A 142,725-nucleotide genomic window follows, 5' to 3' on the forward strand; every position below is an offset into this window, starting at 1 on the left:
CTGAGACACTGCACACGTGCCACCTACGGAAACCTTCAAATAAGGGCAGACTGATGATGACACCCTCGTGAGGCCGGCCTCTTCTTGTGCATCTAACAGTCCCCATCTTCTCTCCTTTACCCCAGATTTGAGTCCAACCCCAGCCTAACGCTTGGAGACGTCACCACGATAAACCTAACAAAGGTGAGCGGAGGAGTTTCCTGCAACGTGATCCCGAGCGAGATGTCTGCAACCTTTGACCTTCGTATACCACCCACTGTGAACCTGGAGGTGAGGCGGCCCCCAGCTCTCCGAGCTTCTCCTCTAAGTTTTGCCTCCTTTCCACCAACCCAGGATTCTTCTATCTCTACAGGAGTTTGAATCACAAATAGAGAAGTGGTGCCAGGCGGCTGGAGACCAAGTCACCTTCGAGTATCATCAGGTAGGAAGTTCCAGATCAAGAACATGACTCCATTGTGGTGAATGTCCTCTGCCGATCTCCGCAACGTCATCTATGTTCATTCCTTGTAGAAATGTATGAACCAGAAGATGACCACCCCGGAGGACTCCAACCCCTGGTGGAAAGCATTCAGCGACCCTTGTAAAGAGCTGTGAGTGGAGGGAAGGAGGAGCGGAGCCCAGAATCATCCACATTATACACTCTAGTCCTAAAAAATGTCTGGTGATCTAGTGATAAACGGGTCCAAGTCTCGGCTAGGTCTGTGGACCCGAGGACTTGTGGAGTGTGATAATAATAATCGACATTTTTACTTTCAGGGGTTTGAAGCTGAAGCCTGAGATTTTCCCTGCTGCCACTGACAGTCGCTATATAAGAACGGTGAGATGTTCTATTACTGCCGCCAGAATCCGAAATCACCTTCTGTGTTGGTTGCATCATTGCTCTCTAGTGAGTGGATAGGCTCTATTCCCAGTGATGTCACCGCTGCTCCCTAGTGAATGGATAGGCTACATTCTCAGTGATGTCACCGCTGCTCTCTAGTGAATGGATAGGCTGTAGTCTTATGTATATTGGTTCACATAACTGCTGCCCCCACATTGCATTGGTCACAGATGATCATTAACTGAAGCTTTCCCCCTCCACAGGCCGGATTTGATGCATTGGGCTTCTCCCCCATGAACAACACCCCAATTTTGCTGCATGATCACAATGAGTATTTAAATGAAGATATTTTCCTCCGTGGGATCCTGATTTACTCTCGGATCATCAGCTCTCTGGCCAGTGTCCCACCGTCAGCCGGAAACCAATGACACTAGAGCTGCACTTGTGTGTGAACACAGCCCTGACGGGAGCAACGTGCCCGGCCGCCCCGGAATCTGTTCTCAGGGACCGACCTCCCAAGACAAAAGCTTTAACCTCTGGAAAATGACATCGGATTGTAAAGAATTCTCAGGGAGTTCCGTCATTTCTAGAGACCTCTGGCAACCTCCGGCATCGCCTCCTTATCACCTGCTGCGGTTGCCGGTTATTCCTCCATCATCGCACTAATGAAAGAAGCCAAACGTCCTCCCGTGCAATATGCGGAGAATGTAAACCGCAGCTGGGAAACGATCAAATAAAACTGTTGATTCTGGGATTGTGATTTATTTGTTTCTGATGTGTAAATATGCACTGCCTTAAAATAACGTCATAAGTGTCTGACTAGTTGTATCCTACTCCAGAGCTGCACTCACATTTCTGTTGGTTCTTATTGGAAACATCTAGCAAACTTGTGAATAGACATCCCCTTAACAATTTAGCTGAGCTCCTATAATGCAGGGGGGGTGGATTTCTTTCCTACATCACATTACACTTCCCAGAATGCAAATCACCAAAGCAAGCACTGTGCACACATTGAACAAGCAGAGAATGCTGAGAGATTTCAGTTCTAAAGCTGCAGAATAGTGAGTGCAGCTCTGTAGTATAATACGGGATGTAACTCAGGATCAGTACAGGATAAGTAATGTCATGTATGTACACAGTGACTCCACCAGCAGAATAGTGAGTGCAGCTCTGGAGTATAATACAGGATGTAACTCGGGATCAGTACAGGATAAGTAATGTAATGTATGTACACAGTAATTCCACCAGCAGAATAGTGAGTGCAGCTCTGGAGTATAATACAGGATGTAACTCGGGATCAGTACAGGATAAGTAATGTAATGTATGTACACAGTAATTCCACCAGCAGAATAGTGAGTGCAGCTCTGGAGTATAATATAGGATGTAACTCAGGATCAGTACAGGATAAGTAATGTAATGTATGTACACAGTGACTCCTCCAGCAGAATAGTGAGTGCAGCTCTGGAGTATAATACAGGATATAACTCAGGATCAGTACAGGATAAGTAATGTCATGTATGTACACAGTGACTCCACCAGCAGAATAGTGAGTACAGCTCTGGAGTATAATACAGGATATAACTCAGGATCAGTACAGGATAAGTAATGTAATGTATGTACACAGTGACTCCACCAGCAGAATAGTGAGTTCAGCTCTGGAGTATAATACAGGATGTAACTCAGGATCAGTACAGGATAAGTAATGTAATGTATGTACACAGTGACTCCACCAGCAGAATAGTGAGTGCAGCTCTGGAGTATAATGCAGGATGTAACTCAGGATCAGTACAGGAGAAGTAATGTATGTACACAGTGACACCACCAGCAGAATAGTGAGTGCAGCTCTGGAGTATAATACAGGATAAGTAATGTAATGTATGTACATAGTGACTCCACCAGCAGAATAGTGAGTGCAGCTCTGGAGTATAATACAGGATGTAACTCAGGATCAGTACATGATAAGTAATGTAATGTATGTACATAGTGACTCCACCAGCAGAATAGTGAGTGCAGCTCTGGAGTATAATACAGGATAAGTAATGTAATGTATGTACATAGTGACTCCACCAGCAGAATAGTGAGTGCAGCTCTGGAGTATAATACAGGATGTAACTCGGGATCAGTACAGGATAAGTAATTTATGTAATAGTGATTCTAGATTCCCTTTAATAAGTTTGAAAGTGTAATGAATAATTACAATATTTTTTTAACTAGCATTTTACTGTTAATGGCCTGGCTAGTAATTAGTAACATGTCCTTGAAGTTCAGAGAAGAATGTGAAGGATTTCTAGCCTTGGATTCCACATGGCGTTTTTGCTGCGTTTTTTACCGGCGTTTGTTTTTGTCGGACTTCAGAAAAACAATGGCTAATGTTGGTCTATGTTGTTTTCTAAATCCTCACGCGTCCGATGCACCGCTGACTTGCAGTGGCCAATGACCGCGTTATTTTAAATAATACCGGAAAAATCGTTTGTCCTTTGGCCACCATTAAGCAGAGATTTTGCCGAATGAGGACGACGCCACGAGGGACCGCACTCTCATACAGTCTGTCACGCAAGAAGTCCCTTAACTAATTGAGTGCCGTGCAAAATTAATTGGCGGTTCTGCTGGTCGTTCTGCTGCGCTGAGCACATAGCTTCCAGGTGTTATATGTTGAAGCGCCTCCAAAACTTGCGGTCTACTTACAAGGTCTGAAAACCGCGTGTGATTTTCAAAAACTGCGTGCAGTGTTTCCGACCTATTTAGACTGAGGTTCAAAAACGAAGCCAAAAAGCAGCAGAAACGCCCTGTGGAGACCCAGAGAGTATAATCCCGGCGCTGGCGTTGTGACCACGTTCTCTTAGTGTTTATGATGTAGGACAGATTGGCGCTGCTGCAGATCATTGCGCTGACTCAAAGGTCAATGGATCCTACTGTGACCTACATCAGTTAATATTTAATATTGGTCCTCAGCGCAAATACAAAACTTTATGAACTAGAAACAAAAGAAAAAACGAAACCGATTTCCCCTCATAACGATACAAAGCCGGACGACCGCCATTATGGGGCTGTAATACCCGGCCATACAGGTCGTCCCCCAGCACATCAGTATCTCATATCTACAGGTATCACCATGAGGTTTGTCATAACGATCGGAGGGGTTTGTTGTCACTCAGCTTTCCCAGGAACAGATGTAACTAGGAAATGGCTGGAGGAAGGATAAGGACTTGTACGGAGACGGTGCCGTGTCTCAGGCCGTTATATTTAGGCCCCGGGGTCATAAGGTCCTGTCGTGAGATGGTTCAGCAGGATCCCTGAGGGGCCGGGGGTTGTGGCCGCGTGTAACTGCTCTTACCGGGGAATACGTTATTAGATTCTAGGGCCAGGCGATTATGACCGAAATCAAAATCACCATTCATTGAACATGTGACCTCGATTATGATTATTTAGGCCACACCCCTATTTGCATGCTACGCCATTGAATTCATGTTTATCCGCTGAGCCGCTGTATACTACTGTATATGATATACCCCCTGACACTGCCCTCCATACAGTATATTGCCCCCACAGATTATATGCCCCCATAGTGCTCCCCATACAGTATAATGCCCCCATAACTGCCCCCACAGTATAATGCCCCCATAACTGCCCCCACAGTATAATGCCCCTATAACTGCCTCCCCCACAATATAATGCCCCCAAAGCTGCCCTCCACAGTATAATGCCCCCATAACTGTCCCCACACAGTATAATACCCCTATAACTGCCCCCACAGTTTTATACCCCTATAAACGCCTCCCATACAGTATAATACCCCTATAACTGCCCTACGCTCTATAATGCCCCCATAACTGCCCCCAATAGTGCCTAATAAAAATAATAATCTACATACTCCCCTAACCCTGTTACGAGTGGAGGAGATCCCTCTGGTCTGCGCGGCTCGGTGCAGATGGCGTCACTGCCTCGCGTCCGGCGATACATAGTGAATGGTGGAGCAGGGACCTCACGGCTCCCTGCTCTATCATTGGATTCGCCTGTATCTGTGTCCTGAAGATGCAGATTCAGCTTAAACCGGGGAAAAAAATATCTGATAAAAACCGAAAGCACGAGATGAAGTCGATTAATTGCGCTGAATTTTGCATTCAGGTTTTTTTTTCGATTGAGTGCACAGCCCTACTTTTCCTACTTTAGGGTGGTGTATTCCATTTTATGACAAAACTACAACTCCCAGCATACTCTCATACAGCATACTTGTCAACTGTCCCGGAATGTCCTGGAGAATCTTTCAAATAAAGGGAGACCCCCTGGAAATGCAGGTAAAACTCCCGGGTGCCCCGCATCCTCTCTAAAAGTTCACCTCCCCTTGTTCCTGCAATCGTTTTCACCGCTGCCACGGACTGTGTCTTGATGCCAGGGTCAGGACGTCGTCTGTTGTCAGTGTTTATTTACATATTTACATTTTGCCCCTCTCAGTAATTTGGGGCTCTCAACATTTCCTCAATGCCCTAACAAAAGTTGGAATTATTGTCAGAGCTTTCTTTGCCCTTAACCAATATGGCCGCATCTGAACCTCCTGTAATCACATGACCGACAGAGGAGCCGCCAGAGCGATAGATTGTAATTGAACTGCTATTCTCCATGTGACAGCCGGCGGCCATTTTGTTGAAGGTCTAAACCTAGAAAACAATTATAACTGACGACACAAAGATGGCTGCTGTACGTATCGCGGAACGGAGTAGCTCTACAATCTGCAGCCGGGAGAGTGGCGGCATGACGTCACTATAATGTGTTTACTTACTACCCTTCCGGCGCGTTTCATGACGTCAGAGCCTAGGAGGCATGGAGGAGACAACATGAATAAAGGCTGGTTAGAGCTGGAGAGCGATCCAGGTACCCGGGGGTCACAATACACAAATACTGACACCTGAGGACGTGTATAATCATTTACTGACACCAGAGGACGTATATAATCATTTACTGACACCGGAGGACGTATATAGTCACTTACTGACACCAGAGGACGTATATAATCATTTACTGACGCCGGAGGACGTATATAGTTATTTACTGACACCAGAGGACGTATATAGTCATTTACTGACGCCGGAGGACGTATATAATCATTTACTGACACCAGAGGACGTATATAATCATTTACTGACACATGAGGACGTATATAATCATTTACTGACACCAGAGGACGTATATAATCATTTACTGACACCGGAGGACGTATATAGTCACTTACTGACACCTGAGGACGTATATAATCATTTACTGACACCTGAGGACGTGTATAATCATTTACTGACACCAGAGGACGTATATAATCATTTACTGACACCGGAGGACGTATATAGTCACTTACTGACACCAGAGGACGTATATAATCATTTACTGACACCAGAGGACGTATATAGTCATTTACTGACACCAGAGGACGTATATAATCATTTACTGACACCAGAGGACGTATATAATCATTTACTGACACCTGAGGACGTATATAGTCATTTACTGACACCTGAGGACGTATATAATCATTTATTGACACCTGAGGACGTATATAATCATTTACTGACACCTGAGGACGTATATAATCATTTACTGACACCTGAGGACGTATATAATCATTTACTGACGCCGGATGACGTATATAATCATTTACTGACACCAGAGGACGTATATAATCATTTACTGACACCTGAGGACGTATATAATCATTTACTGACACCAGAGGACGTATATAATCATTTACTGACACCTGAGGACGTATATAATCATTTACTGACACCTGAGGACGTATATAATAATTTACTGACACCTGAGGACGTATATAATCATTTACTGACACATGAGGACGTATATAATCATTTACTGACACCAGAGGACGTATATAATAATTTACTGACACCTGAGGACGTATATAATCATTTACTGACACCTGAGGACGTATATAGTCATTTACTGACACCAGAGGACGTATATAATCATTTACTGACACCTGAGGACGTATATAATCATTTACTGACACATGAGGACGTATATAATCATTTACTGACACCTGAGGACGTATATAGTCATTTACTGACACCAGAGGACGTATATAATCATTTACTGACACCAGAGGACGTATATAATAATTTACTGACACCTGAGGACGTATATAGTCATTTACTGACACCAGAGGACGTATATAGTCATTTACTGACACCAGAGGACGTATATAGTCATTTACTGACACCAGAGGACGTATATAATCATTTACTGACACCTGAGGACGTATATAGTCATTTACTGACACCGGAGGACGTATATAGTCATTTACTGACACCTGAGGACGTATATAATCATTTACTGACACCTGAGGACGTATATAATCATTTACTGACACCTGAGGACGTATATAATCATTTACTGACACCAGAGGACGTATATAATCATTTACTGACACCAGAGGACGTATATAATCATTTACTGACACCAGAGGACGTATATAATCATTTACTGACACCTGAGGACGTATATAGTCATTTACTGACACCAGAGGACGTATATAATCATTTACTGACACCAGAGGACGTATATAATCATTTACTGACACCTGAGGACGTATATAATAATTTACTGACACCTGAGGACGTATATAATCATTTACTGACACCAGAGGACGTATATAGTCATTTACTGACACCAGAGGACGTATATAATCATTTACTGACACCTGAGGACGTATATAGTCATTTACTGACACCAGAGGACGTATATAGTCATTTACTGACACCAGAGGACGTATATAATCATTTACTGACACCAGAGGACGTATATAGTCATTTACTGACACCAGAGGACGTATATAATCATTTACTGACACCTGAGGACGTATATAGTCATTTACTGACACCAGAGGACGTATATAATCATTTACTGACACCTGAGGACGTATATAGTCATTTACTGACACCAGAGGACGTATATAGTCATTTACTGACACCAGAGGACGTATATAGTCATTTACTGACACCGGAGGACGTATATAGTCATTTACTGACACCTGAGGACGTATATAATCATTTACTGACACCAGAGGACGTATATAATCATTTACTGACACCAGAGGACGTATATAGTCATTTACTGACACCAGAGGACGTATATAGTCATTTACTGACACCAGAGGACGTATATAATCATTTACTGACACCTGAGGACGTATATAGTCATTTACTGACACCAGAGGACGTATATAGTCATTTACTGACACCAGAGGACGTATATAGTCATTTACTGACACCAGAGGACGTATATAATCATTTACTGACACCTGAGGACGTATATAGTCATTTACTGACACCAGAGGACGTATATAATCATTTACTGACACCTGAGGACGTATATAGTCATTTACTGACACCAGAGGACGTATATAGTCATTTACTGACACCAGAGGACGTATATAATCATTTACTGACACCTGAGGACGTATATAATCATTTACTGACACCTGAGGACGTATATAATCATTTACTGACGCCGGAGGACGTATATAATCATTTACTGACACCTGAGGACGTATATAGTCATTTACTGACACCAGAGGACGTATATAGTCATTTACTGACACCAGAGGACGTATATAGTCATTTACTGACACCAGAGGACGTATATAGTCATTTACTGACACCTGAGGACGTATATAGTCATTTACTGACACCTGAGGACGTATATAGTCATTTACTGACACCAGAGGACGTATATAATCATTTACTGACACCTGAGGACGTATATAATCATTTACTGACACCTGAGGACGTATATAGTCATTTACTGACACCGGAGGACGTATATAATCATTTACTGACACCTGAGGACGTATATAATCATTTACTGACACCTGAGGACGTGTATAGTCATTTACTGACACCTGAGGACGTATATAATCATTTACTGACACCTGAGGACGTGTATAATCATTTACTGACACCTGAGGACGTATATAATCATTTACTGACACCTGAGGACGTGTATAATCATTTACTGACACCTGAGGACGTATATAATCATTTACTGACACCTGAGGACGTGTATAATCATTTACTGACACCTGAGGACGTATATAATCATTTACTGACATCACAGGGACATATATATATATATATTGAGCGCCGTTCGCCTTCTTTATTTCAGGGCTCTTCACGTTACTGGTGGAGGATTTTGGTGAGTGATTATTTTACGGATTAAATGTCAGGACTTTGTGTTACGGCCGGACCCCGAGAAATCCCCTTATTCCAGCAACTGCTGTATTTCTGCCGCCCCTGAATCTTCTCCGGGCTTCCTAGTTCTTGTAGTTGATGTCCGGCTATTGTAATGTGGTTGAGGTCAGGGGGTGCTGGGAATAACTTCCTGTGTCAGCTGAATCTCTTCTGACGGGATAATTGTCTTTTATGCACCGTTGCGTCTACGATGTGTGAATTTTTGCCCCCTAGGTGTGAAGGGCGTTCAGGTGGAGGAGATCTATGACCTGCAGAGCAAGTGCCCGGGGTATGATGTGCCTCCTCATTCATTGTTAGTGTAACCCCCTGACTTCTGTCTTCTCACCAGTGACTGTTTTTATCCTCCCCTCCCCCACAGGCCGGTTTACGGCTTCATCTTTTTATTTAAATGGATCGAGGAACGGCGCTCGCGCAGGAAAGTGTCCACGCTGCTGGACGACACGTCCGTTATGGAGGACGAGGTGGTTAATAACATGTTCTTCGCTCATCAGGTGGGAAATGTGACAATGACGTCTACCCTCGTAAGTCCTGCCCCATCCTTCTCATCCGTGTTTTGTTCTCTCACAGCTGATCCCTAATTCCTGCGCCACTCACGCCCTCCTGAGTGTCCTGCTGAACTGTAGCGGAGTCCACCTGGGGCCGACTCTGAGCCGCATCAAGGACTTCACTAAGGGGTTCAGTCCAGAGGTAATTATGCAGCCGGATCTTTGTACACAGTGACTCAGCCAGCAGAATAGTGAGTGCAGCTCTGGAGTATAATACAGGATGTAACTCAGGATCAGTACAGCATAAGTAATGTAATGTATGTACACAGTGACTCCACCAGCAGAATAGTGAGTGCAGCTCTGGAGTATAATACCAGATATAACTCAGGATCAGTAATGCATGTACACCGTGACCCCACAAGCAGAATAGTGAGTGCAGCTCTGGGGTATAATACAGGATGTAACTCAGGATCAGTACAGGATAAGTAATGTATGTACACAGTGACTCCTCCAGCAGAATAGTGAGTGCAGCTCTGGAGTATAATACAGGATGTAACTCAGGATCAGTACAGGATAAGTAATGTAATGTATGTACACAGTGACTCCACCAGCAGAATAGTGAGTGCAGCTCTGGAGTATAATACAGGATGTAACTCAGGATCAGTACAGGATAAGTAATGTAATGTATGTACACAGTGACTCCACCAGCAGACTAGTGAGTGCAGCTCTGGAGTATAATACCAGATATAACTCAGGATCAGTAATGCATGTACACCGTGACCCCACAAGCAGAATAGTGAGTGCAGCTCTGGGGTATAATACAGGATGTAACTCAGGATCAGTACAGGATAAGTAATGTATGTACACAGTGACTCCTCCAGCAGAATAGTGAGTGCAGCTCTGGAGTATAATACAGGATGTAACTCAGGATCAGTACAGGATAAGTAATGTAATATATGTACACAGTGACTCCACCAGCAGAATAGTGAGTGCAGCTCTGGAGTATAATACAGGATGTAACTCAGGATCAGTACAGGATAAGTAATGTATGTACACAGTGACTCCTCCAGCAGAATAGTGAGTGCAGCTCTGGAATATAATACAGGATGTAACTCAGGATCAGTACAGGATAAGTAATGTAATGTATGTACACAGTGACCCCACCAGCAGAATAGTGAGTGCAGCTCTGGAGTATAATACAGGATGTAACTCAGGATCAGTACAGGATAAGTAATGTAATGTATATACACAGTGACTCCACCAGCAGAATAGTGAGTGCAGCTCTGAAGTATAATACAGGATGTAACTCAGGATCAGTACAGGATAAGTAATGTATGTACACAGTGACCCCACCAGCAGAATAGTGAGTGCAGCGCTGGAGTATAATACAGGATGTAACTCCGGATCAGTACAGGATAAGTAATGTATATACACAGTGACTCCACCAGCAGAATAGTGAGTGCAGCTCTGGAGTATAATACAGGATGTAACTCAGGATCAGTACAGGATAATTAATGTAATGTATGTACACAGTGACTCCACCAGCAGAATAGTGAGTGCAGCTCTGAAGTATAATACAGGATGTAACTCAGGATCAGTACAGGATAAGTAATGTAATGTATGTACACAGTGACTCCACCAGCAGAATAGTGAGTGCAGCTCTGAAGTATAATACAGGATGTAACGCAGGATCAGTGCAGGATAAGTAATGTCATGTATGTACACAGTGACTCCACCAGCAGAATAGTGAGTGCAGCTCTGGAGTATAATACAGGACGTAACTCAGGATCAGTACAGGATAAGTAATGTAATGTATGTACACAGTGACTCCTCCAGCAGAATAGTGAGTGCAGCTCTGGAGTATAATACAGGATGAAACTCAGGATCAGTACAGGATAAGTAATGTAATGTATGTACACAGTGACTCCACCAGCAGAATAGTGAGTGCAGCTCTGGAGTATAATACCAGATATAACTCAGGATCAGTAATGCATGTACACCGTGACCCCACAAGCAGAATAGTGAGTGCAGCTCTGGAGTATAATACCAGATATAACTCAGGATCAGTAATGCATGTACACCGTGACCCCACAAGCAGAATAGTGAGTGCAGCTCTGGAGTATAATACAGGATGTAACTCAGGATCAGTACAGGATAAGTATTGTATGTACACAGTGACTCCTCCAGCAGAATAGTGAGTGCAGCTCTGGAGTATAATACAGGATGTAACTCAGGATCAGTACAGGATAAGTAATGTAATGTATGTACACAGTGACCCCACCAGCAGAATAGTGAGTGCAGCTCTGGAGTATAATACAGGATGTAACTCCGGATCAGTACAGGATAAGTAATGTATATACACAGTGACTACACCAGCAGAATAGTGAGTGCAGCTCTGGAGTATAATACAGGATGTAACTCAGGATCAGTACAGGATAAGTAATGTCATGTATGTACACAGTGACTCCACCAGCAGAATAGTGAGCGCAGCTCTGGAGTATAATACAGGATGTAACTCAGGATCAGTACAGGATAAGTAATGTAATGTATGTACACAGTGACTCTACCAGCAGAATAGTGAGTGCAGCTCTGGAGTATAATACAGGATATAACTCAGGATCAGTACAGGATAAGTAATGTAATGTATGTACACAGTGACTCCACCAGCAGAATAGTGAGTGCAGCTCTGGAGTATAATACAGGATATAACTCAGGATCAGTACAGGATAAGTAATGTATGTACACAGTGACTCCACCAGCAGAATAGTGAGTGCAGCTCTGGAGTATAATACAGGATATAACTCCGGATCAGTACAGGATAAGTAATATAATGTATGTATACAGTGAGTGCAGCTCTGGAGTATAATACAGGATATAACTCAGGATCAGTACAGGATAAGTAATGTAATGTATGTACACAGTGACTCCACCAGCAGAATAGTGAGTGCCGATCTGGAGTATAATACAGGATGTAACTCAGGATCAGTACAGGATAAGTAATGTAATGTATGTACACAGTGACTCCACCAGCAGAATAGTGAGTACAGCTCTGGAGTATAATACAGGATGTAACTCAGGATCAGTACAGGATAAGTAATGTAATGTATGTACACAGTGACTCCACCAGCAGAATAGTGAGTGCAGCCCTGGAGTATAATACAGGATATAACTCAGGATCAGTACAGGATAAGTAATGTAATGTATGTACACAGTGACTTCACCAGCAGAATAGTGAGTGCAGCTCTGGAGTATAATACAGGATGTAACTCAGGATCAGTACAGGATATGTAATGTATGTACACAGTGACTCCACCAGAAGAATAGTGAGTGCAGCTCTGGAGTATAATACAGGATGTAACTCAGGATCAGTACTGAATATGTAATGTATGTACACAGTGACTCAACCAGCAGAATAGTGAGTGCAGCTCTGGAGTATAATACAGGATGTAACTCAGGATCAGTACAGGATAAGTAATGTAATGTATGTACACAGTGACTCCACCAGCAGAATAGTGAGTACAGCTCTGGAGTATAATACAGGATGTAACTCCGGATCAGTACAGGTTGAGTAATGTAATGTATGTACACAGTGACTCCACCAGCAGAATAGTGAGTGCAGCTCTGGAGTATAATACAGGATATAACTCCGGATCTGTACAGGTTAAGTAATGTAATATATGTACACAGTGACTCCACCAGCAGAATAGTGAGTGCAGCTCTGGAGTATAATACAGGATGTAACTCAGGATCAGTACAGGATAAGTAATGTAATGTATGTACATCGTGACTCCACCAGCAGAATAGTGAGTGCAGCTCTGGAGTATAACACAGGATATAACTCAGGATCAGTACAGGGTAAGTAATGTATGTACACAGTGACTCCACCAGCAGAATAGTGAGTGCAGCTCTGGAGTATAATACAGGATGTTTATGGAGATTAATTTTATGTATAGACTGTAAGATTGGGTTCAGGGGTGACGGGGTCTTGCAGTGACTGTGAGGTATTTTCTTGTTTTGTCCCCTCTCTTAGAGTAAAGGTTATGCTATTGGGAACGCTCCTGAATTGGCAAAAGCTCACAACAGCCATGCTCGGTAAGTCCTGGAGTTATTGTGCACAGTCTCTGTCCCACCTAGAAAAAGAGTTTCTTATAGTGGACAACTCGTGGTAAAAGCTTAAAATCCAGCTTTTTACCCAGAGAGGACCACCCCACCCCCATAGTCATACATAACTGATCTGCGCCAATCACTGGGGTTTTCTTACTGGACACGTGGGCAGTTCTCCCCAGTGGCTCAGGACATGGAAGAATTTTTGTTTACATTTTGAGACTGAAAGACTGTCCTAACTTTGTCCTGCACACACAGCTGATGGGCTTGTTGCAATGTATCAGTCTGGTAAAGAGCTTTTAGCCTGGAGTTTAGCTCACAGAGATTTGTCCACACTAATACATTGTAACTACACAATAGATGTCTGAGCAGGACTACTTCAGTGCCGGTGTTCAGCATATGAATGTAAATAATTAATGTTTCCATTCACTGACAGCAAGCAAATATCTTCAAAATAGTGAGGAATTTTTCATTAAATGATATTTAATAAAATCAGAAATTCCTTAAAAATCTCCTGCGTTGTCAGGACTGATATTAACACTCTCTTGTTTTCTTTCCGCAGGCCAGAGCCGCGTCACCTGCCGGAAAAGCAGAACGGCATCAGCGCAGTGCGCACAATGGAGGCGTTTCACTTTGTCAGTTACGTTCCCATTAAGGGGCGTCTGTTTGAGCTGGATGGCCTAAAGGTTTACCCTATTGATCATGGTGAGATCATTCTAGAGGAATGCTATACGCTCATACACCCATAGCTCCGAGCATTTAATCCTGTAAGCCCTGCCCCCGATCCACTCCGTAACGCCAACAAAACCTGAAAAACACCCACTTTTAGCCACATTTGCATAGGCCCCACCCCTTTGATGCCCATTTTTGGGATAATCATTCAAAAAATAGACTTTTTGGGAGGTATGAAGACGCTGGAGATTCAGAGCAGGCAGGACGTGGACATTGATGCGGATGGAGATTTGTCTTGTGACAACACTGCGCCTGACCGGAATCTGACGAGGACTCGGTGTCATCACAATCACTCAGCAGTGTTAGTAAATCTGGGCCATTGAGTTTCAATTCCTCAACATTTTTAAAATCTCTGCTTGCTTTCTGTAAATGATGATTCCACTATAAATCCAGAGGCCTTTAACCCATCCTGGCCTAGTCCATGGTGCTGAGCTGCAATGTCACATACAGCCTGTGGACAGGTGTGGCGCCGTTTTTGGAAGAAAGCCGCCATGTTTGACTAATCCTGCACATATATACATATTACTGGACACCGGCCCTTTAAGCAGTGGCTCTGCGGTTCGTTGCTTGGGCTCAAACATAAACATAGGACGTTTTCCGCCATGACCCCGGCTCTAGAATCTGTCCGCTGCATCACCCCGAGTTCACGTTGTCATTATTCTTCTCAGGTCCTTGGGCGGAGGACGAGGAGTGGACAGACAAGGCTCGCAGGGTTATTATGGAGCGGATTGGCCTGGCCACAGCGGGGTAAGGTGATTGGCCGGCGCTGGACAGGTGACGTCACTTGTAGGTCTCATTCGATGGCTTTTGCTCTCCCCTGTACAGGGAGCCGTATCATGACATCCGCTTTAATCTGATGGCCGTGGTGCCCGACCGAAGGCTGAAATACGAGAGCAGACTCAATATCCTGAAGATGAACAGACAGACCGTGCTGGAGGCTTTACAGCAGGTGCGGGGGATGGGACGAGGCAGCCCCCCTCCCCCACAGTCCATAATAACCTGTATTATTATAACCTGAACCATTAACGTTCACTTCCTTCTGTGATTTCTATGTCTAAAGTTGATCCGGGTGACGCAGCCAGAGCTGATCCAGGCCCAGAAACCCGCAGAGTCCCCGAATAATGAGGAACCAAAGGCAAATCCAGCAAAGTCTGCAGCCGGCCAGGAGGGAACGAACACGCCGAATACCCAAAATAATCCCACCGGTACGTGACGCCGTTTCCATCAGTGTTACCTGGACTTTAAAAGAGATTGTTCACCTGAACTTATTATTAGTCTGGTTGCTAAGGATACATTGTAACAACCTTTGTCTTTTCTATGAGGTTGTCAAGCAGGGAGTCCCTAGCAACCAGTCTGTCCGATGACTCAGGCCTTCAGCTTCAGGCACATTTACCGCAGAGGAGGGGCCGGGGGCTTTTCTCTATCACTTGCTGCTATATTATCCCCTAGGATTGGTTGCTGTGTATATTCTGATTACGTCGTGTCTGTCACTTTGTAGATGTGAGCGGAGAAGCCGCGGGATCTGTCCAGCGAACTTCTGTGACCCAAACCTCCGGCAAACCTAACGCCGTTCCTCATAACGGGGGCACGGCCACTGCACAAGCCCCCCGGCTCCCTGCTTTCCTCGATAACCACAACTATGCCAAGTCCCCAATGCAGGTGAGTGATCCTGAAAGACGAGGGGGACGGGTAGAGATATGGGACCATGGGGAGATAATAGGGACCATATCGGTGCTGTACTTGTTGGTGGGAAACAGTTATCAGCTTTGTAGATTGGGGTGTGCAGCAGAGTAGGTTGTAGTGTACAAGAAGATTGATGTATATTATGTGCAACATTTTAACTGTAGGAAGAAGAAGATTTGGCGGCAGGCGTTGGGCGATCGCGGGGAATCCCACCACCCTCCCCAGACTCGGATGAAGATGAGGACGAGGAAACGGAGACAACTGCAAGACCACCGACCCTTCCTGGGTGAGTTAGAGGTCAGATTTCTGCGGGGAGGGAGATGGACAGCGTGCAGGTGGCCATATATTTGTCTGGCAGCGACCCCTACAGGGATAATGTGCTATTACGTGGCGCCCATTCAAATCATTATGTGAGCATATTGCGCCAAGTCCTCAAGAGCCAACCTCACCAGCCTCGCCACTCTGGCTAATAGATCTGAATCTTGATCAGATAACCCCCCAGGCCCTATGACGATCCTATTACCTGATGATGCGATGGCCCCTCACACCAGACATTAGAGCACATTTTGTAAGATCTGCTCCTTTCCCGCAGGTTCAAGAGAAGAAGTTCCGCGTCTCTGCCGCCACCTCCCGGTCCTGAACTTCCCGCTAACGTCTTGGTTGAGAAGTTAAAGGAAACTCAAAGAGAACTATGTTCCCCACTCTCTATAAAGACCGTGGCCCCTGTGGCTCCTCATTCCCAGCCGTCACCAACCCCCAGCAACGAGAGTACAGACACCGCTTCAGAAATTGGCAGCGCTTTCAACTCCCCCCTCCGCTCCCCTCTGAGATCCGCAAACCCCACCCGACCCTCCAGTCCGGTCACATCTCATCTCTCGAAGGTCCTGTTTGGGGAGGAGGAGCCTCTTCTACGATTGGACTCCGTGCGATACAACCGTGCGGTGCGGGAGCTGGGGCCGCTGGTTGGCACTGGGATTCTACACCTAAGCCGAGATGGGCACCTCTGTACGCTCAGCCGCATGGGTGGGTATGATGGAGGGACTGAGGACAAGTCTACCCCAAAAGGTTTTTTGGTTTATTTTCCAGTCTTATTTATAGAAAAATGTCTGGAAACTGGAAAAAATGCCTCCTGTTTGTTCTATTTTATGGTAGTTTGTTCAATGAATAAGTATGAAAGTGTGACCCCCACTATAGCACCGACAACAAACACCCTATATTTTAGTTTTACATGTTTCTCCCTCCCTTTACACGCAGCCTCCGGACATGGGGGGAATCATCCAAATAGACTATTGTAGCTAAGGCTCAAAAGTAGATGGGGCCGGGGTAATTGCGGTGTGTTTGGGGGTAATTGCTGTATGTTTGGGGGTAATTGCGGTGTGTTTGGGGGTAATTGCGGTGTGTTTGGGGGTAATTGCGGTGTGTTTGGGGGTAATTGCTGTGTGTTTGGGGGTAATTGCGGTGTGTTTGGGGGTAATTGCGGTGTGTTTGGGGGTAATTGCGGTGTGTTTGGGGGTAATTGCGGTGTGTTTGGGGGTAATTGCGGTGTGTTTGGGGGTAATTGCGGTGTGTTTGGGGGTAATTGCTGTGTGTTTGGGGGTAATTGCTGTGTGTTTGGGGGTAATTGCGGTGTGTTTGGGGGTAATTGCGGTGTGTTTGGGGGTAATTGCGGTGTGTTTGGGGGTAATTGCGGTGTGTTTGGGGGTAATTGCGGTGTGTTTGGGGGTAATTGCGGTGTGCTTGGGGGTAATTGCGGTGTGCTTGGGGGTAATTGCGGTGTGCTTGGGGGTAATTGCTCTGTGCTTGTGGGTAATGCACATTCTTCATGATAGAAATGTGTTAATGGCTGAGCCCCTGCCGACCATACAAAATGTGTTCGTGTCATGCAGGATGTCCACTAGGGTGTGAGGTGTTCACTTTTTGGGGGAGGTCATTTTTTAATTCTTATTTTCATTGTTTTTATTTTTTTACATTTTACTATATTAATTTTATTTTTCACAATGGGGTGTGTTAGCCGTGATCTAGTGTTAGCAGCCTGTAGACTATTACTAGTGATCTGTATACACAGACATAGATACAGATCACATCTTCTCTGCATGCCTCCGAGCAGGGAATCCCTGTGACATCGTTAATGACATCACTGGGTTCCCTAGCAACCTCCCGAAAGCAGAAGCGGCGCTGCACTGCATGCCGGAGACGGCACTATCCCTTTAATTTACATGGGGTGGGCAGGAAAGGGGCTAAAAGGGTTTTCCCACCATAGTGTTGGGGAATAATTGCTGTGACCCCCCCCCCCCCTCCTTCACCCCCGAAATGTGGCAGCTTTGATCCTGATCACATGGGAAGAGGCAGTGACAGTCCCGCTGCCACGTCATACAACTCTATGGTGGGGGACACTGCATTTTGCCCATTCTGGGTTTAGATTCTGATTTGGAACAAGCACAGACCCCCAGCATAGGGGGGGGGGGGGTCCCATTCATCCAGGTGGAGCATAGAGGCAGTGACTAGCTCAGGAGGCTGAACCTGTAAATACTGATCGGGGATGATTCACAATTTTATCTTTATTCTCAGATTCTGGCAAAGTTTCCCCTAAAATCAAACTGGAGGAAGGAAGAGAAAACTCAGAGGCAGAAGGATCCCGTTGCAAACCCCCAGAAGCTCCAGTAGGGGACAGATTTTCTCCAAAGGTGAGGTCTCCTGCGTGTATATATAATAGATATGGCGCCATCATGGTCATGACTGAGCATTGGCTAAAAATGGGGTTGTCCAATATTAGAAAAACATGGCTGCTTTCTTCCAAATACACCGCCAGACGTCTCCTCCAATCGCTTCAATAAAGCTGCAATACCAGATACAACCTGTGGACAGGTGCAGCGCTGTTCTTGGAAATAGCAGCCATGTTTTTTTAATCCTCTACCGTCCCTTTAATGGATTCACAAATCGATTTTTGCAAGATCTGAGATTTACTTTTTAAAAATTTGTAAGAATTGTAAGCAATCGCCCATTAATTCTTTGTACTGGACGCTGCGCCCGTTTCATTGAGGAGTCCGAAACGTTTAGACTTGTGTTGTGTTCCAGGAACTCTTGGCTCTGCTGAAGTGCGTGGAAGCCGAAATCTCCACGTCTGAGGCTTCTCTGAGGGAAGAGCTGGAAAAGCGCAAGAAATTTAAGGTTCCTCCTCCTGTCGGCCTCTCGTTTCCCTGCGTCTCTTCCTCTCTGCGTTACTCACCCGTCTCCCCCTTTCTTTCCAGATCGATGACCAGAGGAGGACACACAACTATGACGAGTTTATCTGCGCATTCATCTCCATGTTGGCTCAGGAAGGTAAGTGTCCGGGATGGGGTAGGGGGCTGCTTCTCGGGGGGCCCATGTACTAACCCCCTACTCTTGTTCCCTAGGAATGCTGGCCAGCTTGGTGGAGCAGAACATATCGGTTAGGAGACGGCAGGGGGTCAGCATCGGTCGTCTGCATAAACAGAGGAAGCCGGACCGCCGTAAACGTTCCCGTCCTTACAAGGCCAAGCGCCAGTGATTCCATGGTAGATAGCGCTGCCCTGCAGAATCATATATGGGATATTGACAGGGAGGTAGGGAGGATCCGCACCCGTGTATATGATGTATATAAACTGTTTTTATATCTCTTATGTATACTTCTGTTCTATATGAGCTGTATACTTTCATTGCATTGCCCCCCCACCCCCACGTCATGTGACCATCCAGGATTAGTTACGTTATTTAACATCCTGGTCACATGACTTCTGGAGAACTGACGGGTGTTGTTGCGCAGCGGGCAGGTCCCAGGCTATTGACTGTACGACACACTGGCTGGTCCCATCACCTCCCAATCACCACAGATCACACTAAGTCCCCACAGGTGACCGGCCGTATGTTAACAGGTTTTTTTTTATGTGGCGTAATAAACATGAGAAAACATCCCACAAATGTGTTCTGGATCTGCTGAGCGTGTCTGGGGGTCCACGGGCTGCGGGGGGAGTGCGGAGACATTACTGTGTGCGTGACGTACTGCATTATGGGGGAGGAATGGGGCACGGACGTAAACGGGGACAAAATACAATTATATTGCAGTACTGATTACGGCCAAACAAGTTCTCCCTCTCCGAGCTGCAGATTGATTTGATTTGTGCAACCTGAAATAAAGCTGAATCATCGTATGCTGAAAAGAAAGACTTTGTGGTTTAATTCCTCACCATTTTTAAGATCTGTGCTTGCTGTCAGTGAATGCGAACATCAAGCGGCTCAAAACCAACCTAATACTTTTCACAGTTGCGGGTTTGTTACAATTGTATCCAGACTAATGAAGAATATTTCCATCTAATGACAGCAAGCAGAGTGCTTAAAAAAAATATATATGAGGAATTTTAACACCCTGGGGGAGATTTATTAAAGCGGTCCTGAAGTCTGACCGGATATAACAAGACCAGAGAGGCAGAAACTGCACCAAGTTCATCCCAGTACCGCACGCTGTATGATATATTTGGCGCAGCTCGCTCGATATATTAGACTCTTTTTGCCCCCTTAGACACTGACATTTTCTGCCGAAAGAGCGGCGCATGCCATCAATAAGTCTGGCGCGTCTCGCCACTCTCACACGCAACCGTTTTCTAGACACATTTCAAGACTGTAGAAGTGAAGCCTAAAAAAAACGTCTAAAACATAATAAATGTGGCGCGTGGCGTGTACAACCGTTTGGTGGCGCAGCTTGCTTTTTACATCTTCCCCACCGTCATGGAGGATGTATAACAGCGCAGTACCAGCTGTATCTGCTTACAAGTGCGGGTAACTACAACTCCTAGCATTCTCATATGGTGGGTCGGTTTGCGCACGATTGAAGGACCATCAGACACACGGCGGTCACTGATAAACTTTATGCAGCTGCAGCAAAGTCCGTGATCCTACAATGAACTATTGGGCGTCTAAGTGGATGGGCATCAATGGTTGTGTCTGGCGCAATGACTGCACAGGGGGGGTTGGCACATACGCAGGCTCGTCCGTGGTCGTCAGTAATCAAGGGCACAGATTAGGGCCACGCCACGCTTTATCCAGTGTGACTGGGGCTTCCGGCTGGGCAGCTCCACCGCAATGACGTAGTTAGTGGAATGTCCGGTGGTCGACAGAGTTCCTAGAAGAAAGAAGAATCCATGAAGACGCCGTAATATGAGAGTGACCCCTACAGAGGATTTATTTTCTTACCTGCCCTTGTGAGCGTCTTGTAAATGGGGCACAGGTATATCCCAGATCCGGGCGGCCGGCGATCAGCAACGGGGAGGAGCCAGAGGACGGCCATCTCTGTGTAAAGTTCTTTGGGTTTCGACTCTGCCAACTGCATCGTCGTCTTATCCCAACAAGCTCCTTCCAGGTATATTCCGTGTATATAACATCCCTCCGGGGGGCGCTCTCGCAGATCTGCCACCGTCTCACTGAGGATCTGGACAAGAACAAAAGAAAATTCCAACAGAACGGACACTGTCTCTTTAAATCAAGATATTACACAATGGAGGTGTCCTCTTCACGACTGCGGCGGGACTTGGGTCATAATTCCAACAGATTTTTTTTCTCCATATTTCTATATATTCCAGATAACTGGCAGCCTCAGAAAACGAGCAAATTAAAGGAGCGGCTGTCACCTCAGCACTGGGGATATGTGACCGGGAGGAGTCGTCCGTACAGGCAAATGTCCTATAGATAATGGTTATCAGTGTGGTTTGCTTTAGAGCCCCCATAATACAGCAGTTCAGGGGTTAATCACCTTAAAATCAAAGGAGATTGTATCAATGGAGATCACGTGTTTCCTTGCAAAATTTTGCAAAGTTCCAGTTAGGAACGCCTGAGGGAAAAACAATCCACTGATCCAGAAGACGGCGGGGATCCCGTCCGCGATCCACTGCTGAAGGAAGTCCATTCTCTGTAGAAGATCGATGACCCAGGAGGCCAGAGGCTTCAGCGAGGGATAAGCCTGCAAAGACACCACATTCAGTTGCGTTTACTTAAAGCGACACTCCGGTTCTGGGACAACATTTTAAATATGATTTATATGGAGTAGTAATATCTGATGCCCTCCAGTTGCCTCCCCCCCCCCCCCCCCATGCCATCGATCTGCCGTTTTAGGGTCCCCTTTGTGCTGTCCCAAAATGGTTGCAGCGCTTCTTAGACTAAGTGCAGTTGCAAACGACCGAGTGCCACTGGGGCCGTTTTTTACGGAATCTGAGTGGCACCCGATCGTTTTCACGGACCCATTCACTTTATCGGATGCGTGAAAACTGACCCGATCCGTGGAAAGATAGGACATGTCCTATCTTGTCACGGAGGGGACTTGGCAGGTGCACACTGTCGTGTGCATGAGGCATATGAGTCTGAGACAATCCCACCGTTCCCGGATTGGCCAGAGCCGCTCACATGAGCAGTTCTGTCCAATCCGTGAACAGAGGGAGTGTCTTAGACTTAGCCTGAGAAGCGCTGTGGCCATTTTGAGACACAGAAAGGACCCTAGAACGACGGATCCATGGCATAGGGGGGGGGGGGGCAACTGGAGGGCATCAGATATTATTCCTCCATATAAACCATTATCATTTTGTCCTGAGGCCGGAGCGTCACTTTAAGCAGTCCAGTGCCGAGGCTTCCGGCAGGACACTCACCTTCGCTCTCCAGAGTTCTGGCACAGAGTTGTTATATAGACTGGTCGCCATGAGCTCCAGCTGAGAGGACATGACCACCTGGCCTTTCATTGCCTTCAGCAGATCTCTCAGGGTCTGGAAGAGGACGTCGAGTAATCTGTTATACCTGGGGGAACAGGGACTGTTGAAGTAAGTATAATACCCAGACACAGCCGATCCTGCGTCCTGCCCGGTCCTTACCGTAGGACTTCCTGCACCAGCACGGTGTTCATTGACTCTTGGTACATGACCGGATACTTTATCATCACGTCCTGCACAGAGATGAGCTGTGGGATCTTCTTCAGGATCCCTTCCGCAATTTCTTCCACCATCTACGGGAACATACGCCAAAATTAATGTCACAGCTCCTGCAACCACCTTGGACATGTACATGGTGGTGGTGGTGGTGGTGATGATGGTGGTAGTGTTTGATGGTAGTGATGATGATGTTGTTGTTGATGATGATCGTGATTGGTGGTGGTGGTGTTAGTGATGGTAGTGTTGGTGGTGGTGATGATGATGGTGGTGGTGGTGGTGGTGGTGGTGGTGGTGGTGGTGATACTCACCTCGTCACGGCTTCCTCCTGTACTCTGTGTGCGTGGCTGCAGGGTCACAAGAGATCCCAACAGGGCGAAGCTTTCATTCTGAGCAAAAGTGATGTTTGCGTTTTCATGGAGTCCAAACAATTCTGTCATATCATTGAGAGGAAGAGATCGAATGTACTGCAAGTAACCCTGAGACAGGACGCCAAAGAGGAGGAACAAGTTACCATCACACAACAAATGAAAGTGAGATTCACCCGTTACCCCAACAGTGCAAGAAGGATCACGCTGAGACTAATTTACATCGGTTTCACAGGCGCGTCCTTGTCTATGGATGTGCTGCGCACACACGCACTTCATGACAGTCCTGGATGGAGTCCCCCTTTAAGGGTTAGAGTGCATAGTGGTCCTAAACAACTCTGTCCTGGAGAGAATTCTGGCTGTCGTTTATAAGTAAGTGCACAGACACCGTATCACAAGGCTGTCCCCCATAGTAAGATACTGGCAGCGTAACCTACAGGTACTGACTGCACAGCTCGAAAATAGCGCTGCATTATCAACACAGAAAAATACGACATCTGCACAGAGCGAAGGATCCCTCACATTAAGGTCGTAGGCCGGACTAATCTGCCGGTACACTCCGGACTCGGAGAACTTGTAACCTTCTTCTAGAACCGGAGGCTGGTAAAAGTCCTGCAGGATGTTCAGGAGGCAGCGTCTATCCCAGTCGTCTGTAACGCGGCCGCCGTAATTAATCTCCCCGGCTGTGTAACGCAGGACCTGCCGCAAAGGAGAAACATGTCATCTATCCGCGTCCTTCTTAGTCTAGAACACCCCTTAGGTGCAGCGGTCCTGCCCTGGCTCATGAACTCACCTTGTACGGGATGTCTGTATATTCCTCAAGGAACATTCGCAGCTGAGAAATGCAAATTCGAAGATCTCCGTCCGTGAATTCATAAGGAATGTTGAACCCTAATGGTCCAAACTTGCGCCTCTCCAGTATGCTCCCATGGAAGAGGCAGAGAGACAGCAGCAAAGACTTGTATTCTGGAGCCTGGCGAGAGAACAGGATGAGAATGAATGGAAGTTCATCTATTCATAGAGAAGAAAACCACATGTACTGCTGATCCAGGGTAATGGGGGACAATAGGATCATCCAGGACACCCGGGCGTCCATTACCCCCCCTCCATTACACAAAAATGGATCCCCATAGACATGACATTGTCTTCCAGATCCCGCTGAACAGTCCTGATCTGCTTAGAGGAGCGAACGCCTGTGATTCAGGACTATACCCGGGGCATTAGAAGAGCCCGTCATACATGTGGGGAGACGTCCGGCGCTCACCTTCCTGCTGTCATTCAGTTCTGCATCGCTCAGGCTCACGTACGTGCGCAAAAGGTTGGCTTTCACCCCACGTGGAGGCTCAATGGTGAGTTTAGAACCGTTCTGCAGGATGGACACTGGGAAATGGTTACTGGGCATACTGGTAAGCCAAAGCCTAAAGTCCCGATGAACCTAAAGAAACAACCAAGTCATAATACCGGTCAGTGATCAGGACACAGGACAGAATGTAGAAGACGGGACACGCGCTCTAGTACGTACTTTGTCCGGGTCTATACTTTCTATTAGTCTTTCCAATGAAGGCATCCAACTCGGTGCAAGGTGGCAATTCTGGAAAAATATCCACTTTCCACGTTCCATGGCATTACGCATCATGGCTTCAGCCCGAGGACCCTACAGACAGATTGGAGACCATTTAAATCTCAAGGAATGCAATGCACAAAAATGTTACCGGAAAGTGCATGGAAGATTTATAAACGTATACATGGAGCGACGGGAAGGTGTAAGGCTGGATTCACACGAGCATGTTCAGTCCGTAATGGACGGACGTATTTCGGCCGCAAGTCCCGGACCGAACACAGTGCAGGGAGCCGGGCTCCTAGCATCATAGTTATGTACGACGCTAGGAGTCCCTGCCTCTCCGTGGAACTACTGTCCCGTACTGAAAACATGATTACAGTACGGGACAGTTGTCCTGCAGCGAGGCAGGGACTCCTAGCGTCGTACATAACTATGATGCTAGGAGTCCGGCTCCCTGCACTGTGTTCGGTCCGGGACTTGCGGCCGAAATACGTTCCGTCCTTTACGGACTGAACACGCTCGTGTGAACCCAGCCTAATAGTGGGATCTCGGGTGCATGTTGGGTACTCGGGGGGTACACACCTGTCCCTGACCCAGTGATATAGCAGTTAGCTTCTTGGAAAACCTCATCTCCTCTGCAAATTTGTAGAGATCAGCGGCGGGGTCGGTGCCGGGTGACAAAATGAAGATCAGTGGAGTTACAGGTGAGGAATCTCGGTACACGGCTCCCAGGTCTGCGGTCTAAATTCAAGTATGAAGAACGCAGATTACAATGTCGGTGTCTATAAAAAATGTCTCTTTAACCAATCAAAGCAAAGATCACGACCAACACTGGAACCTCCTCGTCTCCACGTACCTGGGGTTCGATGAACCTCTGTCCCAGGTTCTGGCAGACATAGTCCTGCATGGCGTTGGTGACTTTGTCCCCCCTTAGACATCGCAGAATCAGCATCTTTTGGAAGGAATCGAATTTCTGATCCAATTCTCCCGGAAGTTCCTCCCTGAAAATGAACAGACTCCAGGTCATAGTCGGGCTGGGCAATTCATCGAAAAATAATCGAAATAGAAATTCAGCGCAGTAATCGACGTCATCCTGCGAATTTCGGTTTTATCAATTATTATCTCCCGGTTTAAACTTTCATCTTCAGGACGCAGAAACAGGTGAAGCCAATGGTAGAGCAGAGAAGCGTAAGATCCGTGCTTTACCATCCGCTATATATCACTGGACGCGAGGAAGTGACGTCATCTGCACCGCACAGACCGGAGGGATCTCCTCAACTCATCATTGGAACGGGGTTAGGGGAGTATGTATATTATTATTATCAGGCACTATTGGGGACAGCTGTGGGGGCATTATACTGCGTGGAAGTCAGATATAGGGGCATTATACTGTGTGGGGAGCACTATGGGTACAATATACTGTGTGGGGGCAGTTATAGGGGCATTATACTGTGTGGGGCAGCTATAGGGGCATTATACTGCGTGGAAGTCAGATATAGGGGCATTATACTGTGTGGGGAGCACTATGGGTACAATATACTGTGTGGGGGCAGTTATAGGGGCATTATACTGTGTGGGGCAGCTATAGGGGCATTATACTGTGTGGGGCAGCTATAGGGGCATTATACTGTGTGGGGAGCACTATGGGTACAATATACTGTGTGGGGGCAGTTATAGGGGCATTATACTGTGTGGGGCAGCTATAGGGGCATTATACTGTGTGGGGCAGCTATAGGGGCATTATACTGTGTGGGGAGCACTATGGGTACAATATACTGTGTGGGGGCAGTTATAGGGGCATTATACTGTGTGGGGCAGCTATAGGGGCATTATACTGTGTGGGGCAGCTATAGGGGCATTATACTGTGTGGGGAGCACTATGGGTACAATATACTGTGTGGGGGCAGTTATAGGGGCATTATACTGTGTGGGGCAGCTATAGGGGCATTATACTGTGTGGGGCAGCTATAGGGGCATTATACTGTGTGGGGAGCACTATGGGTACAATATACTGTGTGGGGGCAGTTATAGGGGCATTATACTGTGTGGGGCAGCTATAGGGGCATTATACTGTGTGGGGCATTATACTGTGTGGGGAGCACTATGGGTACAATATACTGTGTGGGGGCAGTGTTGGGGTATATTATATACAGCAGGCTCAGGATAAATATTAATTCAATGGCGTAGCATGCAAATAGGGGGCGTGACATGCAAAAAGGGGTGTAACCTAAATCATTCAATAATCGTAATCGAGGTCACATGTTTAATTAATGGTGATTTTTATTGAGGTCATTGGGCTCCTGACCAGACCGCGTCATATTACCGCCGTGGATGATTTTAGAGGAAAGTCATCTGCTCACCGGTGCGGCTCGGCGCTGTCGCAGATCCTCCTGTATTCCTCTTGGTGTTGAATGATCTGCTCTTTGATGCTACTGAAGCTGCTCAGCGTACACAAGGCCTGGATGTCTCGCCACGCTCGCTCGGTCAGCCATTCAGGACAGGGGTTCTCGGCCAGAGTGGGGGCCGTGCCGCTGGACAGCAAGAAGCGCCATTCTTCCTGTAAACATTGTATGTTAGTGACGGCTTTCTCAATGCACATATACACAAGGGTAAGGTCTTCTCAATTCCACATGGCGATGACTTATATCATATACAACCTCTATATCTGCCCTATTAGAACGCGCTGACATAATAGAGGGAGCGGATCTGGAGGACGACTTCCATTCACTATTGTTTTACTGTGCGTCCTGCAACGCTGCCGCGGGAACACTCACATTCAGCTGGTCTACCAACCGCTGATATCACTGGGGCATAGAGGCATGAGCTATAGTTAAATCGACTCCATGGAGTTCTTGATTTCTAGTGGATTCTGCATTTTCATGGCTACCTCCGGTGTATATGGAAAGCACGGACAGCCCATACGTTGCTCTATGTTTCAGATCTCTGATCAAATCTCCCCTGACTCGAGTGGTCATTGCTTTATGGCGCCGTTTAGTAACACGTCCTCACCATATTAATGAGTCCTTTGTCCATGAGAATCCGCACGCACAGCAGGAAAGAGAACATCAGTTTATGCTTTTCGAAGAGACTCCGACAGACGTTGCAGTAGAGACTGAAGGTGAAATGCGTGTTTATGGTGTCGATTCTTTTGTCCACCGTTTCTGAAACAGCAAATTACAATCATTTATAAAGTCATCTTGACCCATTCTTATCAACCCCAATGTTATAAATAAAACACAACATGGTGACTGGAAGGAGGTGGAGAAGCCTTTAGATTATATACTGGACACCAAAGCCGACCACGGGCAGTCAAATCTTCCAACCACTGAACTGGTGCGGCTGCAGAGCACAGAAATAACATGCGCCACTCCACGATGACTTATCATAGGAACAAAAAGCATTTGGCTAAAATAAAACACAATTTGCATGAAATCTACATTTTCCAAGAATTTAGCCGAGAGTGTTTGATGGGGTCAATAGACGGATGACTGTTGACTGATCGCGATCAAGTGAACCAGACGGTCATGAAATAGTTCGGAGATTTGAGAGGTGCATCAAAGCAAATACAATACAAAATTATCAAGTGGAGGTTCAAGATGGAAGTTGATTGGTGATGTGGTTGAGATATGAATGGGAGCGCAGAGATTTCTATGGCTTACCTGCTCTCTCAGAATTGGCAATCGCAGCGGTGAAGATACCAAGAAACCAGTCAAGGGAATACTGGTACATGGGGTCTACATTGGACAGATCGGAGACACAGAAGAACAGGATTTGTGTCCTTACAGCTACAGGGACGTACTGGTGCCGGGTGATATCGATGTCTCTTTCTGTCTGCTCTGCCACTTGAACTTTTGCCTGTGGAAATACGAGGAAAATATCACAAGAGAAAAAGTCATCAAGTTACGACCAAGTCATTGCTGGAGAATAAGGCTGGATTCACACGAGCATGTTCGGTCCATAAAGGACGGAACGTATTTTGGCCGCAAGTCCCGGACCGAACACAGTGCAGGGAGCCGGCACTTATCATCATAGTTATGTACGACGCTAGGAGTCCCTGCCTCGCTGAGGGACAACTGTCCCGTACTGTAATCATGTTTTCAGTACGGGTCAGTAGTTCCACGGAGAGGCCGGGACTCCTAGCGTCGTACATAACTATGATGCTAGGAGCCCGGCTCCCTGCACTGTGTTCGGTCCGGGACTTGCGGCCGAAATGCGTTCCATCCTTTACGGACCGAACATGCTCGTGTGAATCCAGCCTAAGACCTCGGTCTGCTATTTACCCACCGTGATCTCTCCAGCTTTCACTTTAGAAGCCTCCAGCACTTTGATGAGATCCACATCATCCACCGGGTTTCCTTGTGAGGAGCTGAGACGCATGAGAATCTGGTCCTCAATTTCCTTCAGCTCCTGACGCATTTTAGCATTGGACAGAATTAACTGATTCTTGGCTTCTTCCAAATCCGGACGTTCTTCAGCCACAACTAGTCCCAGGAGTTGATCCTCGAGGCCACTGGATGGAGTGAATAAGACATTCAATGATCAAAGACCATGAAAACATCAACTATATCTAATGAATCCAATCAAATGTATTTAGAACCACAACCCCCATCATTTTTGAATGCACAGGGTGGTAGTTGTCACGTAGGGTTGGACCAGTAATTGTCTATTACCTGGGAGAAAGCGTGAAGTTTATGAGCGTGACTTTGGTGCAGATTTCCGGTGGATAATGAGGGTTTGGCAGCTTGGTTGTGATGTACATCCTGAAATCATCGTGATAGGGAATGACGGCATCACCCAGACGTAGGACGGTGCTACCTTGCTGCTTGTAGGTCTGTGATGCGGAGACAGGGCAGGCAAGGATTAGCAGAGGATGGATCAGGATGAGATAATATAGTCACAGATCAGGCGCATTGGTTACTTGTTTCAGGAGCACGGGTTCTAGAGCCGGATCCAGCTCTTCTCCTACGTTCTCCAACAAGAACGGCTTCCCGAAGCGAATAGCATTTTCTAAACTGCGCAAAAAGTCCCGGTCACTGAGCTTCACCACGTCCAGGCCGTTGTCTTTCTCCTGTCAGAGACATCGTTGTATATGGAGGGTAAGTGGAACAGTGAAATCCATGACGAATGTCTCTACAGATTGGAAATTGCTTTACGTAAATTTTTCCATGAAATTTTCACCTCGGCCCTCACAAGTCAACTCACCAAGTTTTTGATCCACCTGTTGGCCTGACCTTGAGGGTCGATGAAATGAGACCAGCGCTGCGAATACTGAGTGATGACGCCGTTCTCCACAGACAGCGTGTCATTGGGAAGTCCTGCAATCTGAAAGCGGCAGTGAGGGGGAGGGGGAGTAACAAGCGATCGCTAAACATCTAAATATAGGAAACGGCCGACGTCATCATCTCACCTGCCAGGAGCGGATTTTCACCGGGTCCCCCAGGGTTCCTATGAGGGATGGCTCCTGTGTGCAGGGCACGTCAAGATCCTTCAGCGTCTTAGTCCATTGCTCAAATAGAGATGTCCGGTACGGTCCCTGAGGAGACAGTAGACGTAGAACTTATGTACAATATGATTATATTTAATTATAACAGCGGGTTTATATCAGATTCTCACCGTGAATGGTCCTAGATAAGCCAGGAAGCCGGCACACAGCAGCAGGTCCCCCGAAACATTGACCAGCAGGTTCTCCAGGTTTAGGACTGTGTCTTGCCAGCGCTGACGCTCATCGGCCAATCCAGTGATCAGCTACCAGGAGGGGGACAATGAATGAGGAATGGCAAAGAGAAGCAAAGACGGGAGGTCAACGGCTCCCTAAATAAGACGGAGTCCGTGAGCGTTCCTTCTACCTTATCAGCGCGGCTCAGCTTCTGTTCACACTGGTCACATTTCTGTTCCAGCTCTTCCCTCTTGGACACGCAGTCACGGTACTTTGCTTGTAAAGTTGCGATCCCGTCTTCTACCTCGGTCAGTCGGGCTTTGGCTTCATCCAGGATTTTCTGGGTCACTGCTAAATCTTCCTGAGCTTCTTTAAGTGCTTGCTATAAAACAGAGTAGTGCACGGGGTAATATGTTTTACTACTATGGTAATGATGTATCACGAGGCAATAGGGATTTAGCTCATTCAGGGTGAACAGGGACCGAAAGAGATGAAAAAACGACTGCCATTTAGATTATTAGGAAAATATCCAACCCTTCCTTTTGTTTATTTGTGTCGCTAAGAGCAAAACAAGTATTCCCAAATTATATATATGGGCCCTTTCTTTTACAAGGATGAGGTTTGTTATAGAGATTGTGGAAATCTAGAGGTGTATAGTCATTAAAGGGGTTGTCCACTACTGGACAACTGATGACCTACCCTCCGGATAGGTCATCAGTACATGATCTGCGGGGGTCCGACACCCGGACCCCACACCGTTAAGCCGCTCTGGCTGCCTCCGAGCACCGGACGTACATGCTGGAAGCAGATGGCTCCGGCCACTGAATAGCGGCCGAGCTGCAGTAGTCAAGTGAATAGGAGCAGAGTTGCAGTAGTCAAGTGAATAGGAGCAGAGCTGCAGTTCGGCGGCATGACCGCTATGCTATGTATGGAGCCAACTGATTCCGGCTCCGTACATCGCATAATGGGCCATATCATCCGATTACCCAGAGGCAGCTTGACGGGGTCGGGGTGTCGGACCCGCACGATGATATACTGATGACTTATCCGGTGGGTAGGTCGTCAGTTGTTCAGTAGTGGACAACCCCTTTAAGGTGGATGATATTATGCTATAATGAACATTTTCAGAACTTACTCTTTTGGGTTCCACACCTCGTGCCACAAAGTGATATTTATGCATGGCCCGAACCCACTGACAGATGGAGGTGCAAGCCTTCGAGACCCTGGCGATGGCTGCCGGCTGAAATTCCTCATTATCAATGTACGGCTGTATGGCTTTAATAACAGCATCCGGAATATTGTCCTGAAAAAAGAAAGGGAAGAGCGGGTCATGAGATTATAAATCCCTTTCTTCCTTTCGTTCTCTCTTCCATTCTTTATTGATGATTGACCAACTCCTACCTTGTCAAATTTGAATAACCCCTCCAGGAACTTGCCAGGATCTTGCAGTAGACCTTTCCCCGGCTCCCAGTAGTCGTCTATTTTGCTTCCCGGTTTTTCTCCGGCCACTTTTTTTGCTTTGATGCCCTTCATTATGCAGACAGCTTCGATCACAAGTTTTACACCCACTGGGGGGCGCTGCATGGCCCGGACCTGATGGAGGAAAGCAGATTTAGTGCATAGAACAGGCTCTCCATACAAATACACATGACTAGTGCGCTCCACCCACCTCAGTGACGTCGCTCTTGTTGAGAGACTTTAGACTGGCGAGAGCCGCGTCCAGAGCCGGCAGAGCCTCATCCAGATCCTTCTGGGCATCGGCAGCAATTTCCTGGGCTTTGCGCGCCTTCTCTGAGGCTTTTGCTTCTTCTACCTGCACGGAGGCTCTGGTGGCTTCCGCTACTACTGTGTCTTCCTGAAAAAGGACAGTCAGATATGTCTCAAAGTTCCTGAATATTGCAGGGAAATGAAGACACTTTAACGCTGGAGAAACGTGACGACCGTTAATTTACCTCAATTTTTTGCATAGTGGTGACGGTGTCTTGTGCGGCCTCCTCCAGCAGCGGACGCATAATCTCCAGCTCCTCTTGCATCTTGGCAACATCATCCGCCGTGTGAAGGAGCTGAGAAAATACAAGAAATCCGGTAAAATGGCGGAGGATGAAATCACCCGACAATGAATGAGCAATGATCACAGTCACATGAGACTTGAAGCTTTAGTTCTCCGTGATTATCATGTGATCTACTATAAAGCAATGGCATTGGGATGTGCAGGAGGAGATATCGAGTGTCTCCAGAGATCAGAATCACTTGATATTGCACAAAACATTTCCAATATTTCTATGAGAAAAAGAAATCCATGGACTCTTGTAGAACCAATGACGTTTGGAGGTCGGAGGAGAAGTGTGAGCAATGGCGTCAGGGACACGTCCCAGTATAGAGGTCAAATGAAAGGAGTCCAATCAGTGTCTTAATACGAGAAAGCGCAATATAATAAAATACTAAGAAAATAAGAACAAAAAAAAAAAGGTTCCAGGATCGTGACCGATGTCGATCAAAACCGGTCCCTTCCGCCTCACCTTATCTAGACCGCTCTTCATCCTGTCCTTCGCAGTCTTGATCTCCATCAGCTTTTTACCAATAAGACTGGAGTAAATGCCGAGCAGCTCCAGGTAACTCTTGGGTGTGATGTAATTATGGCGAGACAGCTCGGCCAAGTATTGCTTAGACTTGACAGCGACCGACTGATGCATCTCCACACACATCCGGATCTGTAGGAGGAAGATGTTCAGAATGACCATCAATCGTTTCTCACGTTTCATTGCTGTTGAGGGGTCTCCCGCTTACCATGCCTTGGATTACAGATTCTCGTGACTCCAGCTCCGGAATCTCCATCAGGAAAGAAGAAGCTACTGATTGTAAGGCTTCTGCCGGCCATTCGTCAAACCAATCGATGGTGCAGCAAGTCACTAAGGACGGGAACTGCCTCAAACGGGAGCGGAACACCTCGCCTATCGGACTATAAAAGAGGAACACGGGTGAGATCCCCCAATTCTTGTTTTGCTTTAGTGGGGGTTGTGTCTGGGAATCATACCTCATGCAGAGCACTGTATGGATGTTGCCCCTCACTCGCCTTGTGTAGGCCGCCATTAAGTTGGCTTTTGTTGGCTGTTGCCCCATGTCCTGCACCACTGGTTTCATCACAGTAACAATTTGATCCTGCTCCTCGGGTCCATACAGGTTGGGGACGTCTCCTGAATTCAGGATGTTGTTAATGTCTTCAAGGAACGACTCATTCTTAATCTTGAAGAGAAAAGATTACATAAGGCCATCAATATTAGATTGTTAGGAGTCCGACTCCCGACACCCCAGCTGACCAACTAACCGAGGTGGCCATGGTTTACCCCTTGATTGTTTACCGGGCACAGCGCCGTACATTTGGTAGTGGCTGTGACTGGTACTGCCGCACAGGACTGAACTGCTAAGAGTTGTAGTACCAGGCACAGCCACTACCAAATGTATGGCGCTGTGCCCGGTAATCAATAAAGGGGTAAACCATGACATGAGCACCAGGTCACCGTCAGTCAGCGGATCAGCGGGGGTGCCAGGAGTCAGACTTCAACTATCTGATATTGATGGCGTATCCTAAAGTTTGGCCACGAATATTACAGTCCCGTGAAAGCCATTTAATAACCATACTTTGGATTGGTTCTCTCTAAAAAAAAAAAGATGGTGAAAACGAACCTGGGTGTCCGTGAAAAGAAAAGTGACGGGAGTATTTTGCAGCCCGGCTTTCAACAGAATTCCTTTTATATCTTCTCTCCACTCCGGGATCCCATAATTTTTGGACAATTCGATCTGGAAACATTCATATTCTGCCCTGGAAAGCGATCGAAAAGTAAATCAGTGGCTATGAAAAAAAAAAAGGGGCCACATAACCTGTAATTGTACGCAGCCAATCTGCAGAATAATGCGAGTTTCTAACTTTACAGTTTGTGAAAGAAAGATCAGATCACATGATAGACAGACACAAAATGAACAAAACCAGGACGGCTGAACGTGGAGGGGACCGAGTCCTCTGCTTGTCCTTACATGTGACTGGCTAGTCTGGTTAGCGACTGTCTTCCACTTCCTCCGACACCCAATAGCAGAGCGTTGCCAAGCGGTTGGCGCAGAACCCGACTTATCCGGCAAATATGTTGAATGGCGTCAAGGAAAAGAACCAACTTCATCTTTGTTGTGTTGATCTGATTATAATCGTCCATGTAATCCGCCATGACGCTGAGGAGCTGATGGAAAACACAGGGTTGGGAACAATGGCCCATAGCAAAGATACACGGATATACGCGACAAAGATACACGGACAAATACCCGTGGAAGCCGCATTTATTTATAGTCCTGAGGGATCTCCAATGGAAAATCCTCCTGTAGCTAAAGGCAATATCTGTATGTGAAATGGTGCTCAGCTATAACTAATGGGGGGCTGGGGTCTTGTGCCAGGTGATAAAAACACGGCTTCATTTATTCTTCATACCTTTTCGCGGTCTTCAATGAGTTGATATGATTTGGAATCAGACCCAGAGGTGATAAAATCCCCGTATAGTACAGGCTGCTGTGGTATCACCTCTTGGAAGGTGGCTCCAAATTCCTGCATCCCACCCTTCAGGAGGTCATCAAACCATCTGCGGTCTTCATCATTCACCAGCCGGTCCTGAAACACCCGGCACGATTCATGGTACCACAACTTCAACAGGCGAAACTTGTCCTGCAAAACGCAAAAGGGAACCGGACGAGACGTCAAATACAACCGGTCTGATGTAGCGTCAGAAGTGCAAATAATAAGGGGAACGGAATACCCCGAATGTACACGCCTGGAAGTCTGTAGGTGGGTTGACCTTGCATTGACTTGTTGGTGCTCACCTCAATCTTAGCTGGTTCAGCCATCAATATTCCTTGAAAAACCTTGGACAGGTCTCGGAGATTGAACGTGTAGTGAGACTTTGCGGGGGTGGGGAGCAGCTGTGATGTGATTGTATTGTACACTTTAATTGTGGCCTCAACCAGCTGCTCCGTGAGGTGCTGAACTGCCGGGGCCCCTGCTGCAAGGAAAGAAAGACAACCGATGATGAAGATGCAGGATTAATGTACAATTTTGAGGGCCGTTTTTTTAATAAACAGGTCAGTCCCTGTATTTAGGGTAACTTTATAATTGTTTTTTATTAAAAAATATTTTAACTTTTTGAGATACAGCTGCTTTGTATCCTGTATATAGAGCAGCTGTATCTAGTGCCGAGACCTCAATCCGTCAGATCAGCGGGACTGACTGGTTCAGTGACATTGGATCCTGCGTGTCTCTGACAGTTCATAACTTACATGTGATCGATTACAGGTGGATCCTGCGTGTCAGAAACAAGCAGGACTCACTATCATTGAACCCGTCAGCCACAATGGGATGGTGCGCACCCTGATGAAGAGCGGGGGACTACGTAAAGTCTCGACCAGGACAAGACACAGATCCAATATAGGATGAGAGATCACATACAACCTAATAAGTTCTGTCTTCGTTCTTTGGTAACCGTCTGTCATGTATAGAATTACTTCCATCAATCAAGTCTCTGCTCCATTAGAGGGGGAGGGGTAGCATTAAGAGTAAGGGGGAGCTGAGAGAGATTGGGAGTAGCCTCTGGGTGACCGGATGACAGAACAAACAATCATATGAGAGCCAATATGGCTGACACTGGCAGCCGGCAGGCAGAAAGACATTGGGACTGGAGTACAGGCATGTTTTCAGCTCTCCACTAGTATGATGGAAGATACAAGCGCTGATGCCCGATAACTAAATCCATCATTCAAGTAAGATTCTATGTCTGACACCCCGGTTACCAGCGCGATGCAGAATAATTATGGTATTCTGAAATATTGGACACCACCAATCAAAATGCAGGAAAGCAAAATGTTTTAGGTCAGCAGTTGCCGTCCTTCTTGTCCCCTTTGCCTCCGTCCGCGATCACTTACCCATCCAACTTCCCAGAATGGTGGAGAATATCCTGCTCATGCTGCTGTCGCCCATCTCGGTGAAGCACAAGTGGTTGAAGTGACGCGTGAGACGAGGCGACACTGGATTCCGGCCTCCTCCGGGGGGTCCCATCGCGCACAGATAATTAATGTCCACTAATTTCTTGAAGACCCCTGCCGAACGCAAAGATTATTAGGGACATTGGTCCTGGAATATTACCTGGGAATTTTTCCCTGGACCCGGAGCGGTTGCAATGCACTGAACCAAAATGACTATAGCAATAGCACTAATGACTTCTGAATAGGTGGGGGAGGGGGGGGGGTCGCACTTTTTAGTTCAAACCTCCGTATTTCCCTTTTCTCAAACATTATATTGTATGCGTGGACGACACGTGATTGGTCCTTACCTATCTGCTTCCGGTCATACCATCCCCCGTGGTCCATCCACTGTCTCAACAGCTCAATAGGCGGCTGCGCTCCGTACGTCTCCAGAGCCGGCATGTTCATGTCATCAATAAAGAAGATAAAGTAGCGCCCCAGGGGTGGTCCGAACACCCCCTTTCTCCTGTAATAACAGATGTCTGGAGTTAATAGTTGCAAATCAATTCACCCTTTTGCATATTAATGCTTCATTCTAATATAGATTCTGTGAAGGGTTAATGATACCAGCTTTATGCGGAATGAATTTGTTGGCATTTAAACCCGTACACCTCTGAGCGGAGGAGGGCGCTGTGGTTTTTGGGGAACACTCCAAGGGTCCCTTCTAATCACCCCCCAGGACTTTTCTTGCCTTTTGTCTAGTTTGCTGTCGATCAGATCTTGCGTTTGATTGGCTGATGTTCGTGCAGAAAACATGAGGAAGTGACTGATGTATTCCTGGGGCAGGTTCTTCAGCAGCTTGTCGGAGATGGTCAGCGTCTTCCCGGTTCCTGTAGGACCCACACACAGAACCTGCAGACAAAACGCATGATGGGTCCAGATCCGACGACCGCCGGTCAGCCACGGTAGTGATAATGGCTTCTGTGTACTCACCGGCTTTTTGTTGGTCAGTAGCATCCCCAGAAGATGAGACATTCGTATGGTGTCCAGTGTGGGCACGATGATGTCGGCATAGCTGGTGTCCGGAGCGATGGAGAACGGAGCGGAGGACTCCATCCAATTCACCCAGCGCACCTCAAAGAGAAAACCACGTGTGGAGTAAAATGTGACAGCGCAGACTTCTCGGGGCCTCACCGGGCACAGACGTCTCACCTTCCTCCGCGGGTCCTCGTCATCATCTTCAGCAGCACTGCTTATCCCGGCATCATCCAGCACATAGTCATAGACCAGACCTTCTTCTGGGAAAAGCACCGTCACCTGGGAATTATGCAGAGATCTTAAGTCAATAGACAGGGAAATGGCCATACTATACAGGTGCAGCGGGATGTATTGCAGCAAGTGGTGGCTGAGCCCAGTGGAGAATCTGTCATAGCTCCGTACATGGGCTCTATTTCACCGAGAAGTGAAGGCTGGGAGATTGACATTGGATAATCCCTGAGCGATGTGCCGTCTACCAGCTGTTGTGAAACTACTGCTCGCACTATGCCAAGTGGCAGAGCATGCTGGGAGTTGTAGTTTCACTGATCTATGATGACGCCCGCTTAGCGGTGTTCATCTTGAGGGGTGAGGGACATCACGTGTCACAGCGTTACCTTCTCAGAGATCATTTTGTCCCTCAAAAATCTGCTAAACAACAAGCGGCCATCAGAGTCGCCGGTGATCCCCGCACTCCAAATGAGAGAGAACATGAACCAGCTTTCCAGCAGCTCCTCGATGCGATCCAGCTTTTCTTGAGGGATTTTCTTCTGACCCTGGAAAAAGAAAATAAATGTCCCATGTAATATAAATCGTGCACTAATGTTCTGCTGAACCCAAGAGTTCACTGACAGATGCAGCAGAATTAGGTGTTAGGTACAGGACTCCTTTCCCATAGGAGAACTTATTCACAGACAAGTCTATTAAAGCAGAACTCTGCAAATGACAGAATTGTGAATTCAGCTCTGGGTGTGATTTGAGTATAAAATAGGATGTAACTCAGGGTCAGTATATGATTAGTAAAGCAAAGGATTTACAGAGTAACGCAGCGTTACATGGTCATGTCTAAATAAGCGACGGCCGCCAGGGAGTGGTTTTACCTCTCTTGGGATGAAAGGTTGAAAGAAACACTCCAGCAGCTTCAGGAGACTCATCACTAGGTTACTGGCGGTGGAGGCGATCACTTCCTTCACTGTACGATGCACAAACCGGATGGAATCCTGAAGACGAGATGGAATATAAGAATGGTCCATGTTACTACGAGACTGGTACAAGGTCATTCATTATACAATGTGACAGGCAGCTTCATATCAGCCAGTGATTCTAGATTACCTGCAGTGTCGATGGGGGGGGGGGGGGGGGTAATCTAAAACCTAAATTCTACCCGCCTCCCCCATGCTTTACACTGCAGCTCTGTTTGTTTAGATTGGGTTCTGTAGGGTTATTTAAAGCCAAGAAAATAAACAAAATGAAGGAAACTTCAAGATGTCATGCAGGTTTATTTCATATCTAAGTCCAACACCAATGGTTTTTACCTCCAGGAACCGTGAGAACAAAGACTCCAACTGCTCCACATACGGATTTAGGACCGAGGGAATACGACGGAGCCAGCACTCAGTTAAAGGGGCGAGTCCAAGAATACTGGGCTCCAGATAGACCATGCCACAGCGGGAAACAGTGGCCGGAGAAGCAACGGCCAAATCCTGGACCTCGAACATCATGGTCATGGCCTAAAGAAGAAGACAAGGAACAAGCTGAAGGGAAGAGCTGCGGATACAGGAGGCCAACGTGTGGAGCAGGAGGGGAAATCTGATGAAGAACGTGGGAGGACAGAAGCCGGAGGGATCCATGAAGGGGGAAATTGGAGAAATCAGTTTTAAATAATTACAGATGAGTTAATTGCTCCCCCCCTAGTCCTCCCGAATCCCCAATCCATTTCTGGTCCACCCTTAGGATACATAAATCTACAAGTCAAAGCAAATAATCCACAAATTGGATGAATTTTCTCAATCGGGACAAGTGAGGTGGGTGGCAGTGCCGTGGGCGGGTGTTTTGGGGTCACCTCTGTAAGCTTTATGATCTCTCCTGAGCTCAGACACAGCTTCTTGTTGTCGTCCAGCACCGTGTTCATATTCTCAATCCAGACGGCGTCTACGGGTCCGTCAAACATGTACCACTTCTTGTCCGGGTCCGAAGACGCGGCGCCTCCTCGGATGAGCGATGACAGGATCCCATCCGTCCTACAAAGTCAGCAAAGAAAACCGCGGTAATGGGACGTCTCAATGAAGAGATCTGGAAGGAGTGACGGATTTACTGGTTTACCATTCATGGGTGAGAAGATCAAACTCTCCATACAGCTGACCCATGGTGATGGACTTGGGATTTAAGACGTAGTAGTGAACGGTCTCGTAGGTCCCTCCACTGACCGAGGGGAGACCTTTAAGGGATGACATAGCAGCAGCAAGGACCTTATAGCACTGTGGATACAGAAGTGACAATTCTACCCTCTGTCATATTCATATCTGATCATTCAAATATATGGGCTACGAAAACTCACAAACCTCGGACTTCCCTGAACCTGTCGGTCCCACGAGCATCAGGCCGTGTCGTACCACGGTGGTCTCATATAGCTGGATGCACTTGGTGACAAATCCTGATATAAAACCACAAAATGACTTGTTATGCAATGATTCGGTCCTTAGTATAAGAGCAGCGGCTGATAACAGGGAAAAATAGATTGAATTCTCAAATTCTCATCGGATTTAATCTACCGGACATTCGTCTATTTGGTAGTAAATTTGCAGAACCAACGCACAAATGTCACATTTTCTTTCAGAAATCTTCTTACCGTCCACGTCCTTGAGGTTTCTCTGGGAACAAGTCTTCCGAATTGCTTCCTCTAAGCTGCCATAATCAATAGGCGCCTCCTCAATCCTGGGGAAAAGGTCTGACACGATCCCGCTGAAGAGCTTCAGGTCATCCTGGAGGAACTTGGGAACGTTGACATCTCGGATAGCCCTGAGGCAGATCAGCTCCTGCTCAGATCCCCAGAAGAAGGAAGAATAGAACGTGTGGTCAGAAGACGGACTGAAGGGTCTCCGAAATTGCAAAATGTGGATAAGATTTGTGAAGGATTGGACTGCCACAGCCCTGAAGGAACAGTCCAGCCAAGTGCAGATGCGGATTATGGCAGCCTGTATTCTGTGATGTGTTGTCTGACATTGCAAGCATCGCACCATTTACATAATACAGACTGCCATAAACAGCGCCTGCATTCTGCTGACTGTTCCACCCTTTCAAATTCCCTTCATCGCTGGTGTTCTCAACTTTTCTGCATTGAGTAAGAAGGACAAATCTGATCCAACCACATTTAAAGGAGAAGCGCCAACATAACAGTAAGGCGTCAGGCTCACCTCGTTCATGGTTGGATTCTCTCTCTTCAAATTTCCGGCAGCAGAAATGACGGTTTTTACAGCTCTCATTCCAAAATCGTAGTGATCCTGGGAAATACATGCAGATTTTTCAATGTTCATTATTAATGAGAAGTGATGGCAGAAACAAGACGGGACGATTCAGCAAAGGAAGTGAAAATATATGAAGAGTCGGTAGTTGGATGCAAAGAGGAGGGAAATCATAGAGACAGAGGGCGGTATAAGTTTGCGTCACCCATTAGGTTTTCCAGTTTTCTGTAAATAGCATTCAATAGAAAGCTCCGCAACAAAATAGACTTTGTGTTTCAATTCCTCGCTATTTTCAAGATCACTGCTTGCTTGAACATTCCTTGCTTACTGTACATCCAGAGGCTGAAATCTATTCTGACCTAATACTTTTCACAGCTGAGGATTTGTTACAAATTATTCAGTCTAGTCACTCCTCTGCCAACTAAACACATCAGCAGCACAAATCCTATACTTACAATGAATGTATCAGTGCAGGAAAATTGTACCAGCCCGGAGTCTAGAGGATTGTCTAAGCTGCATGATATTGTAGCAAACTTTCAGTCGTGAAAAGTATAAGGTTTCCTTGTGTTTTCAGCCTCTGGATGTAAAGAACAGATGTTTCTATTCACTTAAAGCAAACAAAAACCTTGAAAATGGTGAAGGATTTAAATATAAAGTCTATTACAAATATGCAGAACTTTTCATAGATTTGGCTTTATTTAGAGGAGACCGGACACCGGAGCAGCTCATGGGACAGTGAATAAGAATAAAGGTCACCTGGGAGCTCAGTTGCTCAGACGAAAGTTTGAAAGTTGTCGTTATTTTCTTTGCTAAAATCTTGGCATTGTTAAATCCGAAAGAATATAGTGAGATCTCGGCAATCATGGCGTAATCAGGCACCATCATCGCCACGGGACGGAAGAGCGCCTGGAAGAACAAAGACGTAATGAGATGAACTGGTCACACCTGACATCATAGATCACCCCAGTACTGGAGATACCGGTAGAAGCGCTGCGGTACCTTTAGGTTATCCGGTAATTCTGTACGACCGGCGTACCCAGGATTCATGGTTATAAAAACAGCGCAGGTAGAAACTAACGGGATCTCCACACCCTCAAACACGAAGCGGTCCACCTGGTCAATAGAGGAGAGGAGAACAATAAAATGGGCTTGAAAGGGAAAACCATGAGAGTTTCCCTTAAAGGCTCCCAGTCCAGACGGTCCCTTCGGTGCTTGTACTTACTCTTTGCTGCTGAGCCTTCTGGATTGTGGTGATCTGTTGGGCGACCACAGACAGGACCTCAATGTCAATCCGATTGAATTCATCAAAGCAAGCCCAGGCTCCGGAGCTGTGAGGAAAGACAAAGAGCGACATCGGCCATACCGGCGGCAAAATCAGTCAAATAAAACCCTCAGCGTCCTGCTGTGAGACATGAATATCAGATCTCTACCACACACCTGGCTAATCCTTTAAAGAACTTGCCCATGGCCATGAAGTCCAGCTGGTCGGAGCAGTTGAACACAACGGTTTGGATTGCAAGAGCTTTGCCCAGGTCTTTAGTGGTCTCCGTCTTCCCCGTTCCAGCGGGTCCGGCGGGGGCGCCCCCAAACTTTAAATGGAGGGCTCCAGTGAGTGTCAGGTAGCACCTACAATGACAATGAGACATCGGCTGTATCATTCTGCCCTTCAGTAGTAACATGGCCTCCTCAAACCTCGGTAAACGTACCTGTCTGTTAGCGGTGTTATGACCAGACGTCCGGTGTTTCCGAGATATTCATAGCCGTAAAGAAACTCGGCATTGACGGCTCGAACATACAGGTCATCCCGGCTCCAGTAATACCTGCGAGTCCGCAGAATAATGGTGAACATTTGGGGTGGAATCAGAAAAAGAAATTTTACAAGATAAAATAAAAAGATACAAAAAGACAAGATGATTGTGACTATACCGGAGTTGGGATATCCACTCAAAATCATTGACACTGTTGACGTTTTCTTCAATCAGACGAGCGGCGACATCTTTGGCGTGGACTTCAATCACGATGAGGGCAGAGAGGATGGAACGTTGCATACGTGATAGTTTACCGCGGACCAAAGCGACAAGGTCACCGAGCTGCGGGAAGAGACAAAGGGTAAAGACCATCAGTGGACTTATCAATGCCGGACTCCTATGGGCCTGACTTAGAGTCAAGTTGATGGGTCACTCAAACAGGGATATGCGCACACTGGGGATCAGGTATCGATCGATCTGTCAATACAAGAGAGATTTGACACATACAGTTAGGTCCAGAAGTATTTGGACAGTGACAAGTTTTGGCATTTTATCTGTTTACCAAAACATTGAATATACAGTTATATAATCACTATGGGCTTAACGTGCAGAATCTCAGCTTTAATTTGAGGGTATTCACATCCTAATTTGAGGAAGGGTTTTGAAATTACAGCTCTTTAATATGCCTCTTTCTCAAGGGACCAAAGGTAATTGGAGAATTATATCACAAGCTATTTAATGGGCTGCATGGGCTACTCCCTCGTTAATCCATCATCAATTAAGCAGGTAAAAGGTCTGGAGTTGATTCCAGGTGCGGCATTTGGAAGCTGTTGCTGTGAACCCACAACATGAGGTCAGAGGAGCTCTCAATGCAAGTGACACCGACTATTGTTAGGCATGAAAAGAACGAAGAGATCCATCAGAGAGAAGCACAAAATGTCACTAGTGGCCAAATCCACAGTCTGGTACATTCTCGAAAAATAAGAGGGCACTGGTGATCTCGTGACCTTCAAAAGGCCTGGACGTCCACAGAAGACAACAATGGTGGGTGATCGCAGAATCCTTTCCATGGTGAAGAAAAACCCCTTCACAACATCTACCCAAGTGAAGAACACACTCCTGGAAGTAGGTGGATCAGTATCTAAGTCCACCATAAAGAGAAGACTTCATGAGAGCAAATACAGAGGGTTCACCACAAGGTGCAAACCATTAATCAGCCTCAAAAATAGAAAGGCCGGATTAGACTTTGCCAAACAACATGTAAAGAAGCGAAACTAAGATCAACCTGGACCAGAATGATGGGAGGAAGAAAGTATGGAGAAGGCTGGGAACGGCTCATGACCCGAAGCCACCACATCCTCTGTAACACATGGTGGGGGCGGTGTGATGGCACGGTGGGGGCGGTGGGAAGGCACAGTGGAGGCGGTGTGATGGCACGGTGGGGGGCGGTGGGACGGCACGGTGGGGGGCGGTGGGACGGCACGGTGGGGGCGGTGGGACGGCAAGGTGGGGGCGGGGTGACGGCACGGTGGGGGCGGGGTGATGGCATGGGCATGCATGGCTGCCTGGCACTGGGTCACTAGTGTTTATTGATGATGTGACTGAAGTCAGAAGCAGCCGGATGAATTGTGAAGTGTTCAGGGATTTACTTTCTGCTCAGATTCCACCACATGCAGCAGGTGAATGGACTTCGCTTCACAGGACAGATGGACAATGACCCAAAACATCCTGCGAAAGCGACCGAGGAGTCTATAAGGAAAGAGGTGGAATATTCTGCAATGGCCGAGTCCCAAATCTCACCCTGATCCAGCATTTCACTTGCTGAAGACAAAACTTAAGGCAGAAAGAGCCACAAACAAGAAACAAGTGAAGACGCCGCAGTAACGGCCGAGCAAAACCTCACAAAGGAGGAAACCGGCGTGTGGTGATGTCCCGGGGTCCAGACTTCAGGCCGTCATTGCCTGGAAAGGATTCTGTACAAAGTGTTAAAAAAACATTTTATTTATGGGAATGTTAATTTGTCTGATTACTTTTGAGCCCCTGGAATGAGGGGCCGGTGTAGAAAAATGGCGGCAATTCCTAAACGTTTCACAGGAGATTTTTGTTCAACCCCTTGAATTAAACCTGAAAGTCGAAACTTCAATTGTATCTCAGATGTTTCATTTCACATCCAATGTGGTGGCAGCAAAACCCAAATCATCAAGATTGTGTCACTGTCCAGATCATTCCGGACCTAACTGTATGTTGGGAGATATGGCGTTTGAATCGTACTCCATATTCATCCACATATTGCGCTAATTTTTCCCCGCAATAATGACCGCTCCTACGAACCATTACTATCTATTGGACTGCTAGATGCCGTGCTGTGCGAGAGTCCAGCCTGAGACACTTCTAACCATAAACCCACAACACTGACCTGAGCTTCCAGTTGTGGGAAGAGCCTGGTGGACAGATCTCCGGCCTCTAGAGCCTCTGACACTTCCCTGGTCCAAAATGTCTGACAGCCAGCTATGGTGACCTGACCCGGCCAGCTCATCACCCAGTCCGAACGAGGAGTCTGGAAATGAAAAATTCAGATTAAGACAAGATTGACTCAGGAGAATATGGAAAACCAAAGCAGCTCCTGTGAGTCTTACCTCCGGATAGGCCTTTATGGATCGCTCTATGTAATCCCGCACACTGGCCTTCATGACCTTCTCCACCTCCAGTAACCAGTCCTCCACGTTGCCCGTTGGGTAGATGGGTTTGGACAGCTGCACCTCCTCGCCCTCTGCGGAGTACATGTGGGTGATCTGTAGGTCAGGCTGAAACAACAGCTGGAAAGAAGTATGAAGGATGCTTGGTAAGTCAGCTGTGGTACATCGATCACACCATATACATGTCCGAATATCATGGAAAGAGAGGGCACAATTCTACCCATTAAATGGGCTTCTATAGTGGTAATCAGGGCACTGTAGAAAAGCTTGGCACAAGTGCCCAAACCCATTGTGAGTCTTCCACCATTCAGGGGGTCACCGGTAGTGAGGAGGTGGGGTTATGCCACTGGTTGAATCATTGGAGGCCATTTAGGAGGTGGAACTGGGTCCAGGGAGGGCATAATACAAATATTCAAATCCAATAGGACTCGGTCTCAATGGTTTCCTTCAATGAAGTCTAAGCTTTGTACATTGACATGGACTAAATAAATACACATCAACGTTATCAAGAATCAACCAGAAGAATCTACCCGGAGATTCTACAAAAGTGACAGGTCGGCTGAGCGATAACAGCGGGTAAGATGAGGAGGGGACGCTCGAGAGAATTGAGAAATGTTAAACAATGAATTAGTGACCATTCCAGACCCGTGATCTTACCCGGGCAACATTCTCAAAGCACTTGCGTAAGTGCGGCTGCACAGCGGTGGGATCCTTGGTTTGGGACAGAATCTCCAGGAGTTCATCATCAGAAAGGAAGTAGAACCTGAAAAAGACAAAGATTTCCGCTTTAACCTCAAGCTGATGTCAAAGAGATTTACTGGTATCACGTCAATGCTCAGTTGTTCAGCATAGTGCCCAGCTACTCAACACAGTGCCCAGGTACCCCGCATAGTGCCCAGCTACTCAACACAGTGCCCAGGTACCCAGCATAGTGCCCAGCTACTCAACATAGTGCCCAGCTACTCAACATAGTGCCCAGGTACCCAGCATAGTGCCCAGCTACTCAACATAGGTCCCAGCTACTCAACACAGTGCCCAGGTACCCAGCATAGTGCCCAGCTACTCAACACAGTGCCCAGGTACCCAGCATAGTGCCCAGCTACTCAACATAGTGCCCAGGTACTCAGCATAGTGCCCAGGTACCCAGCATAGTGCCCAGGTACTCAGCATAGTGGCCAGGTACCCAGCATAGTGCCCAGCTACTCAACATAGTGCCCAGGTACCCAGCATAGTGCCCCGCTACTCAACATAGTGCCCCGCTACTCAACACAGTGCGCAGGTACCCAGCATAGCGCCCAGCTGCTCAGCATAGTGCCCAGGTACCCAGCACAGTGCTCAGCTACTCAACATAGTGCCCAGATACTCAACATAGTGCCCAGGTACCCAGCATAGTGCCCAGCTATTCAACATAGTGCCCAGCTACTCAACATAGTGCCCCGCTACTCAACATAGTGCCCAGGTACCCAGCATAGTGCCCAGGTACCCAGCATAGTGCTCAGGTTCTCAACACAGTGCCCAGCTACTCAACACAGTGCCCAGGTACCCAACATAGTGCCCAGGTACCCAACATAGTGCCCAGGTACCCAGCATAGTGCTCAGGTTCTCAACACAGTGCCCAGGTACCCAACAGTGCCCAGGTACCCAACATAGTGCCCATATACTCAATATAGTGCCCAGCTACTCAACATAGTGCCCAGCTACTCAACATGGTACCCAGCATAGTGCCCAGCTACTCAACATAGTGCCCAGGTACCCAACATAGTGCCCATATACTCAATATAGTGCCCAGCTACTCAACATAGTGCCCAGCTACTCAACATGGTACCCAACATAGTGCCCAGCTACTCAACATAGTGCCCAGCTACTCAACATAGTGCCCAGCTACTCAACATAGTGCCCAGCTACTCAACACAGTGCCCAGCTACTCAACACAGTGCCCAGGTACCCAGCATAGTGCTCAGGTTCTCAACACAGTGCTCAGGTTCTCAACATAGTGCCCAGCTACTCACAGTGCCCAGCTACTCAACATAGTGCCCAGCTACTCAACATAGTGACCAGCTACTCAACATAGTGCCCAGGTACTCAACATAGTGCCCAGGTACTCAACATAGTGCCCAGGTAACTCAACATAGAGCCCAGGTAACTCAACATAGAGCCCAGATACTCAACATAGTGCCCAGGTACCCAGCATAGTTCCCAGCTACTCAACACAGTGCCCAGGTACCCAGCGTAGTGGAGCAAACAGCAAGTGCTCAACCACTCATTTGTCAGGTGGTGAGTATAGCGCTCAGTATAGTGTCAGGTGGTGAGTATAGCGCTCAGTATAGTGTCAGGTGAGGAGTATAGCGCTCAGTATAGTGTCAGGTGGTGAGTATAGCGCTCAGTATAGTGTCAGGTGGTGAGTATAGAGCTCAGTATAGTGTCAAGTGGTGAGTATAGCGCTCAGTATAGTGTCAGGTGAGGAGTATAGCGCTCAGTATAGTGTCAGGTGGTGAGTATAGAGCTCAGTATAGTGTCAGGTGAGGAGTATAGCGCTCAGTATAGTGTCAGGTGGTGAGTATAGCGCTCAGTATAGTGTCAGGTGAGGAGTATAGAGCTCAGTATAGTGTCAGGTGAGGAGTATAGCGCTCAGTATAGTGTCAGGTGAGGAGTATAGCGCTCAGTATAGTGTCAAGTGGTGAGTATAGCGCTCAGTATAGTGTCAGGTGAGGAGTATAGCGCTCAGTATAGTGTCAGGTGGTGAGTATAGAGCTCAGTATAGTGTCAGGTGAGGAGTATAGCGCTCAGTATAGTGTCAGGTGGTGAGTATAGCGCTCAGTATAGTGTCAGGTGAGGAGTATAGAGCTCAGTATAGTGTCAGGTGAGGAGTATAGAGCTCAGTATAGTGTCAGGTGAGGAGTATAGCGCTCAGTATAGTGTCAGGTGGTGAGTATAGCGCTCAGTATAGTGTCAGGTGATGAGTATAGCGCTCAGTATAGTGTCAGGTGGTGAGTATAGCGCTCAGTATAGTGTCAGGTGGTGAGTATAGCGCTCAGTATAGTGTCAGGTGGTGAGTATAGAGCTCAGTATAGTGTCAGGTGGTGAGTATAGCGCTCAGTATAGTGTCAGGTGGTGAGTATAGAGCTCAGTATAGTGTCAGGTGGTGAGTATAGCGCTCAGGCACTAACTACAGGGATCACTGCTTCTTACCTGGGGAAAGCTCCTCTCTTGGTCTCCAAGTATTCACTGAGTCCTTTCTGCACCAATTCCAGCAGTTTGTTGCATTCTCTAAGACTTTCCAGAAGACGAGGATCTGGGCACAAGGAAATGACCTGGCAAAACAACAACATGTTACATGACGGCGCGCCGGAGTGCAGGGCTCAGCTCATATCTCCATGATCATCTGTACATGCAGGTATTCTACAAGGCTGCTCTAGGCAGGGGTGTAGCTATAGGGGGTGCAGAGGTAGCAGTCACACCCGGGCCCTGGAGTCCAAGGGAACCCAAAAGCCCCATAAGAAGACACCAGTATTAAAAATGATATATAGGTCAGGGCTCTGTTATAAATTTTGCATTGGGGCCCAGTAGCTTCAAGTTACGCCTCTGGCTCTAAGGATGGGACACGTAACCTTCTTGGACATATGAAGACACAATATAGGTCCGGTTCACTCTGCTCATGCACACGACCGTATTTTTTCCCACCCGTAAATACTGGCGTAAATACGGGTCCGGTGTCACACGTATTCCACCCGTATTTACGAGCACGTTTTTGGCGGCAAAATAGCACTGCACTAATCGGCAGCCCCTTCTCTCTATCAGTGCAGGATAGAGAGAAGGGACAGCCTTTTCTGTAATAAAAGTTAAAGAAATTCATACTTACCCGGCCGTTGTCTTGGTGACGCGTCCCCCTCTTCACATCCAGCCCGACATCCCTGGATGACGCGGCAGTCCATGTGACCGCTGCAGCCTGTGATTGACCTGTGATTGGCTGCAGCGGTCACATGGCCTGAAACGTCATCCAGGACGTCGGGCCGGATGTCGAGAGGGACGCGTCACCAAGGCAACGGGCGGGAGACCGGACTGGAGGAAGCAGGAAGTTGTCGGTAAGTATGAACGTCTTTTATTTTTATTTTTTACAGGTTTATACTGATCGGTAGTCGTTGTCCAGGGTGCTGAGTTACTGCCGATCAGTTAACTCTTTCAGCTCCCTGGACAGTGACTATTTACTGACGTCGCTTAGCAACGCTGCCGTAATGACGGGTGCACACATGTAGCCACCCGTCATTACGAGAGCTCCATAGACTTCTATGGACTGTCCGTGCCGTTATTACGGCCTGAAATAGGACATGTTCTATCTTTTTCAACGGCACGGGCACCTTCCCGTGAGAAAACGGGAAGGCACCCGTCGCCAATAGAAGTCTATGAGCCCGTTATTACGGGTCGTAATTACGACCCGTAATAACGGGAGTTTTTACGGTCGTGTGCATGAGGCCTTAGCCCATGGTTTATATGGAGTCGCTCCAGCATCACTCCACCCTCCTACCTGTTTATTCTCTTCTGCATTCCGCATGATTTTTCTCCAGGTCCTCTCCATGGTCTGGTAACGTTTACTTTCTACCGGCAGTTGTCTGTTGATGTCGTCCGAGCTGAATATCGGTTCAAGGTAGAGCCAGGAGCGCTGGCAGGTCAGCCATTCCTCCAATACATCCTGAGGGAAGCGGACAGGAGATATTAGAGGGTCGGACTTGAAGTCTTGGATTAAAACACCTCAAGGTAAAGAAGTCCTACAAAAATGTCAAAGTATATAAGGAATTAAGCTGGCAGTCCAGTATGTGGAGGTCTTCAGCGGTCCACAGGGGGCAACTTCCTGAGAATCATGGTGAAATCCTCATCAGTGGGGACTTTAGTATAATCTTCAGGAGCCACCAGGGAGCACATGTATTAGTATATGTATTAGTATATGTATGTACAGTATATGTATAGGTGCTTCCACAGTCCTGAAGATGCCGGAGTATTGGAATGATACTATAAAAGTAACAAGGACTTGGATTTCTGCCGGAGAAGAAGTCCAAGTGTAGATTATCACAAACGTCCAAGCGTAGATTATAACAAACGTCCAAGCGTAGATTATAACAAACGTCCAAGCGTAGATTATAACAAACGTCCAAGCGTAGATTATAACAAACGTCCAAGCGTAGATTATAACAAACGTCCAAGCGTAGATTATAACAAACGTCCAAGCGTAGATTATAACAAACGTCCAAGCGTAGATTATAACAAACGTCCAAGCGTAGATTATAACAAACGTCCAAGCGTAGATTATACAGCGTCCGCTGCTGCACAGAACAGATTTACTTTTAGGTCAGGGCCGGATAAAGAGATGTTTCAGCCCTTATGGGATGCCGGGCCCCATAGAATGAGTAACACAATGAATGGGAATCAATTATCCACAATGCAGAAGCTTCAAAATGTTTCATCTTGCTGTAACCACCAAATCATGCCAGTCATAAGCCTTCCGCCCAGTCCCTGCATAAAGCCGGGAGCTCCCCATAAAGCTGTCAGCGGAGTGGATTTCTTTCCACTCCGACGGCCATTCAGCTGATTACTTGGCGGAACGTCTCACATTGAGTGACGTCATCAGTCCAAGCCCAAGAGCCCAGGACTCCCCCACCTCACACGTGTTTGGCCGCCTCACCTGCGTCAGTCGGAGTTTGCTCTCCCAGCTGCTGATGCGATCCTCGAAAGGCTTCTTATAGGGGGAGAAGGACATGCTTTGGGTCATGACAATGTGGTCATCTAACAGCTGAGAGGCTTCTTCTGGGCTCTTCAGGATAAACGTCCCGGTCTCTTTGTAAGGTAAGACGTTGAAGAGGACTGAAGACCAGTCCCCCTCCATCTTGTCCAGAGCCTGAAAAGAAAGGTCAGTCCGTATTATATAACGTTCAGTGTATAGATGCAGCCAGGGGTATATATAGGCTGATGAGAGAGCAAAGGAAGATCCAATCACCTGCTCAATGGAGAACTCCTTCCCTGCGATCTCGGCCACTTTGGCGATGCTCTCGATGTGGTCTTGAAGCTTCATCTCCAGGCAGCGGGTGAAGGTCAGATTGGACTTGGGTTTGATGTTTATCTTTATCTGTTCGGATAAAATCTCCCAGTGACGGTTCCTCATACCGGGGTTTCGCAGGCCTTGTATCAATGGAATATAGGGCTTAAACTCTTCAATGCGTCCTTTAATGTCCTGAGCCACTTCTTGGCACGCTACAGGAGAAAGTTATAGTTATAGAAGTAAAATCTACAAAAAATGTGGAAAGTGAAAATCCTTAACGGAAAAGTCCTTACAAGGGGTTGTCCGAGATTAGAGAAATATGACCGCACTCTTCCAGAAACAGCGCCACTCCTGTCCGTGGATTGTGTCTGGTATTGCAGCTCAGCTCCATTGAAGTGAAAGGACTGACCTGCAATACCACACACAACCTGTGGACAGGTGTGGTGCTGTTTTTGCAAGAAAGCAGCCGTATTTTTCTAACCCTAAACAACCCCTTTATCTAGTATGTTGGATAATTGCCTTTCAAGCGATTTCTTCATGTACTTCTACCACCCAAGTTATTTCTAAAGCAGAGGGGAGCAGCAGTGGGGACTTCATCCTCCCTGTCACTTTTCTCCCTGCACCACCAGGACAATTTGGGAACTATTAAGGGTGCTTATATGCTATGAATGGAGGGTGGAGGGGCTGGGCATGGCATTGGTCCCTCTGCATTCGCAGCAAATAGCGCCTCGAGAGCAGCCATGGGGAGCATGAATTGCTCCTAACGCAATGGCCTAAAGTGACCGTGTGGCCGTAGACCTAGTCCCACCTGGAATGTCTCGGAAATGTTTGACACACTTGTGCATGTTTTTATAAGACTCCATCACGTTCTTCTCCAGCTGCTCTGCATCGATGGTGGCGAGAGGGTCGTTCATCCAGCTCTCGTACCAGCGCATCCAGTCTGAGACGGTGGTCCATAGGTCCCGGAAGGGCTGGAATTCTTTCACCAGTCTTAACAGCTTGTCATACTGTCAGACATGGAATAAGGGCCAGGTTACTACATCAACGGGGAACATGTGGCAGTCACCATTATATGGGCGGAGCTTAATGTTACGTCGATGACGATGACGATGATGATGTCTTAGGCGTGATACCTACATTGGTGACGGGAAGGCCAAAGAGCCGCTCCCTGTTGTTGTAGAGCTGAGCCAGTTGCTGAGACTCATTTAGCTGCTTGTGGACCCTTCGGACCTCATTGGCAATTTCGTGAGCACGATTTATATCAACGTGGGTGGAGAATCCGGCGACAACCATCTAGGACGAAGATTAGAGGGAAATTATTTGACAACAATATTACAAACTGATACGCCCAATCGCCTGATCCACAGATTCACTAACACATAGCTCACAATGGCCTTACTTATCAAACCTAACAGAAAAACTGGCCAATCAGGACTCAGCTTTCATTCCTTAAACTGCTCTGCATAAACGAAAGCTGCACTGTGATTGGCTGTTATGGGCAAAAATCATAAGATGAACCACAAATATCAAATGACTTCTCAGAAGTCTTCATAGTGGGCGGAGCAGCAATCTTTTCATGAATCGGAGAGATGTGATTACATTTACATAATGAGCATCATGAACACTGACCTGCAAGGTGTCCAGTCTCTCCAAGAAATTGTTTTGGTCCATAATTTGGATTTTACGGAATCTCTCCTCATCTTCCAGGTGTTGCTCCTGGATGGTTTCCATGGTTGCCAATATTTTATGGGGCCAAGCAATGGCGAACCATCTTAAAATGGAAGGGAATGGGGTATTCAGTTAAGATCCCGTCACCTTAAACAGGAGCGAGACATAGCATAGACCGATGCACTCACTTGGCATTGAAGTCGTCCTGGGACAAGCTGTAGAAGAAATCATCGATGACCTCGTAATCACCGAGCACTTTCACTATTTGCTCCTAAAACACGAGAACAAGGGCAGAGACATCATTTATTTTATACTTTAAAAGATGAATTTCAGGGGTGACTGTTTGCACTCCGTATCTATGTAATAAACGACGAGAAGATATGGTGAAGGGACTGTGCTAGGAACTATCTGCTGGATAAATGTGGCGATTCGGCAGGATGTGTCCAACCCCTTCAAAATAAACATTCCATTAGAAAAACGCAGAACTAAAGATTATTTTAGGATATTTGTGAAAAAATGGACATGTTATGGAGTCAAGGGGAAGTCATGAATGGGTTGATGTTTGAGGCTTTTTAATTAGACATTTGAGGCGTCTCACCTCCAGAGATTTAATCTGCTCGGGTACTCCCCTCATCCACTCCCGGAGATCAGTCAACTCCTCAACACTATTTGGCTTCTCATACAGTTTGCGGCTGATGACTCGGAACTGCTCTGAAATCTGGGAAAGGCAATAATGAGACAAGATCAGAAGTGAAAATAAGGAAGTTATTTCTCTACTATTGTAGAGTATTTACTACATCACCCATAATGCATTACAGCAGAGCACGCTCAGTACAGATGCTGAACCAGCAAAGGAATGCCATCAGGCCGTTCAACCTGAGAGTTAACAGGAGTCCAGCAGAATTGTGAATGTGAACTGCAAACCGATGCTAAAAAGTGGAGCTACTTGGACGCTACCTCCTCCACTTCCTTGTGCACATTCTTAGCGAATAACTCGAGCAGGGCGTTGGACAGAGCCTTTCTTTTCCGAGACAGATTCTGCTTCACCCCTTCTATAATGATCTGGAAAGGGCCAACTATGATGGAGTTTGGGAGAGCGTGGTCCAGGCGTTCTTTTTCTAGAAGATGTTCCTCGGCCGCTTGTCTCACCTCTGGTGCCGAGGGGTTCTTTGCTCGGAAGGCTCTGTGGAGAAACCCATTATATGTGTATAGGCAAAAATGTAAGTGAATATATCAAGTGGAAATTATTCATTATCCATCATGTGGTAGAACTTGATACGTTGGGGGCAAAAATGGCGAAATTCGCATGGGACGTGTGCCAGATTCACAAACATGTCTCGCGTACGTACGTGAATTTGGAGCCAGCACGGCTCTTCTTCAAGAGTTAAAAAACGGTGATATCTCCATGTGATCATCTCTTCATCAGTAAAGTTACTACCCCTCCCCCCATGGCCTCCTATGAGCTCTCACCGACTTCATACTCACTTCATGTAAGTTTCCACGTCTGTGTTGTTAAGTTCCAGGTACTTCTCGTATTGTTTTCCATAGGCTTTCAGTGGTATTAAAGCTTTACATATGGCTGTGCGGATGTTGTTACGCAGCTCCTCCACTGCGGGCTCGTGCAGACCCACAGACTCCAGCAGCGGCGTGCCACTAATGAACAGCTCCTCCAGCACAAACTGCACACGTGCAAGAGAAAACCGCAAAACATCAGAGACAAAATCATCTATGTAACCTATCAATCATCTATGTAACCTATCAATCATCTATGTAACCTATCAATCATCTATGTAACCGATCAATCACCTATGTAACCTATCAATCATCTATGTAACCTATCAATCATCTATGTAACCTATCAATCATCTATGTAACCGATCAATCATCTATGTAACCAATCAATCATCTATGTAACCGATCAATCATCTATGTAACCGATCAATCATCTATGTAACCGATCAATCATCTATGTAACCTATCAATCATCTATGTAACCTATCAATCATCTATGTAACCTATCAATCATCTATGTAACCTATCAATCATCTATGTAACCGATCAATCATCTATGTAACCGATCAATCATCTATGTAACCGATCAATCATCTATGTAACCTATCAATCATCTATGTAACCTATCAATCATCTATGTAACCTATCAATCATCTATGTAACCTATCAATCATCTATGTAACCTATCAATCATCTATGTAACCTATCAATCACCTATATAACCGATCATCTATGTAACCGATCAATCATCTATGTAACTGATCAATCATCTATGTAACCTATCATCTATGTAACCGATCAATCATCTATGTAACCGATCAATCATCTATGTAACCTATCAATCACCTATATAACCTATCAATCATCTATGTAACCGATCAATCATCTATGTAACCTATCAATCATCTATGTAACCTATCAATCACCTATATAACCGATCATCTATGTAACCGATAAATCATCTATGTAACCTATCAATCATCTATGTAACCGATCAATCAGCTATGTAACCGATCAATCATCTATGTAACCTATCAATCATCTATGTAACCTATCAATCATCTATGTAACCTATCATCTATGTAACCTATCAATCATCTATGTAACCGATCAATCATCTATGTAACCGATAAATCATCTATGTAACCTATCAATCACCTATATAACCTATCAATCACCTATGTAACCTATCAATCATCTATGTAACCTATAAATCATCTATGTAACCTATCAATCATCTATGTAACATATCAATCACCTATATAACCTATCAATCACCTATGTAACCTATCAATCATCTATGTAACCTATAAATCATCTATGTAACCTATCAATCATCTATGTAACCTATTAATCATCTATGTAACCTATCAATCACCTATGTAACCTATCAATCATCTATGTAACCTATAAATCATCTATGTAACCTATCAATCATCTATGTAACCTATTAATCATCTATGTAACCTATAAATCATCTATGAAACCGATCAATCATCTATGTAACCGATCAATCATCTATGTAACCTATCAATCCTGTAATGTGACTTCCACCTGCACGGGCGACGAGGCTGGACAGGTAAGAGGGGCACTCACTTTCTCCAGTTGGGGGACGCTGTGCGTTGCCAGGATTCCTTTATCAAACAAAGTCACGAGCGTAGTCTCAAAGTTCTCCAGCGGAGTGCTGAAATGAGCCCCGGAGCCGTCCAGAACCAAGTCCAGCAGAAAAATCGGATTTTTCCGAGGTCTTCAAGGAAGAATAAGACAGAATCACATGAAAAGGAGAAAGAAAATGTTACATCAAATCCATATAATATATCAGATTAGAGGACAATGATCACACTGCCGGACCACTGATCAATCACCTGAGGGGGCAACATAATCTGGAGTATAATACAAGCCGTGGCTCAGAACCAGTGACAGAGTGTAAAACCAACTGCCCCCTGTATTATAGGAGCTCAGCTAAGCTGCTAGGTGGTGTCTATCCACAAGCTTGCTGGCTGGTAATAAAAGGCAGAATAGTGAGTGCAGCTCTGGAGTATAATACAGGATGTAACTCAGGATCAGTACAGGATAAGTAATGTAATGTATGTACACAGTGACTCCACCAGCAGAATAGTGAGTGCAGCTCTGGAGTATAATACAGGATGTAACTCAGGATCAGTACAGGATAAGTAATGTATGTACACAGTGACTCCACCAGCAGAATAGTGAGTGCAGCTCTGGAGTATAATACAGGATGTAACTCAGGATCAGTACAGGAGAAGTAATGTAATGTATGTACACAGTGACTCCACCAGCAGAATAGTGAGTGCAGCTCTGGAGTATAATACAGGATGTAACTCAGGATCAGTACAGGATAAGTAATGTAATGTATGTACACAGTGACTCCACCAGCAGAATAGTGAGTGCAGCTCTGGAGTATAATACAGGATGTAACTCAGGATCAGTAAAGGATAAGTAATGTAATGTATGTACACAGTGACTCCGCCAGCAGAATAGTGAGTGCAGCTCTGAAGTATAATACAGGATGTAACTCAGGATCAGTACAGGATAAGTAATGTATGTACACAGTGACTCCACCAGCAGAATAGTGAGCGCAGCTCTGGAGTATAATACAGGATATAACTCAGGATCAGTACAGGATCAGTAATGTAATGTATGTACACAGTGACTCCACCAGCAGAATAGTGAGTGCAGCTCAGGAGTATAATACAGGCTGTAACTCAGGATCAGTACAGGATAAATAATGTAATGTATGTACACAGTGACTCCACCAGCAGAATAGTGAGTGCAGCTCTGGAGTATAATACAGGATATAACTCAGGATCAGTACAGGATAAGTAATGTAATGTATGTACACAGTGACTCCACCAGCAGAATAGTGAGTGCAGCTCAGGAGTATAATACAGGATATAACTCAGGATCAGTACAGGATAAGTAATGTAATGTATGTACACAGTGACTGCACCAGCAGAATAGTGAGTGCAGCTCTGGAGTATAATACAGGATGTAACTCAGGATCAGTACAGGATAAGTCATGTAATGTATGTACACAGTGACTCCACCAGCAGAATAGTGAGTGCAGCTCTGGAGTATAATACCGGATGTAACTCAGGATCAGTACAGGATAAGTAATGTAATGTATGTACACAGTGACTCCACCAGCAGAATAGTGAGTGCAGCTCTGGAGTATAATACAGGATCAGTACAGGATAAGTAATGTCATGTATGTACCGAGTCACAAATTCTAGATATAACTTGTATGGTGAGATAAAGGAATCTCCGTCTTACTTGTATGGACTGTTGATGAGGTCGCCTCCCCAGTCCAGCTCCTCAGGACACGACAAGACGCTGTAAGAAGCATCTAGTATGAACTGGGTGAAGCTGACGATGGAGTCTTGTACCAGGAAGCGCAGAGAGTCTTGCAGGTTATACTTGATGAGTTCCATGAGCTGCCGGAGTTTGGACATGCGGTACACTTCCCAGTTACACTCGCTGAGGTCGTACCAGCCCTTCCCCACCTCTCTCAGGCTGCTGCGTACGGCGTTCTTCAGGGTGCTCACCCAGCTGTCCTTCAGGAACAACTGGACCTACGGAAAAACGAGACATGGAAGATCATGAGCTGCGTCTATTGATGATGATGACGCTTGTGGACACTCGCTCACATCTCTATCTGTATTATGAGCTGTGTGTGATGTTTTCTATAGAACTGGACTCTGATATCGGCGCGATCATATGTCACTCATAACTAGGAGCAAAACCTCAGAGGGGATAATGCAGGACCAACATCTTAAAGAGACGGTTCATTTTAGAATGAAAAGTTGTGACTTTCTCATACACTTTGTGTTTGAATTCCTCGCCATTTTCAAGATCATTACTTCTTGTCAGTGAATGGTAACATTCATTGTTTACATTTAGAGGCTGGAAACCTGTACTGAGTGCGAGAGCTGATACACTGTTCTAAGCCCTACACCTGCGTGAGCACATTTTTAGGAGGGGTTTTCACCTGAATGTCCCCATTCACTGACAGCAAGCAAAGATCTTGTAAATGGCGAGGAATTGAAACACTATATGTACTGGAAAGTTGCAGAACGTTTCATTATACTATGAATAATAACCAGAAAATCTCCTTCAGGTTCGCTGCCGATGGTAAGATCCCCGGTAGGGGAAGCATTTTCTATCATTATAATAGATAATACTGCGACACAATTCCTTTAGTCTGGAATCTGATAGACCGGCAGTTCCAATCCCACCTGCAGTGCAGACCGGCTTCGTAGTCTGGAACCAGGAGTCCATTGGCTCTTGTCGCCCCTGCTGCTTCAGTATATACCCGGCTCAGCTGTGTCTATTGTGTGAGATTAAAGGGTGACTAAACGTTCAAAATACTTCTGACATGTCATAGTGATCGGTGGGGGTCCGAGCACGGAGACCCCCACCGATCGCTAAAATGAAGCAGCAGAAGCACTTGGGTGATCACTGAGCCGCTTCCTTTTCTGATCGGCTTTCCTCGGAGCGGTGTACGGGATCAATAGAAAGTTTATGGGCCCGTACACCGCTCCGAGGAAAGCCGTTCAGAAATGAAGCGGCTCAGTGCTCACCCGAGTGCTTCTGCTGCTTCATTTTAGCGATCAGTGGGTGTCTCAGTGCTCGGACCCCACAATGACATGTCAGAGCTATTTTGAAAGTTTAGTTACCCTTTAAATGTTTACACCGCTACTGTAGTCGGATATAGAGATCACCATATCTCCCACGATGCAGTGCAGCAAAGTGCAATGCATTGTGGGACTTCAGTGAAGCAGTTGTGTATCAGCATAGTGACAGCCAGCAGCATTGTGAACGCAGCTCTGGATGTGACTGGAGTATAAGACCAGATGTAGTTCTAGATCAATACAAGAAAAGTAAATTGCTGTGAATCGTATATTTACCTGTGACAAGGGAATCCCATAAGAAATATGTCTAGAAGTTTCTCGGTTACCTGGGAGAAGGTCTGTGATTGGGTCTGCTCAAATTCCTCTAGTCGGACGCACTTGGTCAGAGTGGAATGAAACAGAGACATAGAAGACGCCTTGTTGCATTCAGTGCGCACTTTACAGAGGGAGGTGATGACCTCTGACCGGGTCAGCAGGGTGGTGAACGTGAACGCTGCCCGCTTCTTGGCAAATGGATAGTTGGGAATATCAAATAATCCTGCAATGAACAATAGACGTGGATCAGACTGGTGACATAAGCCAGAGACAACTGGAAACCTGTACAAAACTGATACTTCTCACAGCTGATGGTTTGTTACAATGTATCCAGTCTAGACAATCCTCTGTGAGCTACACATAGCAGCACAAATCTCCCTCCTCTCCTGACAGTTTGTCACAGTGTATCAGTACAGGTAAAATGTATCATCAGACTGAAGTCCAGGCTGTTTAACTCACAGAGCATTGTTGATACAATTGTAACTAACCCTCAGCTGTGACAAAAATTAGGTGTGCACAAGAATGTTTCCAATCACTGACAACAAGCACAGATCCTGAAAATTCTAAGGAATTGAAACACAAAGTGGCTTAGGAAGATGCAGAACATTAATGCTGCAGCTTTAGTTCCCTAGGTCTGGACGCCGGCCCTTTAATATTTTACCTTTGCTCGGGATATTTTCCTCCGCTCCGTCTGGGAGAGTCACGTAAGAAAACTTGTGAGGTTTGGAGGAGACGAGTCGGTCAAAGACGAGCTTGTTCATCGTACGCTCATAATCCAGGACAATCTCCATTTCCAGGTGTCTCAGCTGGTGATGCATGCTGGGAAAATAACATAATACACCTGTAATTCTCTGTGGAATTAGGAAGGTCAGCGCCCCCCCCCCCCATATCGCTCCTTTAATTGTCCTCGTTCTGTCTCCTTCTGCGTGACCATTACGGCTCCCGCAGGGCTGGTGACTCAGCTTTACTCGTGTCCTGAAAGGCAGGACTGGAGGGGGTATCATTCCATTACTGGGGTCTGGCAAAATTGGATGACAACCCTTTACAGGAGCTGAAATGCAGCCGTTGTGGTGGTCACCCAGCTTTGGCCATGTCGGCTCCCATCACCGTGCCCACGGTATAAATACAGAGTATGGGAGTGCCGGACTATGGGGTGCTGGATTATAGGGACCTCGGCGTGCTCCTGTGTTTCCTGCTGGCAGCGCTCGCTCCACCCGCGTACAGGCGACATTACGTACTTCTCGTCCTTCTTCAGCCGCGCGGTGCTCAGCAGCCGCTGCTTCATCCTGCTCAGACTCTCTGCTGCGACCTCACGACTCCCGGGCCCCGGCATACAGTCCACATACAGGTTGTACATCAGCAGAGCTTCCGTCTTCTTCCGTAGCTGGTCGGCCGCTACAATCCTCTGCGCAAACACACGTGGATTCTCAGCGCAAAAGAGCAGCCGGATCCGGGGAACCCAGTACTGGAAAGAGGCCGACGATGGCGTCCCTGGGAAATAACATGAAATGATGAGAATGGAAACTCCCCGGTCCTATGTAAATAACGCTTCATTATACAGCGGAAGGTTCTACAACGTTTCAATAGACGATGGCGCAGATTTACTGAGCTGCGTAATATTCAGACAGCACAAACGTAAACCAGGTAGACAGAGGATGCGCCAAATTTATCACAGAGGCGCCCGCTGTATGATATATTTGGCACATCTTGTTAGACACTTGTCGCCTACCAATTTTGGCGCACATCGGTGAATTTTAAGCCACGACTCCTTTGTGCTAGAGCACGCCCATATCTCACTAAACCACACCCCCTGATGAGCGCGGCGGAAACGGTCTAAATCAGTTAATAAATGTGTCGTGTACGGCATGTGCGCTAGAATTCCAGATGAAATTTGAATAGTAGACCTGCCCCATTGTGTTTAAATTCCTCACCATTCCCAAGATCTCTGCTTGCTGTCATGTTTTTTTTTAAAAAAAAAGGGTGTATCAGTGTGATTGGTGCAACTTCCTAAATATATTTTATTACAAATAATTTTTACTTTTTGCGATACAGCTGCTTTGTATATAGAGCAGCTGTATCTAGCGCTGAGACCTCAATCCGTCAGGTTAGTGGGACTGACGGGTTCAGTGACAGCGGGTCCTGCGTGTCTCTGACAGTTCATAACTTACATGTGATTGATTAAAGGTGGATCCTGCAGAACCCGCTGTCACTGAACCCGTCAGTCCCACTGACCTGACAGATTCAGGTCTCAGCGCTAGATACAGCTGCTCTATATACAAAGCAGCTGTATCGCAAAAAGTAAAAATTATTTTTTATAAAATGTATTTAGGAAGTTGCACCAATCACACGGATACACGGTTTTATTTATTTTTTAAACTATGTCAAAAGGTGTACATAGCCTTGAAGACCTATCCTGACCAAATACTTCTTACAGCTGAGGGTTTGCTACAATGTAACTGCAGGTAAAATGTATCAGTCCAGGCTGTTTGACTTACAGAGGATTGTCTAGACTGGATACAATTGTAACAAAGCCTCAGCTGTAAACATTATTAAGCTAGGACGGGTCTTCAGCCTCTATAATTCACTGTCAGCCAGTGGGGATCTTGGAAATGGAGAGAAATATCAGATGAAATCTACAAAAATGTGTGTATCATACAAGGACACGACTGACACACCCCATATATGAACATGTAATACTCACCAGCACCTGCATGTGGCGCTCTGCTGTCTGCTGCAGTCAGAAGTCGGGAGTCCATAGACTTATGCACTAAATAAAGCTTCTTCTGTTCATCATATTCCAGGACGCCGACGTTACACCATTTATACTCCAACTGCGGACTCTTTGGATCTTCTACAGTAAAACATGCAAACAAATGGTTAATATTACAGTAAAAATCCACCTGATGGTCCAGAAGTCCTGATAGTCCAGCGTACGAGGAAAACAGTCCCAAGAATTTACCGGAGACAATCGACCAGACCCGAGAATTTACAAGTCAGCGAGTTCATGAACCGAAAACCCCGACAGCTCAGCTGATTCCTAAAGCCGGTTACTGTTTCCTACATCAGATGAATGTAAAGACCCCGCTACCCAGAATGCAAATCACCAGAACAAGTGCTGCCAAGACGCTGAACAGACAGGGAATGCTGGGAGATTTCAGCTCTAAGGCTATGTTCACACGGGGTCTTTTGCCGAGTTTTTTGACGCGGAAACCGCGTCGCAAAACTCGGCAGAAACGGCCCGAGAACGCCTCCCATTGATTTCAATGGGAGGCGTCGGCGTCTTTTTCCCGCGAGCAGTAAAACTGCCTCGCGGGAAAAAGAAGCGACATGCCCTATCTTCGGGCGCTTCCGCCTCCGACCTCCCATTGACTTCAATGGGAGGCAGGAGAAAGCGTGTTTTCTGCCCGCGGCGCTCAATGGCCGCGGGCGAAAAACGGCGCGATCATTGCTATTCACACGGAGTATTTTGGGGGAGGAATATCTGCCTCAAAATTCCGTTTGGAGCTTTGAGGCAGATATTCCTCCCCCAAAATACTCCGTGTGAACATAGCCTAAAGCTGCAGAATAGTGAGAATCAGAGCAAAATAAGTAATGTATGTACTCAGTGACTCCACCAGCAGAATAGTGAGTGCAGCTCTGGAGTATAATACAGGATGTAACTCAGGATCAGTACAGGATAAGTAATGTAATTTATGTACACAGTGACTCCACCAGCAGAATAGTGAGTGCAGCTCTGGAGTATAATACAGGATGTAACGCAGGATCAGTACAGGATAAGTAATGTATGTACACAGTGACTCCACCAGCAGAATAGTGAGTACAGCTCTGGAGTATAATACAGGATGTAACTCAGGATCAGTACAGGGTAAGTAATGTATGTACACAGTGACTCCACCAGCAGAATAGTGAGTGCAGCTCTGGAGTATAATACAGGATTTAACTCAGGATCAGTACAGGATAAGTAAGGTAATGTATGTACACAGTGACTCCACCAGCAGAATAGTGAGTGCAGCTCTGGAGTATAATACAGGATATAACTCAGGATCAGTACAGGATAGGTAATGTATGTACACAGTGACTCCACCAGCAGAATAGCGAGTGCAGCTCTGGAGTATAATACAGGATTTAACTCAGGATCACTACATGATAAGTAATGTAATGTATGTACACAGTGACTGCACCAGCAGAATAGTGAGTGCAGCTCTGGAGTATAATACAGGATGTAACTCAGGATCAGTACAGGATAAGTAATGTAATGTATGTACACAGTGACTCCACGAGCAGAATAGTAAGTGCAGCTCTGGAGTATAATACAGGATGTAACTCAGGATCAGTACAGGATAAGTAATGTAATGTATGTACACATTAACTCCACCAGCAGAATAGTGAGTGCAGCTCTGGAGTATAATACAGGATGTAACTCAGGATCAGTACAGGATAAGTAATGTAATGTATGTACACAGTGACTCCACCAGCAGAATAGTGAGTGCAGCTCTGGAGTATAATACAGGATGTAATTCAGGATCAGTACAGGATAAGTAATGTAATGTATGTACACAGTGACTCCACCAGCAGAATAGTGAGTGCAGCTCTGGAGTATAATACAGGATGTAACTCAGGATCAGTACAGGATAAGTAATGTAATGTATGTACACAGTGACTCCACCAGCAGAATAGTGAGTGCAGCTCTGGAGTATAATACAGGATGTAACTCAGGATCAGTACAGGATAAGTAATGTAATGTATGTACACAGTGACTCCACCAGCAGAATAGTGAGTGCAGCTCTGGAGTATAATACAGGATGTAACTCCGGACCAGTACAGGATAAGTAATGTAATGTATGTACACAGTGATTCCACCAGCAGAATAGTGAGTGCAGCTCTGGAGTATAATACAGGATATAACTCAGGATCAGTACAGGATAAGTAATGTAATGTATGTACACAGTGACTCCACCAGCAGAATAGTGAGTACAGCTCTGGAGTATCATACAGGATATAACTCAGGATCAGTACAGGATAAGTAATGTAATGTATGTACACAGTGACTCCACCAGCAGAATAGTGAGTGCAGCTCTGGAGTATAATACAGGATATAACTCAGGATCAGTACAGGATAAGTAATGTATGTACACAGTGACTGCACCAGCAGAATAGAGAGTGCAGCTCTGGAGCATATTACTTACCGTGCCCAAGGACGTCATCCACAGGGAGAAGTGCTTGCCCTGGCACTGGTTTTCGCACACTGGACCCCACATCATACCCCAGACTCAGCCAATCACCCGGGGTCCGAATATCAAATTCTTCATCATCAAAAACCTGTGGACAGAATATTGAACAATGTCATTTGCAGAGTTACAGTGTCACCCTATTCGCCCTCCTGCTGCTCTGCCTGTGTAAGTGCCAGGCTTTCTTGTACCAGTCCCTCGCATTCTATTCATGAAGCAATGATGGATCCAGGATATAAATAACCCGGTGGTCATCATTCCCACGGCTGAGTTCTGGGGGTTCCCGGGATAGATTGGTTTAATGATGACTTGTATTTATTATTTATTCTGTTACTAATCGTATAACGGCGAGAAATCCTGTAATTCAGGCAACACAAATGCCGTATTAGTGGGAAAATGTCCTGATGATCCGGCACCAGTATGTCTATGACGGTCTTCACTGCTGGAGCGTGTGATCCTTGTGCGGCCGCAGGACGTGTGCGGATGGATGTGGGGGATACGGTTCGTATATAACGTATAATGTATTTATGTATCGCCGAACATCCAATAATTCAGAATTTTTAATAATCCGGCACCTCCTTATTTCTGAGCATTCCGGAGTATTGGAACTTTTACTGTATAGAAGCAGCATCATTAAGAGAAATGTCATATAAACCTCCTCAGGGCATGAACGTCTCCTCTAAGTGGCACTGCCCAGGGCACTTGGCTTGTTTGCTTCGCCCGCACGGCCTTCTGGTCTATTCATACTCCGTTTGCAATGAATGTCAGGAGATTGTCCCGATATATGCCCCCGTGTAGGGTTATAGTGGAATACGTCGCCCATAAGCATCCATTGTAGAATAAAAACTTATACCACGCACTGTTTTTACCGGACGGAACAGCGAAGTTCTCAATTCTATCACATCCAGTCGAAATACAGATGAATAGTCGCCAAACTGGCACTGAAGTGTGAACAGAGCCCTAGCTGCACGCAGTCATGTCGGGTACCTCTAGAGGTAGATATGGAGGAAGATGTCCGCTCTTATTGCCGGGGCAGGAAAGATCGCGGCCGTCACCGTGTCGCGGCACCAGCCGGTTGGAGTCTAAGCCTTCATTAGCGAGCAGCTGGGATATATTCAGGTTGTGGTATTCACGTCTTCTCCTGGGGACGCAGAGATGGAACCATTAGCTGAGGTTACAATACGTTATCTATATACCGCTGACATACTCCATAGCCTCGTACATAAAACCGACCCACGCACCTCCGTCCCGCTCACAAAGAAAGATACCGCTAAAGAAAACCAGTTTAAGGCTGTGTTCACACTGAGTTTTTAGCAGGAGGAAAATTCCTCCTGCAAAAACTGCTCCAGACGGTTTTTGCACAGTGGTTTGACAAAAACTCGTCAAAACACTCGTCGAGGCGTTTTTTTCCTCTTTCTGACTGATTGAAATGGGGTTTTGGAGGCGGAAACCGCGTCAAGATAGGTCATGACGCTTCTTTTTACCGCGACGCAGTTTTTTTTACTCGCGGTAAAAAAACTCGTCCAACTCCCATTGAAATCAATGGGAGGCATTTTCGGGCGTTTTTTTACGAGTTTTGCGGCGCGGTTTCCGCGTCAAAAAACTCAGTGTGAACAGGGCCCTACGGTCTCTTCACTCCCCCCTCCATGAGCAGTACAGAGGGTTTGTTACAATTGTGTCGAGTACAGACAATTCTCGGTGAAATAAATAGACTCCAAACGGATACATTGTAACTGCACTGATACATTGTAACAAACTTGTGCTGCTGCTGTGTTTGTCTAGACTGGATACAAAAGAAACAAACCCTCAGCTGTGCGAAAAGGTCTAGATCATGGTGATTTTGTAGCCTCTGAATGTAAACAGTGGATATTTTTATTCAGCAAGCAGAGATGTTGGAAATCATGGAAAAATAAAAAAATTTAGAACGTTTCTGAATGATTTCGATTTTGTCATGTTTGAGCTTTATTCACACTTAACATGGAGACCCCCAGAAACGCCGTGGACAGTGGTACCACATACAAACTCCATGCAGAGACGACCCATGACCCCAGCGCTGTGCCAACCCCTGAGCCGTGGGGTCACCGGAGACGTCAGCTGCTTCCCTGTCCGTCATTCCTCATCGCTCCCTCCAGACACTTCCTGCAGCTCAGTGTCCACATCATATAAAGCTCATCAGTCTCATTACCTTTCCAGCTCAATCTTACGAGGGCACTGCCCGGGTGGCACGGTGAAGGGCAGCTGTACTTTTGGCTCGTAGCCTCTCTTGGAGAAGTCGGATTTTACCAGCACCTCTGTAGTGGGGCCGTAGACCTGCTTGTCCAGGATCGATTGGAGATCAGACGGGGTCTCAAAGCTGCTGACTAAGGAGGCGAGTGGAAAACGTTACTATGAAGACCGGCAGAGGAGCGGTGCCCGGGGCGGACCGGCCAGACGGACCCGACACCGCTGACTAAGGAGGAGAGTGATAAACGTTACTAAGATAAGCGGCAGAGGAGCGGTGCCCGGGGCGTACCGGCCGACCAGACGGACCCGACACCACTGACTAAGGAGGCGAGTGATAAACGTTACTAAGATAAGCGGCAGAGGAGCGGTGCCCGGGGCGTACCGGCCGACCAGACGGACCCGACACCACTGACTAAGGAGGCGAGTGATAAACGTTACTAAGATAAGCGGCAGAGGAGCGGTGCCCGGGGCGGACCGGCCGACCAGAAGGACCCGACACCACTGACTAAGGAGGAGAGTGATAAACGTTACTAAGATAAGCGGCAGAGGAGCGGTGCCCGGGGCGGACCGGCCGACCAGAAGGACCCGACACCACTGACTAAGGAGGAGAGTGATAAACGTTACTAAGATAAGCGGCAGAGGAGCGGTGCCCGGGGCGGACCGGCCGACCAGAAGGACCCGACACCACTGACTAAGGAGGAGAGTGATAAACGTTACTAAGATAAGCGGCAGAGGAGCGGTGCCCGGGGCGGACCGGCCGACCAGAAGGACCCGACACCGCTGACTAAGGAGGAGAGTGATAAACGTTACTAAGATAAGCGGCAGAGGAGCGGTGCCCGGGGCGGACCGGCCGACCAGACGGACCCGACACCGCTGACTAAGCGCTGAATGTTTTATAATAATACTTGTAACTGCGAGGCCATATGGACACGATGTTTATTACGTGTGGATTTGCCGCGCATATTTTCCTGCAGCAAATCCGCAGCATAATACCGGACCCGCAAAATAATTGAGATTTCAAGTTCCCTCATCTACACATTGTAGAATTTTTTCGCACGTAATTTGACCTGCGGTGCGTATTTTAAAATTTATCTGGAGTTTCCGCCTGCGAATAGTATCTGACAAGTTTAAAAAAAACGCATCAAAACCCGCAACATAAATCCGCAGCTATTTCCGCATCAAAATATAAAAACCGCACCGAAAAATAGAAGATGCAGATTTTGCCTGTGGAATTATCCGGGTTTGGCTGCGGTTTTCTGTACCAAATTACACAGCGTGTGCACGAAGCCTAATCCTCCCACTAGGGAGCGCTCTACATACAGAGCCATACATTGACTGATGTAAGAAATCCACATGCAGTGAGCGCCCTCTAGTGGTGTCAGAAAGAACTTTATCATTTAACTTCTCGTCTCATGACTGGGTCCCCCCTACGTGCGGCCCCCCGGCATCGAAATGGATTTTCACAAAAGTAAGAGATAGAAAGGAGCCGCTTCTGTTCTGCCGGTTGGTTGCTATGCACCCGCAGCCTGACGACCCCATTATAAGGACTGCGGCTCAATGGGCGCGGTTTACCTTTCGGAGTATGTTGGTCCTGATCCGCTTGTCGGAGGAGATCTGGTTGCACGGACGGCCCGGCATTGACATCCTGAAATATAACGGAGACGGCGTTTGTAGCTGCCGTTTCTTTGAGAAGCAGTAAGGCCAAAATCACACACGCAGTTTCTGATGCAGTTTCTGGTTCATTTTTTTTTAGCCAACGCCAGAAATGGATCCAAAAAGAAGGAAAAGTTTAAAGAAAACGCTGACGGATCTCGTTTCTTTTGTGTCCACATGTGTTTGGCTCAAAAAACTGCATCAAAACTGTGTGTGATCATGAGCTAATAGGAAATCTCAGAAAACCGCGATCACTACAATGGAACATCGGAATACGGCCCGAAATCTGGGAGCGTCCGCGGCGCCGGTCATGTGACTCCTGAGGACACTCACTTTGACCAGAGGAGCCGCCTTGTAGGTCAGGATGTCGGAGTAGAAGCCGCGCTGTCGGATAACGGGATAATTTCGTGGCAGGTTTTCGCTGTTCCCTGCAGTAGATGCCGGAGCAAGAGGCTGAGGACGCGGTGATATCCCAGGATGCACGTGGTGTGGACTCCTCCCCGGAGAATGGGAGTTGTGGGTCTTTACCTGTTCCATCACCGCCCTACAGAGGAGACAAGACCAACAAATGTGTGAAGATGAGAAGAAAACCGCACGCAGCCCTGCAGATCATTCCACCCGCCCCATAGTACTGCAGACCATTCCACCCGCCCCATAGTACTGCAGACCATTCCACCCGCCCCATAGTACTGCAGACCATTCCACCCGCCCCATAGTACTGCAGACCATTCCACCCGCCCCATAGTACTGCAGACCATTCCACCCGCCCCATAGTACTGCAGATCATTCCACCCGCCCCATAGTACTGCAGACCATTCCACCCGCCCCATAGTACTGCAGACCATTCCACCCGCCCCATAGTACTGCAGACCATTCCACCCGCCCCATAGTACTGCAGACCATTCCACCCGCCCCATAGTACTGCAGACCATTCCACCCGCCCCATAGTACTGCAGATCATTCCACCCGCCCCATAGTACTGCAGACCATTCCACCCGCCACATAGTACTGCAGACCATTCCACCCGCCCCATAGTACTGCAGATCATTCCACCCGCCCCATAGTACTGCAGATCATTCCACCCGCCCCATAGTACTGCAGACCATTCCACCCGCCCCATAGTACTGCAGACCATTCCACCCGCCCCATAGTACTGCAGACCATTCCACCCGCCACATAGTACTGCAGACCATTCCACCCGCCCCATAGTACTGCAGATCATTCCACCCGCCCCATATTACTGCAGATCATTCCACCCGCCCCATAGTACTGCAGACCATTCCACCCGCCCCATAGTACTGCAGACCATTCCACCCGCCCCATAGTACTGCAGATCATTCCACCCGCCCCATAGTACTGCAGATCATTCCACCCGCCCCATAGTACTGCAGACCATTCCACCCGCCCCATAGTACTGCAGACCATTCCACCCGTCCCATAGTACTGCAGATCATTCCACCCGCCCCATAGTACTGCAGATCATTCCACCCGCCCCATAGTACTGCAGACCATTCCACCCGCCCCATAGTACTGCAGATCATTCCACCCGCCCCATAGTACTGCAGACCATTCCACCCGCCCCATAGTACTGCAGACCATTCCACCCGCCCCATAGTACTGCAGACCATTCCACCCGCCCCATAGTACTGCAGATCTTTACATCCGCCCCATAGTACTGCAGACCATTCCACCCGCCCCATAGTACTGCAGATCATTCCACCCGCCCCATAGTACTGCAGACCATTCCACCCGCCCCATAGTACTGCAGACCATTCCACCCGCCCCATAGTACTGCAGACCATTCCACCCGCCCCATAGTACTGCAGATCTTTACATCCGCCCCATAGTACTGCAGACCATTCCACCTGCCCCATAACACTGCAGATCATTCCACCCGCCCCATAGTACTGCAGACCATTCCACCCGCCCCATAGTACTGCAGACCATTCCACCCGCCCCATAGTACTGCAGATCTTTACATCCGCCCCATAGTACTGCAGACCATTCCACCTGCCCCATAGTACTGCAGATCTTTACATCCGCCCCATAGTACTGCAGATCATTCCACCTGCCCCATAGTACTGCAGATCTTTACATCCGCCCCATAGTACTGCAGATCATTCCACCCGCCCCATAGTACTGCAGATCATTCCACCCGCCCCATAGTACTGCAGACCATTCCACCCACCCCATAGTACTGCAGACCATTCCACCCGCCCCATAGTACTGCAGACCATTCCACCCGCACCATAGTACTGCAGACCATTCCACCTGCCCCATAGTACTGCAGACCATTCCACCCGCCCCATAACACTGCAGATCATTCCACCCGCCCCATAGTACTGCAGACCATTCCACCCGCCCCATAGTACTGCAGACCATTCCACCCGCCCCATAGTACTGCAGACCATTCCACCCACCCCATAGTACTGCAGATCATTCCACCCGCCCCATAGTACTGCAGATCATTCCACCCGCCCCATAGTACTGCAGATCATTCCACCTGCCCCATAGCACTGCAGACCATTCCACCCGCCACATAGTACTGCAGATCATTCCACCCGCCCCATAGTACTGCAGATCATTCCACCCACCCCATAGTACTGCAGACCATTCCACCCGCCCCATAGTACTGCAGACCATTCCACCCGCCCCATAGTACTGCAGATCATTCCACCCGCCCCATAGTACTGCAGATCATTCCACCCGCCCCATAGAACTGCAGACCATTCCACCCGCCCCATAGTACTGCAGATCTTTACATCATATAGCTGCAGATTATTTCTTCCTCTCAATTTAGCAGTAAATCCTTTCACTTCCTCTACAGCTGCAGACTATTTCACCCCAGTTCTTATTTTACTATATCTGCAGACTATTTCACCCCAGTTGCTCTTATTTTACTAGATCTCTACAGCTGCAGATTATTCTGTTCTGTCCTTTCGGCTGCAGACTATTTTATGCTGTCCCTGTATCTGCAGAGCATTACTCATTCTATAGACCATTTAACCCTGTAAATACTTCGGCAGTTTGTGGCGTCATCGCTTCATCTATGGATCTGTTCCTAGAACTTCAGGATTTTCACTTACTCATTGAGGAGAATTTATAGTTGGCGTCTGATGTCGGTTGAGAACGTTCTCCGCAGATCCCAAGAAATCTGGAAGAAAAGTCATTATCACATGAGACATTAGACTTGTGTATTGTGCGCGGAGGGATCCCCATCATCCACTTCTCAATGATACATATGACCAAATAACCATTCCTACCGCTCCCCTCCCCCTCATGGGCGACAGTTACATCTTTTTCTCACTGAAGGTTTAGTTGCTGACTGATTATAGCTGTGATCTAATGAAGCAGAGCTGCAGTATAAAGCATGGGGAAGGACAGAGCAGCAGGTTAAGCCTCTGATGGGAAAGGAGGTGGAGTTCAGACTACCTCAGACTCCAATAGACAATGCAGCTGGGCTGGAGTCACTGATCATAGCTGTATACTAATGGAGAGGAGCTGCTGTGTAAAGCATGGAGGAGAGACAGAAGACAATACCTTTTGCTACTTTGATCTTAATCCTTGTGATGCCCCTGTGACTACATCTCCCAGCATGCCCTGACAGTCCTGTATCCTAGTTCTTGTAGTTGCACAGCAGCTGTACAGTGTAAAGTCATTACACATTGGGGCCCCTTCTGTTGGGGAACTACATATCCCGGCAATCCCCGGGAGTGGCTGACCTGGTGTGCTCAGACTTGTAGAGTGCCGGAGCTGAAGGTCTGTGACAATTTCATATAAAATGCTACATAGAAGCGGCGCCTCACACGGAGAAATCACGTTACCTGCTGCCCGCCGTCCCGACCGTATCCAGGCAACAGGACGCTAAGTATCCAGGGAGATACCAAGTCCTGTGCAGGGGGAGAAACTGGGCCACACCCCCCGCGGCAGCGTCTTAATATTACACGTTCAATCCCTCTGCTAATTTGCATATTCAGACGCTGCTTCCAGTTATAAGCACTGCTGCCCCTAGCGGCCACTAACTAGAACGTCACTCACAATCTGGGAGACTGCTGCCCCTAGCGGCGACTAACTAGAACATCCCTTACAACTTGGGAGACTGCTGCCCCTAGCGGCCACCAACAAGAACGTCCCTCACAACCTGGGAAACTGCTGCCTCTAGCGGCCACGAACTAGAACGTCCCTCGCAACCTGGGAGACTACTGCCCCTAGCGGCCACCTAAAAGAACGTCCCTCACAACCTGGAAGACTGCTGCCCCTAGCGGCCACGAACTAGAACGTCTCTCGCAACCTGGGAGACTGTTGCCCCTAGCGGCCACGAACTAGAACGTCCCTCGCAACCTGGGAGACTGCTGCCCCTAGCGGCCAACAAAAAGAACGCCCCTCACGACCTGGGAGACTGCTGCCCCTAGCGGCCGCAGAATAGAATGCTGCTCATTGCTTCCTTTCTATGGGTATGAATTGGACACTGCTGCCCCTTGTGGTCATTAAGAATATCATGTCAGTCAGTTCTAGGTCAGTCATTTGTGTGGGTGTTTATGGCCCCCCATAAAAGCTTCTTCTTCTTTTAGACACAACTCACGTTTCCTTCTTTCCGTATTAGCGGAAGAATCATCGATCAAAACCTCAATACAGTTTATTGTCACTATGTGCAAAGAAGCGGCCCCGGAATCCTGGCGCCTGTATGGGTGGCGTTTCTTCGGATGCCTGTGTCTTGTGTCTGGGTTTCATTATACGCAGGGGATATATTCTGAGCGATGATTTCTGTGGCAATATTTCGTAGATATTACAATGTAATTATTGGGCCAGCGCGTGTCATAATCCTGATGACACGACGTTCAATAAAACCGTGGAATAATTTACAATGTGCGGAGATGAGGATCTCTAATAATACACAGCAGGAACATGAGGCGAATGCCCAGCCCCTAGAAGATGACAGTAAAATAACATCCGGATTATAGAAATGTATCGATACGACGCAACAAAATCACGAGAAATAACAAAGAACAGAGCATTTTCTAAATTATATTTTGAAACATTGCAGTTCTCACATTGGCCACTAGATGTCAGCACAACAGGCTCCAATCCAGATTGCTGAGAAAAAAGCATCTCGTTTTACAGCCTACAGTAAAACTGAAGAATTATCACCAGCAGAGCATGAACAGCAGATTGACAGGTCTATTAGACTGCGGGAGTCAAGAAGGGAAGGTTGTAGACAACTGACATACAATGGAATAAGTGGGTGTGGCTACCTGGGGAGGACTGATGATGTCACCGTCCATCTGCTGTAAAGCATCTCTGCATTCACAGCCTTGTGGAATTGTTAGTCTTGAGCTGAAAAACACTTAACAGCTAAGATGATCCCCCATAATGCACCGCAACCTCTCCCACAACAGCAGAGCCTTATTAGTATAGACAATGACCCATCATGTGGGGGCTTCAGCCCGAGAACTCACAGTTAATACAGCTCAGGATGCAACTGGAGTATAAAAGATGTTACAGTAGAAATCTACAGCTCTGGCTGTGACTGGAGTATACAATGTGACTCTTTGTAAAGTCTTTATTGGTCCTTGCACCTTCGTACCAGCAGAACCTGCACGTCCATCACATTGGTCCCAGTTAACCCAGTCACCAGGAGACGCCGGCCATTTTGGAAGTGACTGAAGAAGCCGTATGAGTCACTGTCTTTAAGGAAGGCCTCTGTATCCAGACCCCCCTGCCGCGCCTGCTCCACCAGCTCTGGGTAAGAGAAAGCACCAGCAGCCTGTGTGGGACCATCCTGCCCATCTGTGCCCCCACTCAGGAACATGACGTCACAGCCCTGCATGGCAGCCTGACATTTATGCCACTCTGCAGCCACCCGCAGTGCCAGCTCCTGGTTTCTGCCCCCTCTGCCATTTCCCTGCACTTGCACTGTAGTTTCACCTCCGCAGAGGACACAGACGGCATCGACACCCCCGGCCTCCGTCAGGTCCTGCAGCAGCTCAGCAAGGTTGAGGTCATGAATGTCCATGGATGAGGCCAGGGCCAGGATCTTCTCTTCTAGCCGCTGCCTCTGGGGGGCGCACATTATATAAGAGCAGATGACTTCAGCCAGGAGGGCGAAAAACCGGGAGACGAGTTTAACATCGCCACTGACTGCGGCAGAGAGGAGCGAGGTCAAGTACCCCAACGTCTGAGACTCCTGCCCGGCCTCGCGCAGGGACATGAGGTTGGAGCCGATCAGAACGTTGTGAACGTGGCCAAGATGCTGCGAGGGCTCTGCCCGGGGTCTGGAGAGCAGGACTTCCTCCGCAGCGGGCACCGAGCCCCTCAGGCCGTATCTACTCAGTATCTGTAGACAGTCCGCTGCCTCGTAGGCGCTGCAGACGGTGGGGCCACTGGCAATGACATCGAGGTCATCTCCAACCACGTCGGACAGGATCAGACTGACCACCTGCATGAGAGAGACTGAGAGTGTCAATGCCCGTGTGAAATGCCTGCAACTTCCTGATATACTTTGCGTTTCGACTCCACTTTCAAAAAGTCTGCTAGCTGTCAGTGAATGGAAACATTCTTGTGAATATTCAGAGGCTGAAACCGCTTCCAGAAATAGTCCTGCTCACACAGCTGCTGGTTTATTACAATCATCTGTGAGAGGAATAGCCCGGACTCCAGACTGATACATGTGGACTGCACAGATACATTGTAACAAACTATCAGGACAGGAGAGAGATTTGTGTGCTGCATGAATGACAGATCCCGGATATGTGGCTATTAGAAAGGTACAACATCAGGAAGGATCCCGACAATAGCCTGCAGGGGACGTAGGGAATTTCGGAACCGTAACAGAGTACAGGAGCGGTTGATGGCAGCCTGTCTTCTGTGAATGCAATGCTAATACAGGCTGCCATGATCTGCCACTAAACATTACAACAGGCAGCAAACACTACTCTACTGTGCCGAGGGCAAGGAATGTCCGGCTCCACACAGCTCTGCAGCGTTATCTCATCTCCACATTTGCAACAATTTTTTTAATTGGCCCAATGTAACTGAATGAAAAACTGAAGTAACTTTACAGTCTGTCCATCCGTTTTGTGTCTACAGCTCCTTTTCAGAACTATGTGTCTCCAGGGTAACAGACTCTGTGTAGTCAGATGCTGCAATCATATTGTCATCCATCTATCCCATACGTCCTGCTATTCCACTGAATGTATGCTAGAAAGTAGTAGGGAACAGATGGAAGGGAGAATGCCTGCAGACAACACAGGGTTTGTTTTGTAGTCTGTTACCATGGAGACACAGTTCTGATTTTTCATTAAGATTATGGGTAGAGATGCTTTACTTGTCATTTAAGATGCACTAGGGCAAGGTGAAGGTGGAGATGGCCTTTAAGAAAGTACTTCAAAATGATTTCTATTTCGTGGTCCGTCACTGCCACATAGTGAGATAAAGGCTATCCTTGTACTGACCTGCGCAGGGTAGGCTGCCCTGGATAGGCCCCCGCCCTTCAGTTGGGACAGGGCTCTGCGGATTGTGTTCAGCTCTTGTATTGTCGCCCCTTTAAGAGCCAGCTGCTGGGTTATTGCCTGTTTATCCGGCAGTGTGAGGGGAGGCACGGGCGCGGGCAGAAGGGCTGAGCCGCCACCTAAGATAAGAAAACATCGGTGAGAATGGTCCAAACCAAGACAGTATGCGGAGAACCTCAATACCATGACGTGGTGCACTTTTCCACTTCAGCTTTCTGTGGTGCCTGGTGTAAACACTACATCTCCCTCAATGCAGCACAGCAGAGCATGCTCAGTACAAACAAATGTCATGTAGCCTTTGAAATAAAAGTAAACCAGCCGAAATCTGGATAAACCTGTAAATATTACCGGACTTCCCTTTAAGAGACATGTACATTGGTTAGATTTTAGTAGACGGTAGGGTCTTGGGACTAAGGACACAGGACTGGAGCAGACGAGGCGGAGGCCCTCCTTTCACCTGAGATCAGCACCAGCAGTAAATGCTGCTCCTCCAGCTTTTCTGCCAGTCTCTGTATTTCCCCCGCCGCCCTCATTGCAGCCTCGTCTGGCATATTGTTTGTGGCTCCTTCCATCACACGAATCCTGGACTCCGTATTCAGAAGCATCTCCCTGCGGACACAGCCAAGATAGCAAAAATTACAAAGGAGCCACGAGCCACGGAGCAGCCTCACATAATATAGTGCCGGGTAAGTTCAGCTAAGAAACAATGTGGAGCGTCATCCTGACAGTATACAGGACAAAGAGCCGAGCAACTCCACATCATTACACAGCGTAATATAGAATTCACCTGTATAATCAGCGAAGTCAGTGTGTACTTATCCTGTATTATACTCCAGAGCTGCACTCACTATTCTGCTGGTGGAGTCACTGTGTACATACATTACATTACTTATCCTGTACTGATCCTGAGTTATATCCTGTATTATACTCCAGAGCTGCACTCGCTATTCTGCTGGTGGAGTCACTGTGTACATACATTACATTACTTATCCTGTACTGATCCTGAGTTATATCCTGTATTATACTCCAGAGCTGCACTCACTATTCTGCTGGTGGAGTCACTGTGTACATACATTACATTACTTATCCTGTACTGCTCCTGAGTTACATCCTGTATTATACTCCAGAGCTGCACTCACTATTCTGCTGGTGGAGTCACTGTGTACATACATTACATTACTGATCCTGTACTGATCCTGAGTTACATCCTGTATTATACTCCAGAGCTGCACTCACTATTCTGCTGGTGGAATTACTGTGTACATACATTACATTACTTATCCTGTACTGATCCTGAGTTACATCTTGTATTATACTCCAGAGCTGCACTCACTATTCTGCTGGTGGAGTCACTGTGTACATACATTACATTACTTATCCTGTACTGATCCTGAGTTACATCCTGTATTATACTCCAGAGCTGCACTCACTATTCTGCTGGTGGAGTCACTGTGTACATACATTACTTATCCTGTACTGATCCTGAGTTATATCCTGTATTATACTCCAGAGCTGCACTCACTATTCTGCTGGTTCGTATATGTACATTGTTTACATCTGGACATGAGACACACTCCTGTGGTTGGGTTATTACCTCTTTCCAGCCTGCTTGAGGCTCTCCTCCATGCCTTGGGGGATGCTGATCACTCCTTCTACCAAATGGTTTCCAACAATCTGTTCCACTGCAGCTGCCATTCCCAGTACGGCCTTTCCGAACCCCACCAGATAGAGGTTCTTCTTCAGGGTAAACGCCTTCCCACCGCACTCCAGGACAGAGGAGCCTCCGGTATCTCTGACAGTTAGGGCTCTCGGTAACATGCGGGGTGGTAAGACGGCCGACACGGCGCTCCAGAATATACGATGGGCATCATCCTGTAGGTTCGCCATGTTCCTAATAGGGCTGTGCGGTTGGCAGAAGACTCGTCTTACATGGACTGGTAATAATCTGGCCATGGAGGGTCTTCTGCTGCCTGTGGGGAGAGATCAGTAGTAAGTCGTGCTCCATAATAAAAAGTAAGAGGTGAGCCTGTAAATAGGACCAGAGGCCCAAATCTAAAGATCCGGGCCAGCAAGTCATGGGGGAGGGGTTGATCAACACGTCATTGGGGGCTCCTAAGTCATGGAGAAGGGCCAGACTTTATTGTGTGCCCGAGAGCCCTGGCGAAGGAAGTCGGGGGTCGACCCTTCCATGGGAGCTTCTACGTCCCAGGTGGGGGAAGTTGGGTTAGACTATTAGTCGGGAGTCGTGTTGGGGGGGGGGTCCACACTTCATTGGGGTCTCCTGTCTCAGTCATGGATAGAGATTTGGACCTCCAGACCCCGTCATGCACTTCTTATGTGGATCTTCTTAGGTGATGGTCATATAGGTGACTGTACATTGTTCTAGAGCGGGGGAGGGTCCGGAGGTGGGGGTCTGGGGGCCGGTGTTGCGGTGGGGACAGATCCCCCCGCCATACTTTACCTTCACTCCTCCTCTGAACATCAGAATCGCCGTGTTTTTGGGCCGTTATTTTGCGTTTCTGCCGGATATCCTCCAGCTCGTTTTTCGTACGCAGGACACTAAAGATCTCCGGGCGGCTCGTCAGCAGCGTCTAAAGTCCAGGATCTTGTTTACCCTCCAGAAACCAAAACATTCACATTAATAATTGGCAGAAGTTTGCTCATCGGTGGGCGAGCGGCTCCGTGTCCACAGGGAAAGTGCAGGGAATTAAAGGAGACCCCCGATCCATTAGGACATCTGTGGGGTGACATGAGAAAGCAGCGGGAACCACTGGAAGACCCTACAAAGTCCCAACCGGGAGGGGGAGGGGATTCTGCCATACGTCAGACGTCGGCCAGTGTAGCTCTTCTCTACGGGGGACGTTTTGTCCACTCACCAGACAAGAGGGGGGGTCACATGAGGGGCAAGATGGGGGGGCTATTAAAGTTGTGTTTCTGGATTTTTAATAAGCCTTGTATGGGCCTAAAATACAAAAACAATACGATTAGTAATATACGGAAAGTTCCCCGGCTGCCATGATTGGCCGCTATGATCATGTGGTCACGACTGATGACACGTCATGTAACAGTTTTGTAAATAGCGGGCAGTGGGGACCCGTATAAACTTTTTTCTTATGTAAGAGCACCCCTTGAATGACCCCCCTGTGCTCCTGATCGGGCAGCTCTCCCTGCTCGCCTTCCGCACGCTGCGTCAGTCCTCAGGAGGGTCTACACCGTCTCCGCAAGGAACCTGTCCCAGAGCTGAAAGAGGACGTCACCTCTCCGGACACGTCTGTTGTAATAAATACTTGTAGCCCCCATGAAATAACAATTCTGGAGCATCTTTTCTAAGCACTCGTCACTGTGCCGTTCCTCTGTTGTTCCTCCTGGAAAATTATGAATAAATTGATAGCTGGGTGTTACCAGTTGGGGGCGTGTCCCTACATAGACTGACTCTGACCAATCAGAGCTGACAGAGTGAGACTGTAGTGACACGCCCCTACGACAAGTAGAATGGTAACACCCAGATATCATACATTTCCAGGAGGAATAACAGAGGAACGGCACAACAGGGGGGGAGCAGGAAGATCTGCACAGCAGTGGCGCTTTACGTGGACGCCGCCCGTGTCCCTGCATGTCGTGGGTGCACGTCCACCTGTGAGCCGACGTACTGCGGTAGTATCCAAACCCGCTACAGAGCTGTAATAACTTTATATCAACCCTTAGTTATATTATTACATTCATCTCTATTATAAGGAGCATGAAATGGGTGAAAGTAAAAGCAGCCAGGACTTATGGAGTTAACTAGAAGCCTAAAGCTCATAAGAACCCCCTGTGTGACCCCACATGTCAGTCTGCCCGACACCCCAATACTCAGACCCCATGCCACTCACTCATGACAGCCAGGGGTAACCATGCCACACGCAACATGGCGGCCACTCCAACCACAGCGCGTCTTGGCATTCACGTTGTGACGTTCCACACGAAACACGGGATCTACGTCTGACGTCACCGCTTCTACAGCCAATAGGAAGCGCTGTACTTTTTAAGTGCCTTGGACGGCTTGACGCAACCTCCCCCCCTCCGGCTCCTGCAACAACATGGCGGAGACAATGAGAGCGACCGAGAGGCGCCAAATCTAAGCCGCGTATAGCACGGGGCGTCCGGAGGCAGGGACTCGAGTTCACCGGCTGCTCTAGAGCCCTGCGCCGCGTCATTCCCGAGTCGCCCGTTAACATCGGTTGTCAGTGACCCGGAACTTGTCTCCCCTCACATTTATGGGTGTGATATCACCCTGAGCAGTGTTCACCCGTCATCACGAGGGGCCCATCACACCGGGGGGGCAGCCGTTCTTACTGTAGATTAACCCTTTCCTGACACCCCAGGTTCCTTTGCACCTTGTCTTCCCCTCCCCCATCCTTTACCTGGTGACCTTCCCTGCACCCCAATACTTGGCAGCCCTCCCGTGCCCCTTTTTTCCTTCCTGATCTTTCTGGGGGGCTCACCCCACCCTGGGGGTCGCCATGAAGTTAAACGACAATGTGTTGCGCAGTTTCCGCGTGGCCAAAGTTTTCCGGGAGAATTCGGATAAGATCAACTGCTTCGACTTCAGTCCGACCGGAGAGACGGTGATTTCCAGCAGCGACGACGACTCCATCGTGCTCTACGACTGTCAGGAGGGAAAGTGAGTGGCGATCATTGCGTGATTGATAAGGAAGGGGGAGGGGCTAGACAACTCGTACGACGCGCGTGAGAATCGCCGGACCGGGTGGGTTTAAATAATAGCGTTTATGTTTATAATTACGTTGCTCCCCTGTAACCGCGCTCTTTACGCCAAAATTAAGTTGGACGCGCCGCATACTGCTCGCAAATACGACATTGCGGTTAGAGGTTCAGCGGATTTACAGAGCAGGGATTGGGGTGCTGAAGCTTAAACCCGGAGTCATGTCTCCATAGTAACCGGCGAGCTGCTGGAGCGCCAAAGTAACGGATCATCGGAAATTCTGAACTATCGGATGTCCGGTACTGGGACGCTGTGACTCCCTGTCCTGATAGTTTGTTACAATGTGTCAGTCTGGAGTCCAGGCTGTTCTCGTACAGTGGATTGTCTGTGCTGATGCACTGTAACAAACCCTCAGCTGTATGAACAGGTCAGGATGAGTCTTCAGCCTCCTGATGTGAAGTTTGGATTCTCCGGTAATAAATGCAAAACCCATTGAAATAAATAGTACAGTGAATAGAACACATTAGAGGCCGCAGGTGGAGGGGAATGAGGTGCAGCATTAGTAGGACGCTGGTGTGAAGCCGGTTCCGTGCGGGATGATTACTGGTGTTCTTGGTGACTCTTCATCTTCTGTTTCGTCTTCCCAGGCCCAAGAGGACGTTATACAGTAAGAAGTACGGCGTGGACCTCATCCGCTACACGCACGCCGCCAACACCGTGGTCTACAGCTCCAACAAGATTGACGGTATGACCTCGCGCCGCGCTCGCTGTGGAGCCGCCGGAGCCTCCGTCCTGTGCGTTACTTTCTGCTGCTTCTGTATCCCAAGGGTTAGGTCTTCAGAGATGGGGGCGGCGGAGCGCGTGGGTCCGGGCTGAGGTAGTTGTTTGTACAGTTTAAGGGTCTGTGACATCGCCCGCGGGTGGAGATAACTGTACAGGCTACTGCCTTGCCCGGGACACAGCACAAGCGCCGATGATGATGATGATGACGACGACGACTGCCCGGTCCCAGATACTTCCTGATGTCTTCTGTTTTATACTAATGTTATAGTTCTGTAATATTATACTTACAATAGGAAGTTACGTCACGAATACAATGTCGCGTTTAAAATGTCGCTCAGCACCGAGATGATTATATCTAGAAGTAATCTCCATCCACAGTGACTCCACCAGCAGAATAGTGAGTGCAGCTCTGGAGTATAATACAGGATGTAACTCAGGATCAGTACAGGATAAGTAATGTATGTACACAGTGACTCCACCAGCAGAATTGTGAGTGCAGCTCTGGAGTATAATACAGGATATAACTCAGGATCAGCACAGGATAAGTAATGTATGTACACAGTGACTCCACCAGCAGAATAGTGAGTGCAGCTCTGGAGTATAATACAGGATATAACTCAGGATCAGTACAGGATAAGTAATGTATGTACACAGTGACTCCACCAGCAGAATAGTGAGTGCAGCTCTGGAGTATAATACAGGATATAACTCAGGATCAGTACAGGATAAGTAATGTAATGTATGTACACAGTGACACCACCAGCAGAATAGTGAGTGCAGCTCTGGAGTATAATACAGGATATAACTCAGGATCAGTACAGGATAAGTAATGTATGTACACAGTGACTCCACCAGCAGAATAGTGAGTGCAGCTCTGGAGTATAATACAGGATATAACTCAGGATCAGCACAGGATAAGTAATGTAATGTATGTACACAGTGACTCCACCAGCAGAATAGGGAGTACAGCTCTGGAGTATAATACAGGATGTAACTCAGGATCAGTACAGGATAAGTAATGTAATGTATGTACACAGTGACTCCACCAGCAGAATAGTGAGTGCAGCTCTGGAGTATAATACAGGATGTAACTCAGGATCAGTACAGGATAAGTAATGTAATGTATGTACACAGTGACACCACCAGCAGAATAGTGAGTGCAGCTCTGGAGTATAATACAGGATATAACTCAGGATCAGTACAGGATAAGTAATGTATGTACACAGTGACTCCACCAGCAGAATAGTGAGTGCAGCTCTGGAGTATAATACAGGATGTAACTCTGGATCAGTACAGGATAAGTAATGTAATGTATGTACACAGTGACTCCACCAGCAGAATAGTGAGTGCAGCTCTGGAGTATAATACAGGATGTAACTCAGGATCAGTACAGGATAAGTAATGTAATGTATGTACACAGTGACACCACCAGCAGAATAGTGAGTGCAGCTCTGGAGTATAATACAGGATATAACTCAGGATCAGTACAGGATAAGTAATGTATGTACACAGTGACTCCACCAGCAGAATAGTGAGTGCAGCTCTGGAGTATAATACAGGATGTAACTCAGGATCAGTACAGGATAAGTAATGTAATGTATGTACACAGTGACTCCACCAGCAGAATAGTGAGTGCAGCTCTGGAGTATAATACAGGATGTAACTCCGGATCAGTAATGGCAGTGTTTTGTTGCACACGTGACAACTAACATTTTCAAACCACTTTCTCCTGTAGACACCATCCGGTATCTCTCTCTTCATGATAACAAGTATATCCGTTATTTTCCCGGTCACAGTAAGAGGTGAGTAATGGGATGGAATATTAATATCCGCAGGTGGAGTTCCCCTTCAGTATTATTTATCTGCTGACTTTTCTTGCTTGGGCCGCATCTCCTGGCGCTTGCATTAGTGTGTTGTGTTGACCCCGGTCTGTGGGGCGTGTTGGTAACGTGGGTTTTGCTCACCCTCTTCTCCTCCTTTGTCGCCCTCTGAGTCTTCCGTTGTTCTTCCCAGGGTTGTGGCTCTCTCCATGTCTCCCGTGGATGACGCCTTCATTTCAGGATCTTTGGATAAAACCATCAGGTTATGGGACCTTCGCTCTCCCAACTGTCAGGTCGGTGTCTTCTCCACTCCCCCATATTCCCATGACATCACTGGAAACCTTCTTGCTGACGGTCTCCTCTTTTCACCTACATGCAGGGTCTGATGCATCTGCAGGGAAAGCCGGTTTGTTCGTTTGACCCCGAGGGCCTTATTTTTGCAGCGGGGGTTAATTCGGAGATGGTGAAGCTGTACGACCTGCGCTCCTTTGATAAGGTGCGTAACTAGTGATAAATTGGATGTTTTGGCGCCGGTCTGATGGGAGGTTCGACTGGTCCATGCCGCAAACTGCAGAGAAGCTAATACTTTGTGGCCCCCACTGAAATGAATGGACAGCCGTGTAATAGTCCTCGGGGGGGGGGGGGGTCTATGCAGTGTGTATATATATATTATATTCTATTCTCTGCCTAAGCGGGGCTGCAGAGTTTTTGTAGTAATCTTTGCATATGGAGAGGGATTTGATCTTGAGTGATATCGTGTTGCTCCAGTCACATCCAAATCTGCGTTCACAGTTTTGCAATTGTCCTGTAGGCGTTGTGCAGGTTTTTTTGAGTGTTCTTTAGATGATGGTAAGAGAGCAACAATCTGCGAGGTCACGTTACTGTCTGCAGACTAGATAGACCACATCAAGACATTCAAAGAAATGTGGACGCAGCTCTGGGTGTGACTAATGTATAAAATGTTCTGCTTTTTATTTTAGCTTTAGTTCTAAGTGGAGGCTCTGAGTAGATCTATGCACATGTAAGATCAAGGGGGCAAAAACCACAATCGCAGCTTTATCATGTGTCACCTGACTCTACGCAGCGCCGCGTTCTTCTCCGGACGCTCTTTAAAAGCGTTTTCCCAGATTCATAAGTTAGTACCTGTCCACGGGATAGGTGATCATTTTCTAATCGCTGGGACCCCAAGATCTGCAGGGAGGAGGAGCTTGAATAGTGACTGCGCGCACGCTCGACCGCCGCTCCATTCAAGCTCCTCCTCCGTACGGTCCAGCAGTGCCGCCAGCGATCAGTAAAGGATCACGTGTCCTGTGGATAGATAATAATTTATGATTCTTGGAAAACCCCTTAAAAGTAAATTGAAGTTCATCCTCCTCGGCCACGATCTCTTCTCCGGCAGCTTTTGCTCTCGGTAATAAATCCTCCTTTGTCGCGCAGGGTCCGTTCGCCACCTTTAAGATGAATTATGACCGGACCTTAGAGTGGACGTCGCTGAAGTTTAGCAATGACGGTAAATTAATATTACTGGCGACCAACGGCGGCTTCTTGCGATTGGTAGATGCGTTTAAAGGGGCCGTGCTGCACACGTTCGGGGTAAGTAGATGGTGTGAGCCGTGCACGGGGGAGGGGGTGAAGATGATGAGGGTTAGAATATTGATGATTGTGGCTTTTTGGCAGGGTTATAACAACAGTAAAGGTGTGACCCTCGAGGCCTCCTTCACTCCGGATTCTCAGTTCATTATGATCGGTAAGATAACGGAAGAGTCGCCTGTCCCGTCCTCCCGCTCCTCGGCCGACCGCTGACGTGTCTTGTGTTTGTCTGCAGGGTCAGAAGATGGAAAGATCCACGTGTGGAATGGAGAGAGCGGCATGAAAGTGGCCGTGCTGGACGGCAAACACACCGGGCCCATCACCTGCCTGCAGTTTAACCCCAAATTCATGACCTTTGCCAGTGCGTGCTCAAATATGGTGAGGACCTGACCATAGACCGCGTCAGATAAACCGTCCTATAGACCTGGGGGTGGGTTATACTGTCTAGAATTATATAAAGGAACAGCGCCGGTCTATGGGCTGTGTCTGGTATTGCAGTTCGGTGCCATTCATTAGAATTCAGATGAGCTGCAATACTAGAGACAGCCTGCAGACAGGTGTGGTGCTGTTCCTGGGAAGAAGAAAAAAAGCAGATCCTTTTAATCGGGACAATGGAATTGAATAAATGTCTTGAGAATATTCTAACATTGACCGTCCAGTAAGTTGTTCATTTTCCTTCTTGTCTCTCTCGCTCCAGGCTTTCTGGCTGCCGACTATTGACGACTAATGAGTCCACCCTCCCCCGGCCGCCATCGATAACGACCCCGCCCTCTCCAGTGTTACCTCTCCCCCTGGTCGGATGCTGCACCGGTTCCGCTACTCCTGCGGTGGATGATTCAAGCGTCTTCGCCTCGTTACAGATGGAGGACGTTTCCTTTGTTTTATTCATGTTCTGATATTTTTTATTTTTTCCTGTGGATTTTTGGCGTTCGCCGCCGTCATTCGTGGAGTTTTCTTCTTTTATATTTTTGATCTTCAAGAATTCCAGCCACTCGGGGTGAAGACTTTATTTTACAAATCTGTATTGAGCCCCCCATAAAGCAGCGGGCCGGGGTGTGAGGACTTTGATCATAGATTTATCTCCCGCCGGACATTCGCTCTCCATTATGAAGTAAATCCGGAGGGTGAGGACTGGTCCCGGCCGTCGTGCCTGTTCACACCAGTATTCCCATGTGGGTGAAGCCCTCCTCATCCAGTATCGCTCTCATGAAGATTGCCGTGATTCAGCCACGATTAAGTACCCGTATTCCACCCACAAGTCCCGGCCTGCCCGTGGGTCTCATGCCCTGAACTAGCCGCATCGCAGGGATCTATTATACTGCTAGTTTGTGTGGTTAGACCCGTGCTTGCGCTGGGATTTGTGGCTTAAGGGCGTTGCAGCTGTCTGATGTTTGTGAGGTGACGGCCCTTTAAGGGTAAGTTCAGAAGCAGCGACCGGATGTTACGTCATTGGATTCATTTTGGAAGTTGCTTCTGAAAGTTTTGGTATTGGTCGTGGCTTTACAAGGTGAATAACGATCACGTTCTCCATAGAAGCAGCTCCGTCAGCGTTCCCCGTAGCCTCCGCATGCTCCGTTCAGCACACGTACGATCTGTGCTTTCCCATTGACTTTATTGAGAATTGTGAATGCAGCTTTGGATGTGACTGGAGTAGAAGACGAGCAAAGGATTTACAGAGTTCCTCAGCGTTGGATGGAGTCGTGTCCTGTTCACACGTTTCCTGTTCTTCCACTTCCTTGGCTTTTGTCTGCGCACGTCAACTTTTACCCCGAGACATTTCATAATTTCATGTTGATTTTGAGAATTTCCTTTGTCCTTTTTTTTGGGTCTAAAACATCTCCACTTTTTTCGCAGTTCGCCAAACCACGAAACGGGCTGCTCCATGACTGAGATAGTGTTGTGGCGGAGGCATTACATGTGTATTCTGTCTTAAAGGGCCGGTATCCCTCACGCTGGAGCCTATAATAGTGCGGGAGCGTTATAAAAGGAGCGGCTGTCCTCACTCACGTATAGAAGGTTCTCAGCACTGCAGACATAAAGTAGTGATCGTGGGGGAGGGGAGGGTTCTGCACGTCCTGTCATTCGTCCCATTCAAGAATACAACTGTCGGTCCCTCCCCAGCCTGAAAATGAGCTGATAACAGGGAACAGTAGCCAATGCAGAGAAGACCGACTAGGAGTATTAACCTTTTACTTGCTGCAGTGGGAGACTAAGATCTACGTATGCGGATCCCTGGTGTGTGTTCTCGTCTCCTTCCCGTATTGTTGCGGCGCGTGGCAGCGCAGAGGGTTCGTCGCCAGTGTTCTCCGTAGACTTGTCATCCACAGGCGGGTTTTATGTGATGCAGCTGCTTCCCACATGTATTGATAAAGCTTTGTGGACAGTGATGTGGAGGTTCCTGCAGTAAACTGTCCCCCAGCGTTTCTTGTATATATATTTTTACAAAAATAAAATGATTACATGTAATAATGCGTCCAGGTCGTGGTCAGTGCGGGGGGGGGGGGGATCTGATGGGGGTATGTGAGGTCCGTATGTTGTCTCTCTATTCTCCCCAAGGAGCCGGCCACGTACCTGAGGCGTAATGCTGCTCTTACAATAGCTCGGCCACGCGGGCGTGTGTGCGATGAGGAGAGGGGAGGAAGTCGCTGTCAGACCCCTCTGGCCCCTTCAGCAAGACTCCCACAGGAAGAAAGGATCAGACACAATGAAATCCAACATGCCCAATTCTTTCCCCAACATCTGCCATCAGGACACCCCCCACACCCGAGTCAGGACAACCCCCACACCCGAGTCAGGACACCCCACCACACCCGAGTCAGGACACCCCAACACCCGAGTCAGGACACCCCAACACCCGAGTCAGGACACCCCCCACACCCGAGTCAGGACACCCTCCCCCACACCCGAGTCAGGACGTCCCCATACCCAAGTCAGGACACCCCACCACACCCGAGTCAGGACACCCCCCACACCCGAGTCAGGACACCCCCCACACCCGAGTCAGGACACCCCACCACACCCGAGTCAGGACACCCCACCACACCCGAGTCAGGACACCCCACCACACCCGAGTCAGGACGTCCCCACACCCGAGTCAGGACACCCCACCACACCCGAGTCAGGACACCCCCCACACCCGAGTCAGGACACCCTCCCCCACACCCGAGTCAGGACGTCCCCATACCCAAGTCAGGGTGCCCCAATACACATTAGATAGTCGCAGTGGTCTCGGTCTAGTGTGTTTGGGCGCCTTACACTGCAGGATGATCCCCTGGAGTGGCTGTAGATGACGTGTGCCCTCTGCTGGCCCTACGCTTGTATGACAGGATATTACACATTATAATAAAGTCTTCCGTGCCAGTCCAGAGGACGAGACCCAAACACAACCCAAAAATTCTGGAGCAGCCGCTGGGCGTCATCAATTCTCCCAAACATTGTAATGGTTAATGCCGGGTTCCCACGGGACAGATAGGCTACGTAAAAACCACGCAGCGTATCCGACCTGAAACCCGCAGGGCTTTCCATCCTAAAAATCGCGCCACGTTGTGCCATTTTTCAGACCGAAATTCTGCGCAATTAAGCGTGCATACTAACGTGTCCGCTCCGGCCTCCTACGATGACGTTGCAGGCCATGTGACGCTTCAGCCTGTGATTGGCTGCGGCGGTCACACGGGATACAACGTCATGAATTCAATGGGGAAAACCCGCAACGGAAAATCACCAAAAACGCTGCGTAAATTGACATGGAATTAAATTCGGCGCCGCAGGTGAAGTTATTAATGTTTATGATTTACTAAATCCCACCCACTTTGCTGCTACTGTAAATGCTGCGGAATTTGCGCACACTATTCCGTTGTGGAAATTCCACAGCATTTATGCAAAGTGGGAACCCGGCCTAATGATGGGAGAGACCGTCTCCTGTTCATGTCATGGTCTGCCCCCCTCCCCCACCATGTGAAGCTCAAACAGGACATGGACAGTAAGGGTACGTTCACACGCAGGGATTTCAGGCGCGTTTCATTGCGTAAACGCCACAAAAAACGCCAGCTAAACGTCTACAAACATCTGCGCATCGAGTTCAATGGGAAAAACAGCGTTTCGTTCAGACGGGGAGTTTTTTTACGCCATTATTTTTTAAAAACGGCACGTAAAAGGAGCATGTCACTTCCTGCGCCGTTTTTGTTTCATTGTCAATGGAAAAACGGCTCCAAAAAACGCCTCAAGTTATGTATTCAGCTACAAAAACGGCTCAAAATCAGAGGCTGTTTTCACTTGCAAACACCGCCGTCCTTTCCAGCTGTTTTTGGTTTTTCGTGTGAACACGCCCTAGGAGGGTCAGAACCAGGGGTCGTATGGGCTCTGAATATCTGGAACAACCTCATGACCTGCGGTTTATGGAGTCCATCAGTAAGGAGGCGGACGGTTTGTTATCCGTGGATTTCTATTTAACGTGTATCAGCAGCTTTAGGCTACGTTCACACACACGTTTGTTTTTGGTGCAGTTTTTCATGCAGTATTTTGAGCCAACGTCAGGAGTGGATCAAACACGAAGGAAAAGTAAACAGGAAGGAAGAGTATACAGGAAATACTTTGCTGCATCCATTTTTGGCATTGGCTTAAAAAACTGCATCAAAACCGCATGTGTGAATTCAGCCTTAGAGCGGAGAATAATAACCGCCGGCACAAAAACCCTTCAGTTAGTTGTTTATGTTGCATGTTGGGAGTTTGTCAGTAACTTTGTAGCTGCAGCTTTAAGAACGTAGAATTATTCCCCCCAATACTACCCCATGGAGCAGAGCTGACCCTGCGTGTGAGCAAACAAAAGGACAAGTTTTGATCAGGGTCCATTAGGTTGGAGTGGAGGAGATTTGGACGCCTCGTGACCTGAAAGCTGCAAAATCTCTTTTTAGGACACAGATGTTTGACTTTGGTGTTTGTTTCTGCACAAACTTTCACTGGAGCGAGTTACTAACTAATCCCGAAAGTGACCGCCGGCGATCGCTCCGAGCTATGGGGAACCTCCAGCGGTGGAGTCTGCTGATATCTGCCCTCGTCACCCTGTGTCCCCTGCCCTCGTGTCATGGAGGAAAGGTCAGTAATTACCCTCGTCACCCTGCAAATAACCGCGAATATACAATAGAAATAAAACGTATCGCTGTAGAATGAGCCGTCCTGCAACTTTCTACAGTTTCAATTCCTCACCATTTTCTAGATCTTAGCTTGCTGTCAGAGAATGGAAACCTTTATATATCAAGAGGCTAAAAAAAACAACTAATATTTGTCACAGCTGAAGATTTGTTACAATTGTATCCAATCTAAAAAAAAAAAAATTATCTGTGAGCTAAACAGCCTGGCCTCCAGACCGATACATTTTACCTGCACTGATACATTGTAACAAACTACCAGGATCGGAGTGAGTTACAGGTCACAGGCAGCAGGGAGGAGACTGCCCCCTGCTGTCTGCTCTTGCTAGATGTTGTAATGGCAGCAGTCATAGTATGGGCGGGGGGGGGGGGGTCATTTGTTACTCCCCATCACTGTCCTTAATTTATCAGTTAAAGGAGCGCCAAAGGTGAAGCTTAATTTACTCAACCTGTGTGGGACTACAACTCCCAGCATTTTGTGCTAGCTGCAGAGGTTGGAGATCACATCTTTATGAACGTCTTTGTCTTTCCTTCCAGAAGATGGAGATCCGCAGCATGCACATACACAGCCGGGTCTCGTCACGCTTTGCTCGAACCTTCGTCACCACCATCATCCAAAACTTATTGAATTCCTCCCAAGAAGCCATTTTTGAAATGGAGCTGCCAAAAACGGCGTTTATCACCAACTTCACCATGTGGGTAGAAGAAAGAGAAAGCTGCGAGATATTTAGCGGCAATTCTGCCTAGTAACGCATGTATACGGCTACTCGTCATGTAGAGATACATCGGGGGAGGGGCCGCACGTCTTGCTCACAGGGGGGTCAGTTGGGGCGTTATGCCCGTGTGATACAATGTTTCTGATAATAATGTATGTTCTGTTTCTTCAAGGATCATTGACAATGTAGCAAATGTCGGGATAGTTAAAGATAAAGCGGAGGCAAAGAAGAAATATCAAAAAGCCGTATCCAGGGGGCACAGCGCCGGCCTGGTCCAGTAGGTATCATTAGATGCCATTACGCTGTATTGATTTAGTTCCTGCAAATGGAAGAAGCTTCTCTCCCGAAATCCTGCACATTCATCTCTGGGAAGCCGTAGCGTACATAGAAGAGAGGGGGCCCCATAGGAAAAATCTAAATGGGCCCCCATTAGGGTTTTGGGTGTTTTTTCCGCCTCCACGCTCTTTCCATGACCCTTGGGCCAATTCCCCCCCCCCCCCCCCCATATTCCATATTTGCTGACAATCAGTTCCTCTTCAACTTAGCCTGATTGTTGGCTGATCAGGAGATCGGGACTCATCTAGTCTTCCCTTTAGTTACTGTCAGCAGAATACAGGGTCCTTAAGGGTATGTTCACACGCTGAGAGGCAGTTACGTGTGAAAAGACAGACTGTTAACAGCTGCCTCGTTTCACACGTAAAAGCTCCTCGTAATTTACGAGGCGTCTGAGACGCTCGTAAACCTTGAGCCGTGCTTCATTGATTTCAATGAAGAACGGCTCAAATTACGTGGCAAAGAAGTCCCCAGCACTTCTTTGCCGAGGCAGTAAATTTACGGGTCGTCAAACGACGACTCGTAAATAACAGGTCGTCTGCACAGTGCGTCAAATGAATGGGCAGATGTTTGCCGACGTATTGCAGCCCTATTTTCAGACGTAAAACGAGGCATAATACGCCTCGTATACGTCTGAAATTTGGCCGTGTGAACATACCCTTACTGGCAACAGAATACAGGGTCCGTTACTAGCAGCAGAATACAGGGTCCGTTACTGTCAGCAGAATACAGGGTCCGTTACTGTCAGCAGAATACAGGGTCCGTTACTGGCAGCAGAATACAGGGTCCGTTACTGGCAGCAGAATACAGGGTCCGTTACTAGCAGCAGAATACAGGGTCCGTTACTAGCAGCAGAATACAGGGTCCGTTAGGGTATGTTCACACACACTAATTACGGACGTAATTCGGGCGTTTTTGCCCCGAATTACGTCCGAAAAATGCGCCTCGATAGCGTTGACAAACATCTGCCCATTGAAAGCAATGGGCTGACGTTTGTTCACATGAGGCGTATATTTACGCGCCGCTGTCAAATGACAGCGCGTAAATAGACGCCCGCGTCAAAGAAGTGACCTGTCACTTCTTGGGGCGTAATTGGAGCCGTTATTCATTGACTCCAATTAAAAGCAGCGCCAAATACCTCCGTAATGGACGCGGCGTTCAAGCGCCTGCACATGCCGTTACGGCTGAAATTACGGGGATGTTTCCTCCTGAAAACATCCCCGTAATTTCAGCCGTTACGGACGCGGCCGTGTGAACATACCCTTACTGTCAGCAGAATACAGGGTCCGTAAGGGTATGTTCACACGGCCAAATTTCAGACGTATACGAGGCGTATTTTGCCTCGTTTTACGTCTGGAAATACGTCTCAAATACGTCGGCAAACATCTGCCCATTCATTTGAATGGGTTTGCCGACGTACTGTGCAGACGACCTGTTATTTACGCGTCGTCGTTTGACAGCTGTCAAACGACGACGCGTAAAAATACAGCCTCGTCAAAAGAAGTGCAGGACACTTATATACATTATATGCGGGACACTTATATACATTATATGCGGGACACTTATATACATTATATGCAGGACACTTATATACATTATATGCGGGACACTTCTATACATTATATGCGGGACACTTATATACATTACATGCGGGACACTTCTATACATTATATGCGGGACACTTATATACATTATATGCGGGACACTTATATACATTATATGCGGGACACTTATATACATTATATGCGGGACACTTATATACATTATATGCGGGACACTTATATACATTATATGCAGGACACTTATATACATTATATGCAGGACACTTATATACATTATATGCGGGACACTTATATACATTATATGCGGGACACTTATATACATTATATGCGGGACACTTCTATACATTATATGCGGGACACTTATATACATTATATGCAGGACACTTATATACATTATATGCGGGACACTTATATACATTATATGCGGGACACTTATATACATTATATGCGGGACACTTATATACATTATATGCAGGACACTTATATACATTATATGCAGGACACTTCTATACATTATATGCGGGACACTTATATACATTATATGCGGGACACTTATATACATTATATGCGGGACACTTATATACATTATATACAGGACACTTATATACATTATATGCGGGACACTTATATACATTATATGCGGGACACTTATATACATTATATGCGGGACACTTATATACATTATATGCGGGACACTTATATACATTATATGCGGGACACTTATATACATTATATGCAGGACACTTCTTTGGACGTTTTTGGAGCTGTTTTCTCATAGACTCCAATGAAAACAGCTCCAAAAACGGACGTAAAAAATGCCGCGAAAACGGCGCGAAAAACGCCGCGAAAAATGCGAGTTGGTAAAAAAACGTCTGAAAAGCAGGGTCTGTTTTCCCTTGAAAACAGCTCTGGATTTTCAGACGTTTTGGTTGACTACGTGTGAACATACCCTCACTGTCAGCAGAATACAGGGTCCGTCACTGTCAGCAGAATACAGGGTCCGTTACTGGCAGCAGAATACAGGGTCCGTTACTGGCAGCAGAATACAGGGTCCGTTACTGGCAGCAGAATACAGGGTCCGTTACTGGCAGCAGAATACAGGGTTCGTTACTGTCAGCAGAATACAGGGTCCGTTACTGTCAGCAGAATACAGGGTTCGTTACTGTCAGCAGAATACAGGGTCCGTCACTGTCAGCAGTATACAGGGTCAGTTACTGGCAGCAGAATACAGGGTCCGTCACTGTCAGCAGAATACAGGGTCCGTCACTGTCAGCAGTATACAGGGTCCATTACTGGCAGCAGAATACAGGGTCCGTTACTGGCAGCAGAATACAGGGTCCGTTACTGTCAGGGTATGTTCACACGGCCAAATTTCAGACGTATACGAGGCGTATTATGCCTCGTTTTACGTCTGAAAATATGGCTACAATACGTCGGCAAACATCTGCCCATTCATTTGAATGGGTTTGCCGACGTACTGTGCAGACGACCTGTTATTTACGAGTCGTCGTTTGACAGCTGTCAAACGACGACTCGTAAAAATACAGCCTCGTCAAAAGAAGTGCAGGACGCTTATATACATTATATGCGGGACACTTATATACATTATATGCGGGACACTTATATACATTATATGCGGGACACTTCTTTCAGACGTTTTTGGAGCTGTTTTCTCATAGACTCCAATGAAAACAGCTCCAAAAACGAGTTGGTAAAAAAATGAGTTGGTAAAAATGCGAGTTGGTAAAAAACGTCTGAAAAGCAGGGTCTGTTTTCCCTTGAAAACAGCTCTGGATTTTCAGACGTTTTGGTTGACTACGTGTGAACATACCCTCAGCAGAATACAGGGTTCGTTACTGTCAGCAGAATACAGGGTCCGTCACTGTCAGCAGTATACAGGGTCAGTTACTGGCAGCAGAATACAGGGTCCGTCACTGTCAGCAGAATACAGGGTCCATTACTGGCAGCAGAATACAGGGTCCGTTACTGGCAGCAGAATACAGGGTCCGTTACTGTCAGCAGGCATCCTGTGGGTGGGCAAATCCCAGTGCCTGACGGCATCACAAATACGTCTGTACGTGGTGTTTATAGCGCAGATGGCGGCTGCAGTGGAGATAGGATTCCCCGGAATAGCTGAGAGATTCCAATCATACAATGATATAAGGGAATCGCTGGTAATAACCCTAATATAAGAGGCTTTTGCTCCCCGGGGCCCCTCTAGAACATCACACGCTCCCGTATTGACACTTGGGCCCCATTGCTTTTTCCTGCTTGTGTCTTACATATAAAATATTAAAACTGACGCTCTTGAAATCTCTTTGTTCAGATCCACGGGGCGCAAAATGGAGAATTTTAAGATTTCGGTAAACGTGGGACCTCTCTCTACAGCAACGTTTAAGTTGGTGTACGAGGAATTATTGAAGCGGCAGCTCGGGAACTATGAATTATACTTGAGAATTAGACCCAAAGAACTTGTGGAAAACTTCCAGGTGAGTAATGAACGCTGATAACAACGGAAAACGGAATGCCCGGACCCCCCATAGACCCCGGCCACGGAGACGGCACCAAGCCAGGAAAATAAAGCTGCGTCCCCTATACCGCTATATTATGACAGAATCGGGCGTGGTGGATAATAACTTTAATAAAGGTGTCGCACATTTGGAGCTCTCATTAGAATACCCATATCTATGGCATTCGCGGTCTGTGGCGGGCTCGGTGACCACCTCTATGTGTAATGGCAGCTGTAAGTGATTGTCCCTCCGGAATATGATATAGGGTGAAAAATTACAAAAGACTTCTCACCATATGGGACCATATACATCTATATACATGCAAAACTATTTAATATGGATATTTTACAGATCAATGTGGACATCATTGAACCACAAGGAATCCGCTTCCTGCAAGCCGTCGCGACATTTATGACAAACGAACTCTCCGATGTGGTCAGAATAAATCGTACGGAAAATAAGGTAACGACCAATTCACGGACGCCATCAGAAGAAGAAGATGATGTTTGCCATTATAAGAAACTTGTACTTAAAGGAGCCCTCCGGTCATCCCATAATTGTACACTGGTGCCCCCCCATTCTTGGAGGAGATCAGGGATGATCGGGCAGAAATGTATAGATCCTTTATATTTCTATTATCTCCCATGATGCATCACTTCCAGCGGCCTTTATTATTATAAATGTTTCCCACCTTGGGTGGAGCTTAGTTATCACATGGTTTGGTCCACAAGATGTAGGGATAGGGAGATAACATTAGTGGGTGGAGCCTGGCACCCGGCGGAGGAGAATGTGTCACACAGATCAATACTGGAACAGGTGCGGGGGTGGGGCACGCACTGTCATTTGTGGGTTTTTATTTTTTTCACTTAATTTTTTTCTCGCTCATTTTCAGGCTCATATAGAATTTAAACCAACCCTGCGCCAGCAGCGCCAATGTCCGGATTGTGCGGAGACCCTTCTGGACGGGGATCTCAGGATAACGTATGACGTCAGGAGAGAAGGTTCTGCTGGGAAAGTGCAGGTGACTGGAGGAATCGTTACAGTTATATTCCGATTCCGTTCCATTGTTACTTTGTTACATTGTACTTTTCTTCTCAGATCGTCAATGGATACTTTGTCCATTACTTTGCCCCGACCAACCTTAAACGTTTACCGAAAAATGTGCTGTTCATCATCGATCACAGCGGGTCAATGTTCGGGAATAAAATCAAACAGGTAATGATTCCGCTCCAATCCCACCGGACGCCCCTGCTCTCTGTTATCAGGCTAGCGGCGGCATCCCATTGGTGGACTATGGACTGATATTTACTGTCAACAAGTCAGGGCGACCATGGGGAACACCAGCGTCACCAAGGGGAACACAATCCCATAGTAAGACGACATTAGGGGGTTGCTTCTTGTGCATGACCCCAATATATTCCGTTAGTAGAGAGATCATGGAGTATTATCCCTCCTTATAGATGGGCAGCCCTGCCCCCGCCTTGTCCAGGGAGGTACCACCCGGGCATGACCTTTCTTCTATCATGTTCTACAGACTTATGAAGCCTTCACTAAGATCCTGGAGGATATGCCTATGGAGGATTACATCGGGATTCTAATATTTAACGATAAAGTCGATAATTGGAAGAAGAGTCTGGTCAGAGCCACAACGAAGAACATCAAAAAGGCAAAGGAGTTTGTGACAAAGATCACCGCAAGAGGAGGTACGTCGGGGGTCCGAGGCAAGGAGCGTATTACAAGGACAGTCCCCCTTAAAATGGGGCACCTACAATACAGCCTAAGGCAGGATAGCTGAGTCTGAGCAGGAAGGTCCTGGGCCGCTGGGGTGTAGATATATGGGGTGCATAGGTGGCAATTGCCCCGGGGGCCTGGTGCATGACGGGGCCCAAAGGATCCTCTCCACATAGGAAGACACCAGTATTATAAATGACATGTGATAGGAGGGGGGCCCTGTTACGACTTTAAGTGGTCCCCAATGTGAAATCTGTTTCAGGCCCCCCAATTGTCACAACTGACCCTTTATAGGGGATCCACTCAGGGACCTGGTGCGACTATAACGTCAGCACCCCCTATAGCTACATCACTACTGCAAGCTCCCGATAGTGTACCCCGCCCCCGCCCTCTCAGCCTCATCAGAATCCTAAAAGTGCCCGTGGTTCGTCCCATCCGACCGTGTGGACTTATTTGAAGCAGCAAATGGTTTGCATGAATGCCTCTGATTGGCTGAGAGGGCTCAGTGGGCGGCAATGTGCCCATTTGCTACCTCAGCTGGGTCATTTATTGGGCACCATTGATCTCCTAATTGAATGGGGTCTATAGGAATGTGAGTGGTCCTGAGTGTAATACAATGCGTGGATTGGGTTTACATGACGGTTTCTTGATGCCTATGGATGGGGCCGGGGGCCACGTCAACGCTCACTTTTTTTGGTGTCACTGTTTATCATTAACCCTATGCTGTTCTGCAGGGACGGACATCAATAAAGCTCTGCTTACTGCAGCAAAAATGCTCACAAATGCCACCATTAATAACGCGCTGCCTCCAATGAGCGCCTCCATGATAATATTCCTCTCAGATGGCGAACCAACATCCGGTGAGTGAGTGGCGGCTAAATATTGTCCTACAAGTTATAGGGGAACTCTAGAGCAATGCTACAGGACGGCAGGAGAGAGAACGGATGAGTGTCCCCAAATATCGCAGCGCTGGTTAGATTGGGGCCAAAACTTCCCATCATTGGCCAAATATAAAGGAAAACTTATTATGCAGGTTGGTCTTGGGTCACGGTATTTCTTTACCATGGCGTGCAGAGATGGAAGACCCCCATAGGTGCTGCACCCGCTGCAGGTCAGATCATTCCTCTCATCCCCGCCTGCCATCCTGGTTCTGGCGCTGCGCTTATAAGCGTAGGGTGCACTGATTTCTGTGACTAATAATAACATCCACAGCGAGTATAAGGGGACATGACCTTATTGAGTATGGGGTGTCTGGTGATGACGCGTTTCGTCTGGTCCCTTTGATGTAGCGTCTGGAAGATCCTGGAATGTCCTAGAGACGCCATGACGAGGCCAGAGCCGTCACCCGCACTAATAATCACTATTATTATACAGGAACCACTGACCATAAGAGAATCATAGACAACGTGAAGCGATCTCTGGACGGTCAGGCCGCGCTGTACTGCTTGGGATTTGGCAACGGCGTCGATTTTAACTTTTTGGAGAAATTGGCTTTAGAAAATGGAGGACTGGCACGTCGAATATATGAGGATTCAGACTCCGCTCTGCAGTTACAGGTGATCAGCTGGCGTCATATATTCTACGTCATGAGTTCGTGAAGTTCCCCCTACCGAAGCTAGTACATGCCATATACCCCCCACCATGCCAAGAACGGGGTGCCCGATGCTGGTTCCACACCCCCCCTTCCCATCATTTAATAGGAGAGAAGAGCGGCATGATCAATAGAGAGAAGAGCAGCATGATCCTCTGACCAGTGCCCCCCTCACTTGTCCTCCGATGACGTTGGATTGTTCGGGGGGGGTTTGTGCAGGTGGAGCTGCCTCTATGGTATCTAGGCCTTTTCTGGACAACAATCGGATCTAATTGTTCTGTGGTCTATCACCTATAAGACTATAACCCCCACTCTCCCTCCCCTTGCAGGGCTTCTACAATGAAGTGGCGAACCCGATGCTTTTGAATATTGAGCTGCAGTATCTGGATAATTCTGTGGATTACGTGACCAGGAACAGCTTCAGACATTATTACCAGGGCTCTGAAATCATCGTAGCCGGCCGGATATCCAATAACAGTCTGGAGACCCTCACAGCAGAAGTCAAAGCCCAGGGCGTGAGTCCGAAATCTGCCGCGACAAAGCGAACGTCTCGTGTGTTTCGTTTTCAGTCTGTAGAAGAGAAATTCTGTGATTCTTATTCTTTCATTTTATATACTTTCCTGGGAGCAGCCATATTGAAGGCATACACCTCCTTCCTGTATTGTCTATATATATATCTCATGCAGCAGGGTGTGCGCTTTATGGCAGCTGCAATGAAAGGGAATTAATGGTCAAAAAATGTCAATAGAGTAATACAGCCCCCTCCCCCAGAGACCAGGGAGTGGCAGGGGGGCTGCATACCTCCCCTTATCTGTGTGTACAGTGGTACTATTTTGTCTTATCTAGGCCTCCAGCAGTACAAAAGAGCGGTCATCTGTCATTAAATCCCCACCCTCTAATGATAATGAGATGACTGCTGACCACACCCTCTAATGATAATGAGATGACTGCTGACCACACCCTCTAATGATAATGAGATGACTGCTGACCACACCCTCTAATGATAATGAGATGACTGCTGACCACACCCTCTAATGATAATGAGATGACTGCTGACCACACCCTCTAATGATGATGAGATGACTGCTGACCACACCCTCTAATGATAATGAGATGACTGCTGACCACACCCTCTAATGATAATGAGATGACTGCTGACCACACCCTCTAATGATAATGAGATGACTGCTGACCACACCCTCTAATGATGATGAGATGACTGCTGACCACACCCTCTAATGATAATGAGATGACTGCTGACCACACCCTCTAATGATAATGAGATGACTGCTGACCACACCCTCTAATGATAATGAGATGACTGCTGACCACACCCTCTAATGATAATGAGATGACTGCTGACCACACCCTCTAATGATAATGAGATGACTGCTGACCACACCCTCTAATGATGATGAGATGACTGCTGACCACACCCTCTAATGATAATGAGATGACTGCTGACCACACCCTCTAATGATAATGAGATGACTGCTGACCACACCCTCTAATGATAATGGGATGACTGCTGACCACACCCTCTAATGATAATGGGATGACTGCTGACCACACCCTCTAATGATAATGAGATAATAATAATAATCTTTATTTATATAGCGCCAACATATTACGCAGCACTTTACAATTTAGAGGGAACATGAAACAAACAATATCAGACATTACATAGTGACAAAGCTAATTTACAATTCAAATCTGGGGAGTGAGGACCCTGATCACAAGAGCTTACAATCTATGAGGAGAGGAGTGAGGACCCTGCTCGCAAGAGCTTACAATCTATGAGGAGTGAGGACCCTGATCACAAGAGCTTACAATCTATGAGGAAATAAGGGAGACACAACGTGTAACAGTGTTTGTTCTGTACAATGGTCCGGCCATTTTTATACACATGCGGTGGTAACATAAAGCTGCATGAGCCGGTCACCAGCCGGTATCCGTGTATGACGGACATGAAGAGAAGGAGTGTGAGGGAATCTTATTCTGATGACTAATCTATAAGGAGGGCCATGGAAAGGAGTCAGATGAGGGAATGTTATCGGCCGGTCTAAATAGATGTGTTTTCAGGGCACGTTTAAAACTGTGGATATTGGGAATTAATCTGATTGTCTGGGGTAGCGCATTCCAGAGGACGGGGCAGCACGAGAGAAAGAGATTAAATCCCCATCCTCTAAAGATAATGAAATGACTCATCTGAGCCCCCCTCTAATGAGAGCGAGATTACTCTGATGACCACGCCCTCTAATGATAGCGAGATTACTCTGCTGACCACGCCCTCTAATGATAGCGAGATTACTCTGCTGACCACGCCCTCTAATGATAGCGAGATTACTCTTCTGACCACGCCCTCTAATGACCACGCCCTCTAATAATAGTGAGATTACTCTTCTGACCACGCCCTCTAATAATAGTGAGATTACTCTTCTGACCACGCCCTCTAAAAGTAGTGAGATTACTCTTCTGACCACACCCTCTAATGATAATGAGATGATCCGCCCTCTAATGATAATGTAATTATTCTACTGACCCCACCCTCTAATGATAATAAAATTAGTCTGCTGGCAATGCCCTCTAATGATAATGAGATGACTCTGCTGACCCTATCCTTTAATAGTAATGAGAACATTTTGCTGACCACGCCCTCTAATTCTAATAAGATAACACTGTAACTCTGCTGACTACGCCCTCTAATGATAATGGGATGACTACTGACCCTGCCCTCTAATGATAATTTACGGCCGTTTTTGGAGCTGTTTTCAATAGAATCTATGAAAAACGGCTCCAAAAACGTCCCAAGAAGTGACCCCTGCACTTCTTTTTCGTGGCCGTTTTCTTACGCGGCCGTTTTTCAAAACGGCCGCGTAAAAAAACGGCCTGTCGGAACAGAACACCGTTTTCCCATTGAAATCAATGGGCAGATGTTTGGAGGCGTTCTGCTTCTGATTTTTCGGCCGAAAAACGGCCGAAAATAGCTTGTGTGAACATACCCTAAATCTGACAAGTGAGCAGCAAAAATACAGGGAATGTCAGCAACCAGCTCAAACACTACATCTCCAACAGAGCATGATCTGTACAGACACCAAACCAGCAGAGAGCCAGTGGGAATCAAGCAGAATTGTGAGTTCAGCTCTCGATGTAAGGTGGATATTTACAGTCATTGCCTCCATCTGGTACAGAATTCTACTTCTTCAGAAACGGTTGTAAAAATGTTACCTGCTTGTGTCCCAGCTTAACATGTCCCCGGGAGAATCCTCACAGGTATATAATGGTATATAAGTGCACAGAGCAGAATCTGGTTCTGACACCAATGATTATGACTATTTATCTTTTTAATGAAGTTTTCTGAGCCGTTCTCCATGACAGTGGAAACTCCTGTACAGGAGGAGGAGGATGAGGTGTCCAGAGAGCAGCGGTATATATTTGGGGACTTCACGGAGAGACTGTGGGCTTATCTGACCATAGAACAACTGCTGATTAAACAGTACGGAGCGTTTTATACTTCATTTTTATGTTATTTCTAATTTTGTACTATATTTCACACTCTCTTAGTCTAGTTCAATTGTCTGTTTTAGAAAACCAATATCCATACACCCTATTAGGGAATTCTGAGTCAATATAGGAGGTGTCCCCCTGTTCTGGACCCTCATTTATCATCCAGAGCAGAGAGCAGCTACAAAGAGCGCCCCTGACTCTGGAGGACCCGGCCCCTCTGTACATTACAAGGACAGTCCATTGATTTTAATGAGTAATTCTTATTTTCTCCTGTGGTGGCGCTGCAGGAAAATTAAAGACTTGATGCCAGGTTCCCTCACAGATCACTGATGATCATTGGAGGCCTAAGCCCCGGGATACCCTGCGATCAACTTGTCATCACGGGACCCTTGTAATGAAAAGAGATTGTTCAAAGGGGAAAACACTTTAACGTAATTAATCCATTTTGGATATTGATGATTCCAAAACTATGAAGAAGCATAGATTTCATAGATTTCATAGATTTCATAGATTTCAAGACTATTTGCAAAGTTGCTTCTCTTTAATTTTGCATTAAAGCAATAAAAAAATTGGTTTTGAAAGATCACACGATACAACGAGAAGAACATTTCTGCAGAGATATAATGAGAAGGAATTTCTTATTTGTAGAATTTCAGCTGAAGGTAAAGAAATAATGAAGACAACAGAGAATGCCCTGGGTTTATCCTTGAAGTATAATTTTGTGACACCATTAACATCAATGGTAGTGACATCGCCCGAGGAGGAGAAATCAGATGAACTTGTTGCAAATAAACCGAAAGAAGACGGTGAGTGCGAATGTTTATAGGCAGCTCTGCCGACATTCAGGAGTCACACCACCGCCAACCTACATCTCTTCCTTTCTTTCTCATCCCCTAGTAGTGGCTGCGGCAGCAGAATGTTACATGTAACTCTATGGGAGCTGTATATATCTGTATGTAGTGAGGTCCCCCTAGTGGTGGCTGCAGGCAGCAGAATGTTATCATGTAACTCTATGGGAGCTGTATATATCTGTATGTAGTGAGGTCCCCCTAGTGGTGGCTGCAGGCAGCAGAATGTTATCATGTAACTCTATGGGAGCTGTATATATTTGTATGTAGTCAGCTCCCCCTAGTGGTGACTGCAGGCAGCAGAATGTTTCATGTAACTCTATGGGAGCTGTATATATTTGTATGTAGTGAGCTCCACCTAGTGGTGACAGCAGGCAGCAGAATGTTTCATGTAACTCTATTGGAGCTGTATATATCTGTATGTAGTGAGGTCCCCCTAGTGGTGGCTGCAGGCAGCAGAATGTTTCATGTAACTCTATGGGAGCTGTATATATCTGTATGTAATGAGGTCTCCCTAGTGGTGGCTGCAGGCAGCAGAATGTTATCATGTAACTCTATGGGAGCTGTATATATCTGTATGTAGTGAGGTCCCCCTAGTGGTGGCTGCAGGCAGCAGAATGTTATCATGTAACTCTATGGGAGCTGTATATATTTGTATGTAGTCAGCTCCCCCTAGTGGTGACAGCAGGCAGCAGAATGTTTCATGTAACTCTATGGGAGCTGTATATATTTGTATGTAGTGAGCTCCCCCTAGTGGTGACAGCAGGCAGCAGAATGTTTCATGTAACTCTATTGGAGCTGTATATATCTGTATGTAGTGAGCTCTCCCCAGTGGTGACTGCAGGTAGCAGAATCTTATCATATAACTCTATGAGAGCTGTATATATCTGTATGTAGTGAGCTCCACCTAGTGGTTGCTGAAGGTGTGAGAATGTTATCATGTAACTCTATAGGAGCTGTATATATTTGTATGTAATCAGCCCACCTCTAGTGGTGACTGCAGGTAGCAGAATCTTATCATGTAACTCTATGGGAGCTGTATATATCTGTATGGTGAGCTCCCCCTAGTGGTGACAGCAAGAAGCAGAATGTTATTATGTAACTCTATGGTAGCCGTATATATCTGTATGTAGTGAGCTCCCCCTAGTGGTGGCTGCAGGCAGAGAGAAGTTTAGAGAGAATAAGCTGAAAAATAAAGAGAAAACAACACAAAAGGTAACATCATAGAAGATCCAGAATACCAGAAAATGGTAGAAAGTGCGCAGACGTAGCTAAATAGTTTTTCTTATATTTCACAGATTCGCTTGCTGAACTTGACGAGTCTTATGATTCCGGTATGTATTAATGTTCATGTACATTGGTGTGTGACCGCAAAAAAAAGTACACAGGTTCAGCGCATTAACAAACTGGGCATCAGAAGTCGTGGTTGAGTCCAGGCCAACAGTCGGCAATAGAGAGCAGAATAATTAATCTGGACAGAAATTTACAGAGGTCAAGATTAAAGTTCACCAAATGTTATAACTTGAGCGTAAATCAGCAGAACATGAAGTATATAAAACTTTGTAATAAATATTATATGGGGACAGTGTCGTCTTTCTCACCCCCCGGCAGCCTGTAATTCCCCTCTCCCTGCAGGATCTCGGTAAATGTTCACAAACCTCCTCAGTTACTATGAAATCCATCTAAGGTAACACAGTAAATAGATGAAAGGGAGGAGGGAGATGCAGCTGCAGCTCTGTATCTATGAGACTTCATGCTGTTAGATAGGGGGCAGAATGGGAGATACTTCTAATTGGCTCAGAGCACAGCGCTAACGTCACACTGAGAAGACCCCGCCCACTCTGCAGGCAACGCCACTTTCTTTCTGCATAACTCAATGTAAAATATCTGAGACAAGTTAGAAATATTAGGGTATGTTTAAACAGCAGAATTTTTGCGGCAGGATCCACCATGGAAAATTCCGCCTCCCATTCATTTAAATGGGGCCGGACGGGAAAAGAGCTCTGTTTGAAGTGAGTGGGTGTGGCCCGTGATGTATGTCATGTGACAAGCAGTTAGCCAATTACATATCCACATACAGAAACACACAGTATATTCCCCCAGACTCACGGCTAGCACTAAGCATGGGCGGGTCCTGAGTCGGGAGGAGGGGCTGAGTATTCAAACAAGATGATTTTTATTTTTATCAGAACATGGACGATAATACTTCACCGTTATATCAGTCAGCGTTTCACCCCGACATTAATGTTACAGGTTCAAATGAACCTCTTAATACCAGGAATTTGCATTTACTTATTACATAATGATGACTGTATCAGAAGTTGAATCCGATACATAGTAACAAAAACTAGTAAAAGACGTATTTTTTATTTTTACTCATTTATTTTGAATCTGATTTATTTTTCACGTTCTTATAGCAGATCTTTGGGTAGGAATAAGAGCAGCTCATACTGTAGAACAGAACATTATGCTTTTATTGACGCACGTGATGTATGATCCGTTGTGTATCTAACGCTATACATTTATTTTCAACAGTGGATTCCCACTATTACGGTAAGATCTGGAGCTTTTGTTTTTTAATCTCCTTTTTTCCACAGTTTTTTTTACAAAATGTAAATAATAGCGCCATACTGTGCCCACATAACCGTGTCCTGCAGAGCCCGTATACTAACACCGCAAAGTGTCACAATGACCGTGACTTATAGTTCCCAAATGACATCAGCATAAAACAGCATTATACAATGTCTATATAATACCGCCATACTGCGCCAACATAACACAACCATGTAATGTTCATAGTCTACCACCAAGTGTCAAAATCACAGTGCCCTACAGTACATTGACCAAATTATTTAAAGATCCTGCGACTTAGCAATATTACAACGCGATGCCTGAATAATAGCGGCATACTGTGCTCACATAACACTGCCAAGCAATGCTGTATACAGAGGCAGAATCTTTACCTTGACACGCATTAAATATACTCCGGCAAGAAACTTTAACTTGAGTTTTTTAATGGTGTTTGCTGCGTCATGTGATAAGGTTTTATGCTGCAGTAAATTATCACGGTCAAGTTAAAGATTGCTACATATGTACGACCTTAAAAAAATGTAATGATAAGTACATGGAGATGAAATGTCATCGGAATGTTCTATACAAACAGATGTGTGATTGTGTTTCCCTCTCCCCCTGCAGGATACTACGATAATGAGGAAAGTATGTACCGCCCGTTCCTATTATTCCTCTTCCCATTAATCCTCTTCCCATTATTCTTCTTCCCATTATTCCCCTTCCCATTATTCCTCTTCCCATTATTCATCTTCCCATTATTCCCCTTCCCATTATTCCCCTTCCCATTATTCCTCTTCCCATTATTAATCTTCCCATTATTCCCCTTCCCATTATTCCTCTTCCCATTATTCCCCTTCCCATTATTCCTCTTCCCATTATTCTTCTTCCCATTATTCCCCTTCCCATTATTCCTCTTCCCATTATTCCTCTTCTCATTATTCCCCTTCCCATTATTCCCCTTCCCATTATTCCTCTTCCCATTATTCCTCTTCTCATTATTCCCCTTCCCATTATTCATCTTCCCATTATTCCTCTTCCCATTATTCCTCTTCCCATTATTCCTCTTCCCATTATTCCCCTTCCCATTATTCCCCTTCCCATTATTCCTCTTCTCATTATTCCCCTTCCCATTATTCCCCTTCCCATTATTCCCCTTCCCATTATTCCTCTTCCCATTATTCCCCTTCCCATTATTCCCCTTCCCATTATTCCCCTTCCCATTATTCCTCTTCCCATTATTCCTCTTCTCATTATTCCCCTTCCCATTATTCCTCTTCCCATTATTCCTCTTCCCATTATTCCCCTTCCCATTATTCCTCTTCCCATTATTCCTCTTCCCATTATTCCCCTTCCCATTATTCCCCTTCCCATTATTCCCCTTCCCATTATTCCCCTTCTCATTATTCCCCTTCCCATTATTCCCCTTCCCATTATTCCCCTTCCCATTATTCCCCTTCCCATTATTCCTCTTCCCATTATTCCCCTTCCCATTATTCCTCTTCCCATTATTAATCTTCCCATTATTCCCCTTCTCATTATTCCTCTTCCCATTATTCCCCTTCCCATTATTCCCCTTCCCATTATTCCCCTTCCCATTATTCCTCTTCCCATTAATCCTCTTCCCATTATTCCTCTTCCCATTATTCCTCTTCCCATTATTCCCCTTCCCATTATTCCCCTTCCCATTATTCCTCTTCCCATTATTCCCCTTCCCATTATTCTTCTTCCCATTATTCCTCTTCCCATTATTCCCCCTCCCATTATTCCTCTTCCCATTATTCCCCTTCCCATTATTCCCCTTCCCATTATTCCCCTTCCCATTATTCCTCTTCTCATTATTCCCCTTCCCATTATTCCTCTTCCCATTATTCCCCTTCCCATTATTCCCCTTCCCATTATTCCTCTTCCCATTATTCCTCTTCTCATTATTCCCCTTCCCATTATTCCCCTTCCCATTATTCCCCTTCCCATTATTCCTCTTCCGATTATTCCCCTTCCCATTATTCCTCTTCCCATTATTCCCCTTCCCATTATTCCCCTTCCCATTATTCCTCTTCCCATTATTCCTCTTCCCATTATTCCTCTTCCCATTATTCCCCTTCCCATTATTCCCCTTCCCATTATTCCTCTTCCCATTATTCCCCTTCCCATTATTCCCCTTCCCATTATTCCTCTTCTCATTATTCCCCTTCCCATTATTCCCCTTCCCATTATTCCCCTTCCCATTATTCCCCTTCCCATTATTCCCCTTCCCATTATTCCTCTTCTCATTATTCCCCTTCCCATTATTCCCCTTCCCATTATTCCCCTTCCCATTATTCCCCTTCCCATTATTCCCCTTCCCATTATTCCCCTTCCCATTAAACCCCTTGTATTCCCAGGACTGATTCCTTTATGAATCGGTTCATGATCTCTTTCACTGATGAACATTGTATCTAACGGACGAGTCTTATGTTTCCTTTGTTTCAGATCTTCCAATTGACATAAGTGCGTATTCTTTTATGTTCTTTTATAGAATGAATAGTTACATTGTATCCCCTCGTGGATCACCCTCGTCACAGATAAACATGGCAAATTGACCCATGCCCCCAAATAAAACCTGCCAGGGAAACTTACAAAAGCTGTATAGATAGGGGGCGCCATCTTCAGGACCAGATCTGGGGTAGGCGGGTGGAGCCCCAGGACCAGCGTCCGTTGGAGGGACTTCTTCATCTCACCTTTTTTCTTTTTCTATATTTTAGAATCTCTCGTGGAGGTATTTGCGACTCAGGCGCGTAAGTTGTTTCCTTATTAATGGCGTCTATTGGAAAAGTTGTCCGTTCCGCCTGCTCAGCTCTTATAACAGTAGTTTGTGGGGGGCTCCCAGCAGCTCAGCCCAGGGGGAGTCCGAAGTCCCAGACACCTCAATGGGGAGATTTATCAATAACAAATGCTGGTGGGACCAGGCTCTGACCTGATAACAGGACCACAACAGGGAGGATAAGGGCCAGCAGAGGACAACCCCAAGTAGAGAGATGGGGGGGGGGGGAGGTGTCACTTGCTATTCGTTTTTTTTGGGGTGGTTATTTTATTTGTTGGTGACATCGTCTGTATGTGCAGCAGAGGAAATGCTCCAAATTATTTATGACCTCTGACTGCACTAATCAGTTATTGGGGTGCTGACTTTAATTTTGCCTCTTCCCCATGCTTTACACTGCAACTTTGTTCAGTTTTTTGTTTTATTATTTATAACCATAACTTCCCCCACACACATCAGACCATGCGAAGCTGATTTCACTTACAGCAAGGACACTACAGCTGCACATAGTCTGAAGGGAGGAGCCTCAATCAAAAGGAGGAGCCTCAATCAGAAGGAGGAGCCTCAATCAGAAGGAGGAGCCTCAATCAGAAGGAGTAGCCTCAATCAGAGGGAGGAGCCTTCATGTGATTTTTATTTCTTCTTTTTACAGCCGTTTGTGAGTCTTTCCACATTATATTAGGAAATCCAAATGAAACGGACAGAATCTGTGTTAAAGTCACAGAGGCACCGGGTGTTACTGTCAACGTGTTTCATGATGAAATGACGGGTAGGTTCTGAAGTATCGCAGCATAGATTTATATGTTTCACCTCCTCTCCCCCAAGCTTCCCGCAGCACTAGCCTTATACATGACAACTTCTGAGACGTGACATCAGGAAGATTCTGAAAAGCAACAAATGAAGCTGCACAATTTTATTTTACTGTATACCCCAGCCTATTATATAGGACACACTCCAACCTGTGGCATTTGAAAAACAAATAGTGCATATGACCCCCCCCCCCTTCATCACACCCCAAAATGAATACAGACCCCAGATTAGACCCCCTAAAATAATACAGACCCAGACTAGATTCTGCAGATCCTCCCCTCTCCTCTCCTGCAGATCCTCCCCTCTCCCCTCTCCTGCAGATCCTGCCCTATCCCCTCTCCTGCAGATCCTGTCCTCTCCCCTCTCCTGCAGATCCTGTCCTCTCCCCTCTCCTGCAGATCCTGTCCTCTCCCCTCTCCTGCAGATCCTCCCTTCTCCCCGCTCCTGCAGATCCTCCCCGCTCCTGCAGATTCTCCCCTTACCCCGCTCCTGCAGATCCTCCCCTCTCATGCAGATCCTCCCCTCTCATGCAGATCCTGCCCTCTCCCCTCTCCTGCAGATCCTGTCCTCTCCCCTCTCCTGCAGATCCTGTCCTCTCCCCTCTCCTGCAGATCCTGTCCTCTCCCCTCTCCTGCAGATCCTGTCCTCTCCCCTCTCCTGCAGATCCTGTCCTCTCCCCTCTCCTGCAGATCCTCCCTTCTCCCCGCTCCTGCAGATCCTCCCCGCTCCTGCAGATTCTCCCCTCACCCCGCTCCTGCAGATCCTCCCCTCTCATGCAGATCCTCCCCTCTCATGCAGATCCTGCCCTCTCCCCTCTCCCCTCTCCTGCAGATCCTGTCCTCTCCCCTCTCCTGCAGATCCTGTCCTCTCCCCTCTCCTGCAGATCCTGTCCTCTCCCCTCTCCTGCAGATCCTACCCTCTCCCCTCTCCTGCAGATCCTGTCCTCTCCCCTCTCCTGCAGATCCTGTCATCTCCCCTCTCTTGCAGATCCTGTCCTCTCCCCTCTCCTGCAGATCCTACCCTCTCCCCTCTCCTGCAGATCCTGTCCTCTCCCCTCTCCTGCAGATCCTGTCCTCTCCCCTCTCCTGCAGATCCTGCCCTCTCCCCTCTCCTGCAGATCCTGTCCTCTCCCCTCTCCTGCAGATCCTGTCCTCTCCCCTCTCCTGCAGATCCTGTCCTCTCCCCTCTCCTGCAGATCCTCCTTTCTCCTCGCTCCTGCAGATCCTCCCCGCTCCTGCAGATTCTCCCCTTACCCCGCTCCTGCAGATCCTCCCCTCTCATGCAGATCCTCCCCTCTCATGCAGATCCTGCCCTCTCCCCTCTCCTGCAGATCCTGTCCTCTCCCCTCTCCTGCAGATCCTGTCCTCTCCCCTCTCCTGCAGATCCTGTCCTCTCCCCACTCCTGCAGATCCTACCCTCTCCCCTCTCCTGCAGATCCTGTCCTCTCCCCTCTCCTGCAGATCCTGTCCTCTCCCCTCTCCTGCAGATCCTGTCCTCTCCCCTCTCCTGCGGATCCTACCCTCTCCCCTCTCCTGCGGATCCTGTCCTCTCCCCTCTCCTGCAGATCCTGTCCTCTCCCCTCTCCTGCAGATCCTACCCTCTCCCCTCTCCTGCAGATCCTACCCTCTCCCCTCTCCTGCAGATACTGTCCTCTCCCCTCTCCTGCAGATCCTGTCCTCTCCCCTCTCCTGCAGATCCTACCCTCTCCCCTCTCCTGCAGATCCTACCCTCTCCCCTCTCCTGCAGATCCTACCCTCTCCCCTCTCCTGCAGATCCTCCCCTCTCCCAGCTCCTGCAGATCCTCCCCGCTCCTGCAGATCCTCCCCTCTCCCCGCTCCTGCAGATCCTCCCCTCTCCCCTCTCATGCAGATCCTCCCCGCTCCTTCAGATCCCCCCCCTCTCCCTGCTCCTACAGTCCTTTCCACTCCCGGGTGCTGCAGACAACGTCATGACATCGGCCCCATGACGACCCGAGACTGAAGAGGATAACAAGGTGCCGGAAAAGGGTGAGGGGAGTATTTAGAGAGTACACAGGGCACCCAGGAGATTTCCCTGCTATTACAGGAGTACAGAAGGTCTCCCCTGTTTCCGGGCGTCTCCTGGATATTCCGGTGGAGTTACGTAAATCTTTCTGATCTCATTGGATACTAAGGGTAACAACCGCTGTTCTCATACACCGCTTATCATCCCTGGCGCCGCTTATCCCCTAGTCAGTAATTCCAGAATACACAGCGACATTGTATCTTCTGTTTTTATCTTCTCACCAGGTATCACCGTGAACGGTAAACTGAGCGACAACGGCAGCCATTTTGTACGATTTGGCCTGGAGAATAAAAAAGCGCGTCTGAAGGGCGATGTTAATGCAAACAATATCACCTTAATAAGAGATGGACAGGTCACCATTTATGATTGGACGGCAGCCATTGAATGTCCGGGGTCAGTGATGCCTCTTTTTTAACTATATAAATCCTGGATACTTTGAGGCGCAGGTTGGGGGGAGGGGTCTTAAAGTCATAGAACAATTCAGTGGCGATTCCACAGGATGTATTACGTATGGTTACACAAGACAGATGCGTTACTTTTGTTTTCTTCGTAGTTTTCTGAAAACGAATATTGAACAAATTACTTTTCCTCTCGATGTCGGAGCCAATTTTACAATCACCGCCACCGGACTCTCGCTGCACCTGTCCTTATTTGTAGACAGCGGATACTCCGCATCGAATCTGACCACCGGGGTATTGGGTATGTTGTGAAGCTGAAATATTGATAAAAAATGGGCACAAACGAATGAGGGAGGAGATGGGTAAGAAGGGTGATGGTGGAGTTCTCCTTTAATGACACTTTTTAAATCTGATTTCTTGACTTTCAGGTCAGTTGGTGAACACCGATGTGAGACTGAACTCCGATTCATTCAGTGTTGGTCCGAAGATCATCCCCGTTCACAGGTACAAACGTCACATTATTGTATCCAGACGTCAGTGTCGTTACATCCGGGATTTACTACAGATAGAACATATCTGCTGGAATGTGCCTGTGGTGTTGCCTAGCAACAGACCACACCTACATTGGGTGACTACAGGAGCTCTCCATTAGCCTGTGATCGGCTGATGTCACTCCAGCCTCTTCCTGTAGATGACACACGACTATTCCCCTAATGTCCCCCTCGCCCCTGCAGGGATCAGTGTTATTTTTACATGCGACATGGTGACCAAATATCAAAATCTGGGCAGGACGCCCGCGGCCACGGAGTACATATCATTAATTTGTAACGTTCTCTGTTTAGGGTCACAGGTTGTGATTTCACACCACACGGGGAGCAGCGCCGAGGTCACTGTCAGCACGTCCGACTCAGCCCAGAGAACCTGCTCGGTGGAGCCGGATACATTGTATCAGACATGTTTACAATTCCACAATGATAATAATTATGTACGAATACGATGTAGCCAATAATCTGTGAGCCGCTATTAAATGTCGTTTCTTCATATGTTCTCAATAATCATTGTACTGATGTAAATGTGACAGCAGATGCCGGAGATCGGCCAATCAGCAGAGATCCACCTCGTCGGGGTCTCTCCGAGAGGCGACCTTCCTATAGCGGAGCCATATTTTCTTTATATAAGACAATGGAGCCTGAAATTAAGATCTGTGTTGTGGCATTTCGGCCTCCGTTGTCTTATTCGGAGCAAATGGCGTCCGGAGAAACGTAGACAAGGCGACTTTTCGCTTATTTGCTCACCTCTAGTATCTAGAGACAATTCCCTCCCCCGAAAAATAAAATTTTATTCAAAAATACACAATGATTCCCATCACATGCAGTTACCAACAGTCCGGGGACAGTCCCGCAAAGGGGCGGAGTTTATACCACATTGAAAGTTTCTGTCTTTTTGTGGGCGTTCTCAGAAGAACAGGGCGGGGCTTAAAAAAAAAACCTGACGTTCATATTTTTGGTTTTAAAATGTTGATAAGTTGGCAAATATATGACACCAATGAATGGATGAGTCTAATAAAATGACCGTCTCTCCCGATCCTCTGTCTATACAGATCTTTGTGGTGGGTGGGGGTGAGCAAGGGTTGTTTACATCAATCCTCTCACAGCTGAGGATTTGTTACAATTGTATCTAGTGCAGGCAGTCCTCTAAAGAGCCTGGACAACACTGATACATTTTACCTGCACTGATGCATTGTAACGAACTATCAGAAGCAGGGAAGAGCTTTGTATTGCTGATGTGTTTAGCTCACAATTGTAATGAACCCTCAGCTGTGAGAAGCATTAATAAAGGTTTTCAGCCTACAAATATTTACAAGCTATGTTCCCATTCATTGACAGCAAACAGAGATCTTGGAGAAATGGTGAATAATTCAAACTCAAAGCTTTTTTTAAAACATTATATACATAAAACTAGGTAATCAGTGACTTTTATATTTACTTTTTCACGTTTTACACTCCCCCCCCCCCCTATATAGGAGAGACTTATAGATCTGTTCAGCCTGGGCTTCTTGTTTTATGAATTGAATGATAGAGCTACAGTAAAGACTGACACACAGGTAGGGCAGTATAGGGGAAGCAAGGGGTTGTAATACTGAATAACAATACAGACATATAGAAAACTGGGTGACATCTCTACTAGACGCTGTAGAAAGTTGGATGACCAGCAATATGGCGGCCTTTACCGCTTCCAAAGTCATTATCACACATGGACGCGATGGAGGGAGCTCTATTTTTGGGACCATCTCTATGAGCCAACGAGCTGCTCTTTTTGCTATTTGGAGGATATACCGTGATTATGTATTATGTGGTTGTCCATTTCAATAGGCGCCATGTAATACCACATTTCCCCTGTAGTGGCTGCTGTAGCGGAATTTTACAGCCTCTGGTTGTATAAACTGTTCGCTGGTGGTGTCAGCAGGGGGATCTGTGGTGATCGGTGGTCCTGGTGGGACAACCCCTCTGATATGAGGTTCCATTGTATCACTCAACAGGATATGGATTTGGGGACATTTTTGGTTTTCAGCTTCTAAAAAAAAAAAGACAAAAAAAAAAAGGAAAATATATTGAGCAGCTGCATTATAATTACTGAGATGGCAACCACGTAGCAATAATGAAATCCTCAAAGGTCGGACTTCGGGTGTCGCTATATTATGTGTCGACTGCCTATAAAACTGTGTAAAGTGAATATCAAGAGGTCATTGTATAAAACCACCTACAAGTGACCACTAAAGAGATTTCCACTTTTGACAATAATGTGATCACATATGATCCCCCTGCTGGGACCCCCAGCGATCATCTGTGATCTGCGGGGAAACCTGGCAGTAAGTGTTCAATTTCCCTGCAGCGCCACCACAGGGGAAATGAAGCATTACACAGCGTTCATTCATATCAATGTGTTGTGTGTTTAATACAGGACAGGACGGGTCCTCCAGAGAGAGAGACGCTCTATGTAACCCTGACCAAGAGATGAGGACCCCCGATATTATCTCACAATCTCCTAATAGGGTGTATGGAAATGGGTTTTCTAAACTAGACAACCCCTTAATAATTGGGGAAAAATTGGGCTGGACGGCATTATTTGGCATTGGTGTTGAAAACATAACATCTCCCACAATGCAGTGCAGAAGTGTGAAGTGCATTATGGGAGCTGAGCTAAGCTTTGCGGGCTTGGGACTGCAACTTAGAGGTGACTGGATCTTAAAGAGACTGTCACCTGTTTCATACTTTTTTTCTAAATGCCCAACTGGGCGTTTTTTTTTTGTTTCACCAATTGGGCGTTGTATAGAAAAGTGTATGACGCTGACCAATCAACGTCATACCCTTCTCTTCATTCATGTCCAGCTTGTTTCACTGCACAGCGTGATCTCGCGAGATCACGCTGTGACGTCACTTACTCCCCAGTTCCTTCACCGGAGCGACGGGAAAATGACCAGACATAGGCTCCTCAGCACCGCTCCCCTGCTTCCCCTGGCGGCCGCCAGCGTCTGCTACTTCTGTGCCGGCATCTCCCTCCTCCCCGGGATGCTGGAGTGTACTGCTCCTACGTGCTGCTTGTTTCTGTACTGGGTGCACGCACCCTGGTGACCTCTTAAAGGGCCAGCGTGCGCAACTAAAATCTTCCTTAGCCTATCCCTGTGCACCCCTACCTACTTAATCCATCCTGCCCTCCTTCCTGTGCCTGAGCATTGTTGTGTCTACCCATCTTCAGTCAGCAAATGGTCCCTTAGTTGTATCCTGTACCCAGTGTTCCCTGTTCCCTGTATCCCGTAATTGTGTTTGTTCCGGTGCACAGTCTACGTGCACGTGACAGCCCGTGGGCCTAGGACTGCTACACGTCAACTGTGCCAAGTGTCATCTGTGCCAAGTATCTGCCAAATCTTCTATCCAGGTACTCTTGTCCTAAAGACTATCAGTGACTATAGATCGTCCAGCTGCTACTTCTCTATGGCGGAGCGCCTAGTGGGTCCACATACCCCACAATCGTTACAATGGTGTTGTGTGTTGTCCCTGGTGGCCCAGTGGTTTGATCTTCAGTTCCCTCCTTCATGAACCGGTAACAGGGACTCCTGCTTGTGGTGGCCTAGTGGTTTAGTGTCTAGTCCTTGGTGGTATAGTGGATAGTGTCCTTTCTTAATTAAGTCTCCGTGACCTTCCTTAATAATTTTGCTTGGGAAAGAGTCTCTTCCGTATTGCTCTAGGGGAAAAGATCAAGTCCCTAGAGATCTTTTGAGATAGCTACTTCTCCTTGATCAATTAGTAGCACTGTGCCGTGTCCCTGATGGCCTGGTGGTTTTATCTTTAGTCCCCTCTTCGAACTGATAGTAGGGATTCCTGTGCTTGGGATAGCTTCTTCTCCTTGGTGACTTAGTGGTGGGTCTGAATTGTAGACCATTGGTTTCATCTCCAGACTCTTCCTTGTTGAACTGGTTTCAGTTTTCTGTCCCTGGTAGTCTTGTGGTTTGATGTCTGGTCGTTGATGACGAATGGATAATGACCAATCTGTAATGACCCTTCTTAGGATAGATCCCCCTCTTTATAGAACCAGAGCATTCTGTCTATGGCCCAGCACTCAGATCTCCACTTCCTTCTGATCTAGGGGATCAGTTCCCCCCTAGTGGTCACTTAGCATATTCTCCATGTTGTGCATGGGTTGGTGGATGTGGTACAGACCATGCGGATAATCCTGACGACTGCACCTGACAGCAGGGACTATAGTTTCTTAAAATCCAATCATAACATTTCAACTTTCCTTTGATTACTTGTCCCCCAATATCAGTGACCCCCTAAGGTCTAAATGATGACAGTAATCGATTGATAAAACTATTCAATGGTATCTTGTTATACAACTTTTTTATTCTTACCCAACTTTTTGTTTTTTCTCCACCATGAAATATGTTTTTTCATTTTTTGTCATTCATTTCTGCATATTTTGCTAGACAATGTATATAATTTGTACTTGACGCCTTCCCTATAACTTATTATTATTATTTTATCATTTTCTATATCATTTCTACTGGGGATTGGGAGTATATCAGGTATAATTATCTCCTCTATAATCATCGTCCTCCTCGTCTTCGCACCGTGTTATTAGTGTTATTGTCTAGCATTATTTTCGTGATTTTGAAAGCTCAGACGGAGAAAAATGTAATTGCTAAAATTATAGACTGGATGGAAATAAAAAACTATAAATGAGAATGAAAGGTCTGATGTTCCGTTATAGAGGGAATGACACCTGCACGTAACCGGCGCCCGGTAAGTTTTACATGACTGGACGCCACTTCCGTCTCTTGGATTATACATTCTATATTACGGCATTTTTCTTATATATATTCTGGTTTATGGCGAATAACTGTAGAAATCATAAATATAGAGGAAAATGGAGCAAATTCTATTATTCGTGCCACGTTTACATCATTATAGACGGAAAAGATCATCAATTCAATTATTATTCGCTGTTATTAATATTTTATAATATTTTTCAATTACATTTTAAATGTCAAAATAGAGAATTAATATTTCCATGATTATATTATTATACACAATCATTTCTACTTTAATTTCAATTTACAATTTTGATAAATAATAACAATTAAAATTAAATTCAGTTAAAGTTGAAAACAAATAAGAAAAACCATAATAATAATAATAATAATAATAATAAAGCTGATATATAAAATTAAAAAAACCTGAAATAATTTTTAAGAGCTCATCTATCTATCTATCTATCTATCTATCTATCTATCTATCTATCTATCTATCTATCTATCTATCTATCTATCTATCTATCTATCTATCTATCTATCTCATATCTATCTATCTATCTATCTCATATCTATCTATCTATCTATCTATCTATCTATCTATCTATCTATCTATCTATCTATCTATCTATCTATCTATCTATCTATCTATCTATCTATCTATCTATCTATCTATCTATCTATCTCATGTCTATCTATCTATCTATCTATCTATCTATCTATCTATCTATCTATCTATCTATCTATCTATCTATCTATCTATCTATCTATCTATCTATCTCATATCTATCTATCTATCTCATATCTATCTATCTATCTATCTATCTATCTATCTATCTATCTATCTATCTATCTATCTATCTATCTATCTATCTATCTATCTATCTATCTATCTATCTATCTATCAGGGATCTGCCAGGTACTTCATCTAGCTATACTCCTGGGATTAATCAATCCACACCTGAGGCCAGACCTGCTCGACTGACACCATCTCCCACCAACCAGGGTGGCAGGCTCAGGAGTGGGAGAGCCTAATTACAAGCCCTTACCTAGTCTACCATTTCTCCTACGCTGACGCTATCATGGACCCCCTTGAGACCCTGACCCAGCAGATGCAGGGCCTCTCCCTACAGGTCCAGGCCCTGGCCCAAAGGGTCAATCAGGGTGACGCTGCTTTAGTAGTACCCCTCACCTCACCTCTAGAACCCGACCTCAAGTTACCTGACCGGTTTTCAGGGGACCGTAAGACGTTTCTCTCCTTCCGGGAGAGTTGCAGACTGTATTTCCGCCTAAAGCCCCACTCCTCAGGTTCCGAGAACCAGCGGGTGGGTATCATCATATCCCGACTCCAGGAAGGGCCCCAAGAGTGGGCCTTCTCCTTGGCTCCTGACGCCCCTGAACTTTCCTCTGTTGATCGTTTTTTCTCTGCCCTCGGACTCATTTACGACGAGACTGACAGGACTGCTTTAGCCGAGAGTCAGCTGGTGACCTTACGTCAGGGTAGGAGACCGGTTGAGGAATACTGTTCTGATTTTAGGAAGTGGTGCGTAGCTTCTCAGTGGAACGATCCGGCCCTAAGGTGCCGCTCCCGGGAACGCCCCTGGGGACAAATTGTTTGTTCCCCTGCAATACCGGCTGAGGGTACTCAGGGAAAACCATGACTCCGCTCTATCTGGTCATCCTGGCATCTTGGGCACCAAACACCTCATTACCAGAAACTATTGGTGGCCTGGGTTGCCTAAAGATGTTAGGGCTTACGTCGCCGCTTGTGAGGTTTGCGCTAGGTCCAAAACCCCTAGGTCCCGACCTGCGGGCCTACTACGTTCCTTGCCCATTCCCCAGAGACCTTGGACCCATATCTCCATGGATTTTATCACCGATTTGCCTCCATCTCAGGGCAAGTCGGTGGTGTGGGTGGTAGTCGACCGCTTCAGCAAGATGTGCCACTTTGTGCCCCTTAAGAAGCTACCTAACGCCAAGACGTTAGCTTCTTTGTTTGTGAAACACATCCTGCGTCTCCATGGGGCCCCAGTCAATATCGTTTCTGACAGAGGGGTACAATTTGTTTCCTTATTTTGGAGAGCTTTTTGTAAAAAGTTGGAGATTGATCTGTCCTTCTCCTCCGCCTTCCATCCCGAAACTAATGGCCAAACGGAAAGGACCAACCAATCCCTGGAACAATATTTAAGGTGTTTCATCTCTGACTGTCAATTCGATTGGGTCTCATTCCTTCCCCTTGCTGAATTTTCCCTGAATAACCGGGTCAGTATCTCGTCAGGGGTCTCCCCGTTTTTCTGTAATTTCGGGTTTAACCCAAGGTTCTCCTCCGTCTCCCCTGGTTGTTCCAATAATCCTGAGGTAGAGGAGGTTCATCGGGAACTGTGCACTGTCTGGGCCCAGGTTCAGAAGAACCTAGAGGCGTCCCAGAGCGCACAAAAGATTCAGGCGGATAGTAGACGTTCTGCTAACCCCCGGTTTGTCGTCGGGGATTTGGTCTGGTTGTCGTCCAGGAACTTGCGCCTTAAGGTCCCGTCCAGGAAGTTTGCTCCCCGATTTATTGGACCTTATAAGATCATTGAAGTCCTCAACCCTGTATCCTTCCGTCTGGAGCTCCCCCCATCCTTTCGCATACATGACGTCTTCCATGCCTCCCTCCTTAAACGCTGCTCCCCGTCCTGGTCCCCCTCGAGGATACCTCCTGTTCCCGTTCTCACCCCTGAGGGGGTGGAATTCGAGGTGGCCAAGATTATGGACAGTAGGATGGTCCAGGGCTCCCTCCAGTACCTGGTCCATTGGAGAGGATACGGGCCGGAGGAGAGGACTTGGGTACCTGCCCGTGATGTTCATGCTGGGGTATTGATCAGGAGGTTCCACCTCCTCTTCCCCACTAAACCGGGTCCCCTTAGTAAGGGTCCGGTGGCCCCTCATAAAAGGGGGAGTACTGTTAGGGATCTGCCAGGTACTTCATCTAGCTATACTCCTGGGATTAATCAATCCACACCTGAGGCCAGACCTGCTCGACTGACACCATCTCCCACCAACCAGGGTGGCAGGCTCAGGAGTGGGAGAGCCTATCGCGGCCTGGTCTCTCGGAGTTAGCTCCGCCCCCTGCCCTTTATTACCTGCCCTGTGCTCTCCCTCAGTGCTTGTAATTCTTTTGGATTCCTGGCCCCACTGCTGCTTGCTCCAGCCTGCTTCTGCCGTGCTTCTGCCTTGCTGCAGTTCTGCTTGACCTGCTTGCTTGCCCTGGCTTGCTTCTGTCTCTGTGCCTGCTCGGGTGTACTCACTTCGTCCTGGTCCTGACTGTTCGTTCGCCGCCCCGTTTCCTCGTGGCGTTCCGTGGCTACTGCCCCTTCCCTTGCGTGTTCCCTGTTTGTCTTCCTGTGCACTTAGCCAGCGTAGGGACCGCCGCCCAGTTGTACCTCGTCGCCTAGGGCGGGTCGTTACAAGTAGGCAGGGACAGGGCGGTGGGTAGATTAGGGCTCACTTTCCCTTCACCTCCTTCCTGCCATTACACTATCTATCTATCTATCTATCTATCTATCTATCTATCTATCTATCTATCTATCTATCTATCTATCATCTAATATCTATCTATCTATCTATCTATCTGTCTGTCTGTCTGTCTGTCTGTCTGTCTGTCTGTCTATCTATCTCATATCTATCTATCTATCTATCTATCTATCTATCTATCTATCTATCTATCTATCTATCTATCTATCTATCTATCTCATATCTATCTATCTATCTATCTATCTATCTATCTATCTATCTATCTATCTATCTATCTATCTATCTATCTATCTATCTATCTGTCTGTCTGTCTGTCTGTCTGTCTGTCTATCTCATATCTATCTATCTATCTATCTATCTATCTATCTCATATCTATCTATCTATCTATCTATCTATCTATCTATCTATCTATCTATCTATCTATCTATCTATCTATCTATCTATCTATCTATCTATCTATCTATCTATCTATCTATCTATCTAGTCTATCTATCGATCTCATATCTATTTTTTTTGCTCAGACAATGATGTTTTTTTCCTGGATCACTAAGTTTCTAGTCCTGAAGATTTTGTGAAGCTTCGCTGTCCTGTCAATACTCAGACGCACCATTACCTGCTTATAAACATGAGGGACAGATCATCATTGGAGGCCTCATTCCTGTGCATGAAAAAACGGTGAAACAAACATTCAAATTTACAGAAAAACCTCCGCCCCGGATGTGCGAAAAGTAAGTGAACCCTTTATTTTGTAGCTACCGATCCATTTAAATATAAAGAGGCTACAATAATTTTTCATGTAAATCACAACATGGGGTTAGAAAGCAGCACAAAAAGAATTACTAATCTGTGATTGGGAAGGTCAAGACTTTAAAAAATGTTTTCCATTATAGTCCATGAGATAGTAGGAAATATACAAGTGTGTGTTTTGTTGGGTTAGGGCAGACATGGGCAAACTACGGCCCGCGGGCCACATACGGCCCGTTAGGCTTTTTAATCCGGCCCGCCGAACTTGTCCAAATCATAGTAAAAACCTCCTTTTTTTTTCCCCTTTCCCTGCAATGCCCACGTTTTCCCAATAGATGGCGCACTCAAAACACATTGACCGTTGTTAACGCCGAAGGACGGATATATCCGTCCTCAGCAGCTGCTAGTTCGCGCAGGAGGACGGATATATCCGTCCTGTGATGGCGCGGGTACTGACAGTTTACCCACACGATCAGCGTCAGGAGCACGGCTGTTATACTCAGCCTGGCTCCTGCTGCAACTGCCGGAATCGAAGCGCGCTCCGATTCCGGCAGTTTAACCCATTAAATGCCGCTGTCAATAGTGACAGCGGCATCTAATGTGTTTGACAGAGGGAGGGAGCTCCCTCTGTCACCCGATCGGCGCCCCCGCAAACAAATCGCGGGTCGCCGTCGGGTTTCCATGACAGCCGGGGGTCTAACAAAGACCCCCAGGTCTGTCTTCAGCATCTGCCTGTTAGGCGATGCCAGAGGCATGACCTAACAGGTTGCCTGTCAGTTTTACACTGACAGGCAATAATGCTTTGGTATACGAAGTATACCAAAGCATTATATATGCGATCGGCACATCGCATAGTGAAGTCCCCTGGTGGGACTAAAAAAAAAAAAGTAAAACCGTTAAATAAAGTTTGTGAAAAAAAAAATAAAAAAAATTACAGTCAAAGTCAAATAAAACTACTTTTTTGCCCCAAAAAGTGGTTTTATTTAATAAAACGGTCAAAACAAATCACACATACACATATATGGTATCCCCGCGATCGTAACAACTTGACCAATAAAATGAACACATTAATTAAACCGCCGGATGAACGGCGTCCAAAGAAAACGCAAAAAACAACGGCAAAATTCTCTCTTTTCTCCCATTCCCCCCATAAAAAATAAAATAAAAGTTAATCTATAAGTCCTATGTACCCCAAAATAGTACTAATGAAAACTACACATTGTCCCTCAAAAATCAATCCCACGTACGGCCACATCGACGGAAAAATAAAAAAATTACGGCTCTTGGAACGCGGCGATGCAAAAACAAGTAATTTTTTTCTAAAAGGGTTTTTATTGTGCAAACGTAGAAAAAACATATAAAACCTTTACACATTTGGTATCCCCGTAATCGTGCCGACCCATAGAATAAAGGTAACATGTTATTTACGCTGCATAGTAAACGGCGTAAATTTATAACGTGAAAATTAATGCTGGAATAGCTGCTTATTTTCAATTCTCTCCTAAAATAAAGTTAATAAAAGTTAATCAATATGTTATAAGCATCTAAAAATGGTACAATTACAAAATACAACTCGTCCCGGAAAAAACAAGCCTTGGTCATTAACGTGCAAAATGGCCCGGTCATTAAGGGGTTAATGTGGCGCGTATTTCTCTTTATTTCACTTTAATTTTCACTTCGTTTCACGTCACGATTAAGCCCTTCGGTTTTCAAAGAGTACAATATCAGCCGTCACTTTGCCACGAAGCATGCAAACTATGCTAGCAAGCAGTCAACACAAGAACGGGCGGCTACTGCTCAGAGGTTGGCAGCTAATTTACAGAGTCAACAGAACTTTTTTCTTGATAAATCACAGTGCGTATGTTATTTTAATCTATTTACATTTCCTCCTCCCAGTATCTGCGAAATAGTATGTAAATGCCATATCTTGCATATTCCTTGAGACAAATTTATTAACTGATAAGGGCTATTTTTCACATTTGAAAGACAGTTAATAAATTGGGTTGTAGTGTTCTTACTGTGCTATGAGGTTTGCACACACTAGTATATCCGGCCCAAACACTCCCTCCAAATGCTCCTGGCCCGGCCCCTCTGTCAAATTTTAGAACCCATTGTGGCCCGCGAGTCAAAAAGTTTGCCCACCCCTGGGTTAGGGGTTAATATTAGGGGGTCAGCAGTTAGGTTTAGTAGGTTAGGCATTAGGGTTAGTAATTAAGGTATGGGGTTAGAGGTCAGGATTAGCAGTCAGGGGTCAGGGGTTAGGTTTAGGAGTTAAGGTTTGGGATTAGGGGTTAAGATTAGGGGTTAATGTTAATGATTGTTTATGTAGTAGATATTTATATGTTAATCAGACTATTTGGACATTCAAGTGTTAATGAGCCGATCTGTCCTGAGTATTCACCAATCCATAGTTAAATACTAACTAATAAAAATCAGGTAGCCTACTTGCTGATGGTTTTCAAGAATCAACAGATTGTTCCAACTTGGTAAGAAGTAAAAGTGAACTGAAAAATAGTGAAAATACAGATGTAGCAGAGCTGAGTCTGTCACATGCTGTAGCAGGGCTGAGTCTGTCACATGCTGTAGCAGAGCTGAGTCTGTCACATGCTGTAGCAGAGCTGAGTCTGTCACATGCTGTAGCAGAGCTGAGTCTGTCACATGCTGTAGCAGAGCTGAGTCTGTCACATGCTGTAGCAGAGCTGAGTCTGTCACATGCTGTAGCAGAGCTGAGTCTGTCACATGCTGTAGCAGGGCTGAGTCTGTCACATGCTGTAGCAGAGCTGAGTCTGTCACATGCTGTAGCAGGGCTGAGTCTGTCACATGCTGTAGCAGAGCTGAGTCTGTCACATGCTGTAGCAGGGCTGAGTCTGTCACATGCTGTAGCAGAGCTGAGTCTGTCACATGCTGTAGCAGAGCTGAGTCTGTCACATGCTGTAGAGGTGACGTGATTATTATGAATAAGTAATTCTGCATCTGTGGGGTCTCCTGGTGACTGCCCGCAGGGTCTTTCCATCAGAATATTGAAGTTCTGAGGTTTCATTTTGCCGCTTTTCTGCCTTTTTTTCTTTAGGTTTTACATAGAGAAATACCAGTACGTACTTGCAATGTTGTTCGCCATTGATGAAATCAACTCCAATTCGCTGCTGATGCCAAAAGTTACATTGGGATACGAGGTGTTCGACTCCTGTTATTCAGACTTGGTCGCTATCGATGCCGTCATGTGTTATCTGTCAGGAAATCAATCCAAGGTGCCAAATTACAGCTGCCGTACCTCTCCGCCTAAATTATCCGCAGTGGTTGGAGATTCGCCATCGTCTGGGTCAATCGCTATCGCTCGAATATTGGGGCTCACTTATTTCCCACAGGTAAAGAGAGAAAGGACCAATATGGACAGGACACTGTATGAATGGGGAGGGTTCACAGGTGGGCAACTAGATTGATGCTAACAGCAACTAGATCCATCCCGATGGGCAAATTCAGCAGATTTTTTCAGGCTGGCAACTAGATTGGTCCAGAAGGGCAAGTAGAATAATCTAGATGGGAAATATGATGAATACAGGTGGACACATAATGCAGATTTTTCCAGGCAGGCAACTAAATTGATCCATGTGGACAATTAGATTTATACAGATGGCCAACTAGATTGATCCAGATTCTCGAGGTCTTGTAATCGGCTGCTCCTATGGGAACTTTTCCTAATGAGGTGAAGTTAGGGAAGTTTGTGTTTTAATCCTGGACTAGTGATGGATCTAGAATACTTTATTGTGATGGACGTTTCCTTCTCGTATCTATCAAAGCTACTTGGCCAACAATTCAGGCTCTTCTGTTTGGTCTGTGGGTCATTTCCATATCTGATCGTCCGGCATGGTTGGCCCTGTGCTATTGTAGTTGATATATTATGAGCCCCGAACGCTTCATGTTTATACCCTTTATCGTTCTTCCCATTGTGCAGATCAGTTACGCCTCAGCTCTTCCATCCTTGGCCGATAAAACCCAGTTCCCTTCTTTTTTACGAACAGTCGGCACTGTAGACTCTCAACCCGTTGCTGTGGTCCAGATGATCAAGCATTTTAACTGGTCCTGGGTTGGCATCTTGTCTTCCAATAACGACTATGGAGACCAAGGAAGCCAGAAGCTGAAGCTTGAGATGGCAAAGAACGGCATTTGTGTGGCTTTCGCCAAAACCCTCTCGACCCCACCGAGCAAAGAAAGTCTCGATGACATCATCAACTCCATACTCAAAACCAAGACCAATGTCATTGTCCTGTACGCTTACGCCACCGATCTGATAGCCTTCCTGCAGACCGTCACCACCAACAAGATGGCTGGAAAAGTCTGGGTTGCTGTGGGAAGTTGGTTGCCCTCAGCTGTCTTTACCCAAAAAGATCTATGGGCGACACTTAATGGGACCATTGGTCTGGCCAAATACAGTGCGAATATCCCGGGCTTCCAAGACTTCCTCTATAGTATATATCCAGCAAAGTTCCCCAATGATATATTTATTAGGGAATTCTGGGAACAGGTATTTACTTGTAAGTGGAGGGAAAATAATGTGGGAAACGTATCGGTGGTCAGTCCTAATGTCCCGTCATGCACCGGCAAAGAAGAGTTAACCAAGGTGGACAGCTCTGTGTATGACACCACAAACTTCAGATTAGCCGTGTCTGTGTACAAAGCTGTGTATGCGGTGGCACATGCCATAGATGACATGCTGTCCTGCCAGGGTGGGACCGGGCCCTTCAACAATGGGACTTGTGCCAACTTTGAGGATTTTGAGCCATGGCAGGTATGGAGGAGTAGGAAACGTGTCGTATTCCATGATATGCTGTCACACTGGACTATGACATTGTAATATATATGTACTGTACTATGTGACTTTATACTATCCTATTCTATACTACATTATACTTTGCTATGTTTTACTACACTAAGTGGTCAGCAAGTTTTGGCACTCCAGTTGTTGTGAAACTACAACTCCCAGCATGCACTGACAGCCAAGGGATTTATTATTCCAGCCAAAGGCTGTCAGGGCATTCTGGGAATAGTAGTTTTATAGCAGCTGGAGTGCCGAAGGTTGGTGACCCCTGCACTAAGTTATACTATACATTACTACACTGTGCTGTACTATACTCTGATATGCTTTACTACACTATATTATACTACACAGGACTATGCCATACTATAATCTGCTATAAAACCTATAGAGAAAAGAGGTCAAGTACACACAAGATATTGCAATAGAAAAGATTCTTTATTAACAAATACAAGAAACAGGACAATTTAAAAAATAAGTCATACAATGTAAGTTGGCGTCAGCCCATGTTGTGTATAAATATATATTAATGGTAACACAATGTCACAAATGAGTAACAAGACCCGGGATCAGTACTGTTGTATATCAAACAGTCTTTAAATGCATATGGCTATATGTAACATATCATGAATAGGTGGTGCAGGTGGTGCAGATCCTCAGGTTGAAACCACTATTTGCCTGTTGTATAGAGATTATAAATATATGTGGCCAATACACATGGATGAAATCATTCATATATAAGGTATACAGTTTACAAATGTTGAAGAATGTAAGTCATGAGTGTGATTGGTAGCACTAAAGCAAATACAGGTGAAAGTCGAAGATCTGAGTCAAAATACCAGCAGATAGCCAGATGCATAGGAAGAAAGTTGTATTACGTACCCGGATTCATATAGCCAACATGGGGGAGACGCCAGTCCCGACGCGCGTTTCGGCTGATGCCTTCGTCCGGGGACTTACATTCTTCAACATTTGTAGCCACAGGTTGGAGAACATTGCTGTATATGATATGTGTGTGTGCAAGTGATACAATTGGACAATGCAATTTTATGTCAGTCTTGTAAGACTTTGGTCTTTAGTCCATTTACTGCATGAAATGTTAAATACTTTTGTGTCAAAAAAGACAAAAGTATAATAGGTATGATACCTTTATTGGCTAACCATAAAAGTTCTATATGCGGCTTTCAGAGCACAGAGGCCCCTTCTTCAGGCAGTTTACAAATGAATGACTTAGAAAAAAGCACAACATAATTGTCTTTGTGTAACATCTAAATGTTGTGCTTTTTTCTAAGTCATTCATTTGTAAACTGCCTGAAGAAGGGGCCTCTGTGCTCTGAAAGCCGCATATAGAACTTTTATGGTTAGCCAATAAAGGTATCATACCTATTATACTTTTGTCTTTTTTGACACAAAAGTATTTAACATTTCATATTGTCTCTGGCTAACACGGTACTACACAATTTTTTACTGTAGTCCATTTACTGCAAAATTGTGAGCAAATTCTCTGGAGCAAAGAACCAAGACCTTACGAGACTGACGGAAGCCGTCATCATGTCCATAGATCCCGTAAAATGGACGCTCTAACCCCACAATAAGGCTACTGTACGCAACAGAAGCGGGAGCTGACCAGTCATGGAGGGGGCACAGACTTTTTAAAGAGAGGAAATGAATATAATGTCTGTGCCAGGCTCTTGGTTGTGCGGCTCATTGTAATACATTATTGTTCCGGTACAATCTACATCAGAACTGATATATAAAGAGACACTAATGACATCATCTGTTTCTTTGCAGGTCCCCCCATCTGTGTGTTGTGGCAGTTGCCCCCCAGGATTCAGGAAGGCTCCCCGGGAAGGGCAGCCCTTTTGCTGCTATGATTGTTTTCCTTGTTCAGATGGAGAAATTTCCAACCAGACCGGTACGTTTGGGATTTATAAGTTGTAGATATAATGTCCCACTGCAGGGGCCCATAGAAGGGCCCCATCCCCTAGTCAATGCTTCACACTATGCAGTATATCTCCAACTATCTTACGAAGGTCAGTTAGTGTTCCTTGACTGTACTGTTGGAGCAGAGTCAGGTCACACAAGCTTCTCTACCTGCGGCTGCCTCTATAACTATTCTCCTTCCTGATGGTTCTTCTGCCCAGGGAAGCTGAAACTGGCATATTTTGGGTGGAGTTCTCCTCTAGCCATACATACAAATAAGACCATTTTGCTGTATAGTGATGCTGCTAATAGGGGCGGGGCTGTGACAACCCGTCCCTTATTTCAAAGTAAGTATATTATAATGTATACAGATGTCATGGCTGCAGATTTCTTGACTTTATGAAGAATTTCTTCTTCAAATACTAACATAGTTGAAGATGCGTGATTAAAGCTGCTAATCCCTAATGCAAAATCGTCAACAAGGCCCCTGAACGGCCACAGATCATTCATAGCGCTGCTGTTCTCTTATCTGGGATGGGGGCAGGTAGGCCCCATCAGATACCGAGGCCCAGGTGTGACTGCAACCCCCCCCCCCTATAGTCACGTCTGTCTACTACTTCTGCTAATTGCAGCCTGCATTACTTGCCTCTACCACTAGGTGGCAATAAAATACTTCAGCCACTGAACAATGAGGCGACTGATTTACTGCAACCAAATGCTGCAAAGAGGAAAGTGGTTTATACATCTGACAAGCACTAAAGTCATGGATTATGTAAACATACGTACAATTGACTTGAGGTAACAATGGCAGATCCATCAGTAGACTGTAAACTGCTCTCTGCTGCTGTCAGTGAATGGACTCCTTACTATAGAATGTAAATTTCCCACCAGCCCAACAAGGGTATTAGTGAAACCACCAACTTGGTGTTGACCTCTGGAGACCATATCAATGGCTTCCTATGTCCCTGGGGTTGTCATGTGGGCATATGGGGGTAATGGAGGGCGATCCCCAATCAGAACCACCCTCTATAATCCATAGCAGCGAGTGATTGCATGGAGCGGATCTTACTCTGCAGATTTACATTTAGTCCTCCTTCACTCTCAGAATTTTTCTGCCATTTTAAACTGCATCAAGAAACGCTTATAAAAGCGCTAGCGTTATTATAAGGAAACTTGCGTTTTTTTTAAGGCGTCTTTAGTGGCGTTTTTCATGTGGTGTTATTTTGTACATGCCCTTTCTTTTGGGCGTTTTTGAGGTCATAAAGAGAAGCCAATGGCAAAAGCACCGGAAAAAAATATACCCTGAATATGCTGCGTTTGTAAAAAACGCCACTGACCACAAAATTTACTCAAAAACGCCACAAACCAAAATGCAGTTGTGTGTAGGGCATTTGATATTTTACTATAGACTTTACTGTAACATCTGGCAGCACAAAAAAGCGTCATAAAAAACGCCATGAAAAACGCAATGAAAAAAGCACAAAAACGCAGCAAAACGCTGTGTGTGAATCCAGTCTTAAAGGGGTGTTTCTAGACCATTTGGGGGGCATTCCCAGGAAGAACTGGGGCAGGACTCGAATGCTTGGAGTTATGCTTTAGTTGCTCTCCTCTCTGACCAGTTAAGGGGTGTTTAGATCTGGGGACCCCCCTATTCATTTACTCTTATAGGTTAATTCTAACGCAGACAATCCCTGTAAAGCTTTACATTTCAGAACCGTTCATTGTAATCGTTACATTGTATCTAAATACTGGGCATTGTTTTATCAGACACCACCGATTGCTTGAGGTGCCCAGAAGATCAGTGGTCCAACGAGGACCGAGTCAAATGCATCCCAAAGGTGATTGAATTTCTTTCCTATGAAGAACCGCTGGGCATAGCGCTGTCCGCCATCTCCAGCGCCTGCTCCCTCCTCACCATCTCAGTTCTCTGCATCTTCATCCGATTCCGTGATACTCCACTGGTGAAGGCCAACAACCGGAATCTGAGCTATCTTCTGCTGGTGGCCCTGATCTTCTGCTTCCTCTGCTCTTTCTTGTTCATCGGCGGACCTTCTATCATCACCTGCCTCATCCGACAAGCCATATTCGGGACTATATTTTCCTTATGTGTGTCATGTATCTTTGCCAAAACTATTACGGTTGTCATTGCCTTTAGTGCCACAAAACCAAACAGCTCCCTCAGGAAATGGGTGGGATCCTCGATTCCCAACTCCATGATCCTCACAGGCTCAAGCATCCAAAGTATCATCTGCACATCATGGGTCATCATGTATCCGTCATCTCCAGAACTCGACATGAAGGCAACAAAAGGCGTCATCACCGTAGAGTGCAGGAATGGGTCTATAGCCTTCTTCTACATTATGTTGGGATTCTTGGGATTTTTGGCTCTCGTTACTCTGGTTATTGCCTTTTTGGCTCGGAACCTCCCTGATGGATTCAACGAGACTAAGTTCATTACGTTTAGCATGTTGGTCTTCACCAGTGTCTGGATCTCCTTTATCCCAGCCTATGTCAGTACCAAGGGAAAGTACATGGTGGCGGTGGAAATTTTCGCCATCCTCTCGTCCAGCCTTGGTTTGTTCTGCTGCATTTTTGCCCCGAAATGTCACATCATCATCCTGAAACCTCATATGAACACAAAAGATTATCTAATATCAAGGAGTCAGATTGTGAGGAAAACCTAGAATGTGACTAGCCATATGTAAAACAAATCCAATCCAGTTCTAACCCTGGCCATTAGAATACACACAATAGGCTGACATGTCCTAATTTCTGCAGCTCACTTGTTAACTTTTCTGTGTAGACTGGTGCGAGGACAGCAGACTCATCTCATCATCATTAGAGGGTGGGATCAGCAAAGTAATCTTATTATCATTAGAGGGTGGGGTCAGCAAAGTCATCTCATTATCATTAGAGGGCAGGGTCAGCAAAGTAATCTCTATTATTAGAGGGCAGGGTCAGCAGAGTCATCTCATTATCATTAGAGGGCAGGGTCAGCAGAGTCATCTCATTGTCATTAAAGAGCAGTGTCAGCTGAGTCATCTCATCATTATTGGGCAAGGTCAGCAGAGTCATCTCATTATGATTAGATCATGGAGTCAGCAGAGTCATCTCCTTATTATTAAAGGGCAGGGTCAGCAAAGTCATCTCATCATTACACTGAGGAGTCAGCAGAGTCATCCCGTTGTCATTAGAGGCCAGGGCAGCAGAGTCCTCATAATTAAAAGACAATGTCAGCAGAGTCATCTCATTATCATTAGAGGACGTGGGTCAGCAGAGTGATCTCATTATCATTAGAGTGCAGGGTCAGCAAAGTCATCTCATCATTAGAGGGTGGGATCAGCGGAGTCATCTCATAATCATTAGAGAGCAGGGTCAGCAGAGTCATCTTATTATCATTGTAGAGCAGGGCCAGCAAAGTCATCTCATTATCATTATCATTAGAGAGCAGGATCAATAAAGTTATCTCATCACTAGCACTTAAGGTCAGCAAAGTCATCTCATTATCATTAGAGGGCAGGGACAGCAGAGTACTCTCATTCTCACCAGAGAACAGAGTCAGCAGAGTTATCTCATTATCATTAGAGGGCAGGGTCAGCAAAGTTATCTCATTATCATTAGAGGGCAGGGTCAGCAAAGTTATCTCATTATTAGAGGGTGGAGTCAGCAAAGTCATTTCATTGCCATTAGAGGGCAGGGTCAGCAGAGTCATATCATCATTAGAGGACGGGGTCAGCCAAGTCATCTCATTATCATTAGAGGGCAAGTTCAGCAAAGTAATCTCATCATCCTTAGAGAGCAGGGTCAGCAATGTCATCTCATTGTCATTAGAGGGCGGAGTCAGCCGACTTTTCATTCGAGGGTAGGATCAACAAAGTCATCTCATTATCATTAGCGGTTAAGTTCAGCAAAGTCATATCATTATCATAGAGGGTAGTGACAACAGAGTCATCTCATTCTCATCAGAGGACGAATTCAGCAGAGTCATCTCATTATCATTAGAGGGCAGGGACAGCAGTCTTATCCCATTATCATTAGAGGATGTGGTGACAGATGACAACTCTATTGTACTGCTGGAGGCCTAGATATGGCAGGATAGTAACACTGTACACACAGATATGGCGATGTATGCAGCTCCCCTGCCACTCCCTGGTCTCTGGGGGAGGGGACTGTACTCCATCACCCCTGGAGACTATTAGTCTATGGACAGTTTTCCGTCCATTAACTCACATTTATTGCAGCTGCCATAAAGCACGCAGCCTGCTGCACTGTGCATGCAGTAAGACTCATTGACAGACGAAGGCTTCCGGGCCGAAACGCGCGTCGGGGTGGACGCCAGACATCTGTACTTTGAGATGGGTAAGTGACATTCTTACACGTGCAACAGTTATTATTTTTTCACTTGCGATGTGGATACCCTTTCATGTAATGCACTGTAACCACGTATGGGCTGTTGTCCCAGATATATCATGCAGTGAAACTACATAGCGAACGCATCGTTGTTGCATCCTTTACTCAGCACTTGGGATTGATATATAGTGTGCTTCTTACACACCATTTTGTCAAATATGTATTTGTATTAGACCAGGTGTGTGTAGTCTGTCCATACAGTGCCGCTCTGTGATGTATATTCTGGCTGTCCATTTTTTTCTTGTGGCATCATCTCTATGTTTTTACACGTTTGTTTATTTTAATTGATCTAATAAACTTTCATTGTTTTAATTAACTTTTCGTGTGTCAGACTCCAATTTATAGGTTTTGTTTCTCATTCAGCGGGCTCACCGTTACCACCATGCGTATCATAGGCCTGTGGCCTGTTTCCCGATAGTGCCCGTATTACATTGTGAAGGGCCATTTACCAATAATAATTTTTTTGGGGAACTGCTTGGTATCCTCCATCTAGGTAAATCATTGACTTGTTCATGCTTTGCACATTTTTTTTTTAAGTTGGTTAATAAATTAACAATTGACACAATGTTCTTGTCTTCTTGTTATATATTTTTTTAATATTTAATGTTTTAAGAATAATTTAAATGATGTTTACATATGCAAATTTCTAATCGGCCAATAATGTGGCATTCAGAATAGCATTACCAGAATGGGTCATGGTGATGAGGGGGTGATAATCGTATGAGTGACCTAGTGATGGACGCTGAGTGAGGGCGGACATTGTTCTGCATCCGTCATCTTCTCTCAATCTGATGCTCCCGGGATCAGCCACAAAAAGCCAAATTCTCCGATGTCCGGATTTAATGAGTCTCCTGAGCAGCCGGTAATGGGGCTTCTTGTCAGAGCAGGAACTATATAATGACGTCCTATGAGGTCCTGAAGTAGCAGCGATTGGGACATTTCCCTGTAGGATTTCACAAGATCCATCAGGAATATAATTGTGTATTGGAAAGCGGCCCAGAATAATTCATTCAATTTTCTTCAATTATCCAATTAAAATAATCTCAATTATATTGTCACAAGTGGGTTCATTAACCCAATCAGATCATCTTGTAGGGCGATATATGTCAGGCGCCGCTGCTCCGTGTGTTTAAAGGCGCCTCTCCTCATCTTCAGCTTCACACGTATGAGTCCGATCATTCCCTGCAAAGTTTCCGACCTCCCAATGAGGTTATCGAAGATCCTGGTTTTTCTAGCGCTCGTCACAGTAGTCCAAGAGACTTCCCAAAACCGGTGTCACCTGGAGAAGCAAAGTGTGGAGTCCTTCTCATACCGGGGAGACATCGTCCTCGGAGTCATCACTCTCATCCACTCCACCATTTACCAGCCGTATGTCACATATAAGAAGAAACCGGAAGCTGCGTCCTGCGCAGAGTAAGGCCTCATGCACACTTCCATCACCGTTTTCTCTGCCATTTTTGACGGATCCGTGTGTCCGTTTTGGTATCCGTGTGTACTCAGTGTCTGTTCCGTGTTTCCGTTTTAAACGGACGTCGTGCTTACATTTCGCTTCCGGGTTTCCGTTAAGAAAACGGAAGGTATTGAACTTTATTTGAATTTGTCACGTCCCAGTCTGTGAACTTTGGCTCACCCAGCCGTTGCTAGGGCAACGGATCCGTCAAAAACGGACGGCACACGGAAGCATTCCGTGTGCCGTCCGTTTTTTTGACGAACCCATACACTTCTATGGTCCCCACGGTCACTGAATCACTGACCAAAGTAGGACATGCTCTACTTTTGACGGAACGGAATAACGGAAGTGTGCATGGGGCCTAAGACACAATCATAAGTCCCTACATCTAACTGATAAAACGTTGCAAGAGGAGTGTCTATATCTATCTATCTATCTATCTATCTATCTATCTATCTATCTATCTATCTATCTATCTATCTCATATCTATCTATCTATCTATCTATCTATCTATCTATCTATCTATCTATCTATCTATCTATCTATCTATCTATCTATCTCATATCTATCTATCTATCTATCTATCTATCTATCTCATATCTATCTATCTATCTATCTATCTATCTATCTATCTATCTATCTATCTATCTATCTCATATCTATCTATCTATCTATCTATCTATCTATCTATCTATCTATCTATCTATCTATCTATCTATCTATCTATCTATCTATCTATCTATCTATCTATCTATCTATCTCATATCTATCTATCTATCTATCTCATATCTATCTATCTATCTATCTATCTATCTCATATCTATCTATCTATCTATCTCATATCTATCTATCTATCTATCTATCTATCTATCTATCTATCTATCTATCTCATATCTATCTATCTATCTATCTATCTATCTATCTATCTATCTATCTATCTCATATCTATCTATCTATCTATCTATCTATCTATCTATCTATCTATCTATCTATCTATCTATCTATCTATCTATCTATCTATCTATCTATCTATCTATCTATCTATCTATCTATCTATCTATCATCTATCTATCTATCTATCTATCTATCTATCTATCTATCTATCTATCTATCTATCTATCTATCTATCTATCTATCTATCTATCTATCTATCTATCTATCTATCTACCTATCTGTCGGTCCAGCCGCACAGGTAAGGTGTGGGTGCCCTAGAGAATCTACCAATCTCCCAAATATACATTACTCCGTAGAATCAAGTGAATAAATAAGTACCTTATTGCCCTCTGCAACGTTTCATCCATTTTTCACATTATTTAAACTACACACATTGGGGAGAAATTGATTAATATTGTCTTAAATTTAGGCAGTAAAAAACTAGAATGGAGCGACAGAAACTGCGCCAAATTAATGACAGTCTTGCACGATATATGATAAAATTGTGGCATCTTGCCGGATACGTTGACACTTCTCTTTCTTACTCCCCCTCTGGCGCACACCAAGGATCTGCCACGTTTAACACTTTCACTCGGCCACGTCCCTATTTCTAACACTTCTCATCTTCGAAGGAGATGTAAAAAGTGTCTTAAAAACATAATTTTGGTGCCCGGTAAGTCCAACTTTTTTTTGTCCGAATTGAGACAGAATCCCGGTGCATTTTGCTTTGTGACACCCCCAATATCTTCAATGTGCGATCCCCTCAGAACTCGTATAATAAGATTGCGTCTCTGTCCGGCATGAATCGCACATCAGTGATAAGTAATTATTTAACCCTCTCGTCTCCAGGTTCCTCATCAGGTACTACAGGGACGTCTTAGCCGTGATATTTGCCATAGAAGAGATTAATCAGAACATTCACCTCCTGCCAAACCTCACCCTGGGCTTTGATATCTTTGATTCTTGTGTTTCTGAGGCCAGAGCCATCCAGGCCACCATGATGCTTCTCTGGGAGGAGAAGGATTCATATTCCGCATCTCCTCAAAGCTGGAAGGATCCATTCCTGGCCGGAATTGTAGGAGATTCCATGTCAACATTGTCCATCCCTATGGCCAGGATACTCGGACCTTGCAATTACCCACAGGTATATATATATATATATATATATATATATCTATAGATCTGCTGGTCTACAGGATGACACGGAGCGGCAGATGACACTTCATTGGATATTTTTGTAGAAGTTTTTAAGTTCTAATCTCTAGGGACCTTTGTTTGCTAAGTAATTGCCATAATATGTTCCCCACTAGAGGGGCAGGTGGTGCCTCGCGATACAATGTTACATGGCGCCAACACTACTCCCTGGCAAGATGGACCCCAGGTTGGGTTGGGTTTCTTCTGAAGGTCTGAAATGTCTCCGCAATGCTCATAGCCTTCATGACACTTTTATTTCTAGGATATCTTAGAAATCCGGTGGAAGACCGAAGGTCCAGTCAACCAGTCACGTTGATCAGATGAAGACAATGTTTTCTGAGGAACCCATTCATTCAGACGTTATTAACTCCTTTAACCCATTACGGACCGAGCCATTTAAATAATGATATATTGTAATAGCTCAGACTTTTACGGACGCAGCGAGACCAATTTTGTTTATTTTTTACTTTACCTACGGTAATAATTGGAAAAGAGGTTTTTTTTTACCTTTTAATATATATTTTTTTCCACTACTAATAACTTTATGAAACTTTTTTTTTGTACACATTTTATTAGTCCCCCTAGAATCGTTAGATCGCTGGTACAATATACTACAATACTAATGAATTGCAGTATATCGTCATTTTCACAGGCTTGTATTAAGCCGTGCCAGAGACACAAATTAACAGAGGCAGATAAAAGGCAGACCTGGGGGCCTTGATTAGGCCCCTAGGTTGCCATGACAACCACCGGTGCCCCCCGATCGCGGTGTGGGGGGCGCCGATGATGCTGCGGTCAATCATCACCGCAGCATTTGAGGGGTTAAACGGCCAGGAAAAGCGCGATCGCTGTTCCCGGCCATTAGTCCCGAGTGTTGGCTGTAAAACACAGCTGACACCCGCAGCGTATGGAGCGCGCACAGCCTGTGAGCGCGCTCCGTACTTCCCTATGATGCTTATCACGTACATGTACGTGATAATGCGTCAAGGGGTTAAGGTTTTTTCTCTTCTCAATTTCTAGATCAGTTTTGGAGCTTTCGATCCGGACTTAGACGACAGACATCAATTCCCAACTTTTCTCCGCACTGTGCCCAATGAGAACATACAGAATAAAGCGATCTCACAGCTGCTGAAGCATCTCGGGTGGACATGGGTGGGCATCTTGACCAGAGATGATGACCTGGGGGCGCTAGAAGGTCAACATTTAAAAGAAGAGATACGTGTTAACCAAGGCTGCGTGGCGTTCCTGGAGAAGATCCATTACCGTTACCCCATTGATAGAATCAAGAAAATACACGACATTGTCACAAACTCTACAGCAGTTGCGGTTGTGGTGTATTGTGAGGAAATGCATGTGAAGCCTCTTCTGGACATGATGTCAGAGGCCGAGACGAAGGGGAAGATCTGGATTTATACGCTGAGCTTCACCTTCATCCCAGGCATGTTCTCGGAAAGGACCGCCAGGTTACTGAATGGCTCCATTGGTCTAGTTCTCCACAGCGAGCCCCTGCCCGGGTTTGATGGTTTCCTCCAACAGATCCACCCATATAAATACTCCAATGACATCTACATGAGGGCGTTTTGGGAGATTGCGTTCACCTGTAGCTGGTTCCCCGATGATCCTCCTGCTGATCACACAGAAGACCTTGTATATTGCACTGGGGATGAGGATTTGGAGCATAAGGTGGAGTCTCTGTTTGAGTTGGGGGATCTGAGTTACACTTTCCAGGCTTATATTGCAGTTTATGCTTTTGCTAATGCCCTTCACAACCTCCTGCACTGTAGACGTCCTGCAGAGAAGTCCGTCAGCTGTGGAGAAAAAGATCCGTTACCCTGGCAGGTACAGTACGAGTCCTCATCGTGATGTCACCGGGTGTAAGATGAGGCTGTAACATTGGTATTCGGGTTTAATTGATTTATTTTCTCTATAACTTCCCTATGTGAGTGCGTAGCCGTATGAGACTGAATTTGTCTTTGTAGGGTATGTATACTTTTGCAACATTTTAAAATAAAAATAGATTAATGAAGAATGATTAAAAGTCTCCTACTATTTTGTGTATACAGGTCCGACGCAGACCCATGTGTCTCCATGGTTACAGACTACCAAAAGCACCCTGTGTAGTCTGATCCTGCAACCCTGCTCTCTTTTATCTGCCCCGCTGCTCCTTGGTTACAGATATCTGGTAGGTTAGTAAGTAATAGGGGACAGATGGATGACAATATGACTTCAGGATCAGAGTACACAAGTTTTCGTGTTTTTTATGTTGTCTGTAACCACGGGGACACATAAGTCTGCCTAGGAGCTGTAGACACGAAACAGTAAAAGATTTTTCATCATGACTGTTTACAAATCTGCTTACATTTTTATTTTTGATTGGAAAAAAATTGGTTTCAAAGATGGACACAGGATTTATGTGTAATTTTAGTAATATTAATTGAATACACAGAAAATAGTTAAAAGGAAGGGTATTAGTAATTAAAGGGTTGAGGTTTAAAAGGTAAATGAAATTCCACAATTCTTATTTTTATCATCATCATCATCATCATCATCATCATCATCAATACCACATTATTCACTGTTCGTATATCTGGAGAAAAAGAAAGACAAATAAGTACAAAAAGTGTTTTCAAAGATTATTATGTATTATTATTATATTATTAGTAGTAGTTGTAGTCATTATTATTCTTTTTATTGTTATTATTCTTTAATATTATTATTAGATGTTATTATTATTACTATTATTATGATTATTATTATTATTATTGTTATTATTATATGTAATTTATTTTACAACTTAAGGAGTTTTGTTTTCTCTTCTCTTTTGAGTATTTTCTTTTTCTTTTGCCTGATTCAAAAAACAATCAAATAACTACATAAAAAAACCATAACCTTGATTTTAAATAAATGAAAAATATATGGGTGACTTGTGTCCAGTAAAAACAGTGATGGTGAAAAGACCAATTATAACAGAAATGTTTCCAATTACATTTTCCTTTAAACTTTATTCTCATTTATTTATTTGTATTTTTTGGCATTATTTTCCAGTTTTTGCATCTAGTCTAGAATTCTTCATGGTGCGCCGTGGATGATGAGAGTTTTCTTTTACCTCATTTTTATCTTTGTATTTTTCCCTGATTTGGAACTTCTTCTTGGTAAATCTGGAATCTCGATACTTTCTACAAAGTGTCCTGGAATTATCGAGGGTCTCATGTAGATTTTGTTGGTTTATTTTTCCCTTTTTTTATTTTCAGGTTTACCGCTCCCTGAAGAAGGTCTCCTTCACCACCCATTCTGGAGATGACATATTCTTTAATGACGTTGGTGAAGTTCCGGCCACATTCGATATAATGAATCTTCAGATATTTCCTAATAACAAGTACAGATTGGTAAAGGTGGGGAGATACGATTCTCGGGCCACGACTCGTGAGCAGATCTCTCTAGATATCGGGGCTGTTATCTGGAACCACGAATATAAGGAGGTGATTTCCGTCTAATATGACATCATACCTTGCTTTACTGTAGTGGTGTGATGATTGGAGTTTAAAGAAACTACCTTCGGCCCAACCTCTGGGGAACCTTGATATGAACCCAAGTGCTATGTGGAGGCCTGCAGAAGAGTGACAACCACTGTTAAGAACCATGAATAAGCTCAGAGCAGTTGTCACTTCCCTTCCATTTAGTTGCATAAGCCTATTTTTCCCTGCAGCCACCATTAGGGGAGCTGATGAGATTACTGCAGACTGTGTTATTACTGGATACAATGTATAATCAGTATGCAGTAAGCTCCTAAGCTCCCCCTAGTGGCGGCTGCAGGTAGACATCATTTTATCACTTACCTCTATGTCTGTGGAGAGAGTTTGGACCTCTGTGTCAGAAAAATGAGCTTCCACAGCTATAACATTATATGAAACTACTGAGCACAGAATTTTGGACTAAAAAAAACCTGGTGTTTAAAGGTAGAGATTCACTTTAAAGATTATTTTATATTTTCTTCACATTTAGGTTCCACATTCAGTTTGCAGCGAGAGTTGTCAACCTGGAAACCGGAAAGTCTCCATACAGGACCGTCCCATGTGCTGCTTCCAGTGTGTTCCTTGCTCACTCGGAGAAATCACTAATGAAACAGGTAAAAGTCATTTCTTTTAGTCTTTTCTACGTTTGGTGACATCCATTTTAACGTAGGTTCAATATTCCAATAATTAATAAACATGGTAAATCTCCTGCTCCCAGCAGTACCATAGGACTAAAGAGTCACAGTCCATAGGACTAAAATATTGACAACTACCCTAGGAGCCATCATGTAATGCAGAGAGCAAGTGTCATTTCCCTTCCCCCACACTGCAGGCTTCTCTAGCCTGGGTGGGTCTTGGCAGCGGCACTTCCAATCATCCCTTATAGTTTATATGTATGACCTAGAAATATACAGATAGACTTTCTCATTAAAGGAACACTCCAGGCAAAACTAATATGCCTAGTGCAGGGCCTGAGGGGGCGGAGCATGACTCAGAACTTCAAAGAACACCCCCTCAGGCCCAACATAACACTGTGTATCTGTTGTGTCCGGAGTGTTCCTTTAAGCTTCTATGTAATGTACTTTATGTTGACATTTTGGTATGGGATCATTAAGGAATCGTGATTGATTTTAGATGCCGCCATTTGTACAAAATGCCCGGAAGAAATGTGGCCCAATGAGAAGCAGGACAGTTGTCTTCTGAAGATGGTTCAGTTCCTGTCCTATGTAGAGATGATGGGGGTCTCCTTGGCAGCTGCTTCCATCTTCTTCTCCATTATAACCCTATCAATTTTATGCATCTTCAGAAAATTCTCCGACACGCCGGTGGTGAAAGCCAACAATCGAAGCATCAGCTACGTCATCCTTGTAGGACTCATCGTGTGTTTCCTCTCCTCCCTCATTTTCATTGGTTACCCATGGATGGTCATCTGTATTCTTCGCCAGGTTGTGTTTGGTGTATCCTTTTCGGTCGTTGTCTCGGGAATGTTGGCCAAGACAATCACCGTCATCCTTATCTTCCAATCTACGAAGCCCAACTCAATCGGCAAACGATTCGACTCAAGGATCTCGAACGCCGTCATGTACGCCTGTCCTCTGTTCCAGGTCATGATCTGTATTGTTTGGCTTGGAACGTCTCCCCCTTACTCACAATTAAACATGACTTCTATACCCGATACAATTATTGCAGAATGTAGCGAGGGATCCAACCTCTTCTTCTACTGTATGTTGGGTTATATGGGATTTTTAGCAACCATCAGCTTCCTCGTGGCTTTTTTATCCAGGAAGCTGCCGGATATCTTCAGCGAGGGCCAGTACATCACTTTTAGTATGTTTGTATTTCTCAGTGTCTGGATTTGTTTTATTCCGGCATACCTGAGCGCCGAAGGGAAGAACCTGGTCATAGTTGAAGTGTTTGCAATAATGGCTTCCAGCGCAGGTTTGTTGGCTTGTCTGTTTTTCCCTAAATGTTACATCATCTTGTTTCAACCAGAAATGAACACAAAACAATATGTAAGAGGAAAGCCATGACCTGGGTCCGGAGTATTTCCATCTCGGACATTTATGGCATATCCACAGGATATGTTATGTTATCTGTTACTATTATTTCTCCGCTCAGTCTCTGTGCACATCAGCACATTGATACAATTAGAATGACTGTGTAGTCATTGACTCATTTATATTCCTGTTCATATATTAATATTGCTAAGCATTAATGGGATAGTGAACAGCCTATGTACTGGCAGTGCCTACTTACAGTGCTACAGAGGACACCCCGGGGTGAGACTGCAAGCTGCCAATACACTGGCTCTGAGTGACCACATGATATCACTGATATTACAGAAATGTGCGCAGATGACACAGGGTCCGGTGGGCTTAACTTTTCTCAAGAATGTACGGAACACACGCTAGAAAAGGGAGATGCAAATGTTATATTTATTAATATTGCATGACCATAAAACATGATATCTCATTAACTATGCTGATAATTAAACACCTAATGGAAGGAAACCATGTGTTCATTAATTGTTTACAGCCATAGTTAACTAATAAAATTCAGTACCTGCAGCCACCACTAGAGGGAGCTCCCTGCATACAAATATCTATACAGCTCCCAATAATCGCAATAATAAATCTGTATGCAGTAAAGCTCCCTCTAGTGGAGGTTGCAGGCATACAGGATTTTAGCATCTAGTATCTAGAAAGATAAATAATTAAATGAATCAGCACAGAATTTTATGGACATTCACGTTAGATTTTTCTTGAAAATTTAATAATAAATGTAATAATAATAATAATAATAATAATAATAAAACAAGAAGGAAATTCCCTCCCTGTCCTGTGGCGTCTCATTGCTTCATTATATAGGATTTTTCCCAGGTTCCCGGGTCTGTTGCAGAGGGTTGCGGGCTGGAACGTTTTCATTATTTTGCAATTTGCTTCTGTTATACATCCACAGGACATGGAAGCTGAAAAACAGAAGATAAAGAGAATAAATAAAAGTATAACTTAATCTGGAGCATTTTATGTAAGGAATGGCCTCAGACACTTACAGGAGGGGGCAGTCGTCTTCATGTAAAAACACTGATCACATTTTTGATGACGTGTCCCTTCCCTGGTGGTGCACGGAGTATTCATAGCGCAGGAGCCCATGTGACACTTC

The 142,725-nt window shown here is 46.1% G+C and overlaps 8 protein-coding genes across 13 annotated transcripts in view; 6 read left to right on the forward strand and 2 right to left on the reverse strand.

Annotated features, from left to right (window-relative positions):
- ACY1 (aminoacylase 1) overlaps positions 1-1,574 on the forward strand; it is a 6,742-nt gene extending 5,168 nt beyond the window's left edge. For all 3 annotated transcript variants that reach the window (XM_075831899.1, XM_075831898.1, XM_075831897.1), the window contains exons 11-15: positions 126-270; positions 353-421; positions 511-590; positions 757-817; positions 1,084-1,574. In XM_075831899.1, the coding sequence (XP_075688014.1) occupies positions 126-270; positions 353-421; positions 511-590; positions 757-817; positions 1,084-1,248 (520 nt within the window). In that variant the 3' untranslated portion in view covers positions 1,249-1,574. The remainder of the gene's footprint in view (positions 1-125; positions 271-352; positions 422-510; positions 591-756; positions 818-1,083) is intronic.
- Positions 1,575-5,513: 3,939 nt separating this feature from the next.
- On the forward strand, positions 5,514-20,015 carry BAP1 (BRCA1 associated deubiquitinase 1). Its single transcript, XM_075831900.1, has 17 exons — positions 5,514-5,689; positions 8,987-9,016; positions 9,286-9,340; positions 9,431-9,563; positions 9,640-9,759; positions 13,588-13,649; positions 14,224-14,366; positions 15,062-15,140; positions 15,219-15,342; positions 15,454-15,598; positions 15,892-16,052; positions 16,241-16,362; positions 16,669-17,099; positions 18,645-18,760; positions 19,152-19,244; positions 19,325-19,397; positions 19,472-20,015. The coding sequence occupies exons 1-17, from the start codon at positions 5,584-5,586 to the stop codon at positions 19,603-19,605; spliced, it is 2,127 nt and encodes a 708-aa protein (XP_075688015.1). The 5' UTR covers positions 5,514-5,583; the 3' UTR covers positions 19,606-20,015.
- Positions 20,016-20,940: 925 nt separating this feature from the next.
- Positions 20,941-72,806, reverse strand: DNAH1 (dynein axonemal heavy chain 1). Of its 2 annotated transcripts, XM_075831903.1 has the most exons (79): positions 72,622-72,805; positions 71,884-71,951; positions 69,131-69,341; positions 68,717-68,789; positions 67,107-67,281; positions 65,909-66,062; positions 64,880-65,012; positions 62,395-62,544; positions 60,932-61,184; positions 60,355-60,512; positions 59,705-59,916; positions 58,021-58,319; positions 56,323-56,473; positions 54,700-54,893; positions 54,172-54,397; positions 53,813-53,932; positions 53,403-53,485; positions 53,176-53,317; positions 52,684-52,839; positions 52,355-52,553; positions 51,505-51,758; positions 51,193-51,405; positions 50,041-50,205; positions 48,708-48,829; positions 46,176-46,281; positions 45,459-45,638; positions 45,239-45,379; positions 43,001-43,164; positions 42,781-42,894; positions 42,512-42,700; positions 42,297-42,402; positions 42,074-42,187; positions 41,831-41,980; positions 41,027-41,113; positions 40,462-40,648; positions 40,175-40,266; positions 39,936-40,090; positions 39,676-39,853; positions 39,149-39,343; positions 38,714-38,833; positions 38,231-38,389; positions 37,791-37,895; positions 37,572-37,712; positions 37,330-37,490; positions 36,947-37,104; positions 36,540-36,713; positions 35,445-35,623; positions 35,059-35,289; positions 34,617-34,813; positions 34,269-34,404; positions 33,619-33,827; positions 33,372-33,543; positions 33,104-33,295; positions 32,537-32,647; positions 32,254-32,439; positions 31,986-32,177; positions 31,720-31,887; positions 30,775-30,966; positions 30,542-30,673; positions 30,336-30,461; positions 30,131-30,250; positions 29,847-29,996; positions 29,599-29,759; positions 29,213-29,438; positions 28,588-28,783; positions 27,938-28,089; positions 27,289-27,485; positions 25,785-25,929; positions 25,511-25,669; positions 24,890-25,021; positions 24,632-24,802; positions 24,161-24,340; positions 23,890-24,066; positions 23,311-23,478; positions 22,946-23,076; positions 22,727-22,871; positions 21,841-22,047; positions 21,285-21,519; positions 20,941-21,213 (listed from the first exon to the last, which is right to left on the reverse strand). In XM_075831903.1, the coding sequence occupies exons 3-79, from the start codon at positions 69,332-69,334 to the stop codon at positions 21,092-21,094; spliced, it is 12,609 nt and encodes a 4,202-aa protein (XP_075688018.1). In that variant the 5' UTR covers positions 69,335-69,341; positions 71,884-71,951; positions 72,622-72,805; the 3' UTR covers positions 20,941-21,091. The 2 variants fall into 2 exon arrangements, with proteins under 2 accessions (XP_075688018.1, XP_075688017.1); XM_075831902.1 differs by having other exon boundaries at positions 37,572-37,895; positions 72,622-72,806.
- Positions 72,807-73,802: 996 nt separating this feature from the next.
- On the reverse strand, positions 73,803-80,246 carry GLYCTK (glycerate kinase). Its single transcript, XM_075831904.1, has 6 exons — positions 80,178-80,246; positions 78,767-78,920; positions 77,900-78,275; positions 76,763-76,914; positions 76,249-76,424; positions 73,803-75,233 (listed from the first exon to the last, which is right to left on the reverse strand). The coding sequence occupies exons 3-6, from the start codon at positions 78,256-78,258 to the stop codon at positions 74,358-74,360; spliced, it is 1,563 nt and encodes a 520-aa protein (XP_075688019.1). The 5' UTR covers positions 78,259-78,275; positions 78,767-78,920; positions 80,178-80,246; the 3' UTR covers positions 73,803-74,357.
- A 79-nt stretch (positions 80,247-80,325) lies between these two features.
- WDR82 (WD repeat domain 82) lies at positions 80,326-87,669 on the forward strand. Its single transcript, XM_075831905.1, has 9 exons — positions 80,326-80,968; positions 81,655-81,752; positions 83,526-83,592; positions 83,804-83,903; positions 83,990-84,106; positions 85,048-85,203; positions 85,288-85,357; positions 85,436-85,578; positions 85,898-87,669. The coding sequence occupies exons 1-9, from the start codon at positions 80,808-80,810 to the stop codon at positions 85,925-85,927; spliced, it is 942 nt and encodes a 313-aa protein (XP_075688020.1). The 5' UTR covers positions 80,326-80,807; the 3' UTR covers positions 85,928-87,669.
- Positions 87,670-90,058: 2,389 nt separating this feature from the next.
- LOC142656913 (inter-alpha-trypsin inhibitor heavy chain H3-like) lies at positions 90,059-112,802 on the forward strand. 3 transcript variants are annotated; one of them, XM_075831907.1, is made up of 23 exons: positions 90,059-90,291; positions 90,885-91,039; positions 91,233-91,337; positions 95,282-95,444; positions 95,817-95,927; positions 96,358-96,486; positions 96,564-96,680; positions 97,000-97,168; positions 97,931-98,056; positions 98,571-98,752; positions 99,117-99,302; positions 102,141-102,283; positions 102,943-103,100; positions 104,441-104,476; positions 105,678-105,695; positions 106,338-106,358; positions 108,183-108,200; positions 108,455-108,487; positions 109,163-109,279; positions 111,588-111,756; positions 111,917-112,062; positions 112,190-112,265; positions 112,604-112,802. In XM_075831907.1, the coding sequence occupies exons 1-23, from the start codon at positions 90,118-90,120 to the stop codon at positions 112,734-112,736; spliced, it is 2,685 nt and encodes an 894-aa protein (XP_075688022.1). In that variant the 5' UTR covers positions 90,059-90,117; the 3' UTR covers positions 112,737-112,802. The 3 variants fall into 3 exon arrangements, with proteins under 3 accessions (XP_075688022.1, XP_075688023.1, XP_075688021.1); XM_075831906.1 differs by having other exon boundaries at positions 90,060-90,291; positions 90,882-91,039; XM_075831908.1 differs by lacking the exon at positions 108,183-108,200 and having other exon boundaries at positions 90,882-91,039.
- Positions 112,803-121,163: 8,361 nt separating this feature from the next.
- On the forward strand, positions 121,164-132,713 carry LOC142657493 (extracellular calcium-sensing receptor-like). Its single transcript, XM_075832528.1, has 5 exons — positions 121,164-121,311; positions 124,398-124,692; positions 125,280-126,113; positions 127,932-128,055; positions 129,831-132,713. The coding sequence occupies exons 1-5, from the start codon at positions 121,301-121,303 to the stop codon at positions 130,745-130,747; spliced, it is 2,181 nt and encodes a 726-aa protein (XP_075688643.1). The 5' UTR covers positions 121,164-121,300; the 3' UTR covers positions 130,748-132,713.
- A 925-nt stretch (positions 132,714-133,638) lies between these two features.
- On the forward strand, positions 133,639-141,593 carry LOC142657494 (vomeronasal type-2 receptor 26-like). Its single transcript, XM_075832530.1, has 6 exons — positions 133,639-133,886; positions 135,707-136,001; positions 137,072-137,890; positions 139,303-139,530; positions 140,054-140,177; positions 140,698-141,593. The coding sequence occupies exons 1-6, from the start codon at positions 133,639-133,641 to the stop codon at positions 141,591-141,593; spliced, it is 2,610 nt and encodes an 869-aa protein (XP_075688645.1).
- Positions 141,594-142,725: the final 1,132 nt, after the last annotated feature.

Source organism: Rhinoderma darwinii, chromosome 7, assembly GCF_050947455.1.
Source record: "Rhinoderma darwinii isolate aRhiDar2 chromosome 7, aRhiDar2.hap1, whole genome shotgun sequence".
Lineage (NCBI taxonomy): Eukaryota > Metazoa > Chordata > Amphibia > Anura > Rhinodermatidae > Rhinoderma > Rhinoderma darwinii.

Bases quoted from the DNA above. Each gene is read 5' to 3' on its own strand.
- LOC142657494 (XM_075832530.1), top strand. From the start codon at position 133,639: ATGAGTCCGATCATTCCCTGCAAAGTTTCCGACCTCCCAATGAGGTTA. The intron at 133,887-135,706 runs GTAAGGCCTCAT...TCTCGTCTCCAG, and splicing joins GAAGCTGCGTCCTGCGCAGA to GTTCCTCATCAGGTACTACA. The intron at 140,178-140,697 runs GTAAAAGTCATT...GATTGATTTTAG, and splicing joins AGAAATCACTAATGAAACAG to ATGCCGCCATTTGTACAAAA.
- WDR82 (XM_075831905.1), top strand. From the start codon at position 80,808: ATGAAGTTAAACGACAATGTGTTGCGCAGTTTCCGCGTGGCCAAAGTT. The intron at 80,969-81,654 runs GTGAGTGGCGAT...TCGTCTTCCCAG, and splicing joins TACGACTGTCAGGAGGGAAA to GCCCAAGAGGACGTTATACA. The intron at 85,579-85,897 runs GTGAGGACCTGA...CTCTCGCTCCAG, and splicing joins CCAGTGCGTGCTCAAATATG to GCTTTCTGGCTGCCGACTAT.
- LOC142657493 (XM_075832528.1), top strand. The intron at 126,114-127,931 runs GTATGGAGGAGT...GTTTCTTTGCAG, and splicing joins AGGATTTTGAGCCATGGCAG to GTCCCCCCATCTGTGTGTTG. The intron at 128,056-129,830 runs GTACGTTTGGGA...TTGTTTTATCAG, and splicing joins AGAAATTTCCAACCAGACCG to ACACCACCGATTGCTTGAGG.
- BAP1 (XM_075831900.1), top strand. From the start codon at position 5,584: ATGTGTTTACTTACTACCCTTCCGGCGCGTTTCATGACGTCAGAGCCT. The intron at 14,367-15,061 runs GTGAGATCATTC...TATTCTTCTCAG, and splicing joins GGTTTACCCTATTGATCATG to GTCCTTGGGCGGAGGACGAG. The intron at 15,599-15,891 runs GTACGTGACGCC...GTCACTTTGTAG, and splicing joins TACCCAAAATAATCCCACCG to ATGTGAGCGGAGAAGCCGCG.
- GLYCTK (XM_075831904.1), bottom strand. From the start codon at position 78,258: ATGGCCAGATTATTACCAGTCCATGTAAGACGAGTCTTCTGCCAACCG. The intron at 76,915-77,899 runs GTAATAACCCAA...CTGTGTCCGCAG, and splicing joins CTCAAGCAGGCTGGAAAGAG to GGAGATGCTTCTGAATACGG. The intron at 75,234-76,248 runs GTCAGTACAAGG...TCTCTCATGCAG, and splicing joins GGGCAGCCTACCCTGCGCAG to GTGGTCAGTCTGATCCTGTC.
- DNAH1 (XM_075831902.1), bottom strand. From the start codon at position 69,334: ATGGAACAGGTAAAGACCCACAACTCCCATTCTCCGGGGAGGAGTCCA. The intron at 42,188-42,296 runs GTAAGTACAAGC...TCTATTGACCAG, and splicing joins AGAAGGCTCAGCAGCAAAGA to GTGGACCGCTTCGTGTTTGA. The intron at 36,714-36,946 runs GTAAGGACCAAT...TGCGTTCGGCAG, and splicing joins GTATGACCGGAAGCAGATAG to GGGTCTTCAAGAAATTAGTG.
- LOC142656913 (XM_075831906.1), top strand. From the start codon at position 90,118: ATGTTTGACTTTGGTGTTTGTTTCTGCACAAACTTTCACTGGAGCGAG. The intron at 95,445-95,816 runs GTGAGTAATGAA...GATATTTTACAG, and splicing joins AACTTGTGGAAAACTTCCAG to ATCAATGTGGACATCATTGA. The intron at 98,057-98,570 runs GTGAGTGAGTGG...ATTATTATACAG, and splicing joins AGATGGCGAACCAACATCCG to GAACCACTGACCATAAGAGA.